The 144,179-nt window shown below is 30.0% G+C and overlaps 2 protein-coding genes and 1 non-coding gene across 3 annotated transcripts; 1 reads left to right on the top strand and 2 right to left on the bottom strand.

The window, feature by feature from the left end:
- Positions 1-54,139: 54,139 nt before the first annotated feature.
- LOC121115380 (piggyBac transposable element-derived protein 3-like) lies at positions 54,140-54,718 on the top strand. Its single transcript, XM_040709601.1, has one exon. It carries the CDS (start codon positions 54,140-54,142, stop codon positions 54,716-54,718), a length of 579 nt encoding a protein of 192 aa, XP_040565535.1.
- A 22,336-nt stretch (positions 54,719-77,054) lies between these two features.
- Positions 77,055-115,647, bottom strand: LOC121115379 (FMRFamide receptor). Its single transcript, XM_040709600.2, has 4 exons — positions 115,313-115,647; positions 82,935-83,286; positions 81,036-81,306; positions 77,055-80,059 (listed from the first exon to the last, which is right to left on the bottom strand). Exons 1-4 carry the CDS (start codon positions 115,630-115,632, stop codon positions 79,944-79,946), a joined length of 1,059 nt encoding a protein of 352 aa, XP_040565534.1. The 5' UTR covers positions 115,633-115,647; the 3' UTR covers positions 77,055-79,943.
- A 26,471-nt stretch (positions 115,648-142,118) lies between these two features.
- Positions 142,119-142,311, bottom strand: LOC121115542 (U2 spliceosomal RNA). The gene has a single exon (XR_005863588.1). It is a non-coding gene; the product is annotated as a U2 spliceosomal RNA (small nuclear RNA).
- Positions 142,312-144,179: the final 1,868 nt, after the last annotated feature.

Raw genomic sequence — 144,179 nt, 5'->3', positions numbered from 1 at the left:
ATGGTTTTATGTCTTGTTGGTTAATGATTTACTTGATCGAAAGGGATGATTAGTGAGAGACAAATTTATTTGATTAAAAAATATTTGAGTTATATGTACAGAGTCATCCATTTTTTACAGTTAAAAAAAACACACAACCTTATTAAAATTCTAGTGCCAGGTCGATTCTAGACATTTATAACTTCGACGAAAATGTTCTTTTCAACGACTTTCCAAACAATTTTTATTTTTAAGCTTTCCTGATTAACTTTCTACGCGGTTCAATAATAAATCCACAGAAGGAATCAGTTTTCTTGGTTTGGTCAGGGAGGGACTTATTCAAAAACAATGAGGGAATACGAAAATGGAACCATATTTTGTTTTGTGCAAAATCAAAAAATGGATTGATTATATTTGGTTTGACGACATATTCACAGATTTTTACAGAGATACTATAAGTTTTTTGAGCCAAAGCTCGTCAATCAAGTGAGAAATACACATTTTTTACAACTTTCCTTGTTCCAAAGGGATTATAAGGCAATGGCTGACCGAAGGAATGCACAGTTAGCATTGACGAAGCTCTCCTAAGACTCTTGCACTAGGGCGAATGCAGAAACGGATTAGTCCTTTACCGCCTGGATTGAAATAAACACGTGTATATCATTAATTTCCAAGTCTATAATTTCGTACGACCAAGTGATCTTTGGAGTACAGTATTAGTTTATGATCAATATAAAGAATATGTTTATATGTTCATATAAGCTATGTTATAATATTTTTTTATTTTTTATGAATTTCTAGTGTTATTATTTCTAGTCATTCCCCCAAATGTAATTTCGAAGCCGTTGGACATAAATATGCCATGTACCCAATTGTATCTCTCAGTCTTGTTAATATATTTTTAATGTTATTTTCATTTTTCCTGATGCCTTTAGAAGATCATAAAAGTGATATTTTTTCTTTCTAATTCCTTAGATAAAATTCAGACACTAAGCCTCACTTTTTGAATAATTTAACATATCTTCACAACACTAGTTTTAAAAGCATTCATCTATCTAAATAAACAAAATACAAATTGTTTTTGCTAAATAATCCACGTTATAAGTCCAGATTTATTCCAAATGAGTCTCTCTATGACACTTTCATTATTTTCATGATATTATATTATATTGTTAATAATATAACTAATATTATTGTACTATGGAAATTAATTATATATCTATTAATTATAAATATACATAGATAGAATATAATTTGCATTCATTAGTATAATTATTATTTGTAAGTAATTCTGTTAATAAAGTAATTACAAACATTGTAAGAGACCTATTATATATTTTACACAAGGTGCACGAAAAAAATAATGGTGTGTCTATCAATACAATATAGAACCGAATATTTTAAAATATATTTCTATTAAACTTTGCAAAAATGTATATATGTTTACGTAGTTAGGTCTTAAGTTTTCCACTTAAAAAGATAAAATACATTTTTCTGATCTTTTAATATTTATTTTCAACAGTTCCCAAAGCGATGCTTTTGGCTGAATTACTCCGATTTGGATTGGCTTAGATGCGTCAAACTTTAACACAGGAAGTATTTGTCTGTCTCTGCTTGCATTTAATCCATAACAAGGTTAGACTTTTGAATAAATATTTAATGACAGCTACATGCTCGATTTTGTCCATTTTCACAAAAACAAACACATTAACTCAGTCAAACGACTCTAACATAGCAACTGCATGTCCAAAATGGAAGAAACTTTGGTGAGACTCTGTCAACAGGGACTACATGGATGTAACTATCTAATATGTAACTACCATCTTCACGTTGATGTAGGTTTATATAATAGGTTGATGTTTCTTTCTAATGTAAGACTTATAGGCCAAGTTCTTCAACGATCTTCTAACTGTGTCCTCTAACACTTTTATCGGACGGGTAAACTGTCAAGTTCAAGTTAAAAATTTTGTGGTTGGAGCTGATGCTCATCAATAAATGTTCCTTGAAATCCTCTGTTCCCTCAGACAAGTTATATAACTCCCGTTCTAGTGCTTGGTGCCCTTGTCATCTTTTTCTTCTTCTTTTTTGGCTTTACTACACTACAACGTTACCATTCCAAATCCCAACAGCTCCGCGTATATATTTTTTTCTTTTGAATTTGAACTACAAGTAAAGCATCCACCTTTCATAAACTATCTCCTTGCGTTGCCATTTTGGAATCTATTTTCTTCAAATAAAAATAAGCTTAGTAAAAAAAAGACTTTATTTCATTTGTATAACTCAATCTCTTGTTGCTTAAAATACCACACTTATTGCTATTTTTGATTGTCCACTATGTACATTAGAGGTAAGATAGAAACAAAAAATCGAAATATCAAGGTTTTAGACATTCCAAAAGTTGTCAAAAAGATATTTTATACAAACACATTTTACTTAAGACAGTGATTTCTAACTGTGACTTAACTGTACATTATGCACGACAGGGATGTCCAACCTGTGGCCTGTGGGCTGCTTATATGTTTAAATGCAGCCACTTTGTAGTATTTTTTAGCAAAATGGTCACAATATCATCAAAACGCGTTAACGCGCATATTACGTACAACCATTGAAAAGTAATTGATTTCATCTTTTATTTTATGAGACTCTAACAGGAGGGGTCACCAGGGGGAGAGGTGAAGGTGAAGGGGCTGGAGCTCTCTCCAAATAAATTAATTTTAAAAAATTATCCTCGGTGGAAAAAATATTTTAAGGAGAAAACTGAGAAATAAAGGTCATCCGATCATTCAAAAAACCAAGACTCACCAAAAAAGAAAAGTATATAATTATATATATATAATCCTGGGGACGCCCAGAACAGGGTCATCTGACTGGTTTTTTATATATTGGGCCTAAATTTGAAATATATTTGTATTTAATAGCTTTGTTTAATGAAGCAATTTTTCATGCAATTTATTTAATAAGTTCTGTGTCCCATTAAATTATTTCAAGTGGCAATGCTACCCTTTATATGAAGAAGGTTGAATATCCTTGATCCAGCACATAGTAATTGTTGTACATAAAGTAAGTTGATGGATTAACATTGGAGTAATTTCTGCATATGTCCTTGATAGATACCGAGTGGGATTTCTGTTTATTTTATTCCACCAACTCTCATTGCTGCTTGAAGCTAATCTAATAAAACGTATTAACAGCTTAGATGCTCTCCTTCAAAATATTTATTAAGCTGTCTGGCTTACCATTTCTTGGGTTTATTTTTTAAACGTAAAGCATACTGGCAGGTTTAGTGAACGCCTCTCTTGTAAACTGTGATGTTATACACTTACGATATATAAAAATGGACCTTATTCCTTTGAATCTACGTTTTAACACCAATAAATTTCGGTATGTTTTCTTTGCTTATAATTTATTCATAAATTTAACAATTTTAATCGAGGTTTAGTGAGTTTGATGACCTGTTTTGCTTAAAATTCCTGTGATTATTATTCTTTATGATATACGCAACCTAATGAAAAACGGATTCTCAAAACATAAATAAAGTTATGAATCTTTTATTTAAATTTAAATAAAGAATAAAAATTACAATTTTTTTTAATAAGAATTACAAATTTTATCTCATTGAAACCTAAAACTCATGTTACATTTGTTATTTCTTACGAAATCATCTTTATTTTTTTTCATATAACATTATCTTAAATGTCTTATCAAAAGGGTTACATGCCTATTTAATCGTTATAAATGGATGAATCCTGTGTTCAATCATGATTAAAGTTATAATAAATGAAAAGTGCTGATGTTAAAATATGTACAAAAAGCTTGCCAATAATATTCTTCTCTTGTTCTCAGTAAATAACAAAATTATTTTTATTAAAAAAAAATGTATGTAACTTATTTACTTCTTTTTTCTTTTAAAGACATACTTTATTTTAGTGTAATTTAAAACAATATATCTTTTTTATTTGTATAAAAAACAGGGATCGATTGTTTAAATTGCCAATTATGTTATTTTTTAGAATAATTGTTAATAGGCAATAAGTTATCGATTACTGGTGGTACATTTATAAATACATTTCAATTTATAAAAAATGATTTTTATTTTGAAATGACCTTTTTCTGTAGTAATAAACTTAAAGCTGGAAATTTGTTGAAATTTAGACCTATCTTGCTAATTCAAAATAATATCATATGTAATTTTCTATAAAAATTTCTAAAACTATATTTTTAATTCCTTAAAAAATGTGTAAAAAACTCAAAAATAAGCATTTGTATATATGAGTGGACTCTAGGTCGAAAACAATTTTTCCGAATGGCATTTTGGCGAACGGACATTTCTCTCAAAAAACAATTTTGCCGTATATTTATGCGGACTATATGCTAGGTTTATACCTTTAGGTCTTTTAAGACAAGACAGGTTGAGAGCCCTTTTATATGTTTTTGGAAAACTTTGTTGGAATACATTCAGTTATGTTAGTGGCCTGTTCCTTCATACCTTTGTCAAATAGGTAAATTAATTACTTTTAGGATTTTGAAAACACAGCACAGTAGCTTGAGGCTTAAATGTAGTTCGAATTCGTACTCAAAATCATTGAATAATCGTAACTTCATATTTAATGCCTAAAAAAAAGGCTCTAAAAAATGTATTCGGCTCTTGTTGTAATCATTTAATTTAGTTATTTGTGTAAACCTCTATGGGAAAAACTGTGGCGCTGGAAAAATATATGTATAATTACAGTTATATATTCTTTACAATAGTTTTACAAGACGTTTTATATTTTACTTGACAATATTATCATTATTATTATTTTTTTTCTTAACTATTATTCATTTCCAACCAAAACAAGCGAAAATAATTATTATCAATAAATAATTAAATCAGTAAAAATACTTATAAGCACATATAAATTAGTTTATAATAAAAGGGATTTATACAAATTCATTCATATTTTTACTGGGAAGCTTCAAAACGGGTATAAAAATTAGAATAATTCAAATTATTAAAATGGTAGTTTCATTCATTTTTTTATTATTTCTCTTCCTCGCTGCCCTTTACCATTAATTGGTAATTAAATTTTAACAAATTATATTATAAAATACAACAAAATATTGTGTTATAAGTAAATGTACTTAATATACTAATATTTATTTAAATTTAAAATGTACATTAAGAACTGCTTTCATAAGCAAAGCAGAATGAGCAATATGTCTAAAATTTGCAATATTTATTACGTGTAAATATAAATTGAATTTGATAAATTATCTAATTAATCAAAACGACATTTCCTTTTAAAACATGAATAGTACAAATTTATGAGCATACATTTAAATGGGTTTTTTTTCTTTTTTTTATTCAAAAAAAATATTAACCAGCATTTTGGAACAGTATTTTGTATACTTTGCACCACAGTTTTAGTGAATAGTAAGTTTCTATTAGTCCTTAATATGGGACATATATTGAGTCCTGTCACAACTTGAAAACCCTCCTTTACAACAAATCAGTCTCACAAACAGAGTAGTAGAGTATCTGTGTTTACAAATTGAATTAGTTTAGTAAAACTTTACGCATTTTTCAGACACGAGAATAGTTTTCTATTAGTTTAAATTTAGAACTAGTTTTGGTATTTACCATTCTTACATAGATTGGATGTTTTTTGTCAAGATTTATTGATAATGACGTCACTAGATGATATGTACATTAATTAAATGTCATCTAGTAAAGTCAGATTCTATGATACAGGTTTTTTGTCCGATTAGGACATATTCAAAAGATTTAGGGCAATAAGTCAAAATTTTAAGACCGATACATCCCTAGTGAATAGTCAGGTGCATTAAAGTGCATAATAAAGGTGTATAAAAAATACTTTAAGCTTAGTTACTTCTTTTTTTTTCCATTGTTATTGGGCATATTTTTATTAAAGTACACACACTTACATTAATTAATAATCAAAATATATCTACATGGTAACTGTAAAAAAAAAATATGTTCACAAAATTTTGTAAAATAAAATTTATAATAAAAGAAGTCATAAAGAAATGCAACCAAGTGAGACAAATCCATTCTTTGTATATTATTAATTTATTCCTCCCGGAACAATTGTATAAACTTAGCTCATCCAACCTATCTTTTAAAAATTATAATTTGTGTTATGAAACCTCCTACAGCCCCCCCAAAGAAGGTCAATGTCTCTCCTGATGACATCGATTATATTTGGAGGGAGGAGACTGAATATACGGTGTAAAAAGTACTGTAAGCTTATTTATTTTCTTGCACTAAGCATATTTGGTAAAAGTAACATTACCCACATAAATTACAGAGTGTTTTAATCTTTTTTATAGCATCTTGTTGGTTAATAATATATTCTTTTAATATCTTTACTTGGTTAAAAAGAAGCAAGTATCTTTTGATGACAAAAATAAAAATATCAATTCTATTTTTCTTTTTTTTAAAACACTAGAATAAAGTTCTTCCATTTATGACGTTAATCCATCTTTTTAAAAATGGCGTATCGTATAGGGTATAGTAGTGAATGTGACATATCAATAGATACTCAAATCAAGGGCATAGTCCCAGAGATACCTACCCAGTTTGGAACCTGCAGAGAAAAAACAAACATAGTTTGTTTATATAAATATAATTACTGACCTCAGATCTTCCCTGCAAATTGTTGAAACGTTGGTTAGCTTAAAAGCTTTGTTACTTAACAGAGCAAAATGTATTGCTCGACTTTCTTGGGATGATTTTCTCTATAAAATACTAAATCAAATTTGAACTTTAATTTCTTTAGTGTTATGCTCTGTCATAACCTTGTTCAATGACAAGAACTCTCGAAGTATTGCCACAAAAGGGCATTTAACAAATGAATCTCGAACACTATTAAAAAGCTCCGCCTTGTTTTTTTTTTTTAAACAGGTCAGCTCTCTTTAACAATTTTATTATTTGAAGTTAAATTTTCTGTTGTTTTAGATAATTTATTGGTCTTTGTCATCATTTAGAATGTGATATGCCTTTGGCTTTAAAAAAAGTTAACTTATAATTAATTATTAACCAATTCATAAACATAGGAAGGTGGTATTAAGGATCCCAAATTTCATAATTGCATTATATTCATTGCTAATGAAGACCTATGGCGTGTACATTCAATAGATCTATTGAAAATTTATGTCATATATCAATTATCTTTCGTTAGTAATGTCATTAAGAAAATTGAATTATATCGTCTTGTATTTCATTAGGTTTTATGAGAATGTCAAAAGAAATTAATATATTCAAATTGAATTATAATCTGTAAAGATGTGAAAACTATTATATTAAATCAATCTTCTGATATATGTGACTTCATGCTGTCAAAAAGGCATGATTCTAAGTACAAAAGGATGTCATTCTCTTAATAGTGTAAAAAACAATATCATAATTAAAGATGAGGAAAATATAATAATAAAAGATTTTTTTGTATTTGCAACATAAAAATGTTTGTTTTTTTCTTTTAATTTTCCAAAGTGTTTATCATTATTATTTTATTTTTATTATTGAAGAGAGGTCAATAAGTATAAATTAATTACTAATACGTGAAGAACGAAGAGTAGCACTCTGCATTTCTTGTGGAATTATAAGCGTAAGTCCATGTTGGACCTGATTAGAAGTGAGGATCGATATTGGAGTACTAACTATAATTAATTCATTATTAGATATGGAGTGAGAGTTTTTGTTGATTTCATTCCGTGTTGTTCTCCTAAATATTGTTCAAATTCGTAAGATTTTCGAATTAGGTTTTTTATTTATTTTTTAGAATATCGGCATATCATATTATTTTTAACTATTATGATATCCATAAAAATTTACAATACATTACACAACGACATACAAAAATTAAATGTAGACAGTATTTTTTTTGTTTTTTTCAATAAGTACAAATATATTACAGGATACCGACTAATAATACTTTGGTTTGATTCACTGTCACAGAGAATACCTTTTTTTTGACAACCCTATTAATAAAGTAGAGGAAACCTTTTTGCTACTTCGATTTTTCTTTTAAATCATAAAGTGAATAATTTTTCATACATTATGACTATTTTTGAAAATGTTTCATTGGACAATAAATCTATGTATATAGAATAATAAAAACTTTGAGAATTTTTCAACTTTGAATCCTTTTTGTTTTTTAGACTGAAATGTTTATTTTCCAGGTTTTAATATTGAGGACATATAAGCATAATAGTTACAATGGCCTTGAATTAAATATGTTTTGTGCTTTTCTAATTAATATATAAATATTATCAAAAAGCTTAAGCCTTAAACTTTATTTTGTATTTATTTTAAAAATAAAAGAATCAATTAAGACTTTTTGAATTAAAAAATATATTACATTGCAAATTTTTATCCCTGTTACAAAACGTTGATAACAACGAGCCAAATTAATAAATAACACCTGTTAACCAATATAATTCCAGAAAATTTCATATATGATACGAGTAGTTCTCGAAAGCTAATTAATTTCCCTTCAAATAAGTTTCTTTGCCTTAAAAACAATTAGAAAACCAATGAATTTTTATAATTGTCATACAAAACCCTCAATATATATTGGCTTTAAACATTGAAATTGGATTTTCTCACGTTCAATAATCGCATATAAAATATCACCACATATTTTATGGGAAAAATAAAATGTTGTATAGAATCAACTAATATTTATCTGGATTATTGATTGTTATAAAATCAGAAGTTTGACTCAAGGAAGTAGTAAATTACTCAAAACCAGATTTAATAAGAAAAAAATAATTATAAATCATCAAGTACTACAAGAATTGAATGTGGGAATATAAAATAGTTTATTGTTGTTTTCGAATGTTAGTAACGTGATCATTCTTAAAATAATATTTGATTATTTGCAAAAAAATACACCAATTACTACAAAAGCAGCTACTTATTCAAATGCCATTTTATTGTAGAAGAATACACTTAAAATCATTGAAAGACTATATTAGCCACATTTTATGGCTCTCATAACTTGGCTTAATATTCATTGGAGTCATAAATTCCAATTCTTACATATGAAACTCCGAGGACTCGAGTTCTAAGTGACTACGTAATCCAGACTGTTTCAAATTAATTGGACTAGAATAAAGTTCATAATGCGCAGGAAACTATCGTTTGAAAGCTTTTCAGATATCTTCCCTTCCGTGTCTCAATTCATCGTATTCTCCTACGATGTAAACTTTGCCAATTGAGTTTGCCTCATCAAAACCAAGGACCTCTTTTTTGGATACATCTTAGATCATAAAAAGTAAAAATAATTTTACATGCTTATTGTTATGCTTATTCGTCACCCAATCTATTATGAGTAATCAATCATATCGGATGATAATTGATACGGAGAAGTCATTACCCCTCATTCCATTCTAATTGTAGTCATGTTTTTTTAAACCTTATTACATACTTTGGTAACGATATCTCACCTTATACGAATTTGCAATTTTTTTCACTTTGTCACTTTTCCTATTTTTGTTTATGCCATTTTTTATGTTGCTCTGGGGGTGCTTGAAATTGCTTAATTATCAATGCGATAGAGCTTTCTTGATAGCAAAATTTTACCCAAACCTTTGAATATTTATCCATAAGCAATGGCCAAAATGGAATAAATATCTGGAATTTTTAGCTGGATTATGTTTATTAGATGTATTCAAAACGCTCAAAATAAGTGGTACCAGATAGTCCAATGAAATCTGAACAAATACTAATACAATAATCGATAAAGGTCGAGTGATTGAAATTAATTCATATTTTGTTATTATCAAGCATACAAAATTAGTTAGAAAAAAACCTAAGTTCTGTAGCTCACATATAAGTACAGAAAATGACATGACGAATTTCCAAATAGTTGGCCGTCTCCGGGGCCACCATCTACGCCGTCAGCAAGTCTGAAACGTTCGAAAAGAAGAAGGAATCTGTTAAAAAGGCTGATGTATCCGGAAGAGTTAAATAAAACAGCCCAGACCAATCTCCTGAAGTCCATGAGGGTATCGAGGGATATCGGTGTTTCACACAAAACTGTCCAGAGAACTACGAAAAAATTGGATAGAAAGAGCCATGTTAGTATGAAGAGCACACTTTTGACACCAGCAATGAAAGATGTTGCAAGACTCTTTTGAATGAGTCTTTCAAGTTCTTTTCAACTCTTTTTTTGACGTTTTCGGCTTACCTACCACCCTTATGTTAAAGTAAAATTTTTCCCCCTTTTAGTTATAGTCAAATCTTCCTTGGGTTGATTTTCTCAGGATAGCTCATTACAAACCATATAAAACACTCTTGCTTCAGAAGTTTTCTGATTGAAATTTTACACGTGCATTTTTCTAAGATTGCAGTGAATGAAGATTCAGATTAGTAAAACATTGTCCTAATTGTTTGCTCCTTCTTTTTCTGATTTCTTGACTATAAAGTTTTTCTACCTCCGATTTTTTTTTTATAAATTTCATGTATTTCATTATAAGAAATAACAATACTTTCCAGTTTGACATCTTGATCGAAAAGTAAACAACACTTGAAAAACATTACAAAGAAACAATTAAATTGTATTCTTCTATAGTTTAAACATAAGGATATTCCATTTCTTTATATTGATATTTAAAAAAATTAAGATTTGAAAGGGAAAACTTGTTTTTAGAATAAGCAAGCTACTATTATTTGCGATAATGTTGATTTTAAAGTATTTTTAAGTTGCATTCCTGAAAAGTGTTTATCAACAACAAGTGTATTCGATATTTTGTCCTACCACCGAAGTTAATAATACATCTTATAATATTCAAGAAAATTTCAAGGAGAAACTAGATATGGAATAATGGAAATGCCTTTGAAGAAGGATAAAAAAGTTGTGCAAATAAATAAATGAAAATTATTTGAATTGGGGTTTCGATAGACCTCATGTAGTTTACAAAAGGTTAAAACGAGGTTTGATAAAAAGAAAACAGCGTTTTCTCATTCGAAATTCAATTCTCGAATGTACTGTTGATGTGTTGCTACAAGTATTCACAATGTTGATATTTTTTTGACAACAAAGGTTTTACGTCTTTTGATGTTTATGCAATTTTTTACTTTTGAAAAAAATGGGGGAAAATCAATTTAAAGAAAGTTCTTTGAAAAGTTTTAAAAGATTGTTTATTCTTCCAAAAATAACTATTTTAGAAGAATAAGCAATATTTCAAAAGTTTTGAAAGAAAATATTCATATTTTTTTTATTAATATTGATATTCGTCAAAAAGCAATTCCCTTGAAAGAAAATTTATGTAAAATTGTCAACTCTGTTCATATAAATTGTTGCTTATACAAGGTGCAGAAGCAAATTTTTCCAAAACTTAATCATTTCGAAAACATTCTGCAATATACAAATAGAATTACTTTTAATCTGAGGAGCTGGATATTTTTTTCTGAAGGTTGCCTTAACTTTTTCGGATTATATTGCATTGACTCTGTTATTTAAGCGGTTAAGGAACTCTTCCACAGTGCAGATCCTTTTTTAGATTATTTTTTTCTTTTTTAATTAGTGTCCACAAGATCAGACACTACTTGATGTTTCCCTACATGTTCACTCATTTTTCGTTTTATTCTTAATAACCAACTTTTTCTTTAGTTTCAACTCTCAGATAATGCAATAATCAAACATAACGAAGGGTAAAATTGCCTCCTAGACACTGTATACACTTGATTGTATATGTTATAAGCTAGTGGTAGTATCCCGGCATTGCTCAGACTTATTGGTGATGAACAAACCGACAAACTTTGCTCTACTAGTAAAGAAGAAAACTCCTCAACAAATCCTCAGTTATACTTTTTGTTTTTCAAGAGTACACTCACATGTAGTTACTCAATACTGATATGTTATCTCCTCATGAAAGAAAGAATATTGACAGCAGATTGAGAAAAAAAAAAAAAAATTATTCAGGTTGCAAACAAAAAAAAAAGACTCACAAGCTAAACAATAAACACAATTTACAACCCTAAATATATGTACTCCTCTTTTATTTTATTTTTTTAATATGAAGCCATGAGCGTACACACGTTCTTTACTTAACCACAGCTAAAGTTACATTCATTATTTATTTCCTATATTTTTAATTTTTTAATATGACACGTTGAGCCTACACACGCTCGTTGGTAAATATCCTCTTGAGTCATATTTTTTTAATATATGTACCCTAGACTGTAATATAATGAGACCAGTTTGGTATTTGATATTGCCGGATATTTTTTATTTTACATTTTATTCCTCTAAACAAGAAAATAAACTATCAAATCTCCCAAAAAATGATTTTTCATAGATGCGTTTTGATTTGAAAATCTGTAAAATGTCAAAATAAATGAAATTTGGATGTTGTTTCTTTAAAATTATAGATTTGAATCAAGGTACATGATTTTTATTTTATTGAACATTATAAAGGAAACATGAAATGTTAGTTCCAAACATGTTGCCATAAATAAATCCTGGATATTTATGATTGAAGTAGCATCGCAATTGAGGGTTGGTGAACAGTATGGCCCTACACTGATATCTCCAAAATTACTTCAATAATTTATATTGCTTATTTTTGATATCTAAATTATATACCTTCTTGCTTAGAGGTGGATAGTAAAGATAGTAGAACATGCTCAAAGTGCAACTAACAGAGAAACTGATCTTGATTGTACCAAAAATGGAGCTCTAACTCTTTTTCCGGTGTTCTAGATTATATAAATAATATGTATCAACTTTATTATTAGTTTTTTTGTTATAAAATGGGAAATTTGGGAATATTGTTTGTGATAGCGTTCACGCCTTCGAATTTGATTATAAATTCAGAAAAATAGACACAAGTGTCTCCCTGCATGAAATGTATGTAATGCATTCACTGTTCACCAAACCTCCTTTGTGATACTATTTCTATCATTAATATCCAGGATTGGAACAACGAAACTGAGGCTTTTATCAATTTGGTCATTCCTGAAAGTCAACTGAAAAATATCAAACTTATGGATCATACAAAAAAATTATTTAATAAAAACAAATCAACCCCAGAATTTAAGGAATAATAAATAAAAGGTCGTATTTTTAAGAGTTTAATAGAAAGTTTTTGTAGTCCAAAATTATAAATTAGTAAAATAAGTTGTCTTATTTGGCATAAATGAACAACGAAAGAATATTTAGATATAATATATTTCGCATTTCGTATAAAAAATGAAATTTCAGTAATAAAAATAAAAAACAACAACAAAATACATGCGCATTATACGCAGTTTCAAAAGAGAATATACATATATTTATTGGAACTAACACACTCATACGAAAAGGCAAGTTAGATATAGATTGTTGAAAATATTGTTGCAAAATATATGTTTTATCTATAGTACTTAAGAACGCAGAAATCCTGTAACTTGATTGAAATCTATAATTTTAAAGAAACAACATCAAAATGTAATTTTTTGACATTTTACAGATTTTCAAATCAAAACGTATCCATGAAGAATCATTTTTTACGTTTGATTATTATTTTTTGGTTTAGACGAAATAAAATGCAAAGTAAAAAACATCTGACGATACCAAATTCCCAACTTTTGTCATTACGGTACACCCTAATGTACTCCCTTTTTCGTTTCTTTTTAATATTACACAATTGGCTATAGCTAGTGTTGTGTCGATCCTTATTTAGGACCGAAGAACGCAGTCCAGCCCATTCCCACTTGTCAGTCCTTAAAGAAGGTAAAATCGATCCCTCGTGACGTCAATCAGGAGTTTTCCTCCTTTTAATTATTAAGTTATATAAAAGAATCAATTATATAACCAAGTATAATAGAATATGTTTGTATTATATTATATTTTATTGAAAAATATAATATTTATATGAAAATTTCCAAGGACCTATAGTTAAGGATCGGTCCTAAGGACTGGTCTTAAGGACCGACAGTCTTCAGGACGGTTCCCAAAGACTGACGGTCGTAAGGACCGATATGACCGGTCTTAAGACTGAACTGGACGGAATAAATAAGGACCAACACACCACTAGCTATACTACACGCGCCCTTTGTTAGTGATGAGTGCTTCTTGACAGACTGACAAACTTTGTTTAATTTATAGAGATATAAACTTTCTTATAAAGTTATTATAATTTATGAGTTGAGAAAATTATGTTTGCAGCCTAGAATAGACATAAAGAAGATAGTAACACTATTCATATTTTCTTAAGTAGCAACAAATGAAGACCAACCAGCAACAGAAAATATATTTTTAAACAATACGGTCGTGTGCAAAACTGCTAACGATCTGAAAGTATTTTTCTTTATAAAAAAGTTTTTTAATCTTAATGTGAAGAATACGTAAATAATTCATATTTTAGGTATACATTTTCAGTTTGAATTAGAACAGTATATTAATGAATTTATACAAGAATATCAAGCTTATCATTTCGTTGATGTACTTATATTAGAATGAAATACTAAACACCTATATTTTAATGTCAATCCTTATATAGCGAACAATAAAAATAATGGTTTTTTTGTTTGTTGATTTAGTTAGTACCTCAACACTTCTAAAATAACAAAAACTAACGTTCTATTAAGATATATATCTATTTTTTTCATTATCATTCAAAAAAATAGAAATTTAATTATTTTATTAAGTTACTTTTTTAATTTAATTAAATAAGCATAAAAAAGTAAATTACCAATTTCTTGTAAAATATGAGTTCCCCAATATAATAAAAGCATAGTTTAAAGATAAATAAATATATGTATCGTGTAAAACGTACATTTTTTTATTTCTTATTTTTTTCATTTAACCAAATAATTTCAGCTATAGTTTATGAAATACTAGTATTTATACATTTATATTTTAATTATGAATTGATTGTAACTTTATAGTCGAACATTGATTAAAATCTTCTGTAAAATAAGAAATTATTATTAAATTGTAGCATTAAAAATTTAATTTATACTCATAAATTAGTTCAAATTTATTTTAAATGCATATTACAAAAAAAAAATTATAATCATAGATTAAAAAAATACATGTCTAAATAATACATTTATACAATTGTTTGTTACTAGATTTTAGAGAGTTTTTTGAAGTAGGATACTACTTCCAAAATGAAGAAAATTATGATCTTTATCTTTAGTTATAATGCTATTAAAACCTTAATTAAAGCAAATACTTTTAGGATATTTAAAATAAAAATTCGATTTAAATATTCCTAATTATGAAACTATTTATTTGCTAGAAACTACCAAAATATAGTCAAATTGAATTTGTAAACCAAAAAATTGTTATTATAAATACGGAGTTGTCCATTAAAATCTGAACACTTACAATTTTAAACTTCAACAAGATATAATTTATTAATTAACAATTGAATTTCAACAAAATGAATACTAAAAATTGATGTGTGTCTCAGCGTTCTTAATCATTAATGTTGCCGCCCCTAGTGGCAATGATGGTTTTCAGGCAGTGGCTGAAGGCATGACACTCGCTGCAGATGTAGTCCTCTGTCACGAAGTCCCAGTGCTATTTGGCAGTGGCTTTGAGGTACTTGGTGTTTGGATGATGGACACTGCAGGCTTCCCCCTTGACATGCACAAAAAGTTGTAGTCGATGAGGTTTGCATTAGCACTCTAGAGGTTCAAAAAAAAAGATTTTAAAAGAACTCAAAAAATACTCATTTAAAAGAGTATTGCTCTGGAGGAGATGGGGTTCTTTCATTGCGTGTATCAAAAGTGGCCTCTCTACCTTCATAAGTACCTTTTCATTCACTTTTTTGATAGCTCTATGGACAGTCTGGTGTAAAACCCCGAGATCTTTTGCACAGGCCATCATGAACTGGGATTTTTTATTGAACTCCTCTGGGTACAGTTGCGCCTTTTTGATCCCTTCTTCTTGTTTTACGTTTCCGACTTGCTGGCGACATAGACGGTGGTCCTGGAACCACCAAAAAACTGCTTGGATTGCGCGAATAGAGATTTGCTGATCACATTAAAATGTCATTTTTCGATTTGTACGTAAGCTGGAGGACTCAGGTTTGTTTTGTTTTGTAATTCATTGCTTATGCTTTAATATACCGAAATATGAACTAATTTCAATCCCTCTACCTTCATTAACTATTTAATAAATAAGTGTTCGGAATTTAATGGAACACCCAAATATTTATTTGTTTGACATTATAAAAGCCGGTCCTAGCTAATTTGGCATCCTATGTTAGATTTTAGGTTTGCACTTTAAGTATTTGCCTACATGTTTGGGTAACTCTAATAATGAAATTAAAACAAGTTAGAGTCTGGGTATCACATTAAAATACTGAAACAATTCGTATTTGGAATGTCTGCCACAACTTGCGTAGTCTTGCTCTAGATTAATCTTCCTGACAGTGAACTTTTCTAGAGAAACTTTTCTAAAAATGAACTTTCTCACTATAAATTTCTCAGATAGGTTAAACAAGTGCATTAAACTTTTCACATAATTTTTTTTAACAAGTTTCTAAATTTGATTAATTTTTATCATGGAAAACGCATTTTTTAGGTTTATTGGGGCCAAATTATTTTCGATGCGATATTTCGATCCGATCTGAAATTTTACAAATTATAACATGTACCTTATCCATAAATATATTTTATTTTTATTTTATGGCAATTTCTTTATTTCGTTTGCCAAAATACAATATTTCAAAAAATCAAAACTAAATATTTATTATTAACATTTCAGTGACAAAACTTTTATTAGGCTTTAGAATTCGACTGGTTATTTTGCAGTTGTAATAATTTAAAATCATATTTCAAGTGCATCTTGTTTCAACCTTTAATAGTTCATACTTTACTTTATCGCAAAGGCTGACTCGTGTAATACAAATTTATTCGAATAATAGTTAAAAGGAACGGATTCATCAAACTGATACTGATTAGGTAATGATAGCTAGATTTTCCTTGAAAAAAAGATAGTAACTTTTATAGAAAACATACTTGAGAAGCCTTGGCAATTAATATATCTAATTTTGGGTCGCTTAACTTATAAAATAGCTAAGGAGGCAAACTTTTTGTCGTTTTTTTAAAGAATGAAATAACAAATAGACCAATAACTCCCAGTCTAAACAAAGAAAACACTTTTTTTTTTTGTTAAAATTGGCTGTTTTTAAATAATTATTTATTCATTTTATAAAAGAGAGTCCCCATTATACATTTCAAGCCAATATTTAGCTTGTACGGTATTTTTCACACCCAGCAGTACTTAAAATTAAAATGAATTTTTTTTTATTAATTGTTTTCAAAATAACAAAAGTAGCGTCACACTTAGTAAAATAAACAACAAACTAAAAAACAGATTATGAAAATGAAGTGAACAAAAAAATAAAGGAATTTATGTGTGAAACATTGGACTTTGCAGCCAATGTGTTTAGTCATAACGGATGCATTCATTCATCTAAGTGTGAGTACTTTGGGTATTGAGTACTCCCTGGTTACAAAAATTAAAAATAAATTGATTTGTCCATTTCCTGATTATATGATATAAAATATAGTAGAAAATAACAAAATTTTTAAGAATTTTTCTCGGATACCGATACGATCAAGATAATGAATATTTTGTTTCATATATCAGTTTTCCGATTTCGATCCGATACATCAGCCTACGTCTACTAAGTGTATAAGTACAAGTATTATGTTACTAAAAGTGTGCTCGCACACATTACTGAAAGACCAGTTTTCCAAATGACCAATATGCCAACAAAAATTTGACCAGAAGAATTAAAAATATATTCCAATTTATATTACTTCAATTTTAAAAGATAAAATGTAAAATGGTAGCCACGAATTGCAATTATTAAGTGTCCATTAGTTAATAACTAAATGATTAATTTCATTATGAAAATGGTTAAAAAGTTGGATTGAAGCTTAATTAGAACTCTTGTAACAAAAAGACATGACAATTGCAAATAAATAACGACTTTACCTTGATTAAAAAAGGATATTGTGTATTTTGTTGTCCGCTGTGGTTGTTTTGATTTTTTGGGTGAATATCCTTCGCATTTTTTTCAATTGGATTTGTAACCCTTGTTTAGTATACGTCTCCCATCAAATAAAAACCCCATATTCATAATTATGGAGTCAGAGACGGTTATTAATTAAAGCTTAATCATTGTGATTCGTGACAAATATTTCAAAAATGTATCTTTTAAAATTTGAGTCATATGATTAGGAATCATAATTACAGATTATTGCAACATGAATAATCTTAAAATATATATTTATTATTTTTTTCAGCAAAGTGTCCATTCGACAATATGGCCTTCGGCTAAAATTTTTTGGCAAAGTGAGGACCTCAGCAGTGATATGAACATTGTCTACACCCCGGGTTGTGTAAGTTTTAAAAACTACGCTCACTGCAATTTCGACAATTTTTACATAACTAATAATTGTTTTATGTATTCTGAGAGTTGTCACAGGAGAAGATCCTAACATTTATAAATTCATAACTTCTTATAGAATGCAAAAAACACATATTAATTATAAAAAGAATCATTTTAAATTTAAATTTTTTCATTTTTATTCGAAATACAAGAGGCAAATACGATTCCCGTAAATAAAATAGTAATATAATTTGGAGACCCCCCTGTTTTGTTAGTTCCAATCTGAATATATGTGAAGTTTTTTTGTTTCTTTCATTTTCTGAAGCGGTTCTCATTATTCTTTCATTCTTGAAAATATAGCACCCATAGATGGCGGTTTTTTTTAATTAACCTCATTTCAGTTTGTACCAACCTTCAAAAGCAAGCTGTCACAATTTCATAACAAACTTCTTTTTTTCGTTAGTTAACGTACTATGTATGACGCTAATTTTGTTACATCCTAAACAATGGAATCAAAAATGATTTCGTGTATTAATTTTACACTGTCTTTTGATTGGAAAAAATATCGTTTAAGCTATGTAATAGCTTGAAAAGTGTAATAGAGACTTCGTTCTATAACGTGAATTATTATAAAAATTTAAAAAACCAGTTTTGAAGGGAAAAAAAAACTTGTTTTCTCTCTAAACCCTGGGACGTTTTAGCCCATGTAGTATGTACTTATAAATTGTAAATTATACAAGTATCGAACAGTCCCTAGAATCTATTATTATATACAAAGACGTCTGCGGCAGGTGCTGGAGGGGTTGTAGCCCTTTCAAATAAATGAATTTTGGAATAATGACCGCATTCAAAAAAAATATTTTTATAAAAAAACCAAAAAAGTTTTGCAGGATTTATTTTCTAAAAAAAGATCATTTCTCTAAAAATTATGGAGTGGAGCAAATAATAATTAAAAAAAAGCTTCCCCCAACAAAATTAGACTCTGCACGAGTTATTTTTGTATAGACATAGAAATTGGATTATTTATTACGTTTAATAAAAATGCATCAAATTGCAGCAAAAAATTAACAATTTATTTATTTATTTAATATTAAGTTTGTTAATTTTAGTAAAATTGGTTAGTTAATAAGTTTCATTGTTTGTTTGGTTTTTTTTTTTTGTATTATTAATACAACCAATGGTCTAGTTAAAAATGTCATTTTTGTGTATGCCTGTAGTATTTTATTTGACCAACTAAATTTGTTAAAATCGGTTGGAAATAATTCAAAGACTAAATTTTATCGAGATTGAGTGAATTTGATTCTCCGTTTTGTTTGAAATTCATTACTTTGTTTTCCCCATTCATTTCACTTCTTATTTTCAATGTGAGGACTGAGGCGCATTAATATTTCCTAGTATTGTTTTTTTTAGTATTTTTTTTTTTAATTAAACTTAATCTTTTTATTGTAAGAATAACTAATTTTTATGTTGTTGTTTATTTTGAAATAAGGGTTTATTTTTCTCGAAGTTTTATATTCATGCAAGTATTTTTAGCATATTAATTGATTTTTACAGCTGCAAAATAAATGGGATAGTTTAAAGATTGATACAAAATTTAAATGACGTAATTATTACGTTTTTCTTTTGAGGTTTCGTTTTTACTTAGTTCACTAACTGCTTTAAAAAAAGGATGTTCCTAAAAAAATGGTTCAGGTCATACAATTTACAATTTTAGTTATACATATACATATTTTCATTATCTTTTAACGCAAATCATAGGTGCCAAAATCAACATAGATACTTACTACGTGACATTAATTCCCACTAAGACTCATTAACTTGGGAAATTAATTTTTTCATGAGAAATATATGACGTCCCTGAAGATGTCAGCCCCGTTATGAATGAATGACAATTAAATATTTAGTTATTTAATAACATAAATATACGTAATTCAATTACTCTGAAAATAGAAGACGAAGAAAAATATGCGAATTAATTTCGGAAGTTGTTTGTTCAAGAGCTTTCTCAGTTTTCTGACCAAGATGAAAGATAAATTTGATACAAACTGTAGAAAAATAATGAGATTTTATATTTCAAACTTTAAATTATTCTTCTATCCTATTTCTCTCCCTAACTTTAAATCATTAACATCTATGGAATAAAATCTAGCTGGTAATTTGATGCATTTGATTATGCCCCTAAACTTCTTAATGACTGATTTAAAAAATTTCACAGCTCTATTTCAAATTGCCCAAGGAATTATGTTTTTCTTCAAGAGATGGAGCGCTTGAATTGAAGGTTCCAAAGACAATTGAAATGGTTTAGGAATGGGCCTTTTATATTTTTAGATATCATCCATCAAACTTATTCAGACACTCTTGGACATTGAGGAAAATAACAATTTTTGTTTAGAAAGAGTTTCTAATAACGAGCTAGTTATAAAAATTTATAAAATTTTGCTTTTACAATTAAGCATAGATATTTTATTGGTTTCAGTGGCTTGTCTGCTATTTATTTAATTCTCTGGTGACTGGCAATTGTATGCAAATTGATGAAAATTGATAAGTATCGTATTCTTTTATTTTATCAATTTTTATTATGTTAATATTCTGTGCATATTTTATTGTAGAAATGCTGATGTTTTTAAACTGGTTTTATGAATATTTATGTTTGTAAGCCTTAATCTAGTAAAGAAATTTTAAACTAAAATATTCAATTATATTTCTTCAAATACATATTCACTAGAAAATTTTGGATAATTCTTATATATAATTTGCTATTTAAATAAAGGTTACAAAAAATAAACCAAAGTCAACTATAATTTTTATTTTGAGAGAGCTAAATCAATTAATAATCGAGAATAACTACAAGAATAATCAATTAAAAGCCAGATATATCAGGCCTTTCTTATTAGGCGAAACAAAAAAGTGTTGCAATAAGAAAACACATACTTTTTGTTTTCCAAATACCCCAGTCAAGTAATTTATGATAACCTTTAAATACTATACAATTTGATTGATTTTACTTCTTCCTTCATCATCAACACTTCATTTAATAAGAAAGAATTACCATTGTATTTTTGAATAATACTAGAAATTTGAATAATCATTGCTCGGATTTTCTGAGCTCAAGAAGGCTAGACTTTTCCAAAAGTAAACTTCTGGCAAGTTGGGCTAGTTTTAAAGATTTTTTGGATTTTTCCACTTCCTATCTAATTATTTTTCTGATAAAAATAGCATTTGACAATTTTAACTCTCCATTAGTGAACATCATTTATTAAGGCAGTTAATAAACTAAGTAAATAATCTACTTTAAAAAAAACGTATGTTACTTTTCATATTAAAAAGGAAACGGATTATAATTTTTTTATATTACTTTTAACTATTCAATCCATTTTACTGTCATAAATATCAATTTAAATATTAAAAATGCTTGTAGAAGTATAATCCATCGAAAAAAATTAAATCCATATTTTATAATAATATCAGCAGCATGAGTTAGGGTTTTTATTTATAATTCTTATAGTCAAAATGTTAAATTTCTATTAAATATCTATTTATATATAGGAAATTTGGGAATTAAATTATTATCCATGAGTTTATATTAGGTTGTATGTATTATAGATAATAATAGCTGAAATATTACATTTTTCAGCTACCGCAGTACCCCTCAGTCCACAAATTGAAATATAGAAGAATCCAATGAATCAATAGTATCAAGAAGTTAATTTTGGCTGAGAGGGGGTGGGCACTAAAAATATTTCTACGAGCAGTTGGATTACCATATAAAGAACGACTACACATGCGTTCACGAGAGTTATGATAGTTGATAAATCAATTCACAATTTTAGGAAGAAAATGACCTCAATTTCCCCAAAAGATCTCCAGTTACTTGGTCCGTACGAGCTCCTAAATACAACAATAGTCTATTAAACCAAGGCAAACTACTCAAGTCTGACGGACATACTTTTTCTGACAACTTAGAGAACATAGAAAACCAACTCTTACCTCGTACAATTTCCTGGTAAGAGGTAACGTTTTGATGCTACGGCAAAACTACAAATATTAGCGAAACTGTTGGGAACCACACATTTCTGGTCTCTTAACAATTGGAAATGTTCCCAGTAAATTGCTTGAAATATTAATAGCAGGGAGTACAAGGCAAGGCAACACCAGTGATTTGTTGAAGAAACATCTATTTCATAGTGACGGCGCTGTTGACGACTCGGTTCTTTATATCGCAAAACGTACCCCCTTTACAAACTCGCATCAGAAGCTGTTTCGATACCGATTAGCGACAGGCTCTCTCTTTAAGAATTACAAATACGCCCTGGAGGAAGAAAGAAATTATAGTTTCTGTAAAGATGATGTGGACATGTCCTCTCATCTCTTCTTAAGTTGTCGGGAGTAATCAGAGCTACGAGGCATGTTCGAGGAAAGTGTTAAGGAAGACTATGGAGTAACACTGAAATGATTTTCTTGATGCCCCCAGAAGATGACGATGACATGAAGAACGATACAATTGTTATGGGTTTTCTTTTAAAGTTTACACAAATAAATACCGCGGAGTCAAGTTACACAGTTGAGTAATACCGGAATGGATTGAGGAGGAAATGAGTGCAAATGCATTTTTCCGTTAACTTGTCTCACTAGAGTTACAAATGTATTTTTACTCTTTAAATTATTCGTTGTGGTTGTTTTGGTAATTAATCTGTTTTATCTGGAGGGGAGAGAAAAAAAAGAAAGGTGCCCGAAAAGAAAATGAAAAGTAGAACAAAAAATGTATGAAGCTTACATTTTAATAACTTAATTTTTTTAAATTTTTTACACGTTTTAGAAGCTTCACATTGCAAATAGATGAAATATTAAAAATCCCTTTCATTATAATTTAATTTCTGTGTGTTTATGTGTATTTTATTAAATATATGTACTTATTTTATTATTAATTGACAATGATTATGTTCGCTTGTTTTGGTTGAGAATAAATAATAGTTAAAAAAGGCAAAATATGCAAATAAATCCGCAACAAGGCATTATCAAACTAAATAAGGACTTGCATACCATCTGGTTATTTTTTTAGGACCGTATTAAAAAGTATTGATGATAAAATGAAGATTCGAGGGAAGCATAAAGAGAGATACACCCTGGAAATACTTCAACAAAAAGAAAAAGGTTCGTCCATGTTTTTCCTGACTACAAGCAGCTACAAATGATATGATCAATAATGTCTGATAGACTCATTCACTATCTAAAGAAAAGTCTCACCAAAGAAGAAAAAATTTAAGGTTTTAATGACGCTGCTTTTCTGTTCAGAATTGTATCCAAAGCCACTGTAAAATTGCAAAACAGGACAAGGTCCAATTTTGAAAGCATTAAAATCCACAGTTATTAACGAATTTTGTTTGTTCAAATGCGTTTTGTGACTCTTCTTTTGTTTTAATTTTTTGATTAGATGATTATTTCACTACTTTGTCAAATCATGTTATTGATCATGTTTTTTATTTCTTTTCTCACCTCCTTTTTTTTTTCTTTGTGTGATTGTTTTATTTATTATATGTAGTGTCGACTTTTTTCTAACTTTATAATAGTGATAACTCTGTAATGGTAATGAATTATTGCAAATGGGAAAAGGAAGGGGGAAAAAATACTATTAACTACTAAATCTTCCCTATATTGTTGAATGTATTTCAGGTTTAGATGAAAGAACTTGACCACTTTATTTTACAAATATATAATTGAAAAAAAAATAAAAAGTAGAGTAATATTTCCCCTCTCTCTCCATTCATTAGGTAATTTTTAATTAAGGATGGATTCTTCCGAATGCAACATTTGTCAATAAAAAAATACAAGCAAAAAATCAACACAACTTGAGATTGTCCTGTGAAGCCACCGAGCCCTTATAAAGGGTGTGCCAGCTACAAAGGAACCTCCTAAGTGTTTAGTAAGTATAAATAAGCTAAGGGTATAGTTAGTTTACTTTTTCACCAGAAGAGTGGGTTAGAGTATGAGTGGTCAAAATAATGAAATAGTTCTTATTAGAATGGAACGAATAGGAGGATTACTTATAACGGAATGTATTAACTTACAAAAATGATTTTAGTAAACCACATTTTCTTTCCAACCAGTTTTTAGATAAAAAAAATTATCTTATAATAACATCTCTATGACTATCAGTGTGTAAAATATCCCAATTCACCACTGGAGTGTTAAATATTATTTATACATTTATTGTTTTAAAGTTAAAGTGAACATGCAATAATTTTATTAAGATATTTATATAGTCCTACACTTTCCAAATTGACATGGAATGAATTTGACAATTCCATTCAACTTTACACTTTTGAATTTAACAATACATTATTTGCTTCAAATATAAATATTTATACAATGAGTATTTCTTTGTAATAATATTGTAGCTCTATAACCTCTGAGAAAATATGTATATGTTACATTAAATCCACTTAAAAGGATTTTTTTGATAATAAACAATTTGTATATATCTATAAGAAAGGCATTCAGTTTTTTGAATTTTTATTACATTTTTTAATTTGTAAGAATCCCATTCAGTAGTTTTAGATCCATTAAAAATTTTATATAATTGATTTGGAAATACTTATATTTACAATATTCTCATGGAATTAATTTAAAATTACTATTTAGAACGATTTACCGGGCACAGAAGCTTCTATTCTGCTAATTTGGCGTGCACTCATGGCCAAAAGTGGCCATTTAGGCTGATTTTTCTTGGTTTTTTGTTAGATAGCTTATGTAAACCTGTACCAGTTGACAAAAAAATGGAATAAATTGACGAATTGGTTGTCGGAAATATTTCGAAAAGGGAGCGATAACATAAGAATTGCTCAATTTCTGGAACTGACTGAGACAATCGTGCACAAGGTTAGGAAAGAATTTAAAGCCTCTATAGGACCCAGATCCCTACCAAATTTGACGACTTCATCTCGAAGGACTTTTGGCCTCCAAACTTGCTGGATCTAAATCCAATGTATTTATTTCTGTAGGGAAATATCAAATGGCATACTAATCGAACTCCCTGCAACACCAAAGACAAACTCATCAGTCGGATCAAGAAGAAATTCCAGGATTCGCCCATGAACAAAGTGGCAAAGGCCTGCCACTCTTTTGGCCTTGAATAGGGACTTTTATTGAGGATGTAGGTGATTTCATTAAATTAAATAAATCAGACTCCATCGAGTTTTACGAATCTTTTTTTTATTTGATAATAGGTAAAAAAAAATTGCGTTACAAAAAAATACTTTTGCGGCACAAATGATGTAGTTTTAAGCATACAGTTTCAAAAGGCGAATACTCGATATTCTACGTTTCTTTATTTTAATTATTATGTTGATTAGAATTGATATTATATTTCAGAGTATTAAATAAATAAATTAAATGGAAAATTAATATATAATTAGAAGCAATTATTCATTCATCATTTCTTTTTTGAAAGGTCAAAAAAAAGGAATTAAATATTCAATATAAATGAAAAATATCAAACTAATATAATATTAAAACAAAAATATGTTAAATTAAAAACAAATTAACCCTAGAAAATAAGGAATAATAAATTAAAGGTTGTATTTTTAAGAGTTACATAGACAGTTTTCGTTGTCCAAAATTATAAATTGGTAAAATACGATGTTTAATTTCCCATAAATTAACATCTCAAATATATTTGATTATAATACATATTATACACTTGGAATAAAAAAATGAGATATGAGAAGTAAAAATGAAGAGGAATGTCAAAATAAATCGCGTTATACGCGGTACCCAAAGATAATATTTACTTATTGGCAGCATGTTTGAAAAAAAATAATTATATCATGAGGCAATTTAGAGAACAATATTATTATTATTGTTTTAAAATTAATGTTTTCTTAAATAAATTTTTGTTTTTAAAAACCTGCAAATGTATTCAAATGAATAATTTTAAAGAAAAACCATCAATTTTTTAAATTTTTTTTCGACTTTTACAATTTTTCAAATCAAAAAACCGTATATGATGTATAATTTTTTGAGAATTTGATGGTTATTTTATTGTTTAAAGGAATAAAGTGGATAATAATAAATATTTTGCGATACCAAATTGCCATCTTTTGTCATTATTGTACAGTTTAATATATATATTTAACTTTATTCAAATAAATCTAGACGTAAGAGGCTAAATACTTTATATAAAAACCAAATAATTTTTAAATGTTTATCAATATGATTGTAGATTGGAAGCATTTTTGGTATGTAAAAAAGAGAAACCTAAAATGAATGTGGCAACTCTGACAATTTAAAAAGTGTTTGAGAGGAGAACAGCTAACGAAGACTTATATGCACCACTCCTCAACGTTATTCTCCCTCAGTCAAGAACACACACATTTGTGAGAGTCTATAACTAATTTATCAATTAAGAGGGGTTTTTTTTGTGAATATAATTACTCTTTCTTTCAAGAACCTCGACACAACAATTCTCCCATTTGTTGAAGCATTTAATAAAAAACTTTGTGGTGTTTTGAATGATAATTTTTCAATCATTATTGATCTCTTTCTGATATCCAAAACAGAGATCAGCCAATTTATCTTTTGTTTCAAGTAGCAAAAAAAAATCAACTGATACAATGTTTTTGTTTTTTTTAAAACCTAATTTTATCCATATAAATACACATCAAAGAAGCAACACTTAAATCATCCAATGATACTTCAACTAATAAAAATGCTCATAGGATCACTGATTAAAAAAAGCTATAAGGAAATAAAAAATAGTTCTATATACAAATTTCAACAGAATACTTCTTTATATATATTATCATCAAAACCGTTCATCATTGATATTGATCTCTTAACCATCTTCTTCGCCTCTTGAGGTATTGTTTTTTGATTTGTCCTTGCCGCGTACATGACTGAATGGATTTTTGATATCAAAGCTTCTATTTAAAAAAAATTCTGGGTGATTTGACGCCGTTGACTCTAATCAATCACCCTTCAGGATTCTGCAGTTCCATTTTTTTCTGTATTATCTCCTCCGCTCTGTTAATCAATTGCTGTAGACAGGAACATGGGATAAAGAGATTTTCTGAATTTTCTATTGCCAAGGCACAGAAAGTGCAGTATTTATTTCCCACTGCTGATGCCATGTATTTACTATATAATGAATAATTTATTTTTTGACTATTTTTTTTTACTCATATTCTGTTCTCATTTGAATGTTGTAATTATATAAACTCTGTACCTCATTTGCATATCGTTTTAGTTACCAACATCTTCATGAATGAAATTTAAAATAGTTATTAGAGATGTACGATATTTTATCCATTCAATTTTTCTTCATCATTATCTTTACAGACTCAATAAACTTTCGTTAAAGGGTACAACTCTTCGATCAGTGAAGGCCTCTCCTTTCCGAGCTTTCGACACAATTCTGCTAATTTGTGTTATGTTTAGGCTCTGATTTCCATAATACTCATTCATGATGGTTTTGATATTAGAAGATGTATTTGGTCCTGGTGTCAGGGCAATAAAAAATGTCATTTCAAAATGTAGGAGGCGGAGAGTTGTTGATAATAACTAAAGTTGACATTTTGGTAAGGAAAAAAATAGCTCAAGAAGAAGGTGGAAGCAAGACATATGTTACATAAGACTGAATTAAGGCCCTTGTTAATATCATCTTACTGTAATATGATTTTTGGGGAGAACATAAATTGCAGTATTAAGATATCCCTCTAAAAAAAGAACTCCTATCTTTCGAGTTAAATGATTTAAAAATGCATAACGAATTAAATATATATATGTACATTTAAATTGAGGTTTTCATTTTATATGCACAAATGATGTAAAAAATAAATGAAAGAGGAAGGATCACGTAAAAGAATAACACAAATAAACATTTTAGTATATAATTATCCCTTTCCTAAAAAAAACTACTTAATCATTATACATATATGACAAACCAAAAACATATAAATAAAACCTGTCAACACATAAAATTCGGAAGAAATATAGAAGGAAAAAACAAAAATTGAAACAAGAGCAAATAAGAATAAAATATAACAAGCAATTCACCATTAAAAATACCAACATTCTCCATAGAAAGACTTTTTTTTTCTTAAAAGCATTGTAAAAACATACAATGCACTTTAAAGAGTCGATATATTTTCCCACCATCGAGGAATAATATCTAATAACATCAACACCCTATTTCCATCCACATCCAGAGGTGTCCAGAACTATGAAAGAGAAAACAGCATACCTTACAATAGCTGAAAGGATTACAGCTCTTATCTCCTGAGCAGCTAAGGGTTAATAATTTGTAACTTTGCTGGCAATAAGTAATTAAAGTAAATAAAATTATAATATTTCCATGGACTTATACTATGTTAAATGGTATAAAGTTCTCGTATTTATATAATATTAATTATATTAATCATGCTGGTTTCTTTGGGAGATATAGTCCTACATTATCGTTGTACCAAATTAGAATTGTGGATTGGCATATGATTAATGCTAACCAATTTCCTTGTTAGATATCCAGTTTGATTTGTTTTTATTTTTTTCCTTTCATAGCTCCTTCCAGCTGATTTAATAAAATGGCATGTTAATCAAGCGACTCTCCTACAAAGTATTTTTCAATTTTGTCAAGGTTACCAAGTTAACTTTTTGAATATTTAAATTTGGTTCACAATCATGTATAAAAACTTGTATCTATCCCTTCCCGCTCGTCCCTGGTATTACATAGGTACTAAGCTTCAGATAGAAACAGATCTCAAGTCTAATTGATGAAGCGGATTGAAACTGCGCCAAAACTGCTGAAATCCATAATATCACAAATAGTTTTCAAAATCTTAACGTATTATAATGTTTAACATTCATCTTTTTTTCCCGAGTTAAAAATAGAAAAAACATTACTTTTATATTTATAAAATATTTCTATTTTCATTTAACTTTTATCATGAATTATTTGAAAATATATTAAGAAACTTGATTGTACTAAAAAAGTGGTTTATTTGAAATTACAAAAGCTCTTAAATTATATTTTGAAATCCACTTTCATTTTTTTTGTCTGACATGGCAAACTTTTCTAATGATATATGACCATCAAAAAGATTTCATAGAATTTAATCATACTGCAATAATTTAAATATATAGAAAATGATTGATGTAAAGGTTTAACTTAGTATGCTTTGTTTTTTTTATGAACTCGGAACTTTAACTGTCATTAAAGCAAGGGAAAACATTTAGTAGCAAGTCCTCAGTACTTTTTGTTGCCATCTGTTAATCTTAGTAGGATATTTATTAAATAGAATGGAATATTGTATCAGTATAAAAATCTATGAAGTGATATAAATTCTAACCAATGTTTCTTGATTTATTTAAATTAAAACAAAACACATTAATAATTGTGCATAAATCATAAGTTATACCCTTTTTGAGTTAATAATACGTAGCGTCAGCTGCTCTAAATTAAACAATATTCATAACAACAGCTGAAAATACGTTGTATCTTTGTTTATTTCAAAAAATGATAATCAAATATCACAGTATGCTTTTTGTCATCAGTTAAGTATTTTCTTATTCTATATAATATCCCTGTAAATATGTAAAACCTTCCTATCGGTATAATATTTAAAGTATGTAAGGAATTGGTTAGGAAAAAACTAAATTTAGAAATAAAAATAGAAAAACGTCGTAGATTGCTTATAAAATCAATAATAAAAATATATAAATGAATTTAAGTATAGTTATGTTATTTTTTCTGCGCTATTGCTATTTTGTATGTATATGGTTCTCTTCTTTCTACAAGTAATTCATTTCTCTCCAAAAAAAAATTTATTACAAGCAGCTGATACTAAGACTATTGATGCTTACTTATATGCGTTGAGTCAATATTACGAAGAACTGTACTCCTTATTTATCGGAGAGCAGACTTTAATAAATGTGTTCATTCTTCAGGGGAAAATGTTGTTAATAGAAAGATATCAAAGACATTGAGGTGAGGAATAAAGTCAAAATGAGTCCCCCGCAAAAAATAAGAAGTGTTTCTTGTGCAAAAAAAGGGACATTTTGGATTGCTATATTGAAGTATAAAAATATAACTTCATTTTTTTTGCAAAATGGAAGAACTATACTCGGAGCTGCCAAAGATTCAGTTCATAAGGGAAGAACGGAGATCCGTAGTAATTATGTGTCTAATTAATCATCAAAGACAAATCTGCAAACCTGACATCTGTGAGACCACTGAGCCGACCATGTATTACATCCAAAAAACCAAGAAGAAACTGGAGGATTCAAATAACCCTTATTAAGGACTACTTCTAGGTCGCAGAGGTCACAAGAGGACTCCTGGAAGCTCAGTGAAACAGAGTTCTATCTACATGCTAGTGATTGAGCAGACAGTGATCCCCTGGATCACTTAGGTGAACAGGGGCACCCTTTGGCGTGGCAGCAGGACTTTGATCCCTGCCATGTGACAACCAGTATCCTGCCTATCTTGAGGAAAATTGCTACGACCTAGTGACCAGGAACCAGATACCTCCCAGCAACTCCGATCTTATCCTATGGATTATTTTTTCTGGGGCTACCTTGAGGCACACACTGATAGACGTCCCCACAAAATTAAAACAATTCTGGTGGCCCCCATAAAAGAGATCTTCGCATCAAGGGATCTCGTCATCAAGGCGTCTCCCGCTTCAAAGGCCGTATCTAGGCTGTAATTGTGACTGATGACAATTATGTCGAGTAAGCCTCAAGATAAATAACCTACAGTCATTTTGTTTGTTATTTTAAATAAAAATAAGATTTTATGTCTTTTTTTTTGTAAATACGAGAGAGGGCGCGGATTTCATCTTAAGAGCCCGTATAACACCAATTATAATGAAGAAAAAAACATTTCTTCTAGACAAAACTAATTTTGAAGTGTTAAAGTAATTTTTTGGACAAACGTTATTTTTGGTAATCTTGTAGCAAGAAATATGATTGAAATTATTGATTATTATGGTATCCATTTACATAATTATATCAAGATTCAGAAATAACTCATTGAGAAGAAATTTGAAATAATTTAAAACTTAGTATTTAAGGGTCCGTTGCAAGAACTACATAACAGAAAGTACCCAAAAGATTTCCCCTCGGAACTTTCAAATGCTCATATATATAAATATATGAGAACATAAAATGTATGAATTGAGAGTAATACGTGCTTTCTAGTTCAATAGTTAATTCATAAGGTATAAAAAAGTCAGTTCTAACTCATTACAAAAACATTATGTATGATTTTTTGGATTAAATATATATATTTAAATTGAATTAAATTTACTCATTTTACGCTAATTAATTCAAAAACGCCTTACTAATGACTTCAAGTGGAAGGAGACCCTTAAAAACCTTAAATTATATGTGCGAAGATATCTTTTAGCCAAAAAACAAAGTTTATCCTATTTAGTGGTAGACAATGTATATTGTCAATAGTAAAACGTAAACAAGTGTGGACATTTATTTAAGAAAAATCATCTGAAAATAGGGCTCGGCACAACCTGTATTCAATATGTGAGCCCTCATCTTCAATAATTGCCTTAACATAATCCTAAATTACTTGCAGAAATTTGACAGAACACTCCGGTTATATGTAGTACACACATCTCCTCCAGAACCCCCAAAGGGTTTTGGGAACGGAGAGGAGGGCGACCACATGTTGAGGTCCCAAAATCCCGGAAACTTTTATCTCAGGAAGGCCTGGGCCTAAATGGCGCAATGACACGGGGCTCCGCCTTGATTGAAAACAAAATTGTCCCCAACTTTTCGTTGTTCTCAGCCGCTCCTTCCTCTCCACAAAAGTGGGAGGGCAGACATTGCTTGTGCTGACTACAAGGCCCAAAACCATGGTTCTACCTAGATTTATTGTTCTCAAGACATGTTTCACTGGAGCTGCACCCAATTTCCATTGATTTGGCCATGGTGTACATGCTGAGTGAGAGAAGCTTCAATATTTCACACCTTTGTTGCTCCATTTTACTCGTTTTCGTTTGTTTTATTTTAAATTTAGTCAAAACTGTCTATGAGGAATTTTGAGTCACACACTTTCATCGATTTTGAAGACAACCGACGAATAAACTTCCGATTTATTGAATTATGTGTACCGCTAAATAAGATTAACTTGTATCAGGGTCTTGTAGATAAATTTACATCAAGTTTAAATTCACCAAGATCCGTAATGAATGGTTCAGGAAAATACTTTATTAATAAAAGCATTATTCTATATGTCCTCCTCATGCTTCGAGTACAGCCTCCACTCGGCACCTGATAGCTGTTACGTACTTTGATAACTGCACAGTGTCTATGGAGCCGTTCCACCTTCCAAATTTATTCCAAGATAATAATTACAAGGATTAAGACCAGGAGAGTTGGAGGACCAGGTATTGAAGTCCCAAAAATGAGGCACATTGTCCTTCAGTCATTGCTGCACAATCTCGGTCTTATGTTCGGGGCGGAGTCTTGCTAGAAGGTGTACCTTCTACCTCCGCTCACATTTATATCCAGGGTTTGACGACGTCCTTGAGCATAACCAAGTAGACCTAAAATATATTTAAAAAAATACTGCAGGCCTATCTAATAACATATGTATTAACCGTAGAATATTACCAACACCAAAACAGGCAATTTGAATGAATACGATAATTTAAATAAGTTAATTTGTTGAATTAAATAATTATTGTATCAATATTGTACAAAACATAAATAAAAAAAATAAAATTACATTTTTTAGTTCTAAATATACATTGATAGATGATTGTGGCTAATATCCCGGTTACCAATCCAAAGATAACTTTAAAAAAAACAAAGATTCAACAACTAATTTCAACATTTGGGAATAACATATGTTACATACCAGGTGAAGAAAAAGAAATTAGATCATATAAAAATACAGTTTTGAATAAATGTTGTTGATTAATTCTCAAAGATTATAAAAATGCATTTTTTTAGTTCTAAATATTTGATTGATGTATTTGTTGTAAACCAAAATTATGTATATATATTGCGAAGTAGGCAAGAAGAGCCATCATAGGCAATTTAATCCATTTGGGAGGATCACCTCAGAAATCATGAAAGCCTTAAATGTCAGTAAGGCCACAGTCTGTTGGGTAAGAAATCATTGGGCTGATGAGGAAAACTTTAAGGACCTACCCAGTAGTGGAAGACCACCAAATTGAAACTTGAAGACATCATGGACGCTTTTAAGGTCATCCCAAGATGAAGTTGTCAGAGTACACCAAGAATAAAAAGGTACATCGGCCTACTGTGGGTAAGGCCATCCCAAAGGCTGGAGGAAGGCCGCTTAGAAGAATTGAGAGGCAACACATGTCCCAACGTCAAAAATAACTTCATCTTCAGTTATGTCAACAACTCTTGAATAATCTGAAGCACAACCAGAACTGGGTAATTTTGTTCTCTTATGGAAATACCTTTACCGCTGACCCCGTATAAAACAAGCAATATGATCGGGTGGTATACTTTGGCAAGGCTGACAATAGCATCAGGACAGCCACCAAGACCAAACATCGGACCTCTGTGATGACGTTGGGGGTTGTGGTATCACCTGGAGAAAAAATGCCTCCAATTTGGTTTCCTGTTGGATGCCAATTACCCGCGGTCGACTACTGGATGGTTTTGATGGAAAATGTGACCTCATAGATCACCAAGAACATGAAGAAGTCAACAAGGCAACATACGTATTTCAACACAACGGGCTCCGGTCAATAGTACTAATATTATACAAGAATGGATGGGCAGTAACATAAACTCCTTGTCCAACAACTTTTCGCCCCTCAGAGCCTAGAAAAGAATCCACTGAATTACTTCATTAAGTAGAAAATTGAGAAGAAGGCCTGCAACGTCGGCCACGCAAATATTGAAGTCCTGAAAACCTCTGTTAAGCATCAGTGGAGGATCACGAAAAAGGACTACGTTGCCAATGTATGCAAGGGGTTCCATAGGCAGTTGGAGGCTGTCATTGAGGCTGATGGTGGCCAGGTTCATAATTAATATTAAAGTGCAAAAATATTAAAAAATAAAATTTTCTACGTACAACATCATCCTGATCAATAATGAGTTTTTTAATGACTACTTAGAGGAAGGTCTCAGTACTATTTCTGTACCCGGTATGAGTATTTGCAAATGATAAGGGATATTCCAACATTATCTTAAATTTTTTTATGTATGTTTTTTGCACATTCATGTTAGTCAAACCTTTTCAAATATGCTAAATAAGTTTAAGTCTCGAATTCTTGAGAAATTTGATCGTGATATCCAAATTTGTAAGGGTGTTCGAAGTCGCAGTTGTCAGATATACATATATAAATGTAATGATTTTTTTTAATCAGATAGTTTTCGGAGGAAAAATGGGGAAAGCCTTAAAATATGATTTAAAATATTTAATACTGAATCCATAGATGTTTTTAAAACTTTTGGCGAACATTTTTTTTTTTCAATATTTGTCATTCTCATATAATTTATGGTCTGACATTTTTAGTACGTTCTAAAAACTGTTAAAAGTAACTTCATTTTTTTATAAAAGGTAAATGTCAGAGTACAATCTCCAGAGAACAGATCCCAACATTGAAGTTAAAGTTTCGATATATATATCAAAGATACATGCGTTTAATCCTCCAAAAAGTACGAGGGAAAAGTTATCCGGCTGACAATGAAAGACTCCCACATTTTGTTAAGAAATGATTATATTTTACTATGAAATCTGCCTTGACTTCCACAAACTTGATCCAACGCCTTTCCAAAATCAGTTCTCCTTCACGGAATTAAGAGTCTGTAAGGTTGTGGAAAAAAAAGTAGTCTACGGTCCTTTTAACTTCTTGATTGGATGCAAACATTTCTAAAAAATATATATTTATTTAGCTTTGTGAACAAATGAAACTCTAAGGGTGGTAAATCCAGAGAACCGGATATATGGCCGAGAAAATCATACACTTATCCCGTAATTTTCCCATTACCAACACAGTCTTGTGTGCCTTTTCTTGGAAATTCTGTCATCCAGCTAGCCGAGAAGGTGGAAGGAATATTCGCGAGTAATTGTTCTCCCTTTTTCAAGATAATCAATCAATATGATCCCTTTTGCATCCCAAAACATGATCGCCATGACCTTTCCAAAAGATTATGTCGACTTTGATTTCTTTGGTGTTGAACCACCGGCTTCTAACTACTGTTTGGACTACTGTTTTGTAACCATAGTTACCATGTCTTATCCATGGTAAAAAATTGCCACACAAAAACGTGTTCGTGTAAAATTTTGCATGCTGCAAAAAAAGCAAAAAAAAACTTTTACAAATTGGATCACCATCTCATCTCTATGTCTATGCGGATAACTTTTCACTTAACCCTTGTATAACCTCTTTTTTTTATAACGACACTTTCGTTTAGACTCTTAATACTTATTCATAACACATAATGATGAAGAACATCATAGTTTGATTAATTGATATAATTGAAAAATATGTAATGTATAATTTAAAAAAGGATCTATTTAAAAAACATGCATCTACAAGGTTTTTAGTTTAATTTTGTAGTGATCCCATTTTTTATTTGGGTGAACTAGCAAATAGTCAACATTATCATCATATTTTCCTAATTTCAATGCCAATTTCATGACGTCACGCCTCGTAAAAAGATGATAGAGGCAATCGAAAGAAGATCATTCTAACTCGATAATCCATCTCAAGGGATGTTGGAATTCGCATTCCAAATTCTACGAGGGACGACGGAAGGAGAATTCATACGAGGAAAACTACCAGACATCGTAAGACATTTTTTCGAAAAAAATTATTATTATTTTTTTAAATTTTTTTTTTTTTTTTTTAAATTAAAAAGATCAATATAATTGAATCTATTTAAGAAAGGATGTTCACTATTAACGAATAATAATGAAAACTGCTAAGAAAATGGTGATTGTGTTCTTCAAATAACCCACTTGAAAAAAACGCTATGGCAATAAAATCACACAATTTAAATTACTAAACATAAGTAGTTATTATAAAAACACATTTTCTTATCTGCTAGTGTACGGTTAAGTGTTATCAGATTTAAAAATTGTATGCATACTTACTTTTACACAACAACAGAACCACCATTTTAATTTTTTTTTTTTTTTAAAGATCCACCCGTGACATTAATAAACTATGAAAAAACAAGCTTCCGACTATATTAATTTATAAAAACAATATTCAAGAATTCCAAAGTTAAGTAGTATCGAACCTTTTAAATGTTTGGAGTAAAACTCTTTGACATTTTCCCAAAATCTGTACAAAATTTCTTCACCTCTTCCCAAAAATCTATCAAAAATGTCTTCACCTTTTCCCAAAAACTAAGAATATTTTCGGATATATTCTTAATATCCGTTTTCTTGAGGGCATTGCTGATGTGAAATTACTGTCCTGAGACTAAAAAAGTATGGTACAAAATTAAATTAGCATTAGAATATGTATTCATATTAGTAATGACACGTTTAATCAGAATGAGGAAAACAATGTTTAATTTGCGATTCCAGTTATCATATATTACTGGTATTTTAACTATTCATTACTTTTTTAAGTTACAAACCCCGCCCCCTCCAAAAAAAAAAAATGAAGAATTTTTTCTAATTACTATAAAATTTAATATTTAAAATTTATTTCTAAAAACTTTTATTTTTTGTGAAGAGCTGTGGATTTTTTGCAAAAAAAAATTAATTGAGTACACAAATTCAATTTTTGATCAAGTATTTCATGAGATGATGACATACACATCAAATTACAATTAAGTGACCACAAATATTTATTAGGAAGAATGTTAAGGAAATATCGGTTATTATCAGTTTTCTTTTACTCATAAAATTTATAAAATTGCATTAAAAATCTAGAAAGTTAATTATTTCACTATGTATCATGTGAAGTTCCCAACCTTCTGTAATGTTTTTTGCATACTCTAGTGTAATATTTAAGTACCTTGTTGCAAATCCTTCTATAGTTTTTGAAAAACTGTGTTTATTTTCGGACGAAATTTCTGCATGAATAACGTAAAGGCCTTGGGTGGAGTTATATGATTGGCCTATGCCTGTAAAAAATTAAAGAAAACTTAGACAAAACACTACACACAAAAATATATTATCTGGATCATAAATAAGACATAAAAAAGTTTGTGTGATATTTGGTTTTTTTTTACTTATACACTGTCACGTTTTTTTAAGTTTTTTGTCGTTTATATTTTAATATTTGTATTACAAATGCATCACTATTATTTATAATGATAATTTTTATATTTTATAGAATAGGTCGACCTTTATAAATTTTGTTTATCGCCGCTGGTCGAAATGAATAATTAAAAATATTGCTGAATAAATATTGGCTAAATTCCTATTATTTCAATTTTACAGTATTGAATGACTGCAATAATTAAGGGACCCCATGTAGTTTATAGGTATTTTTTTTTAATAAACAGGGGGCAGTAACATAACTTCATTTTACTAAAAAGCAATAAAGCAAGTTTTATGAATCGAAAAAGCTATATTCTTTATTTCATTATGGGAGGGGAAGAAAAGAAAAATGAAAAGAAAAAAAAAAATGAAATTACCATTTTAATAACTTAAATTTTCTGAATTTTTATACAAGTGTAGAAGCCTCCCAATGAAAATATGAATGACTTTCTAAAAATCCCTTCTATCACAATTTAATTTATATGTGCTTATGTGTATTTTATTATTTATATGGACTTATTTTATAATTATGTTTCCCTGTTTTGGTTGAGAATAAATACTAGTTAAGGAAGAAAAAAAATGAAAGCACACATTTAAAATTAAAGTTTTAAAAATTATATCAGGTAAATAACGTATCCCATTGTCCATACACTGAATGATAAAAACATTAGTATTCTAATACTGTTAATATTATTTAGATAAAATTTGAGATGATTCTGTATGACTTCCAATTAAAGAGTAAACATAATGAACCTACTAAAGTTTTTCGTTGTTATATTCATGATTCCATTTCACCGTATTTAAGGATTTATCTGAAAAGTATTTACTTTTGCATCATGTACATACTCCTTCAAAAATGAATTATTCAATTCATTGTATAAAATAGCCTACTTACACTCAGCGTCTTTTCCCAAATTTTTTGTATTGGGATTATGTAAAAATATTCATTTCAGAATACTGATAAAACATATGTCGAAACATCTAAATCTATATTTTAATTGCATAATGTTCTCATTTCAGTATTAAAATTATGATGGTTTCATGAAAAATACACACTATACCACGTTACACGTTATATATTGTACATATTGACTGACCCCCTTCTTATTAAGTTATTCCTTAAAAGGTTATTAAACTCACCGATGAGGTCACGCAGTGGAACTAATGCCACCTCAGATATTTATAGAACTAATTGACTGAGTAAAAAAAGAAACCCCAAAATTAAATATCTTCAGATCTTGCAAAAATAAAAAAAATAAGTTGAGTGTGTTGATAGTCTTTCATCATAGGAGACTCCTCAACCCACTTGATAGGGGATATATAAAACTCTTTCTCTTATATTTGTAATATTTACACTTATTACGTTATAAAATTGGGCGGTTTTTTCAATCTTTTCCCCAAGAAAACAGTGTATCGTTTATACATTGTATACAAAGTATTTTGGTAGATAGCAGCGTGTGTAGTTAAAGCTCATATTTAAAAAAAAAAAAATATGAAAACAGAGGTAAATATCTATTCTTTAAAGTAAATCTATATCTTTGTCTTTTGGTCAACACTTAATAACTCTGATAAATGCCCTGTAGAAAGATAATTGTAGTAACATAAATTATACCTTTCTGACCATGTATTAGTTCTTTTTGTATATCAAAGCTAAACAATTTAACTGATACATAAAAAAATTAAAGTAAGCACTTTGATTACGCAATTTAAAAAAAGTTACCTTTAACCTAGTTGACTTTTTTATTACATAAATTTGAGGAAAAATACTTATATAACTAAATTTCATTAAAAAAATCAGACATTTTTGTGAATAAAAGAAATCAAGAACAATGAATACAAAAATAACCTTTGAGGTAATTTTAGGTCGTGGTAAATGACGGCTAAATAATATAAATATTATATTTTACAACAGTTGTGTATATTTTAGCTGAAAAATTTAAAACCATAAAGAAATCAATTAATCTAACTACGCTTATCGTTCTTTTGGAAACCTAGATGCATAATTATTATAAAAATTTAGAAATTATCGTCAATAGAAATGCTCTAGAACTATTTTTTTATTTTCAACAAAAACTGGTATGTTTACTATAACGATAATATCAAAACAAAAACACATTATTTTTCTAAAAATTACAAAATTCTAAGGGCTTTCAGGTACCTGTTAATATTTTTTACAAAAGCTCAAAATTAGCCAATGATATCTTAAGATAAGACTAAGGGAGATATTTTGAGACATTAAAGACCATATTTTTCGAAAATTTAAAAATAAGCTCACTTTAGAGCTGTTGCAATCAAATAAAGCTTAATGAGGCGTAGAAAATGTAACCACAATTTTTTATACAAATTATAACTTGTAAAAAAATCGCAACTTGTAAGCATAACCTTAAAATAAATGGATATTTTGATAATTTTGAAATGACATTTATTTAGTTTAATCGGATCATACAATAAAACGTTGTAAAGGTGTGGGCGGGTATACTACAAATGCTTATAGGCCATTATTGTGTTTGGCCGGTTCAGTCTTGAATTTTCGTGGAGCGAGTATGTAGATATCAAAGGAAAAAATTCGCCATATTTTACATTTTAAACTCGCTGCACACATCTTTGATGACGCACCAGAAAATCCGGAAGCTCAGATGAGAAGTTTTAATGGATCTACCCTATAGTCTGAACCTGGCACCAAGTGAATACCACCTGTTCCTGTCTCTGGTCAATACACTTGTGAGTACAAATATGGCCTCAATAGAGGCCAGTAAACATTGGTTGTCCGAAGGGCTTGCACAAAAAGGGCATTATGAATTTGGATTATTGTGCAACAAGTTATCGAACGGAACGGGGCATATTTGGTTTCAGTTCATGATTTTAACACTTCTTTTTAAAAATTGTAGTAAAGGGAAAAAAACAAAATTACTTTTTCACAATCTATTATATAAAATGAGAAAGATTTTTCCTTATGGTGAAAATTGAGAAAATATTTTTAAATTAAAGCATTCAAAATAAATATTTGATGTTGAGAATAAAAAAGTATTTTTCCTTTTAGTCCATCAATCACTTTGCCAACTCTTGAATTAATCGACCAAAGTGTTTCTTGTTTGCTGAGAATTTAATATAATTTTTTTAAAGTGTTACGTAGAATTACGTAATTTACATAAACAATTATCTGGCAAAGTTCAAATGAACGACAAATATGGAAGGAATACAATCTTATTGTTGTTCTTAAACAGTGTTTAGCGAAAATATGTATATGTGCAGAGGCCAGTTGGTATTTTTTCATTATTTCTATTTAGTCGAAGATTTGCCAAGGAATTTTCGGTCTTGGAAGTTTTGACATGATATATGCATTATGTCATAAGTTTATCCGTGCCCTGGGTTCCCTGGGCAAAACATCCTAGAACCCATAATTCATATCATATATGTGCAGAAGATCCCCTACATAACACCGTTTCAAATACCGTGGATCTCGCATAACGTGGTATTTAGAATTATTTTGACTTCCCATATAGTGTACTATAATCCCCCATATTCAGTTTTTTTTAATTTTAATTATGATAATAAATTTATAAAAAACTATATACTATATAGTGGTTGTTGATGAGCTCGTTCATATATTGGCATATATTCATGATATAAACTGAGTGATCTATTAAAATCTGACCACTTTGAATTTTAAACTTCAACAATATATAATTTATTAATTAACAACATAATTTCAACAAAATTAATAATATAAATACATGTGTGTCTGAGCTCTCTTAATCATGTAGCTACCCTTAGCGGCAATAACGGCTTCCAGGTGGAAGTGCAAAGCCTGGCACCCACTTCGGATGGAGTATTATATCATGGCGTGCCAGTTCTGTCTGATAGAGACTTTGAAGGGCTCGGTGTTTGGATGACGGACACTCTAGGCCTTCCCCTCGACATGCACCCAAAAGATGTAGTTTAAGGGGTTAGCATAAGGTCTGTAGTGGGGGCCAAAAGTGTCCAAAAAGAATTCAAAAGATTTTGTGAAGGAGGAAATGAGTTTCTTTCATTGCTGGTATCAAAAGCGGCCTCTCCAAAGTCCCAAATCTCTTCCCACACACTTTTTTATAGCTCTCTCAACAGACTGGTGTGAAAACCCTAGATCTTCTGAATGACCCCTCGTTTCGACTTGTTGACACCTTAGACTATGGTCCTAGAGACCTAGTGTCCTATAAGTATTTGATTTAATACAGCATATATGAAACTTGTGGTTATTATACAATTTTGAAATCATAAAATTTGCTTAATAAATATTGTTAAGGTTTCAATTATTACAAGTTTTACTGTATTGAAAAAACGGTATTAAAAATCAAGTAAATGCCAGAATAAAATTAAATTTAACACGTATCTTGTCTCCCATACATTATTTTAAATAAGTTTTGATGAATAAAATGTTTTTGTAAAAATGGTAAAAATATTAGGAAACTATTGTAAAAAGTGGACATTGAAAAATAGTTTGTCCTATTTTACAGGTTATGGTATAATAAAGAAACGTATAACGCAGATTTTTTTTGTTTCTAAAAACTGCTATAAGCGGGGTTCCCCTGTATATGTGTCCTTCCATGAATAAAATTTAATATGTCAAATAACTTTAAATTAGAAAGCTCAAAAACGATAACTAATTAAATCCAAATCTGAATATTAAGCTATATTTTATATTGAATTTGATCAGAAATTGTCTTAAAAATACTTGTTTTTTGGATTATAGTTTGTAAGCCACGCAACTGGTAGATGAAAATAATACATCATTTGATGGCTATTAAGTTTGTTAACATAATACATTTTTATTATAGTATAGTTGACCTTGACCATATTTTTTGACCTTAAATATATCAAACATTAATTTCCTCGGATTTTTGATAAGAAATTCATCTGAAGAAAATCATTTCATTTCATTTTAAAAAAGATTAGAGTGGCAAGTTTATGGGCTTGGGAGATATAACAAATTGAATTAATTCATATTAAAAAAATCACCTTAACTGTTTTTATTTGTCTATAAATACATACAAATCTTTTAATAACTTAGGGTTAGTAGGGTAATTATTGTGATGTAGTATAATCTCATTGAGTTATATTTGTGTTTTATTCATAAAAACAATGGGTTAGTTCATACATCGTTTTTTGGTAAGGAATAAACTCTACATAAATTATCTATGAATGTATATTTTTTTAATTTAAAAAGGTTTGGTATACACAGTGTTAGGCAACAAAACAGGGTCAGTTGATTAATGTTAATTTTTTCATTAATATTGGAAGGTTTAGTGATTATTTTTAAGATTCTGGTTAAGCCATCTTTTATGCATAAACAAACCATAAAAACATTTAGTTATCATGATATCGAAGTATTTCTAAAGCAAACTCTGAATTCCACGTTTTGCTGCCCAACTCTCTAAATATGAACCAAAAAAATTCGCTCCTGCACCTCGCACATTAACAGTTTTTATATGATTAAAGAAAATTTAAGAAGTTAATGTCTAACTTTTGATACAACTTTACAAAGTAAAGGTTTTTTAACATTATTTTCCTCAAAATACTTTTTTATAATTGCCAAAAATCTTGTTATGACTAGACTTGTAGAAAATATGACTTGCCTACATAATTAAAAAATAATAGAATATTCTTTTATTGTCTATTTGTAGCTAATTTATTGCTGAGGAAAACAAGAAACAGACATGAAATTACGTTTTGTTGCTTATTTGGAAGAAAATTGAAAAAGATAACTTATATACTTTGTAAATATGGGAACCTCTATTACTCTTCTTATTCCATAATAGGCTTGAAGTTCCATAAATAAGTGTATAAGCCATTAATTGTTCTATTAGTATATTACTATTAAAAGCTACGTTTTGTGTTTATTGGTATGTAGAATATCATAATAGAGCCAAGATAAACATTGTTACAAAACTATGATTGGTTAAGACCAATAAGGGGAGAAAACAGACGAACACATTTAAAAAATTGGTAACTTGGACTTCTTTAATATTTTAGGGATTAACAAGATATAACTATATGACACTACCCAACTGTATTTTCACCCACGGGCTAACCCATATTTATCATTGTTATTGAAACCATAGAACACAAAAAATAACCATTAAAACCTTCAACCGCTTTAGTTTTGTCCTTTAACGCCTTTTTATATTCATGTTTGTAGAGTAAAGATACGATTTTGAGTCTTATTTTGAATTGAAATAATTATAAAAATTCAAGGCAATAACAATTGATAAATATTTCAGTATTCAAATGTTACCATATGTGTTAATTTATCTTGAATACAGTTCCCTACAGAATGTGTTTAGTAGTACAAAAAACAGGTGCAATGAAAAATCATATGTGAAACCTAATATTCCCTTCAATGTCTTTATATTATCGTTCAAATTAAAGAATAAACCACTTCAAAGATTTTGATTGGTTTTTTCAGTTTAACTTTTAATGCACTTATAGATTATAAATAAATAAGCAATGTATAGTTACTTTAAAATGTTATGAAATTAACTATAATTAAGTTGATTATATGACTAATTGTAATAAGTAATTAATGTTTCACATGCAAAAAAAAAAATAACTCAATTTTGAATATGCTATATATCTAATGTAATATATTAGTATTTAGTATGGATAAAGTCATCTAATCAACTTATTTATATTTCGTTTTGGAACTTTTCATAGAACCTTTACTATTGTCCATTTATTATGTAAGAAAATGAAATGTTGAAATAAAAAAAACAATCGGACTAGACCTTTTTAAAACAGTAAATTTTTTGAGATTGTATTCCAAGCTTTATTATTTAATTTGTGTATTATATATAGCAATTGATATAAAATTGCAAAAAATATAGACTTCCATGTGTGATGCTTGATTTTACTTGATATTGAATGATTTGACGCAATTTAAAGAAACTGTATTCAGTATAACTTGATTAATAATTTAGCTTTAGATGACTGGAACATATTCTATCAATTGTTATTACCTTTAATTTTGCATTTATATTACGATTTTACGTCAAAATATGGCTCTGAATTGTAACCCTACTCTAAAACTTAAATTTTAAAAATCTTTTTGTTTAAGTTTTGTAAATAAGTGTATAAGCTCTTAATCCATTCTTTAGACTTATTGGTATTATAAGCTCTGTTTTTGTGTTTATAGACATGTAGAATATAATATTAGAGCCAGGAAATAAAAGAACCTGTGTTTCATAAACATACCTAAAAACCTATGGTTGGCTGGATCAATAGGGGGAAGGACAAACAATCAAATCCATTAAATGTGTCATATGGACAAAAAAGATGTATTTTGGACAGCAGTTAATTGTTTTAGAAACCTCTTTATCGCACCTGTTTATCCGGAATTATATTGCAATTTGTCAGTTACGCCAAAACTCCAACTGTATGACTACTCTTCCTTACCAAATAGAGGGTATAGTTTCAGGAGGTATCACACTTTAAGATGATTGATCTAGAAAGTATAATTTAGAAACTCAATAAGAAGATTTTCATTACATTATTAAGTACATGTAATCTATTGTTAACTTTCAATTTGTCTAATCGTGGCACTTATAAGCTTTCTGAACATTGATTTACTTAATTCAAACTAAATCTTGTTAAGTGATAAACAAAATGTAAAATAGTCCTTTTAAACAAAAGGACAAGATTGGTAAGTTACTATTTTATTTTGGACATTTCAATTTATTTTAGCTTACGTAATAAGCAAAAATATATTTTTGGAAAAAACACGTAGACTTACTTTAAATTAATGGGGATATTTTTTTCTATTAAAGTTAGTTAATGTTTTATAGACATAATTCATTACATGGGGATTACATAAACGAAAATAAATGCGATGAAAGAATCAACGAATCAAATAATAACGCTTGTCAACAATACCAACAATAACTTATAGCCTTTTGATTGAGATAATGTTTTCCTGATTGTTTTTACCACAAAAAAAACATAAAAATAACCTTATGTACCGAACTTTTTTGGTTTTATAGCCAACATGATTTATTTAATATAAAAGTGTTAAAAGATCTAAATTTAAGAAAAATGAATCAATTAGGTTTTAAATTCATATTTGTCGAACCAAATAATAGTTTAACAATTGCTACATCTTTTTCTGAATGAGAGAAAATGCCTTAAAAGTACAAAAACGGAGAAAAATATGAAGTATTTGTTGAAAACCTTATAAATTCCTCATTTCTTTTCACAATGACATATATTAGAATTTGTCATAAATTGAAGACATACAGTAAAAACATTAATGATAGGTAGGGAAAGTAATCTCATATTTTTTGCTTTAATTCAATGTTTTATAAGAAGTCCAATTTCATAGTGCCCTTTTTGCACATGCCCTTGCCCCTATTGGCAAACAACTCGCACAACCCATTAACTATCTCAAGCCTCTATTGAGTCACAATTTTAACACCCAAACTTGATATATTTCCAATTTATGCTAAAAAATGATGAAAAACGAGACTCTTCTTATATAATTTGAAGACAAATTTGAAATCCAAAAATAGGTGGAAATGTTTTGTGTCTCTATGAAATAACTACTCAAAGTAAATACCCTAGAATATACTTATGAGTCTCATTTGAATATTACTTCATATTTGCCTTAAATAGACATACATTATAATATGGTCGAATCAACTAAGATATATTTTTCTATGTTCGTATAATAATATTATATTAAATCTTTTAAAAATGAAAATATTGTTGCATAATATAAGGATTATGTATGAAATTTATAAATGTTTACACTTGTACTAAAACTTTAAATGTATCAAATACAATACAAAAACAAAGCAAAATGGGTATTTTCGAAAGACAGTTAATCCAATGGAAAAAATATAAGATTTTATATAAGATTATATTCAAATTGCACTTTAAAAAAAAGGATTATAGATTATTTCAAATTCATATTAAAATCAAATGCAACGCTTAATCCTTTTAAAATTAAATAATTTACTGTTATAAATTGAATAATTATCAAATCTGAAGTTTTTCTATTAATAACGGGGAATTTTCTAAACTGGCAACTTTACTTCTGGGTATTTTTCCTTGGTCATTTTCCCACAAGCAGTTTTCCTTTTGTCTGATCTAAAGCTGAGATACAACGGTAAAGACAAAAGGACAAGTTATAATCTATATAGTGTAAAATCCTATAAAGGCGGTGAATATGTCATGCGATAAATTACAATTTATACTAAAATAATTTACTATCATCTAAAAAAATTACAAACATTTTGTTTTCAAATTAGTTGTTTGATAAAACTCGTGTACAATATAAAGATTATCCAGTTTGAATCTAAGTTAAGATATTAAGTTTAATTTCAAACTTTGTTAATTCTTTTACACTTTCCTAGAGTTCTTGCACGGACCCTTATTGGGGCAGTCCACAGGTTTGAAATAAATATTTTTTTTTTTTTTTGTATACACTCAATTTTTAAAGAAATGCATAGCTAATTCAAATAAATTTGCGTCCACAAATATTTAAAAAAATAGTAATAATAATATCTTCATTAATCAAACTCTACTTTTACACATATTTATTTTGGAAATAGCAAATAGGAATGATCCTAATACACACTAAATAACCTCTCAGATCAGCATGCATTATTATATCAGGTTATAAATACCCAAATCAAATAATTGTAAAATAATTTAGAAATGCTCAATAATATGTTTTTAAAAATCTTATTATCTTACAAATAAAGTAAAATTTATCTGTATATAGGAATATATGTTGGAATGTATAAAAAACAGTAACTGGGTGCACTGTCTATTGTGATCCTCATGTATATCATAAACATATTTGGATTTCAGAAATAATAATGGAGTCGCAATAATGAACTACTGCAGGGTTTTGCATATAGAATCGAACTTGTATACAGGGTACATTATATATAGTGATTTCTTATATACATAAGTAAATCATATACCAATAATATCTTATATAAATGTGTAAATCATATACCAATAATAACCTAACAACTATGAAGAAGAGGACTCAGCCAACCTCTCCCCCCTCAATGACTGAAAGATACTCAAAATACAAGTAAATATATATGAATACTAAATTATAAAGAGTAACACAGTATTAAATAGGAAGTGTGAAATCTTGTAAGAACCGGGTATTTATTTATCGAGTATATTCGAACCTTCCGTGGTTTAGTTAAATCGAAGACGATCTATATTCCCGACTACAATTTAACAGTTTGTGGCTAAAATCCGGATTTATATTCACCTAGTTCATTTCAGTATTAAAGATACCGAACCCCCACCTAAGACTACTACAGGTATGGATTCTAGTGTACATGTTTGTTTTTTTACTATTTGAAGAGATCGAGGTAGGTGTTCAAAGGATATGTTTTTCTATGCTCTAAGCTTTGCTCTCAGTGTTGACTGACACTGAACCAGTGTTTGCGCCTTCCAGTCTGGAGATCTTATTGTACTAATGTAATTACATTTTATCAAAGTAAGAAGAGGCTGATTACAAAGTTCTTCTTGTAGGTGGTGAAGAAGATGAAGACCTCATGCATTTTCAACTAGAGATCGTCAAAAGGTAGGTAAATTACATACACCTCCGTATTGATTTTAATAACGTGATAAAAAATATTATATCTGATTCTACCTCAGAAACATCAGATAATTTACCAAAAATTGCTCTACCCCTACCTCCTATTCTTCCAGAAAATACAGCTCATTGTTAATTTATGGAAACCACACTGAGAGAATTGATTTAAGAAGGGCTTTCTAGTAAAAAGAGATAAAATATTCCATATATCAGCATTTTGGGCTTGTTGGTCTCCAGAATTTTTACAAATGATAAAATACTGAGTAGGAATCCCTTTTGGAACTGATAAGAGTTTGGAAGATATCGTCAAGGAAACTGAAGTTCATTGAAGGACCCTTTCTTGACTTGAAGGAATTTTCTGAATAAAACAAGCTCAAAATTCATGTAATAAACCTCGTCTATTTGCTTTTTTTTGAGAAATATTTCCTTTGATCGATTAATATATTGAGTTCTTTTTGAAGTCATGTCCAGAGTGAACGATAAAGCCTAGCTTATGTCTAAAAAAACCTAGCTCTTTTGAAGAAGTTAGAATATTACTTCTCGACCAAGAATAATCCCGGTGTGATGCAAAGTTACTGTCACATTCAATTCAAGATTCCTCTCTAGCTATTATAACCGCCTACAAAAAAAAAGACAGAGCGTAAATTATGCTCTGAACCTGAATGGCCTGATAGCAAATGTCGTCAGAAAATGTCATCGCAGAACCAAAATAAAGAAAGAAAACAAATGTTTATTGAGGAGAAGATGTTATTAAAACTGAAAACAATATCTTCAATCAATTCTAGTTTCAACCTCAACACTAACATATGATTTGTTGGTATAAAGAGAGGATGTGGCAATTCTATATCGCAACCCTTTTTGGTGTGAGTCCGGGAACAGGATCCTCAAAATTAATAATGGGTCCAGTTGTGCCATATTCATCTTATGTCCAAGTCTCATCCGTATCCTCTCTACGATTCGTATTGGATCCTTGTGTTCCTCCTGCCCCTTCATTAGGCCTACACGGATATCCTTATTTTGTAGACTTTCTAAAGCTATGTGCATAGGGACAGGAGTCCCTGTTTAGTCACATCACATTTTGTTGTAAGGAAGGTTTTACTGGCTCTCAAACACAGTATACAATTTTTAATTTTGACTTCCCATGGGCCCGAAACTGACCAACGGAGGTAATACTATATTCATTGAGAAACTTGTCCCTACTATTGATCCCGGCATAAAAGTTGGAGGGTTAATTATTTTCCATTATAAAGAAGAACTACATTCAATATACAGTTCCAAGATTATTCCATTTCTTTCCAATAATGTCCACATTTTTTTTATTGTTTCAAGAATCTGTTTTTAATGTGCATTGCCCAAATTATGCATATCTTAATAAATGGAAGATCCTAGGAATTATATTTATATCCCATGCTTTCAGCCTTTTCTATCAGGTTAAAGGAATACTTTCATAAATTATAACACTTCCTTTGTAGTTATTCAATAATTTTTACCTCTTTTATTTTCATAGCTTCCTAAGAATCTGCAAAAACCCCAACGCCAAGTAGAACAACTGATCGAGTGATGTCTAGTTCACAAAAAAAACAACTATCAATTGACGATCACAATTCGAGATAATTTGTGTCTTTTTAAGATTTATTGAGAAACCTGAGATATGTTTGAAATTATTAATGGTCTTGAAAAGGCTTTGATGAACTGTACGATTTCTACTTCAGATCCTTCCAGAAACAATGGAAGGGCATCAGCCTACAGTACCAACTTTAACATGCAGGTTATCATTTGCAGACCTTTGATTACATTATTTAGCCTTATTTTATTCAACAAACCGTTAATCGCGATTATGAAGAGGGTTGGAGATAACAAATCTCCTTGTTTGGCACCTTTGTGAATCAGAAATTGAAATTTGCTCCCGGACTATTAATTTTTGACAATGCGTGTCGTAGAATAGCCGATATCATATTTACGAATTTATCTGGAAATTCATTTATGTGCAAATGTTGGATTATGTACTTCTGAGATAAACTGTCGAAAGTTTTTTTCGAAATCTATTACCTGATAAGTAGTGATCTTGTATTGAGCGCGGAATCTCTGCAAATATCTTCCCGACATGAAACCTTAATGATCAGGACAGATGATGAGGAGTAAAACATTATGTATTCTTCTATTTAAAATGGGGTGTAAGAATCTTGAATGACAGTAGAGAAATTGGACGGTAATTTTTTATGTCTTTACTATGTTTTCCTTTTTTTAAGGATCAACCTCAAAATTCCTTTACCCATAAAATCTGGTACAAATCCCTTTTTGAAAATGTCCTTAAAGATTTCTTCCAATGTCGGAGCCATTTGCAAATCAAAAGTCTTAAATACTAAAAAAGAAGTCCAAAACGTCTAGGAGATTTATATTATTTATGTTTTTTTGTAATTTTTAATAAAGCTTAGGATATCACCCTGGCTTATAGGCAAGTCTATATTCTTAAAAATATCTTCATTTAATGAAATAATATCGCAACTTCTTTCAGTTCTTACTGGTTTCGATATTATGGATAGCAGGGGTGTCCACTTGTTGTGGTCTTTGACAATTCTCTAGAAATAGAGTTTGTATATATATATATATATAGATACTTTGTAAAAATAAATCTATTAGAGTATAGACGTACCTATTTAGTAGGAACCGGGTATTTATTTATTGAGTATATTTGAACCTTCCACGTGATATTTTAGCTTAAAATACAGGGTTTCGTTTATTTTAGTATACAATCATGGGAAAGATATGTATTTATCCAGATTACCGTATTGACTACAAAGCAACTAAGCACGAAAGTATCGAAACTGGCAATGAGAACATTATAAAACCACATTTTCATATGTTTCTTAAGGATGAGCCATTAAGAAAACTATAAATTCAAACTGTACCTTGCCAAAAATATTCTGCCTTTTGTGACCTTCCTTTTATCTCCTCTGATTATAAAAGTGAAAAGGAGGATACTATCAAATCTCGTCGTAAAGATCCTAACATAGTTCGAAAAATATTGAAAAAAAGATGATATTTCATTTCAGTTTCGAAATCTTCCTCTTTATTAGTCTAAATCAGTTTCAACACTTAGATCCCAAGCTTATCTTTCTCACCTTGGGTTCTTAACGAAAATGATTTTTTAAATGACATTAAGAACTTTGAAAAGATTGACCTATTTTCCTTACTATAATTTTACAAGAAGCTTGATCGATCTCATTTAACAAAAGAAATAAATGAAAATTTTAATGAAATGAATATTCTACAATCTTACACATGTAAATGTAACTGTGGGATTTAGTATAAAAGTCGATTTTAAATTGTCGATTCAAATTTGGTAAGGGATATCAAAATTCAAATTATTTTTGCGCTTAAGTATTTAAAATTATTAAATTTTAGATTAAAAAAAAAATAATGAGATTCTATTTCACCATATATTTGTATATTATTACCAACAATTGTAATAAAAATGCGACGTATTACTGAATATACAAGCTTACATCAAATCCTCATAGTGTTTCAATTTTATTGAAGATATTGATAATGAAAAATATCTTTGCATATCAAGGGAAAAATTTAGTGTAAATTTGATTACATATGAAATTGATGAAGAACGGCAGAGTCATTTCAATCAAATTGATTGGGATGGACTTCTCGTCCATCTAATATGATATTTTTAATTTGCATTTGAAATATTTTTGGAAATTTAAAAAAAATCAATTTTAAAAGACATCACTTCTTCAAAATATGTAAAAAAATAGTATAAGAATCTTAGCAAGTTACCCTTATATTTTTAACATTCTGGAATCAGAATGTGATGATGATCATTGCTTTCATCAATACATGCCTCTTATTGGATGTAAAATATTTAATTGCATGACTAACATTTTGTTCCTCAGGTCAATGATAATATAAATAAAAATAAAAGGAATGCAATAGCAAAATTAAATAGAAGGAATCAAAAAGAAAGCAAAATTAAATTGGGAATAAATAGGAAATGAACAATTTATGTTCAAATGCAAAACATTTTTAGTTTTCTTACTTGTTAATTTCTTTGTGAAGAAATACTAGAGCAATAATAAGATATAATAATAAAATTTTAAACAATCTTATCCGAAACATTTATTAAAATCTGTAATCAATTTATTTATTTTAAGATCTTAGGTCTAGACAATGGTAACAATTTTATAATACAGACTCACTAAGTTTTGAAATTGCAATCACATTCATTTTTTCCAATGGCCTAAATGACTCACAAGTAGTAAGAAACTCGAGAGTAAGGCTTGGAGAGTCTCGGATGGTCAGTAATTAATCATCCGTAATAAGTGTAAAACACAAATTCATTATTATAAATGAAATTTTAATTAGATGAGCTTGCTGAAGATCATAAATTTCTTTGTCAAGTACAATAAATAATTCGAATCAATAAAATATTCCTTATATTAGGAGACGATGTTGAATTGACGGGAGAAATCACTTAGAATTTAATGAAGGAACTGCAGATGGAGGATGACTCCGACTAATGTTATTGAGCACTGAGCGATGTTCTACGAAGTGAGAAGTCATTGTTACAGACCTTGATACTAAAAGTCATCTCTACAATGAATGCACCTTTCATAATTAGAGGTGAGATCCACTGAGTAAGGGATGTGATCTTCTTCATAAAAGACAATATCTCTGAACATCGTGTTCAAGCCTGGAGGCGTGTGGCTAGGATATCCAAATAGAAATATATGTATTCAATGGAACAATGGGTGGAAGCAGGTTCATATACTAGGAGATCCATCTAATTAATAAATAAATTAGAGGACCAAACCGCCATGATATTTATTTTTAAAGTAGATAGAGTCTTGCATAAGGGGTTCATTCGCCAATTACAACTATTTGGAAGTGCCTTATGAACCTAATCCAGGCAATACTAATATATTGCACAGTTTGTTGTCTGATGAAATACATATGAAATGAGCAAAATTCCCGTTAGAGCGGGCAATGTGCAAAATGCCCAGGCAATCTATACAATTAACAATAGTGTGGTCATTTTACGTTCATTAACATTGTCAGGTAATATGATTGTGGGTAATTTGATTATTAAACAATTCATTGCAAGCAATTTGATCATTAAGGATTTCATTAATTTACGATTTCATTGCAAGCAATTTAATAATTCAGTGCAGGGATGTGGATTGAGGTCAGCCTAATGTTTAGTTACGGCCCACTACTCATTCTCACTTCAAGTAGTATTTTTTAGCAAAATTGTCCCAATATTATCAAAACGCTCAGAACGCTCATAATACATGCAAGCATTGAAAAATATTTGACGGTATCTTATATTTCCTGTAACTCTAACAGGGTTGCCAGATTAGCTTTCAATATTTGGATTAGTTATCAAATGATGAAGATTTGGATGTAAAAAATCAGAACATAACCAAAGTTCATATTGAACCTCCAATAAATGTTAATGAATGTAACAGCGACGTTGATTCTGGCGATGAAGATAATCCAAGTATTGTTAGCCTAAGTGGAAATCACCTCCTAGCCCCCGTACCCTCAGTAGTGAAAGGAGTAAGTAAAGGAGACATTGATGTTGAGCAAGATCATCAAAAAAATATCACTAAGTACAATTTTTTAAGCTCATTGTCGAAGAAGCGAAGAGCTATAAAAAATTTGGAAAATCGAAACAATCCGACAAATAAAATAAAAAATAGACAATAATCTCGATCCCAGTGACAAATTTTAAATAGGGAGGCCATTGTTCAAAATGTTGAATGAAAACTGTTTGAAAAATTTTATTTCAGAAAAGAATATCAGCATTGATGTATCAATGGTGCCCTTTATGGGCGCCATAGTTGCAAGCAATATATTCAGAACAAACTTGTCAAATTTGGTTACAAAATATGGGCAGCAGCTACAACACTTGGTTATGCTGTACAATTTTATCCTTATGATTGGAAGAATAGTAGTTATAATAAGGACATTGGCCTTGGGGATCAGTTATTATGCATCTTGTATCTAAATCACCAAAAGTCCCTGATTCAAATTATCATATAGTTATTGACAACTTTTTTACTAGTGCAAGGCTATTGAGATTATTAAAAGAAAATGGAATTGCTGCTACAGGTACACTTCGAGCTAATAGAACTGAAAATGCATCATTGATAGCTATTGATGAAATGAAAAAAGGCTCGAGACAAATTATCAGTAAATATAATGTTACTCTTGTTCGTTGGAAAGATAATAAAGTGGTGACAGTCGCATCAACACTGTATGGAAAACAACCCATGAAAAGAGCCTCTCGTTACATAAAAGACAAGGGTGGAAGAGTTTATATTGATCAACCAAATTCCATTTCAGTATATGACAAGCACATGGGTGGTGTTGACAGGTTGCATCAAAACATAAGCAGTTACATGATAAATCTTCGATACAAGAAATGGTGGTGGCCACTTTTCCGCTTTTGTGACGATATATCGATCAACAATGCATATCAACTTGATCGATTACAACCTCATAATCAAATACAAAAACGGCTTTTTTTTGTAGGGCTTAGAAGAGAAATTGTTAAAGTTTATTATTAAAGATTTCAATCAGAAAAAACTATACCTCCTATACTTCCAACATCACGAAGCATACAAAAAGTAATAATAGATATTCGTTACGATCGAAGAGACCATTGGATTGCAAAGGGAAATCAACGACAATGTGTTCAATGCTCTAAGACTAGTAAATATTTTTGTGAAAAGTGCAATGTAAGTCTTCATCCTGATTGTTTTAAGGATTTTCATACAAAGTTGTGTTAATAATGTTTAAATATCTAAAAATTCAAATATATTTATTTGTAGAAAATTACAGAAGATGAATATACATATATATCTAAATATTGAAAAGCTTCTAAGACATTTATTTTTCTTTTATAAAAAAAATATTGGATGAACAATCATAAAATAATCTAATATTTCTTAAAGAAGGGAAGAAGAAAAACACATACCCTCCTTTTACCAGCGTCAGTTTAAACTGACGCTCATTATTTTGGTCCTGGGAAATTCAATTATTTTTTTGGATTCAATTAAAACTGAATCTACCATTTACTCATAAAAATACACCAAATTACAAATTTTCATGAAAAAATTCGGAGATGGGAAAATATTATTAAAGTTGAGGGCTCAAATATTGAATACAATTTTTGCCAAGGACTTTTTTTGATGATTTTGTTAAATAAATGTCCTCACATAACCTCTCGTTTAAATTTTACTTTTGAAAAATTGAAAATAATAAGCGTGTACAACCAGATAAAATCATCCAAGGAACATTTGATCTTTGCATTATTCTCATCCCAAATAAACCCTACATTTAAAATTATTCATCTATTTTTTGGTAACAATTGGTACAATTTGTCTATACAAGTTACAACTTGTATACATCATATACAAGATATTGAACGTTTTAAATAATAATTTCCGGAAATGATTGAAGAATGATGTCTATAGAGTTTATGGATACAATAAAATACATGTACAATATATATATCTTAAATTTTAAATGGAGTTTCATTAGTTGAAGCCACATACTTTTGCTATTCTTTCTGAAGAATTTAAACTTAAAATATTATGTACAAACATTTTTTGCCATTATGGGTTTTTTTTATAGTTCAAATATTTTTGGTTATATTCCTATAAAATGTACGATATATAACTTCTTAGTTTTATTTGAATAAATATACTTATAAAGACAGGAATACTTTGGATTACGAGTAAGTTTAGGAGAATGAGTGCTCATTTTCAATTTTCATATTATGTTATCCGAAAATCAAATAAGGAGAAATATTCTTTCTTTTTTTTCATTATATATATATGATACTAGGTACTTTTGCCTTTAAATATCTTGCCTCTGGACATCTTGCCTTAAAACTAGTTAGCCTCAAGGATATTTTGTCTTAAAATATAAATTAATAATGATATATTTATGTTCCAAAATCTCAATACATGCTAGTAATGGGACGATTAAACAGAAATCGAAAAATAGGGGAACCCCATTGTGCGTATATAAAAAGTGAGAAAAAGTAAACGTATGCCAGAAATATATTTATATTTTGATGAGTTTTTTTCATTTTAAAAATTGTTTTATAACTTTAAATTTTGATTAGTTTGTAATAAAGAAAAAAATCTCCATTTTTCAAATTCATGGTTGTGGTAGATAGATATTTAACACCCTCAAAAAACTCTCTGAAACAAAGATAATTAATACTAAATTGAGTTAATAATTCAGAATAAAATGAAATATAATTCTAAAAAAATTATATTTGAGGTGAATCAAAAAAATTAAATCAAGTGGAGGTAAATAAATATAACTATTAAAATATATATGTATTAAAAAATCAAGCATTTTCTAAAGATATAATACATTTTACCACAGGATAATTCTTTTATATACAAAGGATGTCATTAAACAAAACAAAACGGTTTAAAAGTATTACATCATTTCCAAGTTTTCCCCCTTACGTCATAGTTAATTGAAATTATAGTACGAGTATATCTAATTATTTATCGTTCTTCTATTATAAACTGAGTAATTTGTTGGATTATGTAGGGGAGAACGACAAAGTTGTATGATTTATATTACTCGTTGGTACTTCAACACAGCAAATCCATCAATTACATTGATTGATAAGATCCATCAAATGGTTATGGGTAATTTTGCCTCAAAAATGTTTATAGTCTTCGTTTTTACAAAAGTGAATTTCGCAGTTTTTTTGTAATACATGAGTTTCGTTACCGAAATGATTTCATCTCGTGAGATTCGACGAACTAAGCACTGCTGTGAAAAGAACAAGCTGATTCAGTTGGAATGAGCAAAGAAGATTCTAAATTTTCTCAAGGTCAACAAAATTTAGCTCTTTTCTGATGTTGTTTATTTTTTTCAGTTTTTTCAGACCCATCAAATGGATATGGGTAATTTTGCCTCAAAAATTTGTATTGCCTACGTTTTTACAGAAGTAAATTTCGCATATTGGAGATTTTTTTGCAAAACATGAGTTTTTCCACTATAAAACATAAAATTGAGCAAATGTAATACAGATTTTTTGTTGTAGTTTTATTGATGCTCAAGAAAAAGGGCATTGTTGCAACTGTCCTAATAAATTCTTAGGAAAAAAGGAAGACATTGAAATATTAACAATGATCAACAAAATTGGACGTTCAGTTTTCAAAATACAGTGGTCTTAAAATTTATCAATTTTGGAGATTGTTATAAGACATAGCTCAAACTTTAAACTTATATTATCTTTCTGGGAAAACAAAACAACAATAAATTATATATTAAAAGCGTTATGAATGTGGTTTCCATTTGTATATTTTGCTTGGATTGTCACGATACAGCATCCAACAATGTCAAACATCAAATTTCCATTCCAAAATACTTGGTAGTGATTCAGTCAGATCAACCATGAATCTGAAACATGGTTATAAATAGACCGTTGATGCCGTGACAGTTACAGAACGGACCGTCAACTGAAAAGAATGTAGTTAAATCAAGATTCCGCTTTTGGTCGTAGCTAATGTGAACTTTGTGTTCAACTAAATTGTTTTTGCTTTAGTTGAAGCCAGAAGTTTTTTTTTCTTTGGAAAGGCAAAAGTTTCTAAGAAGATTATTAAAATGTTATTGGTGGAGGATTTTACACTCTAAAGTTGTGCCTTGGTAAGTTTAATTTGTGTCTTCTGATGGTACAGAACCCCAAGTTGCATCTTTAGGACTTTCCTTGTCATCAACAATATAATTTATCCATTCATGTGGGGTATTGAAATGGGCAATGAATCATTGTTTTAGTGGTGTACGTGCTGACTCTATGTTTGGATCAGATGCTTGTTCTTGGCAGAAAACCTTATTAAGTTCACACTGCAGAAATAATACTCATCATAATGATTTTTTGGCTCCCTCTATATCATGGGTAAAAAAAATTCCAATGAAGATTTATTTTGGTCTCCCGCAATCCTGTAATCAATTTAAACAACCGAACATGTACGATGTAGCACCCATGGTTTACCTTGTTCATCTAAATTGCTACCAAAATATAGCAAATATAGTATTTTTTTTTTTTAATCGAATGTAATACTTCGTCGCTGGTTTTTAGTTGTGAACTGTCTTTACACATTGTCTGGATTATTTTTACAATGTCAGGACATATTATCTAACTTCAGCACGATGATAAAAATTTTGATACTCGTAGATTAATTTTAATTTATCTGAAAAAAAATATCATTTTAATATGAGGAGACTTTATTAAATTTATGAATTTACTGCAAATAATTAAGTAAACTTATGTAAAACAAAATTTGGGTCGTCCTAAAACTATACGTGTTACAAGAAAAAAAAGAATATTTCTAATCAACGTCATAAATGAAGTAAGATACACTCAAAATGGGAACCTTTATCTTTGCATTATGCTTAGCCAGAACCCTTACTGCTGGGGAAATATAAGACTTACTAACATAAACTAAACATATTTCAAAGTTGTTTTTAATCATTTATAATGCATATATACTTGCCTGTCGTGAGGGTCATACCAAAAGTAGGTGTCGATTAGAGCCCAAAAACTCTTGACAACGTCAAAAAAGAGTGAAGGAAGTCTTTTATAAACTTGTCATCAAAATAAAGTTGAAATTTATTAATATTGTGAAATTTGGAACCTTCTGATAATGAGAACAATCGTTATTTTTTTTAGGGTTATACAAAAGAAAATTGTCTCTTTAAAAAATGCACTCCTTAAATTAGTTGTGCCTGACTAACAACATAAAGGTTAATAAATAATTAGTCTTCCCTCAAAAAATTTCCATCGTAATGGGTTTATCTCTTCCAAACGATTGGAGAGAGGGTAGATATTGTTTTTTGGATACATGGGTGGATAACTTAATTGATATAAAAGATACACAGATACGCCTGAGTTGATAAATAACTTAATCTTATTTTCACAGTTCTAAATACCATGTGGCTCATTAAAATGTGAGCATTTTGGATTTTAAAATTCAACAATATATAATTTTATTAATTAACAATAGAATTTCAACAAAATTAATTCTATAAATAGATGAGTATCTTAGCTCTTTTAATAATTTCAATATGCCCGTGCTTAGGAAGCCATCATTACCCTTAGGGGCTATGATAGCTGCAGGATGTGAAAGGACTGGCACCCACTGTGAAAGTAATCCTCATTCATGGTGTACCGGTGCTGGTTGAAAGTGGTTTTTTAGGGCCTATGTATTTGTATAACGGACACTGCAGGCCTTTATCTCGACCTACACCCAAAATATTTAGTCAAGGAGGTTGGCATTATAGCTGTAGGGGGTCCAAAAGTGTCAAAAGAGTGTGTAAAAGAACTCAAAAGACTAATTCCAAGGAGTCTTGCAACGAATGAGATGGATTTATCTCATTTCTGGTGTCAAAAGGGGCCTCTTCACCCTACAAGTCTCTTTCCACCCACTTTTTTTATACCTCTATGCACAGTCTGGTTTGAAATCCTGAGATCTCTTCACGGGTCTCATGGCCTTGAGAGGATTGACCTGGTCTGTTTCCTTTTATTCTTCTGGGTCCAGTTCGGCCTTTTTGAGAGAGCCCTTCTTCCTCTCTAATGTTTTGGCACACGTTGTTGTATTCACTTCATATTTTTATGTTTTTCCCTATACTACTAAAAGGTCTGTGATTTCTTCTGCATTTAAATCTGTGACTTAGGAACGTATAGTAGGATTTGCTAAACTGGCCACAGAATTTGAATTTATTAATACTTAAGACCGTCGCAAAATTCAGTCCAATCTCCTAAATCCAGCTTGACCATAGTACAAGGCATAATCCGGTGAGAAGTTGGAACAGACTTAACCCATAGTCCCTAAGAGGTTGGGAACAAATAATTGGTCGAATATACGATTTAAGGTTTTAATAATCTTCTTGAACAACATCGATTCGTCAGCTCATCTTACCTGTTCTTGAGGTGAGATGCATTATTGATTCAGGACTTTGGATTTTAATATGTTATTGGAAGAAGTAGGATCAGCTGAATGTCCATACTTCAGAATAAGAAAAGGGAGCGCAGATATGTACACCCATATTAAACTTATCTGAAGTATCAATGACTCCATAAGCTTAAAAAATGGACAAGGATCCCTGGATTTTGGCAAAACTATTTTCTAAAAATTGTGGGACAATCAAGCACAGCGGAAAGATCATTACATGGAGTTATAGTTATTTTAACATTTGAATTCGGATTTAATAATAAAGAAACACGCCACATAGACTTACTACCGTAAACTGAATCTATTTCAAAGCTACTTTTTAATTTTATAAATAGTTCGACTAAAGCGTCCTACAAATAGAATATCTGCAAACTTTGTTGAAAGAAATAAAATATCAATGAGGTAAACTTAGGACAATAAATACATTATGTTACTTATCAGCTGCATGGACATCAAATACGGTATATGATATATGGTTGTATTTTAATGCATTTATATATTAGTGATAAATGATTATTTTAATCATTTATCAGTAATACCGAGTCTACTATTATATGTAAAGTGATAAAGCTTTTGATTAATAGCCTTTATGTATGAATTGAATGTGTTTTTATTGATAGTTACTAATATGTGAAGGTTGATATTACACATATTTTGAATAAGGAATTATGTAAATTATTTTGCATCAACACAAAGCAATTTTCAAGATCAAAATTTATAGGCGATTATAAAAGTCAACAAATGGATGGAAATAATGTATTCCTGATTACTCTTACCACGATAAACATGAAAATAACCTATGAATCCAAAAATATTCGTTTTGTCGCCTACAGAGAGCAACATTTCATAAAGTATCTATGAGTTTTTAAAGCTTAATAAATATTTTTTTAAATAACAGATCTTTTTAAACTATTAATTTCAAATGTGTTTCTCTATTTATTATGAAGATGTTTCTTCGCTTTATGGCAAAAATGAGGAATGGAATTGATTAGACTTACAACGAGAGTACATTTTTTGTCTGTTTTTTTTTTTTTTTTTTTTTTTTTTTTTTTTTTGTTATTCCAAGTTACTTTATCCGTTTCAAAAACAGATACAGCAAATATTAAATTGAGTTTTGATATTTATGACGCTGAAAAATATATTTAAAAATTAATATATGTTCTTTTCCTATTTTTAGATCTTTTGAGACTAAATCTTGTATGTAAATATTTTTCAAAAATACACAATGTATGCCACGCAAGCAGAAGCTTATAACAGAAAATTTCTATTTAATAACTGGGTGGTCAATTGAAATCTGAATACTTACTAATTTGATAATTAATGAAGGCTGAATATTGAATAATGAATTATTTCCATTCGCGCAATCCATGCATTTGGTCGTCTCCGGAACCACCTTCTACGCCGTCAGCAAGTCTGAAACGTTGGCGAGGATGAAGGGCTTCGTCAGATTTCGGGTTTTCACAACAGACTATCCAGAGAGCTATAAGCAAAGAGGGTGGAAGGAGCCTTGTAGGATGGAGAGGCCACTTTTGACACTAGAAATGAAAGAAATTCATCTCTTTCGTTGCATGACTTCTTTGAATGACTCTTTTAAACTCTTTTTGAGCCTTTTGGGGACCCCACAGACATGATGCCAAAGTCCTTGACATGTACCTATGGGTACAGGTCGAGGAGAATGCCTGCAGTGCCCTTCATTCAAACAGTAAGGCCCTCAAAGCAACTGTCAGCCAATACTGGGACGCCATAACAGAGTAATACATCCACATCAAGTACCAGGCCTTCCGCCTCCTCCCTAAAGCCATCATTGTCACTAATGATGGGTATTCTATTCAAATTTTTAGAATGAGTTAAGATATCCAAGAAAACTTTAAGTCTTTCGCTTTTGAAATTGGAGCCCAAAACATTGCCCATATTTTTCACTTTAATTTTTGAAATCATTTAATTGTCGGGTTTTTTAGATCTTCCAAATTAATGCGATAAGGACAATCCAAAAAATGACTATATAAAGGACCAACCATACTTGCAGTCTTGGATCGCCGTCAAGTCTGTAGTTTCCTCTTATGCAATAAATATATATTTATCCTCATATACTTAATGGATCTTTTATAACACTTCTTTACTTAGAGACTTCATTTGGTAATGGAAAAGCGAGAGTGAATCACATTTCCAATGTAAAGTTCTATGAACTTAACAATTTTTGGATGTTTCTCAAAATAGATTTTAATATTGCAGTAGACAAGCCTTTTGGTGATATAAGTAGTAAAATTAGAAACAATTATGCAATATGAATACAGTTCCAAATTTCTCATTCTAAGCTATGATCCTAAGATTACAAAACGGTATGTCAAAAATCTAGAAGAATCTTCTGCACTCAATATATTTATTACCTAAAGTATTAGTGAATAAATAATTTATAGTCAATTTACTTATATTAATAGATCTTATATAAATATAACATATTAATGAATTTTGAAATAAAATAATCAATTCATAATTATTATTAGACATTTTTTTTTAATTATACCTTTAATAATAAGAATATTATTGGACTAATTATTATTTTTTATTGGTAAAATGAGAATTATCTTTGCATAACCACAATTCAAAAACTTGTTTGAAAATAAATGTAATAAGTCTATTATATGTAAACCATTTGATCATTTTAACATGTTTAAACGAAGATTTTAAACAATCAAATTAACATAAAATCCATTTTTACTTATTCAATAAAAATTTCATTTATGTTTGTATCAATATGTATAAATTTAAATAACGTGCTTTTTGTTGAATTTTAGAATTTTGTTGGTCTTGACGATATCAATGAAGTTATTTTTGATTTTCGTCATAATATTGAATGGGATTCTTTCCAATAACAAATAATAATAATGTTATAATTTATTATTCACAAATATTTTTTTTTGATTTTGTAGGCACTAAGGAGCCCAACTATAGCCACCTAGACTACAATTTTGTATGTCGATTTTCGGCACTAACGTTTATCTACTCAGAGTTCAAATCCGATAGCACGACGTGATTTTTATTTTGTCTCACAATCTTTCCTCCAAAATAGAAAAAAAAAGTTGTTAAATCATTTGGTTAATTATTTACAGTTATAGGACTTTTCTCCAATAAAGTGGGGGAATTGTTGACAGCTTTAAGAGAAATTTTATCAATTAACGTTCAGAATACTAATAAACAAATTTTCCAAAAAATCAACGACTGACAACAAAACATTATATAAATTTCCATTTCAATGGGACAATGCCTTAATAAATACAGTCTTTCCTATGTTTTTAGAGACTCTTGGATCTGAAACCTCTACTTTTAAAATTTTATTTTATTTCCCCTTATTAGAAATGTATTCGCTTATTGCTTTTTTATAAAAACTAGGATTTTTCGACTATTACGATATATTAGTGGTACTAGAATATTGACACATATGAAACTTTACTACACTAAATAGGTATTGAAATAAAAATATTAGACTACCAATGGCGTAATCTCCTTATGAACTATGTTTTGTTCTTTTTTAGGTCATAAAATTTTGGAGCTGTTCCCCAACTTTCAAAAGAATTTTTTTAAAGTATGTAAATTGACTTGAATAGCATTTTATCTTTTTACTATTAGTCAAAAAAGTACCGAAAAGTATAAAAATATCGTTATCAATATTGGTACCTGAAAGAATACAAATATATTGGTATAGCAACCATAGTAATCCAACACTTTGGATGAAAGTAGGTGTCTCACCTCATGTCAGTTTTCGAAATTATTTAGAACCAAAGAAAAGGTTTGACTTTGTGTTGTGAAGTTTGAACTAATAAAAAAGGTTTAATTAAGAATCATACATTTAGCATTGATAAAATTGTAATATACATTGTTACCTTTATTGTATATCGCAACAACCTTTAAATATAGGAACAAAATATTTTTGAATAGCTGAATTAGTTTTGGGAAATACAATTTAATAGGCATTATTCTTAAATTTTCGAAATTTAAAATCCCCAACTTGTTCATAAAAAAGCTTTCAAATTCAGATATTTAAAAAAACTTGGAATCTATATATAATCACTTTTTTTTATTTAGTGCCATGCACGAATTGTTTAATTTAAAATTAGTTAAAGTTTTAATGAAGGGTATTAAATAAAATTTAAATGTTCAATGGTTTTAACTGTAACATAATTCTTTTTTTAAATTATAAATGTTGTGTTTTATAAGGAAAAAAACGATGTTTAATGTGAACCATATGTTCACTTTTGCCAATTTAGTATTTTTATTTTTATTACACACTTAAAAAAAGCAACAAAAAAAATGTGTATAAATCTCTATTCTTAAATTTTAAGGAATGGAGAGTTTTATTTTTTAAATGAAATTACAGAATGTACCGAATTTTTCAAATATATTTATTACACACACATAAAATTAAATCACAATATGTGATCTTTCATTTAAGAGCAAGGAATGCAAACATAAAGTTGTCGTCCAACTTCACGGCTTGGAAAAGAACAACCCCAAGATGTTTAAGCCCTTTAAAGTTTTGAAGATTAATATAATCTTATTAAATGCACCGAATACAGATACAAGAGACAAATATTGTCCTCGAAGTGGTTGTTTACAAATAGCACGGACTAAGAAGTACATCAAAGTCAAACGAGAGGGGATTTGGCGAAATCCAAAGAAAAACCTCCGTAAAATGACCATGGAGCTAGACAATTATGAACAAACTTGTGAAGAAGGACCTGAAGATATTCCCTTACCTTTATCGGAAGAGACAGCTCCTATCGGTCAAAATCAAAGAAAAGAGACTTAGCTAAAGCAAGAAACTTATCAGTCTGTTGAAGTTGGGCATGGCTCTCAACATGATCTTTAGTGAAACTCACAAAATGATCTGATTTTGCTTATAAAAGGATCTGATGCACCCTGTACAATCTATGGGACATAGAGATAGATTTTGGTGAAATCCAAGGAGGAACCTCCGTAAAAAATACATCCAATGTTCAAGCACATGGAAGAATATAAAAGAGGTTTTTTAGCATGCTAAGATTAGCTCTCCAAATGCATTAAAATAATATTTGTTATGAAAAATAGATCGACAAACTTCATGAAAAATTTGAACTAATTAGCAATGCTTAGAAAAGTTATCTCAGTCTAAAATAAAATAAAGTTCAATTACTTAATTTATTGATTAAAATTTGAATATGAAAACTTTTTGTATCAAGTAAAGGCCAGAAAAAGTTCAATATATTTACAATTTGTATTTATTAATACCTCAATTACGATTTATTAAATGGATATAGCTTATAAAGTATCTTTATACGAAAAAGGTCGGCAAAAAGGTCGAAAAAAGATCTACTGTATCCTAATATAACCTGTTCTATCTACTTCAAATAATAAACTCACCATTTCGAATAATTTGGGACACATAAATTGTAAATAGGGATATCATTTCTTTTACGATCAGACCGATAAACATATAGCAAAAAATGTAATTTATAGTTGCCTTTCTTCTTTTTGACCAATTAGCACCAAATACTAGTAAAAAAATAATAAAATATTTTGGATTTAAATTTGATTAAACTAAATTACTTGCTTTTCAAGATTTCTTGTAACACCAAGGGCTTATTTGATATTCAGGTCAAAATACTTATTTTTGTCAAAAATCATAAAATTTCAAAACATTAAAGCCGTTAAGCTACCTGTAAATATTTTTCAAAACCGTTCAAAATTGATATACGATATTTTTAGAATAAGAGAAAAAATTTAAGTCCGTCAGAGCTCAACATTTCTCAAATTTGAAAAATAAGCTCTACCCTAATGTACAGGACAAAAAGTTGGACAGTACCGATTTAAAGTTTTCTATTAAGGACAAGTACAACTATATTAATAACCATACAGCATATTTTCAAATATGGATCACCCAATTTTACTGTTGGGTGAATTATGTTATTTTATTTAACACCGAATAGGGAAAAAAAAATTCTGATTTAATTAAGATATGTCGTATAAAAAGGTCATTACAATATAGTAAATATTTTTGTCTAAAAAATGTCATTCAATTAAATATAAATTGAATAATTAAATGTCATTTTATAAAAAAATGCATATATTATACAAAAAAAGTCAATAGGTAGACAATTGGAACATTTTAAGGTACCGACTCCGCAGCCCTGGTTATAATTGAAAATAAATTATTTACGACGTCATTTCCATAAAAATAGTGTAAGTGGACGCGCGATGCCACAAAGAATCAAATTTGCATATTAAATTATTAAGTATTATTTCATGTATACAATGAAAATGCACAAAAATGAATTATTATTTGTTAAATTGTTAAAAGTATAGGAATAATATCTTAAAGCATGCCGTGACTATCGTCCCTGCCGTATAATATGTGTTTCTTCAGAAACCTTACATATTGGAAGAAATCAATAAATAAATAATGTATGCTGGTATAAATATCTGACTTCAAGTCAACTTCAAAATCAAATTTGGGTGAAAAGCCTTATACTAGAAGTCTAAGTAGATTTTCAAGTCTTTGGTCACATTTACAAGTCAATGAATATTTTAATCAAGTTCTTTTCGAGCCATTATATATTTTATTTTGTTCAGTTTGAGTCCTCAAATTTATTTTGATTTAATTTAAAGTCCATAGTTATATTATAGTGTTTAGGCTCTTTTGCCTTTACTACAAAGAAGCTTTCAATTGTTCCTCGATTTTCGAGTCTACATCGCAACTCTTTGGGAATTTATGTCAAGTAATATCAAGGGAATCAAGGGAAAGTCACATTTTTATCAGTGATTTCCAGATGTAAGATAAAGTATTTTTACTGCAAGTCCAAGTCGAGTCAATGTGTATTTGCTCACATCTTCAAGTCCTTGATTTTTTTCGCAAGTTAAGCACAAAGTATAATTAAATATTGAAGAAAAAAAAATTAAACACTGTATTATAATATTATTTATTTATATAAAAGTGTTTTCTTTATGCTGAAAAATGAAGCAGAAACATTAAAATTATGTAAAAATAAAAACTCAATCTGCAAATTTTTTATTTAAGATATCCAAGGCGATTTTTTTTACAATAAAAAACAGAAAAAAGGCATTAAATCTTGTACAGAAAAAATGTTTTGAAAGGTTTTTCTATGAAAAATTGTAATAGATGTTTTTCAAAGTGAGTTCAAAGTAAAGTAAAAGTAAACGTTTTTTCCCCACATTTCTGCCTTTCCTGTTTACATGACTATCGAGAAGTAGTTTTTACCTTTATTGTTAGAATTGTATAAAATATGAACTACCAGTTGCAAAAAAGAAAATGAGCAGCTTACTTGTCATGACTACAATTAGCCGTGAGAGGAAGGAAATGTTTATAAATCCAACTCAGTATCTAGCAAGGGCATGGTCGTTTTTTGAATGTTCCTTTAATTGATCAGATGGAGCTGCATTGATTAAATATAAGTAAACATTATACTATTACATTTACTCCAACTGACCTAGGAATCTAGTATGAAACCCCTTTACATAAAGTATATTTCTTTCTCTAGGAATGACCAAGGCGTGGATCTACGCACATTGAGTTCAAAAGAATAAATTTACCCGAGAGTGTTGTCCATTGAGCCGTTTTTAATCCATCAATTTTATATTATACTCTGAATACAGCAAGGACTAACCCTTTTTAACCCCACAACCAATCCTCCTTGTTACTTTCCATTATTTATTAACTCATGCACTTCATACTTACAAGCTCCATTCTCTAAAATTAAAGAAAAACGTCTGCTGATAAAAATACAATGCCCCTTTCCAGGTTCGTAGGAGTTTGAAGTTAAGAGTTAGATCGATAGATTAAATGTTGAAAATGGATTTTAAAATGCATATACATATATTCGTATATATATTGGTTTTTACATAGAAAAACAGTAACCAAAAAAAATTTCTCTTAATATTTAAAATATGTAAATGACATTATTTTCGGATAATAATTTTTTGTTTGATTTCTTTTATGACTTTAAAAAAAAATCTTTATTGATTTTCTTTACAGCCGAGAATAATTATTTTCTCAACATATTTTTATACATAAATTTGTTGAAGAATATTAAGGAGGCATACATTGAGCTTTTACTGTGTTTAATAAAATTAAATAAAACTTTCAAATACTTCCCTGGACTGTTTATCCTCAGCAGAGATGGAAATATCCTTGTAATGTCTATCATATTATTGATTTACTTTCTATATAAATCTTTAATAATTATAAATAGTCAAACCTTGTATAACGGTGACTTAATTTTAGCGTGTAAAGGCACTAAGTGGCAATATCCACTTTCCAGATAAGAGTTTTGTTACTTATAAAAACGATATTATGTTTGTATCATTACCAGCCGTTACATAAATTATTATGCAACGTATGGTTTATAAACCAGACAGCTTTTATAAATTCACTGTTTTAAGGTTACCTAGACTGTTACCAACAAAGCAAAAAAGGAAAGACCAGCAATAGACTTAAAGGCCCCCCATTTGACAAATTAATATATAAGATATACATAATCTAATATCTTAATATATTTACATGTATGTACAAAAAAAAATGTACAACTGACATTTTTTTTTTCATTCCCTCTCTGTCTAAGGATAAATGTTATCCCATTTCTAAGGATGTCATTTTTTTAAGCCAAGGAATAGCTCGGACCAAGCAATCTTTAGCATTACCATACTTCATTATCTATGAACTAACGACCTTATTATTTAAATGTTCTATCCTCAAGAATAAAAGAATAATGATACCAGCTTTGAAAAATAAAAAAGTAACGGCTCCATAAGCTAAGGAGATTATTCTTGCACAACCCCTGTGTTATATTGGAGATATTAGAAGGATCACTATCTTGTTAAAAGTTATCGTCTATGGAATGGGAATTCGCATATAGAAGAAGAAGACCTTTCTCCAGGATGGTGTTTATGAACTCTAAGCTGTTAATTTTGACTCAAGGGCAAATACTAACTATGATTTTTACGTCCCATAGATTCTACAGGGTGCATCAGATCCTTTTATAGGCAAAATCAGATCATTTTGTGAGTTTCACTAAAGATCATGTTGAGAGCCATGCCCAACTTCAACAGACTGATAAGTTTCTTGCTTTAGCTAAGTCTCTTTTCTTTGATTTTGACCGATAGGAGCTGTCTCTTCAGATAAAGGTAAGGGAATATCTTCAGGTCCTTCTTCAAAAAGTTTGTTCATAATTGTCTAGCTCCATGGTCATTTTACAGAGGTTTTTCTTTGGATTTCGCCAAATCCTCTCTCGTTTGACTTTGATGTACTTTTTAGTCCGTGCTATTCGTAAACAACCACTTCGAGGACAATATTTGTCTCTTGTATCTGATTCTATTAATCTTCAAAACTTTAAAGGGCTTAAACATCTTGGGGTCGTTCTTTTCGAAGCCGTGAAGTTGGACGGCAACTTCATGTTTGCTCTTAAATGAAGGATCACAAAAAATGCTGTTAAGAAACTTTGTTGACGATTGATCACATATACAAGAATGAAATTTTTACAATATCTTGAAACTTCTATGAGAGATATAAGCTAGAAGATTTGTTACAGTATTTAAGGTCCATACTATATATAAGAGGATTAACAATTTGCTCCATAAATTGTATTTACTCATTGCTTCCTATAATGAGTGTGACTGCATTTAATACACAATATATAAGAAAAGGACCATGGTATCGAGTGAGAGAGTCAATAAATTTGTCACTGATATTCCCTATTGACAACCAAATAACATTACTGTCTATAAAAATATAAGTTCTTCCTCAAAAATCTATCGTATTCAGAAAAACATGTCTAAATATTATTTTACATTGTTCAAGGACAACTGAGTTGTGTCAAAGTATACATAATAAAATGGAAATTAATTTATGAAATACTTGGTCCGTCAACACAAAACCTAGCTGGTAAAGATTTTTCTAAAATTAAAAAAAAAAATAACTTCCTTTTTATTATACGTGGCAATCAAGCTGTAGAAGGAGTATCGGCGTGAACGTGGCTTCATTGTATTGTTCTAGGAGGTAAAATCGAGGACTTGACTTTAAATCAATCTGAATTACTTAGGGGTGAATATTTCAAAATGCATGGTTGCGTTATCAAATGATAATTTTTTTAGGGGATATTACGGTTAATAAATATATATTTTTTTAAACTGCCAGTATAGAGGCGCAAAGGGGAAGGGGTCTGATTTGCTCAATGCCCAAGTGAGTATAGAGAAGATCATGAAGATGGAAAGATGTTCTAGAGCCTTGTTTACAAGATTAAATGCATTTTGACTTCAGGTTAGGACTTGATAGATCCCCTGGCAATAGTAAATGCCGAAAAATTGGGATCACGAAGGATGTGGCCACTGCGATCACCAGAATTCCAGCCAAATGAGGAGGGATAAGAGGAATTTTGGCAGAGCTTCTGATGTACGACATCGGCAAATGGTTTCAAAAGCAACCAATGTCAATTGGGTCAAGAGAGGCCAGAAATTGTTGACTTGGTTAAAGTATTATGAGTCAATCTGCCCACCTTCCTCCCCAGACAGTTCCTCCCTCGACAATGCTATATGGAGCGTAGTCGAAAAGAAAGCATGTTCTACACCTCCACGAAATTTGGATTACCTCAGGGCAGCCGTTGAGCTACAGTGTTTGGCATGTCCGAGGCAACCATCAAAAAGTACTACGACTCCTTTAGGCCCACTTTGGAGGCCATGGTAGCCTCCAAAGAAAATCACTTTGCAAAATAAAAATATATATCAATGAAGTTTTCAGTGATAAAGCTTAAATGTTGTAATCCTTTTCATCCTTAGAAAATTTTAGCCTATCTATTCGTTATCAGAAAGTCCATGATTTTACCTAGCGCACTGTAGAGGCGAGAATATAAAGGGACAAATTTAATTCCAATATTTTATAGTTTCATAAAAAACAATTTCCAGATATTATTTAAAGTCATTAAAATATTTTTTTTTAAATATAGATTTTACACATTTTTACATAAATATACGTAAAAGGAATCAGATGGGGGAAAATAAAAGGAACGAAGGCCATCCGGTCGTGCAATAGGAGGCAGGAGAAGGCGCTCAAGCCCAAGCCTTGATACCAAATATTTCACCTATTCTTATTTTCTCCCTCAGTCCCTCAGACTATTCAGGGAGCGTACTAAAGTAATCTCTGGATTATTTGTCCACACTCTTCATCTTACACAACTTATCAAATAAATATTAAAGGGTTTTTTTAGAAGTAAAGCCAGTTTTATCATACATTGGATAAGTAAAGAGTGTGCATTTGCCGTCTAAAATAAAAATTGGCAATTAGTTTCTAAGTTTTTATTAATACAATTTTTGAAGCCTGGTCAATTATTTTCTAATATACACAAAAACGTTTTTCTAAATTAATTATCATAATTCCAAATTTGCAAAATTCTTTGAAAGCAAATAACTGTTGCTAAAGGGATAAAATTGATGTTATGAGATTTGATGTTATACAACAGGATTAAATTGGTGCCGTTTCTTCAAGCCCTCTAATTGGAACCGGATTGATTATGGAAAAACCTCTTTTTTTTAGACCTTTGTAATATCGTCAATAACTAATTATTCACAGTTATAACAAAAGATTAAAAGTCATAGATAAAGTCAGTCTTAGAAGTAAGTGAAGGTAACATTGGTTAATACTTTCAAAAGAATAGACTAGTTGGATGCAGTTAAATTGCTTAAACAATTTGGAGGAGTGGTTGAGCACTACTCGAAAAAAAAATCTTATTTATTAATCAGTGGAGATGAAATACATAGGTTATAAAGAAATTTGTCTATAACATTGTAGTTAAGGGTGATATCGTCTGACTATCACAGATAGTTCCTTTTCAGGTACGACTTGTAAAACTTCGATTTAAAGGAGTCAAACTACAATGTCAGTTTTTTTTCTTTGATCCCTCTAAAAATTAGTGCAATAATTCAATGATCAAAATTTGGGATTATGCAAACGCTGTTAAGCAAACTATTGCCAGAAATATCTTTATCCACTAGCAATGCATGGGAACAAGGAAGATGTGGTTGTTGCTAATGCATATTTACAAACTAACACGCTTTTTTTAGGTGATCAAGATCAAGGGGTTTTCGTCGGAAGAGTTGAAGTTAACGGAAAGTAATGAAGAAAGACATGCTGTTCAAACAGAAGATAAAAATTCTAAGAACCAGAACAACCTAAGGAAACATTAGCAGAAAATGAGGGAAGAAGTTGATGCTGATCTATTGGAAGACTTTACAGTTCAAGAACCAGAACATCATCAGGATAGTGGTTACAAGTGGAGATGATATATAGGGCTGCATAGTTAAGTACGAATTAGAGGAATTAGGGATTAAGCGGGGAGAAAAGTAGTTATTCAGAGGTTATGGAAGAATTTGAAGGGTTCTCTGAAAAAAAATTAAAGTCCCATACGCTCAAAAAAACGAATAGACTTGTTAAATACAAGAGCTTTTCCTTTGACACTTTATACAACTATATCAATTTTACAATCTAAAGAAAAAAAAATTAAACTATTAAATAAATACAATTGAACATAAGGTCAGATAAAGTTTATATCTAGGTACAATGTAGTGTCAAACATTCATAAAATTATTTTTCAATCATTTTTGGATTACAATATGCAACATCATTTTCAGCCCTTCAGGTAAAACTGATACTTATTACTGTAGGTTAAGCCATAGAACACGAAATTGACTATTAAATATTTTCAACATAGAAGTTAATATTTTTTTCTATTTTTTCTACTCATTAAAAAAATTGCAAAAATATTAGCTTCCATACAAGATCTTTTAATTTAATGTATTTTGGCATGCGTAGAAACATTTTGGATGAGCTTTATTCAAGATAACTTAATAAACAATTTATTTTTTGAATGTGGGAATGTTTTTATCAAATTTTATTTCCTTTCTATTATCATCAAAATAGTTACTTCATTTCAAAATATGGCTTTGAGTAGAAATTATACTAGAAAAGCGTGATTAAAAAAAATACTTTAAAGGCCAAAGCTACTGCAATTGAAAATTGAAAAGATCCTATTCTATATTCTAGAGATTAACCAACAATAATTAATAATTATATAATATATATGTATAATTATTATTATAATCACTCCATCTGACATAGGAATTGTTTTTGAAGTTCATATACATCAATTGTATTTAGATTATAAAAATTCAAGATTGAATAACAGCTTTCACACAAATTGGATAATGTTAATTTATTACAAAATGTAATCAGACTAGTACTTTTACATCTAAAACGCACATTAAATTAATTTTTTAATATATCTCAAAGGTGATTAGAAGGGCGTCTTGGTAAGTATTTTTGTGAAATATGGACGTGTACATATTTTACGTACTACATCCATTTAATAAAAGAAATTTTTCATCATTTATGATTTATTGCATAAAAGATAATCAATAATAATGCTTCAATATAAGAAATAAAGATCACGTAAATAAATTTTGAATGGGTCATTTCTATTACAATAGCCCAAGTCATCTTCACATCATATCCTATTATAGCCATTTTTAATTAAATGTATTTAGATACCTTTTATTTCATAGTGTTGTAACTTTTTTTATAGTATTTGGTATAAGCAAAAAATCAATTGAGTATCTTTAATTAATAATGTAAGGTATTTGTTATCAAAATAATGCAACAATTGAATGTAAAATTAAATAATGTTTTTTTGACAGTGTTATTTATATGTTATATATATATATTCTTTAGATGATAAACTTCCAAGTCAAATGTGTTGCAATATATAGTTCAAGCTCTCACAGTTTAATCACTTGTATCTAAAGTTGGAAATAATAACGACATACCGGTGCATGTAAAATAATGAAAAGATTTTCAGTTAATAATTTTGTAGAAGATATATTAAAAAGTGACTTTTTATAAGTTTTAAACAATATCTTTTAGCTGTAATTTGACATTTAATATAATTTTTCTGAGGTGCACTACGTTGGGCCACGTTGAGAAAGTACCAACCATCGGTAATAAATACCGATATTAATACTAAATAACGCAGGGGAACACTCATTTGGTACAAATGAATTCAAGCCATAAACGATTTTTTTTTTTTTTTTTTTTTTTTTTTTTAAGCGCAGAAACTCAAAACTGACTGCAGTTTTTTTCTCAGTTATCTGAATTCTAAATTCTGTAATTTGGGACTAATCTCGTTTAGAGTCATTTTTTACCATTAAAACAATCCCAAAATTAAAAGTAATAAAACTTATCTAATAGTTTTTCTTTTATAATTAAAAAGTGTTTTTATTGATTCTATATCTTGATCTGAACTCGATATATTTCAATTTTTAGGCTGAAAAATGATGAAAAAAGACAATTTTCTTTAGTCGCTTATTCTTATTTATAATACATAGATATTTTTTTCAAATATATATTTTCTAAAATTATACATTTAATATTTTTCTATAGTATAAGCCATGATATTCCTCATCACTATGTCTTATGAATAAATTATAAGGGTCTAAATAAAAATCTCATTTTTTATCATTTTTCCGCCGAAAAATGAAAATATGCAAGATTTAATTAACGTTTACATAACGTTTTGATATAATTCAATACAAATACTTTGCAGACAACTGTAATGAAAATTGAAGGGATTAATAACATAATCAATAAAAATTGGTCATCAGAACAATACCACTCTAGATAACTAATTTTGTACTATTTAATTTATAATTAATTGTGGAGGAGACTCTGTTTTTGAAACATGTTTTTGTACATCTAATACACAGTTTGACCTTTATTATGGCTTGCATACCTTTTTTCATTTTGATATGGGGGTAATAAACACTACAAATACTTTCTGACAGTATCGTGCTTGGTTAGTTCAGTCGTGAATTATCATGCGTCGAGTATTACATATAGTATCTAATATATATATATATATATACATGAGATACGAGTATATTTTACATTTTTACAGATGAAAGGGAAAAACACGTCGAAAGTGACCAAGAAAATTTACAATGTATAAGGGGCAAATACTATTTCAGTTCGTGTTGCACAACCGTAATTTGAACTATTTTGTTCTGGTGTAGTGGAGGTAAATGATGCGCCATGCACTGGCACGCTCGTCGTCAAAAATGTCGATCAAATCAGGGATAATATGGGACTAGACTGTCATGTTAGTAGTCGTAGCATCGCCAAGGAGCTGAATTTCCATCATAAAATGATTTTGAACCATTTGCTGAAGGTTGGATACAAAAAGAAACTGTAATAGGAGAAGAATCGTGTTTCACTAAGATAACGTCAGGCTGCACACATCTTTGATGATACGCTAGAAGCTCCAGGAGCTCGAATGGGGGGTTCTTATCCCCCCCTACACTCCGAAACTGGCACCAAGTGACTACCAACTTTTCCTATCTATGGCAAATCGCTTGGTGGTAGAAATTTGGCCTCAATAGAAGCCCGTGAAAATTGTTTGGAGGATAATGTTGGATACTCGTAGGAAAAAAGTTATCATATAGGTCGAGGCATACTTGGCTTAAATATGATGATTGTAACACTTCGTATAAAGCATTGAAATAAAGCCAAAAATACTAAATTACTTTTTTCCCAATATTTCTTGATACATGTTTTTGTTACAATAAATTTAATACACAATGTTACTTTATTGTGGCTTACAACTATTCTTCATTTACACATTTGACACCCCAGGAAATTACTCGTGTTTAAATTTGAAGGGAAGTAACGGGGAATTCATAGGTACTGTAACTTAGTCACCAGATATATAAGCTTATGGTATTCAATTTATATTGCAAATACTTACATAGTAGAATTTGCAATTCCTATGGTTGTAATAATTTGTGATTTGGACGATTGATAGGATTTGGAACAAATAATGTTAAATTTGCGATTCATATTCTTATTTTTCACTATTTATTACTGGTATTCCAATATTTATTGTTACATTCAAAGTAATGAACAAATAAGCCCCCCCCCCCTCATCAAAAAAATAAAATTAAGGAATGTTTACTTATTACTAGAAACTGTAATATTTGAAATTTAATTTTGTTTTGAAATTTTTTTCAGAAAAAATTAACTTTCTGTGAATAACTATATATTATTGTAATTTTGCATCATTTTTTTTTCCAAAAATTTTAAAATTTGGAATATATTTCTCAAATAAATAAATATTAGCCATTTTTCCCAAAAAATTTTATTTGTGTAAACAATTGTGAGTTTTGGAAATTTGTCTTCAAACAAATTTAATTTTTGTGAAGAGCTGTGGATTTGGAAATTTTTGTTAAAAATAGTAATTTTTGTGAACAACTGTTGATTTTTGAATTTTTCTTACTAAAAATGTATTTTTTGAACAAAAAAATCAAAATAACTAACTTTTTGTGAATAGTTGTACATTTTTGAAAAGAAAAATTCAACATCAAATTGCATATATGAAATTTTTTTGATATATGAAATTTAAGTTTTAAAATTTTTTTCCACAAATAATTTGTTATAACCAAGCTCCGCCCCCACCCCTAAAATACAGATAAAATATATGAACATGGTATTTTTAACTATTATTTAAAATATTAAAGAATCGGAAATACCATCGCTAATTTTTACAAGAATCGCATTGGAATCGGTAATGGGATTTTTTTTTAAATCGTCCCAGCAAGTAATTATACTATAATAAATACAAGTAAATCTGGTCTAATGACCACCTCTTTTAAGCGTGTAATAACAGTAAGTGTTCATATCCAGTTTTTAAATTTAGAACTGTTACAGCAAAGGAAACTTGGACTAAGCAGTAACTTTTACTGTTTCCCTGGTTTGTCTGGACTCTACCAATGCTCAAACATGCCAAAATAAATTTCATTAGCTATGTTTGAAATGAATGACTTAAATAAATAATTTTTTCTTGTTTTTATTTTAAAATTTCTTGAAATATATAAATAGACAATAAACATCAATGAAAAACTAAAGAATTATTACAAATATATGAATAAACATTCATTGTTAACAGAAAGCTTTATAGGGATTGTTCCAGAAGCAAATGCGGAGTTCATGCAAAATTACTCATTCTTTTTTTTTCTTAGAGAATGTAGGTGAAATGTACAAGATTGCTAGGACCTCACCGATATGAATTTAGGATAAAGGACCAATTAATTGACCCTCCAAACTTAGCCGCCATGAATAATAGTGATGTGACAATTAATTGGAATCAGGATCAGCATCGAGGAAATAATATTTGATTTGCGATCCCGATTTTAACTTATTACTGGAAATAAACTATTTATTACTTTTTTAAGTTAAAAAAAAGAGGCCCTTAGTTTTAGGAATTTTTGTTTTTTAATAAAAAATTTAATATTTGAAATTTTTTTCAAAATTTTGATTTTTCAAATTTATTTCTGAAAACATTCTCATTTTTTGGATTTTTTTCGAAAAATTCCAAAAACTAAGGCCCCCTCCCAGAAAAAAGAATACATATAATCCTATTTATTTTTTTAAATATTAAAAAACCTTGAATCTTAATTGGGGATTTTTACTAGAATTGCATCGGCATCAGGATTTTTTTTAGGAAGTGGCACATCACTATTGAATACCCAGCAAATATATTATTATTAAGGCAGCTCATCTATCAATATTTTGAGACTATATTGATTATTTTCCTCTATAAATTTGTAGACTCATCATGGTTATTTGAAAAAAAGTTAAATCCATATTCATAGTAATGATTGGACAAAAAATTAAAATTATTTTTTGCAGAAAATGACGTCAAACTACGAAAATATTTCTATCTTGACAACATTTAGTAGATTTTATGATTTACAAATTTTAGTTGAAAATGATCAATTATTATCAAACTGTCTATAATTGGTCACTTTCAAACATTTATCGGTCACATCCTAGTCTGAACATACTGAGTGTTATGGGTGATTTTTAATTTTTTATTTGGGATTAAAAATTCATATTTTTTTTTCTTTAAAAAAAAACTTAATAAATAATATTAAATACTATTTTGCTTTACCCGTGTCGTTAAAATATATATATACTAACTAAGTTGATTTATTTGAATGGTTAAAAAAAATACAATTTGCCTTCTAAATTTTTATCCAACAGATAAAGATAAATTTCTCTTTTGAAAACTGGAGTAGATACTAATAAATTAATATTATACAAAATAACTTTGGAACAGAATCATTTTAATTCATTACGCAAAAGGGTTATCCCTGAATCATTATAATTAAAAACATTATACACATAACTAAATACATTTTTTATACAATGATATATATTTACTAGTACGACAAAAATCATTTTGTTTTAATAGTTTTAGAGCAGCTTCGATATTCCCCTTGACAGTTATTCCTCTATATATTAATAACATTTATATTAATAGAGACGTCGATTATAATATGAAAAGTAGACTGGTCAGACCATGGGTGCAGTTGTTAGGGGGGAAGGGGAAGAGCCAGAGGCTCAGAATTGGCTCTCGATTGGGGCCCACGGTGAAGAAAATTACACACCGAAAATATATTATTACGAAAGGGACTGTAATAAATAATGAAAAAGAAACGCCCTTTAATAACAAAGAAAGGTCATTTTAAGAAAGTAAATAAATAGTTATTCAATAAAATATGTACAAAACTTATCAAAAAGATGATATTTTGGTTAGTTGAGAAAAATATGGAAACCTTACATTAATTTTTTTAATCGATTTAAAGAATCAAAAAGCCCCTGTAGATTTATCTTTGCCCCAGTCCCTTTGACATCTCTGATATACCGGGTTGTCCATTGAAATCTCAGCCTTTACTAAATCAATAGTCATTGAAATTAATTCATATTTATATATTATATTCAAGCATAAAGATTAGTTACAAAAAAAAACCTGAGCTCTCTAGCTTACATACAAGTTGAGGAAATGAAACTTGCACGTGATTGACGAATTTTTATTCGTGCACTTTATGCAGTTGGGCGTCTCCAGAACTACTGTCTCTGTCATCAGTAAGTCCGGAACGTGGGATGGAAAGAAGGCCTCTGTCAAAAAGGCAAAACATGACCAGAATGAGTTCAATAAAACAGCCCAGGCCAATTCATGAGGTGCATTGAAGAGGCAACTTTCGACATCAGCAATAAAAGAAACCTTCGTTATAAAACTATATAGAAAGGGTCATTTGAGTTCTTTTAAACTATATTTTGACACTTATATCCCCCCCCCCCGCCTATAGCCCTGATGCCAAACACCTCCACTACACCTTTTGAGTGCATGTCAAGGGGAAGACATGCAGTGTCTATCATCCAAATACCGAGGCCTTCAAGGCTACTGTCAGCGAGCACTAGGATGACATAACAGAGGACTACATGTGCAGCGGGTGCCAGGCCTTCCGCCCCCCCCTGGGACGCCCTCTTTGCCGCATAGGGTTGCTACATTCATGATTATGATATCTCAGACACACATCTATTTATATTATAAATTTTGTTGAATTTATAATGTTAATTAAAAAATTATATCATGTTGACATTAAAAAATTTCAAGTGTTTAGATTTTAATGGACGACTCGGTATCTAGATACACTTCCTTGTAGGTAAGAAGTAACTACAAATAAAATATACTCCCTAAGCTAAATCGACGTCTCAGCATATTACATACAAATAGATAGTTAGAAGAATTGTGTGTACAGTCAGGTAAATGATTGAAAAAATACTTTTAATAATGTTGTGTTTTTTTTTTTATTTGTTGCTCAAAAGATGTACTTATATTTGCATATCTCTAAGATATCAAGAAATGCACCTTTTTTACACAACGGCTTCTTCCAATCCTCTTGAATAAGTGGTATGATTTCGTACATATCTATTGTTTTTGGGTTGAGACTTCTTGAAAATAGACAAAAACTCTTTCTTAAAACTTTGACCTTGAAAGAAATAAAAAGAAATATTATTTTGTCATATATTTAGTCTTATAAAAATATTTATGACACATATTTCTGGTTTTGCTTTCATTTACACTTTTATGTATTCAATAGAGGTGTCATATATAAGAATTAGGAAAGACACAAAAGTATATTTGTTATAAAAGTATGGTAACTTTTTGATGTATCATCATAGCTTATCATGATACGTGAATCTTCAAAATAGGAAATAACACTTTAAAAAATATATTTTGTTGTTAACCAATTAACTATATCTTTATAAGAAATTTAGGATTGCTAAAATTCCAACAATTTATAGATCTTTAAACACACTATATCAAATTTTTAGAATATGGTGCCATAGTAAACACTGATTTTTTTTAAATATTTTTTATTTTCAGGAATTTTTTTGAATTTTTGAAAAAATTATCGTCATTAACACAAAAAAAATCTTTTTTTATCATTAATTTAGTTTTTTTTGTGCGTAGTAACTAACTTTGCTTTTAGTTTATTATAAATGAAGTCGTGGAGTGATTTTTTTAGAGCACAGCTAATAATTCTTCTGATCAGTGTTTTTTTGTAACATTTGAAAATATAAATCTAAAGCTCATAAATGTGACTATTATATTGAAATTATGTGCTTTCAATTAATTTGTTTATTGAAATTCTTAAACAAAAAATATTAATATCTCACTAATTAATGGTTTTAATCATCATAAAACATTCCACAACTTCATACGTTAAATTATAAGGACTGTAATTATGTTCTTATTAAAGTCAAGTAAAGAAGTATAAACTCTTCTTAATTTATATAAGTATATTTGTTATCTTCGCATGGTGAAATTTTGTAGCAGTGAATATTACAAATCGGCGGTAAACAAACTCAAGAGTAAAAATAATTTATTTTAATATAATTTTATCCTTTTTTTATTTATAAAGATACATTTTTTCTACTTCAATAACACTACCCTTTACTAACCTTTCATTATGTAGATAATGAAATTAGTGGAGGAGTTGATCGTGAGTAGAAGATGGGAGAGGGAAATGATGGCGTCCATGGTTTTATTTTGTTCACAATCTACCTCATTGTTTTGACAATAAAGAACTTCATACAAATCCGGAATGATTTTAACAGATTGACAAATTATAAATACGATTGAGATCCAAAGAAGAACATGGCATATACGGGATGGTTTTGCAGTCTTATGGGATGTCTTGGGACTTTCTTCAGATGTGCTATCAGATCTTGTCTAATAAAATTAGAACATTGTATATTAGATATAGGATAAAAAATATCAAGTGAGGACATTTCCTTACTTCACTCAAAATTAATTTGTATATATACCTACATATTACATAAATGAAACTCTTGTCGTAGTCACTGCCTACAAGGAGCAAGAAGCTACAGTACAAAAAAATTACTAGAGATAAGACTTTAGTAAAGTGCGACGTAATTTTCTTTACAAAAACCCATCCTTAACAATGACACGAGACAAAAGATGAACATAGCGTTTGGGTTTGGGTCGGTTGAGAACTTTATAATGATACAACACCCACCTCCCAAAAATTTAGATCGTTCATCACTTTGTGGGTTGAGAGCCAAATGGTCTTAACTCCATTCTTTCATTACGAATAATGCTGTTTTCCAATTTTTACAAAAAAATGGGTCTAACAAATTCATTTCAACAGTTTCAATTTCTCTTTTTTTGAACTATTAACATTAAATAGTATACTTCAAGGATGACACATGAACAATAACACAAATATTTTTAATTTTTGATTATTGACAATTTGGCCCTCAACCTTTGACTTATAATTTATTTTTAGATAGGGGTGGGGTGGAGCTATGGAAATCCAAAATAGGGATACGTGGATTCTAAAGATTCTAAAAACCCAACCCAGCTCAGGGGCCCCACCCCAATTATCCAAATTTCCGAAAAATTTAATTCTTCCTTTTTTACCCACAAAGTAAATTCTACAAATTTATTTTCTAAAAAATTTAATAACTGAAATATTTTCCAAAAATTAAATTATCTTTGAATAGCTATGAATTTTTAATTTATTTTCAAAAAAACAAGTTTTTTTGAAAACAACTGCAAATTTTTGAAAATTTTATACAAAAAATTTAATATTTAAATGGAATTTTTGAACTTTTTTATCTCAAAAATTTATTTTGTTATAAACAGCTCTGTATTTTCGAAATGTAATTCATAAAAATTCAATGTTTTGTGAATAACTATAGATTTTATTTTAATAATTAAATTTTTTCCCAAAAATTTTTTTATCATTCAACTTTTTTTCCAAAAAAAATCCCAAAACCAACCCCCTCCCCCAAAAAAAAAAATATATATATGTATATATACCTGCGACTAAACCAACCCTTAATTACTACGAGTAATGTCGGGGTATTATTACTAGTTATAAATACAATGGCAAATACAGTTTCATAATTTTAAACGATGGTGACGGATATTTTGCAGGGTATTCTTTTTTGTGGGAGATAAGCTGATATTTTAAAGGATATTCTTGGTATAAGTATTACCCAGATAAAATCTTTAAACCTTGATTACAGTTTATATTACCCTTTTTTATAAGTAATAATATAGTACTATTTATCTTTGAGATTAAATAATAATCTTTTAGTCCATATAATGACTTCAAGTATATAACTCAATGAAAAAGCCTGCAATGTATAATTACAGTATTAAGTTTTGCTAAAGGCTATTTACGCTATTTATCTAAAGATGGATAATTTTATTTTCAGCATGGTTTTATGATAAAAGCTTTTATAATTTTGTATTTACAGTTTTTCAGTTTATTAACATATAATGAGACTTTTCTTTTTCAAGGAACTTCAAGGGCTCATAAATGTACTTACATTTCTAAATGAATTTCTATTTCTTTCCGTGGGTCTTCTTGATTGTCTCATAATGGTTTGTCGAAATAAATTAGATTTTCTAACGGTTCGTACAATGTTAAAGTTGAGAAAGAGGATGATGAAATAAGGAATCACTTCCAGGATGATAAACTTGCTCCAAAGAATGTAGTACTTGATGTATACCTCATTTTTACGGAGCTCTGTTTCTTCTATACGAGTTCCATTTGTACCATGTGTGATACGAAGCTCAAAAAACTTTGGAATGTTGTAAAGAACTGTGAATATACTGATAATGGTGAGGAAATAGGACTTGCAGTTGAAGTTTCGAACTGGGTAGACAATAGCAAAATATCTGCAAATTAAGAATCAATATTTTATTTAATAAATTTATTTGTAAATATTTTTTTAATAAAAATTTGAACTTTTCCCCCAATTAAATATTTTGACTTACTCCAGCATTTTTCTTTATATTAAAAATTTTAAAAAAATAACGAGGAAAGTTAACAGAAAAATAAACTTATTTTATAGTAAATTAAATGTTCATGGTAAAAATGTATTTGTATTTTATAATAAACGATCCGAAATACAAAACAAAGAACTTTATAGTCAAAAAAGTATGTTATAGCTTCGATTTTGAAAATTAACAACGACTTGGTTTATTATTTGTTTAATAGTTAAAGACTAATGCAAAATTTATAGGGAAGAGGCAGGCTCATCCTCTTTTCAAGATTTTATAAGTAAATATATAAAAGATTCTTAGAGATATTAGAAGAAATAGATTTTGTAGGATTTTTTCTGTTATAAAGTAGTCAGTTTTATTTTCTTTATCCTCTAAGAATAATTTTTGAATATGCTCAAAATAGGCAAACTTAATTGCTATGTGGTGCTTATTTTTCTTATTATTATTCTCAGGTAGAGGGAGGGGGGGGGGACTGAATCAAAGGAGTGCGAGAAAATTTAGCAAAAAAATGCTGCATATATCCTCAGTCTCTCCAATAATATAATTTATTATCGTAGGATGATATAAATTGAACATTTAGCCTCGAATGACTTTTGCCTTAATAAATTTAAAGTTGAATTTATATTTCTGCTGAACTAGACTCAAAATTTGGCATACATTGTCTTGACACTATAAACGTAGTCCTCGGTATTGGTGTCCCAGTCCTGGCTCGCGGTGGATTTGATGGCATTGGTATTTGGATGAGGAACACTATAGGCCTTCCCTTTGACATACACATAAAATGTGTAGTCGAAGAAGTTGGTGTCTGGACTGTAGGAGGCCCAAAAGTGTCAAAAAAGAGTTCAAATACTTAACTGAAAGAGTCTTGCAACGGATAGATATGTTTCTTTCATTCTTGGTGTCCAAAGTGGCATCTATACACTAATAAGGCACTTTCCATTCACTTTTTAGATTGATATCTTGACAATCTGGTGTGAAACCCTGATATCTCTTGTATGAGCCCTCATTGACTTCGAGATAATGGATGGGGTTTTTATTTAACTAATCTGGGTCCAGTTTATCCTTTTTGCTAGAGCCACCTTTTTCCTATCAAACGTTTCAGACTTGCTGACTCCGTAGACAGTGGTCCTGGAGTCACCCAACTGCTTTGAATGTGCAAATGAAAATTCCTCAATCACGTTCAAGTGTCATTTTCTCGATTTGTACGTTAGATAGAGAGGTCAGGCTTTCTTTTTTTTTTTTTTTTTTTTGCTTGTTTTGTTTTGTAACTATTTTTTTATGTTTTAATATATCGCAGTATGAATTAATTTCAATCAATCAAGGTTAATTAATCATTGAATTAGTAAGAGTTTAGATTTCAGACCACCTGTTATATAATAAAATCGAGCAAAACTAGCCTACAAAAGATTTATTAAAACCCTTCTATCAAAAAATAAAGTTTTATACCTTAAGAAAAATAAATATTCAACTTTGTTTTCCATATAATTTTACAAAAAAGTTAGTTTTTGTTAGAAAGAAATTTTTTTTTTTACATAGAGTAATCTATATTAAATACACTTATCTTATTCTTTTGTGCAATAATTTCAAATAATGCTCAAAATAAATATGGATTACGAATATTTTAATATACTCGTATTCAATAAATAAATGTTCATAATCCGGTACGGCTTGTTGTTATAATTTATGGCGAGAGGGAGTAAAGTAAATTAAATATATCATATTTTTTAATTTATTAAAAGTTTTCTTTTTAAAAAAAAAACATATAGAAAGATATTTAGGGTATTTAAATAAACTATAATTAATGCTTACTTCATTGCTGGAACTAACTATAATTTCGTTTTATATTAGTTATTAGAGTAATATAGGTAAAACGTCGAAAAAAAAATCAAAAGCCATTCACTCATAAATATTAAAGTTCAAGGTCAATTTTAAAAAATATGATAACCCAAAAACTTATTACAAAATAATCAGGTTTTTTTTCTTAGTTTTTAACGACTTTTCATTGATAATTAATTAATTGCAATGAAACATTTTAGGTACGCCGATTAATCAAATCACAAAAAAATAATAATAATAATTTTTTAATCTTTAAGAGCTCAAAACTTTAAGAATAAATTAGAAAATGAAGAGTGATAATCCCTGTCAAATAACTTTTTTGTTTACTTAAGTAGCAATATGATTAAAACAAGATATATCTAGCGTGTTGTGTTGATATTATGATCATTAATTATTATAATTAATAAAAAATATTATACCACACAAAAAAAACTCATTAAATAAAATAAATTACACGAAACATACTAATTGTTCCATACTAAATTAGCAAAGTTAAAAGAGTAAAAGCAACACCAATTAATCCTAATAAAAATTTTCCATTAAATGAAATTATGCAATGTATCACACAAATCTACGTATAAAACATGAGCAAGATATAATTGCCACAAAATTTATTTTTAAAACGCAATTTTCTCTCCAACCAGTCATCAGATATAAAAAATAACAACAGATTCTTAAAGCTTGATCCATTTTAATTGATTTTATTACAATTGACCTTCTTCAAAATTACCAAAACCAAAGTGACGAAATAAAAATAGGACGTGATTTGCTGTTATCACATTAGTACAATAAACATTGTCCGTTAGACAATCTTAAGTTAGTTAGTTAATCGTATTGTATGTATCCTTTTGTAAAAATTTAAAAGCTATGAATACAAATATCTGTGAATATACCTTTTCTTTTATTACATAGTATTTTTTTAAATATATTTATGGTATAGCTTTGTTCTTAAATATATACTTTGACATTCTTTGAAAATAAATGCAAGATAAAAGACTTTCCTTAAATATTTTGTATCTATATTATATTATTGATTTTATAGAAAAGAAGATGGGTAGAGGAGCTATTACTCCGAGTTTGTTCGTTCTATATATGTCAGACTTCATTTAGGACTGAGGACAGCAGTATAGTCCTACCCTATCCGGTCCCACTTGTCGGGCCTTAAAGAATATAAAATTGATCCCTTGTAATGAAGTAATTGAAGGTGATTTTCTTTTATTAAATTATTCCCTTATCCCATTATAAAATATAATATGCTAAAAATATAGTATCAGTACTCAAGATTCCTTATGCAAAGTTTCGACTAATTTAAAAACAAAAGCAACGAGAACAAGTGAATTGGTGCACGAAGAAGTGAAATTTGAAGCTTTTCTCAAGCGGCATATCACTCATCGTCATATCCAAGGAGCTCGGGTAATCGTCAGTGAGTCATATCGTGAGAACAAAAAATCCAGCAAGAACAATGGTGTTGGGCGTTGTCGCCAACGCGGGCGTAGTCTGCCCTCCCATTTTTGTGACAAGGAAGGAGTGCATCAATGCAGATGCTTAAGTTGAACTTCTGCATAAAAAGTGCTACCTTGGGCCAGATAAAAGTTCGGGCCCAACTTTGTTTTCACTCAAGACGGAGCTTTGTGTCATCGCACCGCTAGGATCCTGGTCTTCCTAAGAGACAGCTTTCCAGACTTTTGGGGCCTCAATATGTGGCCAACATCCTCTCCAGACACGAACCTCCACTGGACTATTCTATTCAATCACATCTGGAGGATGGGATGTGTGCTACTTCTCACTGGAGTATCAAAGTATCGAGAAGTTTCCATCAACTCTGACTATATTGTCAAGGCCTGTAAGGGGTTTAGCTCCCCCCCCATTGAGACAATTTTGAGACCTGAGGGCTCATATATAGAGTAAAAATTATACAGTGTACTATTTTCAGATGATTTTGTAAAATAAATGCTCTCCCCAAAACCTCATGTTTAAATTTTACTCTTGAAAAATTTAAAATGATTAAATGTGTACCAATAGATAAAATCAACCTCGTATATTCGTATTATATTTCATTAGAATGACAACATGACTATTTTTTGCAAGATATACCCATTGCTCGTAATACAAATGGTGTAATAAGCCGTCAACATTCTTAGTAAAAATTCCAAGAACCGGTCACAAGGACTGAGTTGCAATAGTTTCCAGTCCTCCCTACGCCTTAATAAGAAAATAAATACAAATTGGCTTATTGAAAGAAATATTTAGAAACATGTTTAATAGGGGCCTTGTTATAAAAATTATATACTCACGTTTCCCTGTAATTAACTAACTTTAGTACATACAAATTAATTAACAATCTACCTAATTAAGTTTTCCTTCTCAATTATCCTAAATAAAGTTATACCTAAAATCCAGGCTGTATTCACGTAATGACGTTTTCAAAAACGTTGCAGGATTTCTTTGTTCCACATTTAAAAAAACAGTTTATTATAAGTGATTTAAATCGTGTGTATTTTTAGCTGTCCCGTTTTTATTTTGTTTTTTTAGTTAGTAAGAAAAAATAATATACCTGTATATTGAAAACCTTATTTAATAATATTTAAGAAAAATTCCATCTGCAAATGATAAGATTTTCATAAATAACACAAGTTAACAAAAAAAGAAATATTTTTTTTACCTCGGTATCGAATTCTAGGAGTACTGACGAGCTTATTACGTATCTAAAATTACTTCTTTCATTGGTAATTTTCTATTTAAATTTGTGAGTATTTTGTAGGTTCGAACAAACGATTGAATAAGAAAAAAAAATATTTATCTACATAAAAATAAATGTCCTTTTATATTTTTAAAATATATAGTGCATCAAAATAAAAACAATTTATGGAATAGCACAGCTAAATCGACAACGCCCTCGGGGATAATTACTTAATTAGTGCAATTCCATCTGACCAATTAAAGAATGAAAAAAAAAAACCAGTGGTATACAAATTTAAATAAAAGAAAGAGTATTTCCCAATTATTTTTTTACTTTACAAATTTATAAAAAGCATCTCATATTTCTTAACCATATTTAAATAAATTTTAGGGTTTGTATTTAAATTTTTCTAATAAGTTAAAATATTAAAGAGTTATTGCTATATTTTGAAATCTTTAATTTAATCTAAGATACTTAGTCCCAATATGTTCTTTCAAATAAAATGTATCTATTTTGCATTATTTTACTGTGATTATTAATTTTGATTACTTTAAAGACAATTTGCGGTACTTCCAAAGGTTTAATAAAAATAATTTCTTGATAGAAATTTGAGATAATATTTAGCAGAGTTCGTTACCCGATTGGTTTTAAAGAAAACATAAATTATAATAAGAAGAATTCATTGGAGAGTTTCCGAATAATATATTATTTCATGTACCAAATTTTATTTAAATTGTATGAAAAAATCAAATGGAGTGTAATTTATCATTAATTCTATTTTTTATAAATCGTATCAACCTCGAGCACAAAAAAAGAATGAAACTCTTTGAAATAAACATACACAGATACAATATATAGGATTTTGATTTTATATTAATTGATATTTTATCAAGGACTTCAATTCAATGAAGACTCGCCATTAATATCAAATAATCTGGGAAGTCTAAATCAGTTGAGTGTATTGGTAGCAATTAAAACTAAAATTCACTAATTTTGAGCATTGCACTAACGGGTTAGTGAACTGGTACATTGTTATGATGAAGCAACACTTTTTTCATGGCCAAATTCGACTGTATTTGCTGGATGGCTTCGCTTAAACGTTGTAATAAATACCATATCCAAATAATATATCCACCAATAATAATTAATCGTTGGCATTTGGAAAAATACAGAAGGCCACCTACCACATTTTTTACAAATTTTTCCTTTAGTGAGTTGAGGGTACGAGTAGATAAAAAAGCTCAATGTGCACTTCACAGTGCATAATTTTTTACATTTTGCGTCTAGGGATTTGATTTGTATACACTTATTGATGGAAATAAGCATTTATATTATGAGGGAACGGGAGAAATATACGCAAAACTTAGAAAATAGATGAGGAGGTCCTATTTAAAATGTAATAACTGCGTTTTATTAAAAAAAAAAAAAAAAACATAGTCAATATTTCAAATAAATTACTCATATATCTGTAGTTATAAATTTACGTGAAAGCTTCTATATTTAAGTATGAAGAACTATGAAGAGGAATTAAATCGAATTTAATAATATGAGTTAATATGTTGCAAATTGAATTATCATTTCTTATAAAATATTTTTTCTTATTTGTTATTTTCTTAGGAAAAAAAATCACCAAGCAAATTTCAATATCTATTTTCATTATACATTAAATAATCATATTTGAACAACGAGGTCATTTTTTTTAATCATTTACTAAGAAATATTAATAGATTTTTAGAAGCAACAAATAAAGTCTCAAAATAAACTATATGGCAACCATTGGCAGAGTAGAAAGGCTTTCACAAAGAACATTCAGTATGGAGTTATAAATCCTAAGTAATGTTTTTTTGGTGTTAGCTATTTTCAATGCTGTTATCATCTATTTTTAAAGTTGAAATCTAACCCAAATTGTTGTTGGAAAAAAAAAAATATTAAAGCTCCTTTCATTATTCTTCAACTTTTGAGGAGAGAACATATAAGTATTAAGTAACCACTATGTGTGTAAATAAAAGAAACGAAAAGTAACTCTGAGAAGCTGTTGGACTCAGAGTAGAATTAATAATCGATATCGGAGTAATTCCTGCCTCCTCCTCCGTAATAGCTACCTGTAGCTGATCTAATGAAACGTTTGACAGACAAACCAAGCTTCTCTCTTCCTATACATGAAGATTTTTTTTGAATGTTTTTAATTGGTGAAATGGAGTTTCACAGATTAAGCGTAAGTGAATATTATAATAGATGTATTACTCCATCAGACCCAGGCATTGTTTTGAAGTTAATATATACGATATTAAACAGCCGTGAATGGTACCTACGTACATGAAGTTCATGATAATTATTTATCTCATGTACGGTGTCCACTGAGTTACGTTCCTTCATGTTGATGTTCAGTTTGTTTGTTTTTAAGAAGACTCGCCCACGGTTACTCAATACTTAGATGTTACCTCCTTAAGTATATAAAAGAATAATAACAGCTATAGAAAACAGTATTAAATCACGTGATGAACCAGATAGTAGTTTAGCTCGTTGCTGAACTACATATGAAATCACATTCATTAAAAAAAAAGTAATCCTAATTTTTTTTTTTTTTTTTGTAATACGAGTTGACCTAAGATTTCATTCATTCTTAATTATAACTAACCTATTTTATAATCGCCTATTAGGCGCCTTTATGAATTATAATAAATTAAAAATAACTTTTTTTATGCTAAATTAAGAAAAATAGCAAAGTATTCTATTAAATGAATTTGACAAACTCAATTAGTAAACTATAGTATTTCACCAGAATTTTATTACTGAGTATACGTATTTTAAACCAAATAATTTTCCAGTTAATCGGTTGAGCTCTAATTTAAAGCCATGTTTGAAATTAACATTGAATTTGCTTTCGATTTTAACAGTCTGTTTTTTGTGTTAATAAAAGTTTCCTCAATTTACCAAAAGGATTTTAATTAATCCAGGAGGTTAAATTAACAGTGCGAAAAAAAATATTATTACGTAGGAAAAGTATTTTTTTTTTTACTCTAAATTATTTTTCGTTATTACATTTTGATATAATTAAAACAATATAGTGTTTTTTTTAGGAATGATTCGTATATTTTTCTATTTTTAATCAAAATTTGGGGAATGAAATTAATTTGTGCAAACATAAGTATATTTTTTCATTTCTCCTTCAATGTGAGGCGCACATGTTAATACTCATGTAATGTAAGTTTTCATGTTAGATATCATATGTAACTTCATATATAGTATTGAGTTACTAATTTAGTATTAAAAATGTAAAAAAAATCAGAAAAAAAGTGTGCTCGTTTCACGTATAGAATATTCTTTGGCTATGTACGGGTATAAGGGAAAAAATAAAAAATGTAGTACCAATATATATCAAAATATAAATTTATTTAAACAATGTGTCCATATATTGGATAGACACATTTAAATTTGATAAATTACTATTCTTCCGATAAATATGTAGATACATATTTATAAAATCCATATTCATGAAAAATATATAAAATTTAAATATTGTCCATGAATAGCATACAGAAATTTATAGATTCATTTTGTTTTGGAATTGAAAAATTGAAATCTGAACACTTACTAATTCAATATTTAATTCATTAAAGTAAAGTTAAATGATTGGAATGAATTCATATTTCGATATATTAAAGCTTATACAATCAGTTACAAGACAAAACAAAGCTCTCTAGCCTACGTACAAGTCGAAAAAATAACACTAAACTTGATAGACGAATTTCAATTCGCGTACTCTAAGCAGCTGAGCGTCTATAGGACCATCGTCTACGCCGTAAACAAATCATAAACGTTGGAAAGGAAGAAGGGCTCTGTCAAAAAAAAAAAAGTCCGGCTGAACCCGGAGGAGTTAAAAAAACAGGCCAGGGCAATCCCCTCAAGTCCTTGAGAGCCCATGCAAGAGATCTTGGAATTTCACACCAAACTATCAAGAGAGCAATAAAAAAAGTGAATTGAAAGAGCCTGTGAGTATCGAGAGACCACTTGTGACACCAACAATGAAAGAAACCAATTGCAAGACTTTTTTTTCACACTTTTCGCCACCCTATAGCCCTGATGCCAAACCCCTCGACTAAACAATTTGAGTCCATGTCGAGGGAAAGGCTTTTTGTGTCTGTCATCCAAGCACCGAGGCCTTCAAAGTCACTGTCAGCTAGCACTGGGACACCATGGCCCATGACTGTTGATTACTTCTGCAGTTGGTGCTAGGTATTCCACCGCATGGAAACCCATCAATGAGTAGTTATCAAAATATAGAAAAATACAAATAATTACCGTTCAAATAAAATAAAGACTACTTGTTCAAAGTATAGAGTATCGCCTTATTATTTTACTGAGATAAAAAGATGAACATATGTATTTTTTTCCAGCTGTTGATTTGTCTATTCATATAGACTTATTCGTATTCTGAAAATTTTACTGAACAAAATATTCGTTATAGATTATGTTTTAAATGTCTATACTAAGTATGTAGACGATGACGACATGAACACCATAACATTTAATTTACTCCCTTGGGATCATTGGGAAAATTACTAATTTAAAACGGCTATATTTAGGTTTTCAATTTTTTTCAACTGTTATATTACTTTATTTGTTCTCCCATTGATGTCATTCGTTTTGTAGTAAATTTTCAGTGAGAAATGAAAATTGTGACCTTGTTATAATAATATTGACTCGCTCAGGTTATTAAATTATTTTAAGCAGTGAATATCCCATATTTTATGTAGTTAATTGTCAACAATTGGAGGGAATTACGAAATTTACTAAATACAATTCAATTTCGGGCTTTTTTGTTTCTATTATGTGAGACTTAATGAAAAATTGGAAAATAAATATTTTCCCCACTACTATTTCTATTTGAATGAAGACATTTAAAAGGTTCTAAATATCATATTTTAAAGAACTAGTAAATAGTTATTGTGAACGAGGATTTAAAGAAAAAATACTTAAGATTCAATAAAATAATATGAATAATATATATCCTTGCTTTGTTCAATGAATTGTGAGAGTATTTCTCGGTTTCATTAATGCAATACATTTTAAGAACATTATGAAATTAAATACTAGAAAAAAGAGTTCTAAATTTATAAATCACTAAATCAGTCAAGTATACCAGGCGCTCCATTACAATCTGAAATCTTACTAATTCAATCACTATATAACAAAATCCCACTTTTTTTTATGCACAAGAACAGCATATGCTCAACTTAGTGCAGTTTGATTCCCTAATTCCAAATATGGCCTTATTTTTTCTCTCATAGTCTTGTGACCGTCAGAAACAGGTCATACACTTTTTGTTATTTTTGGCTATTTTTAAGATTCTAAGCTGTTTTAAGCCCTGGGTGTTGAAGATAGGGATAAACTATGTCCATATATTTTAAAACCGAATGTTCAAAAATTTTAAAGCAATTTTTAGAATGTCTGCATCATACTTTTAACTCGAATTATCTTTGTTTAAAGTGAAAAATAGGTGCTTTTTATTCAGAGGCCCATAGTGAATAGATTCAAAAGTTTTAAAAGTATCCCATTGGATAACTGAAAGTATGAGTTTTGATTTAAAACAAAAGAGTCCCTCCAAAAACCCTCTATATCATTGTCAATTTGAGATAAAACCACGACAATATTTCAAGGAAAAAACTCATTTTTGAATTGATCGCATAATAAAAGTGTTTATAAGTATTCGTATGCCCAACTAGAAGAGATAGAAACAAAGAGAGAGGGGAAAAAACTGGAGAAATAGAAAATGTATAATATACAATTTGTTATAACATTAAGCTTCATGTCTCAAACTATATAAATAAATTATTTCAAGCTTCATGGACACAAGATGACTCGTTGCATACCCGTAGTGACTAAGGAATTCCAAAAAAAAACGGACATTCAAGGGATTCCTCTGAGCAATTTTTTTTTCTTTTTCTCTATCTTTTGTTTCTCTTTTCTGAAGGCCGCAAGGCAATGTGAGAAAAAAATAAGGCCATATTTGGAATCAGGGGATCAAATTGTACTAAGTTGGGAATTTACTGTTTTTCTACCTTTTTTGCTATTGGACAGTGTAATTAGTGATGGTTGAGTAATTGAAATTATTTCATATTTTGAAATATTTAAGTACAAATAAAAAAGCAAAGCTGAGCTCTCCCGATTACGTATAAGTCGCGATAATGACACTTGAACGTGATCGACAAATTTCTATTGGCGCATTCCAAGCAGTTGGGCGTCTCCAGGACCACAGCTTACGCAGTCAGCAAGTTGAAACTTTGGAGAGGATGAAAGGCTCTATCAAAAAGACCAGGCTGGAGTTAAAAAAAACATCCCAGGCCAATCCCCTCAAATACATGAGCGCCCATCCAAGAGATCTCGGAATTTAATACAAGACAGACCAAAGATTTATAAAAAAAGTGGATAGAAAGAGCCTTGCAAGGGGAGAGAGGCCACTTTTGACAACAGTAATGGACAAAATCCATCTTCTCTATTGCAAAATTTTTAAATGAGTCTTTTTAGTTATTTTTTGACATTTTTAGGCCCCAACCTTGTCAATGAATGTCGATCAGAAGGCCTGCAGTGTTCGTAATCCAAACACCGTAGCCTTCAAAGGCACTGTCCGCCAGCATTAGGAAACCAGTACAGAGAACTACATCCGCAGCCAGGCCTTCTACCGCCGTCTGGAAGCCCAAATTGCCACTAAAGGGGCCTTTATTTATGATTTAAAGAGCACAGACACACTTTTATTTATAGGATTAATTTTGTGAAGTTCTATCAATTATTAATAAATCAAATATATCTTGTTGAAGATTAAAACTCAAAGTGTTCAGATTTTAATAGACCACTCGGTAATATCTCTAAAACTTGGGTTTTTAAAAAACAACACATGTTTAACAATTTTTCAATTATATTTTCAAAACTGAAAGATCATACGTAATAAATTTGCGTTTTCTCTGTAAAAATGACGCAATGCTCAGATTTGATTAATTAGATTCATGAAATTTTTGATTCAAAAAGTTATCTATCGGCTTAAATTTGAACCATTAGTCAATACTGTGTATGGTTAAAAATTACAACAACAGCACCACAATCAATATAAATAAAAGGTGTTAATGTGACAAATATTTTATTCAAAGACTTCGATTTATATTTAATGATCTATTGTCAACCAATATTCACGCCTATTTTTTAAAGTAACTATGCAAAATATTTTTTTTTTAAATCAACAATGAGTTAACTTTACCAAAATGTATGTGGTTGTTATTTTGGCAATAGCCTTTTATATGTCCTATTAATGCTACATATTTAACAAAAAAATATATTATTTTCAAAATATTTGTTACTTAGTTTCGTTTTGCATAAAACATTCATTTCTACTTAACTCTTATAATTTAGGACTTATCCTTATACCTTAGTATTCATGAAGCACAAGTATAGATAATTGGTTTAAAAAGTAGTACCTATAATTACTTAAGAGATATTACTTACCCTTGACAAAAATGATGGAAATATGTAAATAAAATAAAAGATGATATATAATAACGAAGTCAATAATCGTATATTGCAATCAATGTTATATGAAAAAATTACTAAAGTTCGGCTTAACTAAAAAAAACTAGATGAATTGAGCTTACAAAGAAAAATTGATGTTAGGGAAGCGTTTAGGTGAGGACCAATGTAGATATGTATTTAGAAAATAAAAACCCAACACATTTTTCTTCACCGTGTCCTACGTATTCTGTAATCAGTGTACAGATGTTCACTACTTTTTAAAAAGGTGAAGAATTCATGATTCCTGCCTACTTTTTGCAACAATGTTGTGTAATTAAGGATAACTTTATATGTTATCCTTACAGAATTTTTGAGGTTATAAATGGATAAATTTTTTATTCACAGAAGCTGATTATTGTTTTGGCCGATATTTTTTTCTCAGAAAATTACTGATTTTTTCAAATAACATAATGTTTTTGTTTTGTTTTTTTAAACCACTTAGTTTATCAATTTCTCAATGAGATTTTCCAAACTGAAAGATTATACTTAAGAACTTGTTTTATTTTGGTCGAATGATTCATTGATTATATATTTTCAATTGAATCCATTAAGTTTTTGAGCCAAAAAGTTGTCAAGCTACTCAAATCTAAGGACCAATCAATACCGTGAATAGTTAATAATTGCAACAACGATACCTTCAATCAATTTAAGTAAAACGTGTAAATGTAATGTACATATATTATTCAAAGGCTTTGATTTGTATTTAATGACCTATTGTCAAGCAAAATCTACACCTTTCTTTTAAAGAAACTATGGAAAATATATTTTTTACAAATATTTAGCGGGGTTCACGCTCTTCATTTGTTATAGAACTAAATAAAACTAATGGATAGGGAAAGAAAGTAACAAATGTATATATTTTTATGAATTTTGATATTCATTTTGAATTTTATGAATTATGTTTTCAAAATCTTTGCCAAACAAAAGTAAAGATTTATTTTCTTTTCACTTAATATATGTAGAAGGTGTTTATTTTCCTCTCATAAATAATGGTTTGGAATATAAGTAGGTAAACATATTAGAAAAATATCTATGCAAAAGTAATACCTACTACCTGTTACTAGCAGACTTATAAATGTAATTTTTCCAGAGGATTTGGAGTAATTATAGGTGGAATACTTAGTATTTTAGTATTACCTGGAATTTTAAAACCAATTTTTGAAATAATATAACGATTTCATAAAGGAGATTAAAATATCGTGAACTTTCAATACTAAATTTTTACTACATATTCAAATAATAAAACCTAACTAACCTCCAAATCATTAACACCACTTTTTTAATATTAAAACAGTCGTAATTGCATAATAATTTAATTGACCAAGGTGTCCAAAAAGACGTCAAACAATTAAACTTTGATTTCATTTATTTTATAACGTATTATTTTTTTAAAAAATCATTCAAAATAATATACGAAATTTTATCCCTTTACGAGGGGCTCTGAAAAGAAAAAAACCTTTCAAGCGTTTTTAGGAATATTTTCTATAACTTAAGGACATTTTTTAACTTGATTATGATTTGCAGAACATGAAATATGCTATATATTCGTAATATATGCAAATGTATGGGGGTACATACTTCTCTGATTGTAATGACATCAATCAGAGAACCAATATAGCTTTTTTTTGTACGTATTAAAGAAATATAATAATAGAAAATTTTATGTTGATAATTTTATGGTGCATATATTATAAGAATAAAAAAAAGATAGTAAAAGATTTATGACTTTTTTTCCTGGGCAACTTCTCAAATATAAGTAAAAATTGAAATGCTAAATGTATTTCTTTTTTTTTTTTAGGATTGAATGGGAGCCTATTGAAATAAATTACTTTTTGAGCGGTTAAAACCCTAATTTCTTCAAACGTACTATTAAAATATATTTAAAGTATGTTTTTATGGCCTATCAAAAATATCACATAAATATATATATTATATTTAAAAATTCAAAATATTATTATGTGATATTAATACCTACTAGTTTTATCTTATTTTTATTAGCCTTTTATAATTTCCTGGGGTTTTCAGAAACCCCAATCTAATATTTTAAAAACATGTCATCTATTTATCCCATGTTTATTTTATTCTTCCTGAATTTCTGATTTATCCCCATTGCTAGAATTTAAAATCCAATGCATATTTTAGTATGTCATTTTCTTCACCAATCTTTGATTATTATTCTTTCATTCCTGATGAGTGGGCATTTACCAAGGTGAATATAGAAAATCCGGAAAAACTTTTAAGACGAATTAAGTGTCTTGCATAAGAGATAGAAATTTATTTTTTCTTTTATTTGAAAGCCACATTAAATGTTAAATAATTATTCATAATGAAAGTCCTTGTTTTTATCAATATCAGGACACTGCGGCTGAATTTCTGGCATGCCCACGCCATCTCGTACGGATCAAGGTTCCTTATGGTCTTGACGATGGAGGCCTTCAAGGCCTCAAGTGAGCATGTTGAGTTTTGGAGGCTATCTACCCTTCCCTACAAGTAAAAGTCAGAGGGATTCAGGTCCGAGATGTTGGCTGGACAATAAGATGGGGCCAAGAATCTGCCACATTTTGCTCCAAGAACTCTTGGACATTCGTGCTCTTATGAGAAGGTGCTGAGTCTTACTGGAATATGTATGGCTTCTCATCAGTAACCTCATTTATTCATAAGATTACCACGTCCTTGATTACGTACATGTAGACCTCCTTGGTGACCCTTAGGCCTAGTGAAAGAAGTCACATTTTTATCACAGAACCTCTACAATTCTCAAATACGCCATTAAAGTTATCCAGATTTACTTTGTTTGCCCTGCAAATTAAATAACAACTAGTGCGTGTACGAATGAAAGACGGAGAGAGTACAAAAATATTCGTTGAACTATCAATCAGATGAAATACAAGTTCTCCTCTTTTTCCAACACCATCAAAGAAGACTTCCTCTAAAAAAAGAAGAAGTTTCTGGCCTTTTTAAACTAAAGAATAGGTCAAAAAAAATTAAACTTTCTGCATTGTCTCCCCCCCCACCCCCCATAAAAAATAAGTATTTTTTATCTCAACATAAGAAGAATTCAAGCGATTTTTACTTAATTCTTTTTTTATATGAAATATTCTTATGCAATGTAATAGTTTATTTCTCAGAATTCCTTATTACATTTTTAAGTATCTTTTACTATATTTAAATATTCTTACAAAGCATGTATTCCTGTTACTAACTTACACATTGTCATATTTAAATTTACACTCAAGATTTTTTTTTCAAACTTTATAAAAAACTAACTTGTGAAAACACTGAGAACAAAATTAAGTTTATTCTCATTGACTTATAAACGAAATTGATATTGTTTATTCAATATATACAGCCTCAATGACAGCATTTACCCTCTTCCTGAAGGATGCACAAACCTTAAGGATTTAGTTTTCTGACAAGTGAGGCAATGCAGCCTTGATGGCAGACTACAAATATCTCACAGACACATGAGGCATGTCATTATTATACAATCGGATTAATGCATAGAATTGTACAGTTGTTCTAGATTACAAAATATAAATTTATAAAGAATGGAGTTTTCTCCAGTTATTTAAAAACGCATGAAAGATTTAAAAGTTCTTAAAAGATGGGGAGAAGTACCTGAAATACAATAAAAATATGAAAATAATATAGTTTAAAAGTCCATTAAGTCCCTATATCTTATGATTGTTTTGTTCAGACCCACGGGCGAGGAATCCTTTTTGATCTGCATCCATAAATTATTGTGAGAGTCTTTTCTTTTATCGCCTCCACTTTAAAGTCATTTTATCTTCTTTTTGTAAGAGCAAGGAGCCAATCAGCCACCTTGAGACATATAATAAACCAATCGATAATGATACTCTCTACCATAGATAAGAGATGTCTCACTCCATCACAAAAATAAAATAAGTGGAACAAAGAAAAATACATTCACGGTCCGATTTATTCGACTTGTTGGTATACTTGCACTTCAAGAATTTTGCCAACCTGTACAGAAAATACACCTGTGACCACGTAGTACAAGGGTTTGAGTGACTTACTTTTGGGTTGCTTTCTTCTCCTTCAATATTAATGTCCTACGAACGCTTTGCCAGAAACTAAATTGTTGGTTTGTTTGTTTTTTTGGTTTTTTTTTCTATTTTTTTCTTTCCACTGAACCAATTTCTTAAAGAAGGGGATTGGTAGCCCTTGTTGTATTAAATTAACAGCACGAGTCAAGGAAGCGATCCTTGTATGAAGAATACAATTATTAGAGTACTCTTAATAATACTGATAGTTGAGTCGTTCATTTTTGGACCTTAGATAATGAGAGTACCAACGATTGAACTTTCTCAAGAAACATTCATTCTATACCAATAATTACCGAAAGTATTTAATACCTTAAAACTTTATTCGTTCGAGAAAATATTCTCTCTGAGAATCCATATCTAGGTGATCTTTCGAACGGCTATTTGATTATTTTATCCAAACGTCTTCGTATTTCATGAGTATTTGTTGTCAACTAAGGTTTAGGTTTTTTCAAAATACTTCTGTGTCGGCTGAACTCAGTCTCCAGCTATTAAGTGAGGTAACAAGGCGGTCGTTGGAGATAGATTATTGTTTATCTTCTCAGACAAGATATTTCTTGAGACAGTCTATTTTCTTGCATGTGTTTTTGGAAAATGGTGTGTATTTCAAAAGATATCCAATTTTGGGAACGACCAGTTTTTCTAACTTTGTAATATGCAACGAGGTTTATTTGTTGACTCCCTTTGTTACTTTCTCCACAAAAAGTGCTTGAGGAGATGTATCAAAAATTTAGAAATTACGTTATAAGTTGTTGTATTTTTTTAGAGACGACTAATTCTGTTTTATTCATGTTTATTTCAAGGCTGATGTTCCTTCGAATTGGGTAAGTGCATCCTTCGTGTTTTTTAATAAGATTTGTACTCCACCATGTGATCCTATCTTCCAAAATTGTGAGATAATCCGCATATGATAGAGTCTTAAAGGATTTATTATTAATTTTTAGACCTTTGACGAGATGGTTCGAATCGATTCTGCAGTAAAGAAACAACAAAGAAGCGAGAGGATAACTTTGTTTGTATCCCTTTCAAAAAAACACTTCCTTTTGCAGTCTAAAGAAAGTGTCTCTAAGGACACAAGATATCATACTGATGAACTCAGGAGGGAGACCACTACTATATCATTGATTTATTATGAGTTTATGACTAAATGAACCAAGGCTTTTACAAAATCGATTAGCACGGCACTAAAGTTTGTTCCATTTAACTTAGTTATTTTCAGAGGAAATTATTTAACAAAAACCACAAATTCTTCATGATTTCATCAACTTTTTTTCTTTATAAAAGTTAATTTCAAAAATTTCATTTGTTTTATCTGGAAGATACAACCATATTAAATTCCAAGCCATTATAAATATGATGCTTTACAATCTAAAAGATATATTTTAATCGAAAAATAGATGCCATAGAAAGTTGGCAACGTTCAAATTGTTCAGAAATATCCAGAAAGGATTTTTTTAGAAATTGTAATAATCACATCAACAACCAAATTTTTAAAGGAAAATAGTAAATTAATTAATTGTGCATTAAAATCACAAAAATAACAACTTAAACCTTCACTTTCTAACAAAAATCTATACATCTATGTTATATCTTAAATCAAACAAACAATATTTTTTTAAATATATGGTATTACTAGAGAAATGAAAATGTGCGTACTTTTAACCGTGCAAGGATAGAATTGAACATGTGGTAACTCGTGCAAATAAATAACAAATTGTACTAGTAGAGGGTACAATGTTTTTTTGCATCACAGTACATCATTAATCAACCTTAGTATTTACCCAATAAGGTAGATATAACTAAGCATAAGAGTGATATATTTTTTCGGAACAATTATTCTATTTTTCTATTTCCTCACTAATTTGAAACAGAATTAATATTAAGGGTCTATTCATATCATATGAATTTTAACCACCTTTTAATTTGATTCCATTCAAATAACATTGATATTCTTTACCATTAATCTGGAAGGGAAGGGGCCAAAAACCTTCAACAAACGATTTAAAATTTTACAATTTCTAAATGCCAATTTATGATATCACTTTAATTGTGTTAAGATTCATATGAATAATTAGTTTATTTGTAGTTGACTAATTTTTTTCCATTACTTTTATGTTGATTAGTTTATTGACTATTTAAAATTCAAATGTTTAGTAAAAATACATTTTGTTTCAATTATAATAATAAATATATACTTCCAATAATTAAAATTGAACCAACTTGCCCCATCGATGGGCCAAGTAGGCTCAAAGACTTCCAACAGTAAAATTGATATTAGACCTAAAGTACTATTAATTTTGTAATTATATTGGTTCCAAAATTTTAATCCTTTTTTAGCTTTGGAAAAAAAACTAGGATGACTTCTACAAGCTCAGTTATATTCAAAAATTGAGTCAAATAGCCCACTCTCCTCTAACTCAAAACTAAAAGAGGGATTTGTGTGAAGAAAAAATTAAGTTCACCAATTAGAAAAGGAAAAGCAGTTGATGCATTTGCTTTTTCGTTTTTTAGTTTATTACTTAATAAGTTGTGTTTGTGTTAACATCTCCATCTATAAGAATAATTCTCACCTATCTTTAGAAAAAAATGATTTTGTAATGCACAATAAAATATATATATATATTAATATTTTTCTTGCATTAACGATATTTCAAATGTGAAATGTTCTCCATATTTGGAGCAGTAATTCATTCCCTTCCCCACCTAAAAAAATATATAAGAGACCGCTGATATTACAATGGTCTTACTCAGTAATATAATATATATATCGCCCCCACCTTCTCCCTGCACTCTAAAAAGTCCCATCTCTACTCTTAACTAAGTTTGTAATTTTAGTATGTAGAGAAAATTACAATTTTATGATAAGAAAATGGAAAACAGTTTGTTGTTATGTTCTGTTTTGAATTTATGTTTACTTGTTTTTCAGATGGTTGCATTGGAAAAGAAAAATGTAATAAAATATATATTTTCTTTTGAGGTTAAAAAAGTACATTCAACAAATAAAACATATCTTATATTCTACTTGCCTTAATGCTATTTTAAAGAAAAGGTAATTGTTGATTGAGGGAATCTTATAAACTGCTATCACAACTAAAATACTTTACTTTCAAACATTATCAAATTGTAACGGGAATTCAACTTTAAGAAATATCTTTGCTGGACCAAGATTAAAGATTACTATGTTGATGTTTGTTTGTCCGCCTGCTGAAGTTGTAAGAGTATTTATTCATTTATATTAATATAGCACTGTTTATATTATTATCGAAAACTAAACTATCTTTTAATCGGTGCAACAGGTTTTTCTTTTTTTACTGCGTCTGATTTTTTTTTTTATTGTTATCTTTATATTTTATTTTTATCAGGAGAATTGTTTAGGTGGTGTGTGTATTGTTGTTGGTTTTTTGTTTTTTTTAATGTTCCTTTAATTTGTTAGATGGAGTTACATTGATTTTGTTTAAGTAAAAATTATAGTACTATATTTACTCCATTTTAACTATAAATCATCTTTTAAGTCCATGTATGGTAATTCCGAGTAAAATTAATCAAAAAAAGGACATTTTTCACAGCACCATCTACGATTTTTTTTCAAATTTGGCACATATTTTAATATAAGTTAAAAAATCCAAAATTTCAATCTTTTTTGTCCTTTGGTTCAGGATTTAAAGGGTTCTACAGCGATCAAAAAGTTATCAAAGTGGTCTACAGTTGTCAAAAGTGGCCTTTCTACCCTTACATGGCTCTTTCTACCCACTTTTTCTATAGTGTGAAACCCCGTGATCTCTTACATGGGCCCTCATAGACTTGAGGGGATTGGCTTGGGTTTTTTTTTTTTCACTCCTCCAGGGTCCAGTTGGGCCTTTTTGACAGATCCCTTCTTCGGGTCTACCATTTTGGACTTCTTGACAACGTAGACGGTGGTCCTGGATAAATTCAACTACTTGGAGTACCCGAATGAAAATTCGTGAATCACATTTAGGTGTTATTTTCTTGATTTGTACGTAAGCTAGATAATATCATGTTGGTTTTGTTTTCTAACTAATTATTTATGGTTTAATATTTCGAAATATGAATTAATTTAAATCACTCAACCTTAATTAACTATTGTGTGAGTAAGTGCCCTTATTTCAATGGACCCCCCAGTATGGGTATCCCCCATTTTCCCCTTGCACTCTTCAAAGGTCAAATAAGTACGCATGTTATACAGATTTGTAATTCATGGGAGCTAAACTGCCTTGTTCCATAAATTAATAATGGTGTCTTTCTCTCTATCTCTTTTGTTTTACATTGGAGATGGATACTGCTAAAGCGGGAATAATTTTTAAAAACTGTTAGCCAATTCATACCAACTAATCAAATATCAAAACTTTTTTCTGACCCTGTAATTGATAAAATTATTCTAATTTTGTTGTTGAAGATAAATATACTAGCATTATAATTGTGAATATGCTTTTACATAAATTTGCATTTGTAGAAAGCTTCAAATAGATTATATGTACAACTTTATAAGCGGTAATCAAGATAAACACATATAGATAATAGAAAAATGACCTTGAGGACAAAGCATAATCAAGGAATGAAATTGCATAGGAGTACATATTTGTTACAATTTGTTCCATGATGTATATCATAACTATATTTTGATCTAATATATAACTATGTTATCATATTTATGAAATATTGCATGCATAGGTATATAGCATCGAACGTGTATACAGGGTGCACTGTATATTGTGATCCCTGATGTATTTTGCATACATATTTTTGATATAAGAAATAATATTGTAGTCGTATAAATGAAATATTCCAGGCTTGGCCGTATTACAAGTGAACTTTTCCTGTTTGTTATAGGTCTCTTATATTGTTTTTGTTTGGTTTTTTCGACTACTGTAGCATAGTGCATCAGAAGTTCCTACCATATGTTTGTACGGTCAATAAAGAGTATTATCTTTAAGTTATGCGCTGCTCGCGAAAAGCAATAGAAAGAAAACGTAATGGAAAAACTATTCATGGATTTTGCATTGCGATAATGCCCCTGCTTACTCGTCTTTGCTTGTGAAAGTTTTTATGGCCAAACAACACCACAGTCATTCCTCAGCCACCATATTCACTATATTTGCCCCATATGACTTTTTCTTGTTCCAAAAAATGAAGAGACCTATGAAAGGGCGGAGATTTGCAACGATTGAGGAGATAAAGACTGCATTACTGGAAAAGGTTAAGGTTATACCAAAAAATGTTTATCGGAAGCGTTGGCACAAATGTATTTTTTGTATGTATGTTTTCAAAAGACATTATATGGATTGAAAAAAAATCTATGTTTTTTAATTATCTGCACTTCATTATTGTTTTAAGAATAACAAAATTATTTAAACAGATAGAATTATCAGATAACTGATTATCATTCAAACATTTATTGCTCTAAGAAAGTATATTTTGTTCTTCATATGTAACTTTTTTAGTACTTGGGTCAAAATCAACCCATATACGTAGTTAAACACTAAACATCCTTTGAAAGTTGAACTAAACAAGCTTGATCCTTGAAATTTCAAACATAAATTGTATATAGTTTTTCAATTAATGAATCATTAATCATTTGTGTGCTCCACAAAATCTCAAGTTATTGTTTGACGCTGAAATAACTGTACAATCATAATACATTGTCACCCTGGGATGTTATATTGACGTGGTAGTGGTCTCTTAACTTTTTAAGTTTGCCCACTATCTCATTTTCTGTCACATTCATCATCACCGCTGCACACCAGACAGAAGGATGTCAAAATTGTTCTGTCTAAGTAGATGTTAGATCTTCCTGAACAGGAAACGGTCATTCAGATTTAGATCGGAGGTATAGGCTGGAAATCATGTTTATTACTCTCTGTATATTTTTTTCTCCAACAATTTGTGGGATATTCAGATATTCTAAAGCTGTGTGTACCCTAGATCGTCTGTCAGGATCTGATGAACGTTCTTATGGTAGACAAACGTCTGTTGCAACTTGTCCAGTGCTCGGATTAGGGTTTGAGTAAATGAATCTACGAACACAGATGATGCTGTCGAGGTGCCGTGTCTCCTGGAGACGTCCTGGACGAACCTTTTTCTAAGAGTGAAAGTGTCATCCTCCATGGTTTTAGTTCAGTTTAAAAATGTCTGTTGAGTAGGAAGTGTTCTGGCTCAGTGTTGGAGAGTTCGTTGTAGATCTCAATGACTAATTTTCCCATCTTAGAGCAGATTTAGTCATAGCTTCAAAAATAAAGATTATATATGGTGCAGTGGTGAAATGTCTAATTAATACATATGACACACATGGGCCTTAATACTTAATGTTTAAATCGAAAAAAAACAAATTATCTTCTACTTAAGGGCGGAAGAAATACGATGATGAAAGTGTTTTTTCATCTAGTGTTAAAGAGAAATCAGTTATGGTACTCGCCAATTATTTAAAAACGTAAAAGGGTTTGATTTAAAAGCAAAAGTTTATCATGTGCAGGATATATTTTGTACAAGTTGTAACTTTTACTACAAACAATTTTTTCAAGTACATAAAATGATTTTAAGCAAACTCAACTTAGACTGGGCACTCAGTAAACTGCAAACCTCCTCCTAAAAATTAACAATAAATGACATTAACTTGCTATGTATTTCACTTTTTTTTGACCTTGACATAGACATCTCATAATTTAAGTTGATTTATGTATCTCAACTTTTTCAAAAGTTAGGGTCGATTATGCATATTTAATATTTTTTGTGACCTTGATCTCTCAAAATTTAACGGATTCTTACTATTAACATTCAGGATAAAGTTGAAGTTGAAGATTAATTTGGGAGTAAGACAATCAACAATTCTCTTAGTCGGACTTAAGAGACAAAAACACAATTTTTTCAAATATATAAAAGTATAATTCACTCCTTCTTGGAAGCCTTTTCAATCCTAACTGTTTATACTAATTATACAAAATCTGACAATTAAGTTTTTAATTTTTTTTAAAAGGAAACTGAGATGAATTAGTGAGCGTTCTCTCCTACGTTTTCTTATTTAGGCCTATTCTCTTTTTGTTGAATTTCTGAAAACTATTTGTACATCTTGTGAACACATGTGAAATGTAATCCTGTAGTTTATTTTCCTCTATTGATGTATCCTATATGTTCTCTCACTCTGTCTTTTAATCATTCTCCTGTTTGCCCTTCATATTAGTCTCCACAGATGGACTTTGAGCAATAAATGCAATATATCACTCCAATTGTCTCACAGTCAACCAAATGACAAATATGTACAACAGTTGCTGATTGAGTAGCACATACTTCTTTATAATATCCGGAAATGGGCAACAATTGTGTTTGTCCATTTCGCACTTTTTGAGCAATTTACGGATAATTTATATAACATTTATTATTTAGCGATTCACAAAATCTTTTGTGATAACATTTAGAGGTTCATAGTGAAATAAATCACTCAAACAAACCACCTCCAGCTTCAAACACAGCCTCCAACCAGACACAGAAAACGGCAAAGGCCTTGATTAAGGGCTCCTTGTCCATGCCTTCCACTGCCTCGATAATGGAAGCTTAAAAAGAGTCAACAGTGCTATGTTCACGTTTATTGGACTCAGTCTCTCTAAGACACCCTCCACATATAATAGTTCAAAGAGGCCACATTTCCCATGCATAATATATTCAGAAGGTTCAGAATTCCAGAGCAATCATAAAACTTCCTTTCAGGTGTTCCTCACCCATCAGACTCCTTGAAAGCCTTGGCAACATCGTAAAAAGTTCATTCGGACAGCTTTCTAAATTAAAAAAACTCTTTGGGCGTGTATTTAAGCGGGGCCACACAATAATGGCTGCACGGTGCTAGAATTCAGAGGGCAAACCAAGGATTTTGTATTTCTTTTTTTTCTATTTGCAGTATTGTCAGCTAAATCTGATGAGCACACTTTAATTAACGTAGATTTCAGGGTTGCCAACAAATTGAGGTCTAAAATTGTTCTGGATTTAAAATCCCCACCCTGTAAATATAATCTTTCAATAAATTTCCATCAAAATCAATTTGTAACTAAACACACAAACAAATGGAGACTATAACATAATTTTTGTTCAACTTTATTGGTGGAAGTAAAAAAAAAATTCCGTGATTACAATTGAAAAACAGTGGCATTATTCCTTTTTGAACAAAACTCTTGAAATGAGGTAGTTACTAACTATGTCCTTTCAGCTATTCTACATCAACTATTTTAAGAGGCAAGATAGCTAAATTTTAAAGTATAAGTTGTGCGGCTAGAACTTAATATTATACGTTCTAGCTATCACTTATTATTTTCTTCGTTTTGATATAACTCAATCCTAGCTATGAGTTAATAATAGATATAAAAGAAGGTAGGACCGTAGTACCAAAGACTGATGTATGGCTCCTTAGAAAAATTTAGAAAAAAGACTGAAAAAGGAGGAGGGAGAGTGATTAGGGAATTAGTTCTAGGACCGATCCAATACTACAGCTTAGTTAAAAATGTGAAATATCTTGTTGGACTATGACAAGAATTGATAATCGATATTGGACTCATTCCTGTCAATGTTCACGCTTTGGGAATTGTGTTTATTTCCTTCCTTTCAATGCTCTTTGCATATGAAACGTCATGACAACCAAACCCTTCTCCTCGTAAACATTCTTGAAATTGTCAGAGTTATCATGTTACTTTTTGGTTTCTTTTATTTACATACCGAAAGTTATTAAAATTTACAACTCTTTATATAAACAAATAAGAAATTTTGTACATGATGAGTCATATAAAAGTAATTTTATTATATCTATTACTTTATGGTGAGATATATAGTAGAACTCTGTGTATTATAGTTTTTGTAATATGCAGAAAAAAGTTTATATAATATAATATCTTAACATAAAATTAAATAAGTTATATTTTTAAATATTTCAAAACTACTTAAAAAAACGGATGCATATTTATTAAACCTGACTCTCACAAAATGTAATTTTTTTTCTAAGGATTAAATTAATCTACCTAATATTTGCAATATATATTTCATTAATAAGTAAACTATATTTCTATGACTCAAATATGATACAAAAAGAAGATAGTTCCATGTATGTAATTGTAGAAAATACGACCTTAATACCTGCCAAAAGAAAATAACATTGGCAATCTGAATAGTGTTTTTTGTTTCTGCAAACCAGTTATTATTTTGCTTTTGTTTTTGAATAGAGGATCAGTTCTTTATTTTGTCTTGTCGTCACATTGACTTCTTATAATGGGTGTTCCAAAATAGACAACACTATTTTTAAAGACTAAGAGGTGCTCTACGCGGAAAGCATCCGGTTGTATGATTCCACTCGGAATCCAAGATTCTGTATCCACTTTTATTAATCTATTTAATTTTTAGCAATTTAGCTACCGTTTAGCAATAGATATGGAGAGTTGCAAAGAATTCATTTTTGTAAATTTTGGCGTGATTTATAGGAACGTGCATATGTATGGATAAATGAATAATGTTATAAATTATCATAATTATTATACTTGTATAACCATTTCGTCTTTCAATTATATAATACAAACATATTATGTTTGAGCAATTTGAGTTAAAACCAAGTCAATAATTTTTTACTAACATTGGACATGCGATCTTGATCTCTTTTATCACGAAATACGTATAGTAGGTAGTTCCAAATTTGATCAACCCCACAATAGTACTCTCTTAACACAGAAATGTATCTGAGGGGAAGTATGAGAGTAAAAGGGCTTTGCCTCCCATAAAAATGTAAATATAATTTTGTGTAACTATATAGCTATAGTTTGAAATCTTGCCTATGAAACAAAAGAAAGAAAATAAAGTTTGGTTTAAAAGCAAGTACAGTAACCAATATTGAATTTAGTACTAAGATGTTTTACCACAGGAACTTTCGCCAAGAGAAATTTCCTAAATTCATATATATGCAAATATTGCAATAGGATTAAATGTCAGTTTTAAATTGTCAACATTTTTCATTAAGGGTCTATTCCGTCAAAAAGTGCATCAAAGATCAATTTGGATGGATAATGCAAAACTTTTATATTCAAACTGTGTATTTTTAAAAGATCCCCTAATGTCAAAAACTATAACTTGACTGTAAAATCAATATTACCAACTCTGGGACCGTTTATTCAATATTAATATTTTTCTTTAAGAAGTAAAATGGTTACTCCGTTGGAGAATTGAGGCAGTGATTGAGACCCATGGTAACCATATTGAAAATTAATATGCTATTAAACAAAACCAAAAAATGGTCATAATGAATTTGTTCAGGGTCTAGGTGAGGTCAAAGTTTGTTCCATTTGTAGGGTACGATCTTGTGAAATCCTTTCATAGATATCAAATAGGGATGGGTTTTGTATATTTTTTTGAACTGGTAAGAGATGGATAATTGAACTTCCGACTTGAGTAGAACTATATAACTGTGAATAAGAATATAACTGCGATTTATTGTTAACTACATGTAATTATAGCCTATATGGTTCTAGAATGTTTTTCCCCAGGAATTTTTGCTTTAGAAATTTTTTTCCTCACTTATATAAAATGGGAAAAATATATATTCTGAATGGCAGTAACGCATAAAGACGAGGTATACACGTGTGTCATATAACGAAATTATTATAAAAAGCAGATAATATATGTTTGAACAACATTTTGAAAGTTCCGTCACAAGCCCAATACGACTCATGAATGAGGTGGATAATCCCACCTTCTGCTCCAAAATTGATTAACAATCCTCATCGAATTGCCCACTGTCGAATAGCAAGAAGTTCTCACCATTAGCTAGTAATTTATATTTAAGAAAAATTATATATGAACTCCATCCAGGAGGAATGGGAAATATGGGAGAATTTTTTTATCGCCCACATGGAATATTCCTCGACAAGCTGGAAGTGACCAAGAGTAAAGGGAAAGTGGTGTTATCCAAATTTGTAATCACTTTCAAGTTATTACATGTAAAAAAATATATATTTCAAAGGACTTCAAGTAAAGGACCCCCCACTTTAAGCCCTAAAAAATATGCGAAAAACACATGCGTTATATCATTTTTTTTATTAAAACATTTACGGCCACATATAAAATTAATTTGTGGTGCCCTCTCAATAGTTTGCCGGATTAGGTATCCTACTGCAGTCCGCCCTGAAGGTGTTCTAGGGATGGTGCATTGTTCAAACAGCACCCGATATCAGATTTCATGAAGAAACTGGTGAGCCTGTAGACTGAATGTCCTTTAAAAGGTCGAATATTGTCTAAAAGCTGTGTCTGCTCAATCATAAAAATTAGACATTCATTTTTCTAAATTTTAAAACTATTTTTATTATCTGATTCATAAAAAATATAAATATTCCTACAAAAACGAGATTGTATTTTAGTCTAATTAATATATACTCGTGTATTCTTATTTAATTAATATTTGTGTTTTTTGAGGCTTTTAAAAAATAGATATTTATTTTTGTTTCAGCCAATTTAAAAAAAAATAATTAGCTAGCAATTAATATATAATTAATCTTTTATTTAAAAATCCATCTTTTTTACTGCATTATTTAATATCTTTTAAAATTACCATCTTGTTTTAAAATAATTTGTTCTTTTTGTATTGAAACGATCATTTATCATTTTTCTACATACCAGCTAATAGCTATATACTGTACATGAGAGCAGTTTGATTTTCAACTTTTTTCGAATTTCGGTTAAAGGTAGTGCGGAGGTAAAACTCTTTACTTAGTGAATAAGGTTTTATGGAATATAGGATTGAATGGTCTCTGTCATCCTATGCGTTCAACACCCACACGGGGGTTGGAGGTATTCTTTGGAAGTATCTCCCTTTTCTTAGAGGCAGAGCGTCTTGCAATGATGGAGTGTATGCCCGTCCGTCAATACTTAGGATGAGATCATTAATAAATGGCGTCATCTCAAAACAAAGAATGTTCAATCTAGTTTTGTGTAGGACATAATGATCACCAATCAGTTTCCTTGGGAATTTTGAATCCAACTCTCAAGCAGCAATTTTAAGTATTGTGGTCGATAGAGACAAAGAGTTCCCTTGTCCGAGATACGACAGTTCTTTCGAGGTCGTTAGCTAGTGACGTCATTCACTCCCTCTGCTTGGTAAGAGATCATAGTAATATCACTGGAAATGAAGCGGCTGATATGCTTTACAAAGCTAGAGGTGTGGATCAACCTCCTACCTGAATTATTTGTATCGCTTGTTCATTAGGGAGAAGGTATCTGCCCATTACATGGACAAACGGAAGACACTTTGGTCGAACCATAACTATTGATGCCAAAGCCATGCGATGCACCTAAGAGTTAGACTTCTGGTTCTTCATCGCTTAAACCACAACCACTTCATAGTGGACTAACTTTATGGTGAACAAGGTGATAGTGTTGGCGTATGAGACAATGTCTAGTGGTGAACTGACCCAAGGAGTTCAGTTTCCCTTTTGAAAAAAAACAAGAGATGCTGCCACCTCCGAAATGAATGTCTAATTTTTAATCCTTAAAAATTACGCAGCAAAGTTGAACATTTGATGAAATATTTCTACTGAATTATACCTTGTATAAGCAAATACTCTTTTTAATCTAATTTATTGATTACTTAGACTTTAAATGAGTTCATTTTGTTTTAAAAAATAATAAACCTATATGTTAATCAGTTTTTTTAAAAAAAAAACCTTAAATATAATTTTTTTTTGGGGTATTTACATGGCCATTTCTTTGAATTGGATTCTTTGATATAAAATATAAACTCATAATTGTATTCAAAACAATGTTTTTCTAGGAAATAAGTATATTTTTATGAGGATTATTATTACTTCAAAGTTGTCTTAACCCCACACATATATAGCAATGCTCAAAAAGTATATTTTTTGTAGAATAATTAATTACAGATTTGTCATCAACGAATGTATCAAGTTCAAATATAATTAAATGTGGAATCTCAAAGATTTTGTTCACTTTTTAATTTAATCGCAATAGAATGCTGAGATATTTTCATTAAACTAATTTATGTGAATTCAAAGAGCTCTTATTACACGACAATTATTTCTATATGTTCGATTTTTATTCAAATCATTCTCTATTTCTTCAAAATGTCATTGTTATATTGTATTTAAGTATATTGTTTAAAAAACCATGAGAGAACAATTGGCTGAAAACATTTTTGCCGAAGGACAATTTGCCGAATGCAAATTTTTCCAAATGATATTTTTCCGAACAGACATTCGGCTATAGAACAATTTGGTACATGTTGCAGAAAAATAATGTTTAATGTATTTATATAAGGGATTGTATATTTTAATTTAGATAAACAGGTGTTGTTCATATGTTATTTACGTCGAATAGGTATATTAATTAGTATCATTATGCAGAAAAATATTTTTTTATTATGCAACACATGGGCTGAAACGCCCTTGGCTCCACGCATAGATGGCGCAACTTTTTTTTAATTAACCTTATTTTCAGGTAGTACCAATCTTCAAAAGACAGTTTTTAATATTTTATGTAAATCTCTTCATAAGTTAGTAGGTTATTGTGGTATGTCTGTCGCTTCCTTTGTTATTTCCAAAATAATGGATCAAAAACAGCTTCGTGTTTTAATTATATTCTGCTTCCTGATGAAAAAAATATTTTTCAAACTAAGTGATCCAAAAAAAGAGTCTGTTACTCTGTTCTATTTTGTAAATAAATGATTAAAATAAAACAAAAAAACACCATTTTGAACGAAAAAAACGCGTGTTTTCTTTGTTAAGCCCGGTAGTTTTTAGAACATATGTTATATTAATTATTAATTATCCTTATATATACACAACACAGTAGTATGTACCAATAGATTGACGAACAAGCGTGGTATCAGGCAAAAGAAGTGACCATCCCATGGAGTTCCCTGCTAATTCCTGATATTATTATTGTTGGTCAAAACAAGAATACTTTCCAATATGAATAATCCATGATATTGAATGATAATTAGTTGATTAGAGAGAAGTGATTAGCACTTCTTCCATTCGAATCGCTGTTTTGTTCGTTTGTTGTTTAATTTAGTTAAAGTACAACAATGGTAAAGATTCGAATTACATTCGTACCACATACGGCTGTGTTGTTTTTTATAATTAATAAAAAATATTTTTCTGGAAAATAACACTAATTAATTTACCTAAAGGACATATATAGCATATAAACAATCCCAATTTATCACAATATTATTTTAAATTCAATTAAAATATGCAATAATATGTGATCATATATTAAATATACCAAATGTTCAACAAATTATTCTTCGGTGAAATGTTCTTTCAGAAAAAAATATTATTTTGTACTAAGATTTGTCCCCAAAATTTATATTTGAGGAAAAAGTCAATACATATCCATTTTTGAAAACTGGAATTTCTTAGGATACGATTTTTTTTTCTTGTCATTTTTAGAATTAAGTTGTATGTATTTATTGGACTTGACTGGTAATATCATTCAACATTTAATATGTTTGTTTTTTTCTATTGGTCACCAGGATTACAAAAAAAGGGAAAGATCGATTTTGATCTAACTTTGTATGAATATTATATATATGATCGCAGTAAGAGGCCAGTAAATTTTTAGAGATCAAAATCATCAAAACGTGCCTAATACGTACAAATATTGAAATGTATTTTCCAAATAAAGGAGTTTTTGAAAAATTATTCTTTTACAGAAAAAATTTTAACTCATAAAAAAAAAAAACTCAAAATAACCAACCCCCCAAAAATATAATACTTTAGACACCCCTGAAAGGACTTTCCAGATTGGCTTTGAAAAATTAGATTTGGCCAAAATATATATATGTATTTAATAGTTTTGTTTTATGAAGGCATTTTTCATAAAATTTAATTGAATAGTTTCTGAAGCCCATTTAAGTATTTCAAGTGGCAATGTTACCCATTATATTAAAAGGTAGGAAGTTCCTGGTCTAAGAGCAATTATTTTGTTATATGTCGTAGTTAAAAGCTGTGAATACTCCATATATGATTTAAAAACTAACTTTTATACTAATTTTTATGAAAGTTTTACATAAAACAATTAAGAGAGGATTTATAATTTCTTTAATTATAATTTTACAATAAATGCATGATCATATGATAAAAGATAAAAATATTATCAAAATGAGAAGATATTTGGTTATACAAAGTAAAATAAATCTAGCAGTTAATTTCTTTTTAAATGAAAATCTTTCAAGAAATGAAAAAAAATCACATGAAACAATATGTATTATTAAATATTTTAAAAAGTAACAAAAAGCCAATAACGGCAATTATACCATGGATTTTCATTGTTAAAACAAATTATTTACACCTAAAAATACATACTTCCAAACATATAAACAAAATAATTATGACGTATAAGTAAAAGAATGTAAAAAAAATATGTTCCTTTAATTGGTCAGATAGAGTTGCACTGATTAAGTAAAACTGAACAATTACTCAATTTGACAAAGGAATTATTTTTGAAGATTCAAAGATTTGAAAAAATGAAAAAATTAAGTTTTTTTTTTTTTTTAATTCTATATTTGACGAATAACATTTTAGAAAAGTGATAAAAAGTTATAAAAAAAATTGGAAGACGCAAAATGGGAACGAAAAATCTTTATTTTTTCAAATATTCAACAGTTTTTTTTTTTTTTTTCTCAGGCGACATAAAAAAAATGGCCTTTCCTCCCTGAGCACATATAAGAGGCCTAACAAGGAACTATTTTACAATCCATATGTTCAACAAATATATGCAAACAACATACCTCTCAAGTGTGACAGCTACTGTTACATAGACGGATCCAACACGAGCAACATGGCCTAGGCCATAAGAAATGGGTAGAAGGACCATCATGATGTGATTTCGATACCAAATCCAAACCTCCGGGAGTCCAAAGAGCATCAAACTCATAATAATATATAGAGTATCATAGAAACTAAGACCAATGAGAAGAACTCGGAAGGATTTTTTCTCCGACTTGGAACGAAAGAGTACTATTGCAGATAGAATGTTGCCTATAATTCCAAAACATCCTATGGTGATAAGACAAACCCCTTGGAGTATAAAAGACACCGTTATAGTCATAGCTCTTTTTAGAAGAATACTGAAATTGATTTGCTTGAAGAAAAATTGTATGGAAAAGCATACGGAAAAAAAGGAGGGGAAACAATAATCTGGCGAAGAGAGAAAGAGAGATAGAGAGAGAAAAAAATGCAAGGTTCCCTGTGTATTAATCATTAGTAGCGCTCATTTCCTTATACTATTTTTACCATAATATCTACCCAAACATAACCATAAATATTTTCATTATACAAATAATTATTTCATTTGAGAATATATGTAGCGTATTTTCCAAAATATAAGTCGAATCAAATAAAAAAATATATAGAAACAGCGCATTTCGTATGGGTGATCTAAAAAGTTTCAGACCTAATAACGATATATGACTTTTTCTGATTTTTTATTTTTGAAAATAGTTCCGTATTAACTCTACAAACTTCTCCGAGTGATTCTCCCGTCTGTGTAACCCGTCCTAATAATAACACTTGCTGTATTTCTCTGAATAATACAATGTGATCATATTTAGTGGTAAACTTAATTTATATTTTAATAAATCGGAAATTTATTTGTCGATTGTTTTAAAACTCAGTGGAAGAGAGGTTTTGTGACTCAAATTCCATATATAAAGTGTCGACTTAATTAAATACAAAAAAAAGGACGAATAAAGTGGAGGAACAAAGGAATAAAATTTTGAAGCTTCTCTCACGCGGTATGTCCCCATGGTCATATCCACCATTTATCGTTCCACGGACGTATACACTACCACCATGGTCTTGGTTGTTGTGGCCAGCACAGGCGAAGTCTTCCCTCCCATTTTTGTGGAGCGGACGAAGCAGCTCAATACAGATCCTTATACCGAGCTTTTGGATAAGAAAGTGCCCCCTTGGTCTTGAGAAAAGTTCGCGGACAACTTTGTTTTCACTCGAGACGGAGCTCCGTGCCATTGCACCGTTAAGCCCCCGGCTTTGCTGTGAGACAACTTTCCGAACTTTTGGGGCCTCAACATGTGGCCACCTCCTCTTCAAACGCAAACTCCTAGCCTACTCTATCCAGGTGCGTCTGGTGGATAGGGTGTGTACTACTCGTCATAGCAGTGCCCAGTTTCTAGAGGCTTCCATCAAGAAGGAGCGGACTCAGATCGAGTATGACTACATTGTCAAGGCCTACATGGGATTTAGGGCTCGTATTGACGCAATTATTAGATGGGAGGCTCACATATAAAATAAAAGGTGTGCCGATCACTATTCTCAGATAATTTTGTAAAATAAATGTCCTCACAAAACCTCTCGTTTAAATTGTACTCTTCAAAAATGGAAAGTAATAAAATGTGTACCAATAGATAAGATCAACCATGTAATTGTTCACAAAGGTGAATCCCTCTTCCTTTGAGGAAAATCTTTGCTGGCCACTGTTTGACTCTATTTTGGTTTTGTGTGTATATATCCAAGTTTCATCTACAGTAATGAATCGGAGCCAAACCTCAGATTAGTTGTTCCTAAGCTACGCCAACAGAGCGGAACTCAATTTTTCCCATCTTACAACAACACTTACATCAAATCACTCAAACGACTGTTACATAACAACTACGTTTCAAAAATGGTTGTTATTTTATTGAGTAACTTTCAACATATAGATGTGACTAACTTTTATTTACAATGTTGTGATCTTAACGTTTTTCAGACCACTCTAGTATATGTAATATTTATAATACATTAGCAGAAGTATTAAGCGTCGATTTACTTTGGTTTCACAATATAAATACGTGTATGTACTACCCTCATTTTTTTCTTTTTTAAATGATAAGCTGACCTTTACAAAACAGATTTTTTTTTTCTATTTTTGTATTTATATATATTTTTTTTTAGAATATTTTTGTAAATTTTTTTTTTTTTTAAGAAATATTTTTGTTAAAAAAAAATTTATTGTTTCATACTAATTTTGTTTTTAATAATTTTATTTCATTTTTATTTTTTAAATATTGTTTTTATTTCAATTTTTATTTTTCAAATATTTTTTTTAATTGATATGTCATTTTTCCATATTTTTTTACGTAATGTTATTTTTTTGAATACTTTTTTGATTTCATTTTTCATTTTTTTTAATATTGTTTTATTTATTTTTTTAGTCTTTTATATTTCATTTTTTAATATGAATAATTTTTAGCATATTTAATTTTTTTTATTCATTTTTTTAGAATTTATTTTTAAAATTGTTTTATTTTAATTTTTATTTGTTTAGTATTTTTTTATTTCATTTTTTATTCTTATAATATTTTATGTATTTAAATATCACAATTATAGCATTAGCTACACCCATTCATTTCTTCAGTGTTATTTCTTAGATCAAAAAATGACTTTACAACAAACATCCAATCAGAAAAACTTTGTTTAATTAATATAGATATATTATTTGTTAATTCAAATTTAAAATTGTATTTAGGGTACAAGAAAAATTAAATTAAAAAGAATATCCTTTTTAATTTATTTTTGTTGCCTCCCTAAATTACAAATTGTCACACCACCTTGCAGATAATATATACAATTTAGTTTGTTCATCCCCCATTGAGAGCAATCTTTGGGTTTATAAATGTATTTTGTTCTAAGGTATTAAGCAAACACTCAAAAATGATGTGTTGACAGAAATAAAAATTTTGCTTATGTCATAAAGAAGATAATCAGCACTCATTAATTGACAAATTTTGTATATACGGTACGTAATATGAAATAATAAAAAAATATTAGATATAACGAAAGATCCATTAAAATCTGAACACTACAAATTTTAAAATTCAACAAGATATAATTTATTATTTAACAATAAAATTTCAACAAAATTAATGCTATAAATAGATGTGTTTCTGAGCTCTGTTAATAATTAATGTGGCCGCCCTTAGCGGCAATGATGACGTCCAGGTGGTGGCGGAAGACCTGGCACCCGCCGAGATTGTAGTCATCTGTCATGGCATCCCAATACTGGCTGATAGTGTATTTGAGGGCCCCGGTGTTTTGATGACGGATATTGCAGGCCCTTGCTGTACAAAAAAGATGTAGTCGAGGGGTATGGCATCAGGGATATAGGGGTCCAAAAGTGTCAAAAAAAGAGTACAAAATAGTCTTGCAAGGGAGATGAATTTATTTCATTGCTAGTGTCAAAAGTAGCCTCTCCATCCTACAAGACATTTTTCACCTACTTTGGTTATAGCTTCTCTGGATAGTCTGTTGTGAACCCCCGAGATCTCTTACATGGGCCCTCATGGGCTGGAGGGGATTGTCATGGCCTGTTTTCTTTCACTCCTCCTGATCCATTGTGCCCTTTTTAACAGAGCTCTTCATCCTTTCCAACGTCACAGACTTGTTGACGGCGTAGTAGACAGTAGTCCTGCAGACGCTAAACTGCTTCGAGTGCGCGAATGGGAGTTCATATTTCACGTTCAATTGTCATTTTCTCGACGTGTACGACGGGTAGAGAGCTCAGATTTATTTTGTGGTGTAATTACTTGCTTATCCTTTAATATTTCAAAATATGAATTAATTTCAATCACTCAACCTTCATTAATTATTGAATTAGTAAAACCTTCAGATTTCAATGGACTATCCAGTAATGGAAGAGGGCCTCACTTTTTCTAGTTGCTACTCTAATATATATTTATATATTACATAAAGGTATTTTAGTTATTCTTGAGGAGATAACTATTTAGTTATTAACTATAAAGAGTAAACAACGAATGTGTTTGCTCATGAATGACGGAGAGTAACGCAGAGGAATTGGAGTCCTTGTGGACTCGGAGTGTAATTCAGAATCGACAATAGAGTAATTCCTGTCTATATCATTGATAGATGATGAATGGGTTTAGTGTGTATTTCCTTCGTCTCATAGACGCTTGCAAATGATTTAATGAAACTCCATGGTAGCTTATTTGCTCTTCTCCCAAAAATTCTTCAAATTGTCATGGTGGCAACGTTAATTTTTGGTTTCTTTTTTTTACAAACTGGGGGATTGTACTATTTCATATATTTCAATTATTATTTTTTAAGGTATACTTTATCACTTTAAGTAAGAATATTAAGCTTCTATTTGAAGAAATGGTGTAACGAAGCTAATAATCCGATTCAAAAATACAATACAAAACAATATGTTTGAATTGAAATGTTTTATAATGTATTACTTATAGACCACAAAAAACTGTATAATCATGTAATCAATAAGAAATTGTTATTTAGTCATTTCAAATTCAATCCCATTCGATTCTCTATTTTTTTATGTTGGTACTCATGTTCCTCAATGTATGTTGGCAATGTCACTCATTTTGCAATGTTGCCTTTTTTTAAGTGCTCTCATCGAAACATACGGAAAAAAATCAATTAAGGGGAGTTTGTTTTAACCCTTGTGTTGTCTATATTTTTTATACACATCCCATGCCTTACAAGTCAAAATGATCTGCTTTTAAATATTTACTATAAAACACGGTATTTACCATATTTGAATTACAAGATAAATTATATTTTATGAGATATATAAGATAATATAATAACAATTTTTAATTTAAATATTAATTAATTGTATATATGTAATTACAATAGAAAGGCTGACATAATTCTAATTTGAATTAAATGTAACCTATATTTCTTTAATTTATCAATTATTTAATTTCTTTTTTTTTAAACTCCATCGTCGCTCTCGATAGTAATACGAATGTTGTTTTAAAAAAATAATGTTCTAATTGGATTATAGAATAAGCTCATATAACTTAAAATAGTTTAAAGTCAAGGGGTATGAGTATTAATCCTACTACATGTTTCCTTGCCGCACATTGTATATGATATTCAAAAATTATTTATACTATATAACTTTATTTCTAATAACCTGGTCTTTGTACACAAGACCTGTTCAGTGTTCAAACCGTGACTTTGCAACTAGGATTACCACAGACCAAGAGCAAAGAAACTGTTTTCAGCAAGTTGTGGAATACCACTGAAATAAAAGAATCATTGTATTGTGAAGCTATAGTCAAAAGAATACAATCAATCACGGTTTTTTGGCCTTTTTTTTTTTTTTGCCACAAGCAATAAATTTTTCAAGGCCCATGCAGCAGGCATAGCCGCGTTCCAAAATCTAAATGAATAGTATATTTAGTTTCTTTGGACCTTGGAGAACGGGAAAAAGTCAAATATTAAAAGGTTTGAAAAAAAAGTTAAAAATTGAACAGGTCTATTATACACAAGTTATTTTCAGAAAAATAGCAAAAGTCTGGAATGTCGTCTCTCAGGAAGGTCTGAATCCTACCGGCACAATAACCCGTTAGCTCTGTTTTGATTTAAAAAAAGTTGTCCTCAAACTTTTATCTAGTCAAGGTAGCAGTTTCTTATCCAGAAATTCGATGTAAGCATCTGCATTGAGCAGCTCCTTTCTCTCCAGAAAAAGGGTAGGGCAGACTTCCCTAGGCTGGCTACAACGGCCCAAAATGGTAGCATTGAATAAGTCCCAGGATGTATTGCTGTATTAGTGATGAATCCAGATCTTATAAACGGACTCCATTCTCACCAAAGCCATCTCCATGACGTACGAAGCAAGCTGACTCTGCACAAGTTTGGTCGATGTCATCCGGAGGGACGTTGACCTTCTTCGGGGGCAGTAAAAGATTAATTTTATATGTTTATATAGACATACACAAACCATAATAATAAACACAGGTTGTGTGAGCTGAACTTATAGAATTGCTACGAGGGGAAGTAAGTTTTAATATTTTGCGTGTGTCTCCCCTCGTTGAATGTTTTTATGACTTGTTATATTATAAGTTTTATTTCACGAAATTTTGTGAACATATTTTAATTTATTTTTACAGTTATTATAGAAAAAAAGTTATTATTATCTTGACATATATGTAAACAAAAATAGAATATAATTGAATAAAAAAAGTCCCTGGTGTAATAAAAAATTGTTGGTCTGCACTCAAGCTCCTTTGATATGGTCGTAAGAGAAACTTTAAAATGTCACTTCTTTGTTGCTGCATTTTACTCGTTCTCACTTCTTTTGTATTTAATTAAGTCGAAACTTTACATAAGGAATATTGAGTCACAAAACCTATATTTCTCTGAGTTTGAAAACAATCGACAAATAAATTTCCAATTTATTAAAATTAAGGTTAAGTTCAACACTAGATTAGATCAACCCTCTTCATTTTGGTAGCTATTATGACACTTCTTAGTCCAGCATGGAAAAAAAGAAATAATCCAAGAAATGAGAAGGAAAAGGAAAGGAACGACTTTTGAGCAAAATAGTCAATTAAATTAACAAAGCCTCGTTGAAAATTACTAAATATACGAATAAATCATAAACTAGGCATTATAAAGCTAAATATTGTCATTAAATAAACATATCATTGTGTATAATCTGAGTTCATGTTTCAGGAGAATACGGAAATGTATTGGGGATAAATTTTAGATTTCAAGGAATCAGTAGTATTTGTATTCATCTTGGGATGTATTAAATCCTTCTAACTTAACAGAGGCTTAAAGAATTTTTCCTAAATTGATTTTTTTTTTTTCCATTATTATTTTTTTTTTTTTCAAAAGTAGAAAAAAACTATTTTATCTGTCAGAAACAAATTAACAATGAAAACCTTGTGGACATGTGTAACAACATAATAAAAAATTTAATTTGAGAATCGAATGATAATTGAATTCGAAATGAGAAAATATCGGGTATCTTTTAATCAGACCTTCTAATACCTATATTAGACTTTTTCAAAATACAGTAACTATTTTATCTAAAATAAAGGAAAGCATAGTCTTTGTATTTGGATCAGTTGAAGATATGAAGACGACAATTCAATTTTTTAAGCATTGAGGTTGCGTTGATTTTTTTATTTGTTCCGACCTATTAAAATTAAATTTATGTGATATTATGTCGTGGGAGTTATTTAATAAAAAAAACCTTTACTAATCCCCTGATCCCTTGTCGTCAAACCTCCGCAAAAAAGTTATATCCGTTGAATAAAAGTTTTGAAGCCTATAGAAACGCATCCTCCCTTCCATTAAATAGCATACACTTTGCTCAAAAAACACGTGTGATTAAGAAATCAATTTTAAAATGCGATGTATGTTGACTTGGGGTTATCCCGTCCTGTATGGTCACATCCACCCTGTATTTACCTTTAATTTTTTCATCTAGGACGATACAGACTCCCAATATCCTCAAGCAGTCTTAGAAGAGGTACCTGCTTTTTAATTTTACTTCCTTACAAAAACAACAACTCTGTCTATCTTTTTCTGGAATCGATTTATTTGTGAAGAGACTTGAAGTCCCCATCCTATAGCAAAACCATTTTTGATTTGCGTTTGAAAATGGGTTCTTCATGACGATCCGTAGACTCCCTGGACCCACCGTACCCTAAGAATCTTCTCTCAACTATTAATTTTCCAATTATATTAGGATTTCTTACTGACTTATATATCTTTTTATTTGTGATTGCCTCCACTCGAATTATTGAGGAAGTAAAGGGTCGGAATCTTATCTCTGAAGATGAGTTTGTCTTCATTTGGATTATTTTGAGTGTCAGAAAATTAGCCCCATCTGGTTCTACGTATCTCCATTCTATTTCTCCTACCGAGGTAAGCCCACTTGATTTAAAAACTTCATCTAAACTATTATACCAACAATTGTGATTAATAAGCTCATCAGGCCTGAGGAGCAGTAAAATGTGGTGCATAATTGAGTTGCAGGATCTACTCATAGCAGCCCAATGACTACATAGTTTTTTCAAAACAGTCGTGACTTCACCTGGACCCATAAATATTCTATCATAAAATGTGAGATTTGACTGTGAATGAAACCAGCTTCTTATTCTGGTGTCCCACAAGTCTTGACTCAACCGCAATCTGTTAAGCCACGTCCGGTTCAACGACTTCCATATCCACTCCATAGGGGTCTTCCCCATACCCCAGTAATCAATAGAAAAGTTTTGTCGGATTTCAGATATGAAAGGTTTTGTATCATCCCAAAATTAATTGCTTTTTGATACCCTCTATTCTTACACAGGTTTGTATTGAGTATGGCATGTATCTCAATAAATGGATAATTATAGGAACTATGCAACCATTCCACGCTTTAAGTTTATCTAGTCTATTATGAATAATGTTCGTAAAGAATTTGGATGAGTATTCCAATGGTGGTATGAGGATTTTTTTATTCTGTTCGAACGGGGAAGTAATATTATCAGTGATCAAGATTCCGAATAATTTTGCTTCTTTTTCTACTTCAAAAATCGGAAAATTTTCTTTTATATAAGAATTCAACGATGAACCATTTTTTGTTTTTTATTTATTTATTTCGAAACCGGAGTTTTTTATGAAGTTATCCATTACTTCTAGTAGGATGTCAATTGAGTCCTTGATTTCGGTTGGGGTACCTGTGATAAAGATGGTTAAGTTGTCTGCATTTAGCTGAGCCTTTTTTCCATATTAGAACCGTATCCTTTTATTATTTCAGAAAAATATATAATTTTACGTTAAGACCATTTACTGCAATAAGAAATAGTGTTGGACTCAAAGGACTTCCTTGAAGACATCAACGATCAATTTTAAGAAAACAGTGTGATTGCTGTCAGATAGCTGTGATCATGTTGACGAACTTGGGGGAAAACATGTACTTGGTAACTTGTTCAATGATATATCTATGAGAGATTATGTCGCGTGCACTCTGAAAGTCGATGAGTAAAGTTACGTAGTCCTCTCCGCTATTTTGGATATGGTCGATCGCATCCTGAATTGATCGGGGGATGTCTTCTGCCAAACGGCCTTTGAAAAAACTTTTTTGATTCATCTGAAAATGGAAGGGAGGAATTTTACAATTCTCTCGTTCGATATTCCAAACAATATTTTGTATGATGTAGTTAACAATGTTTTAGGCCTGTAGTTACATATTTTGCGAGATTCCTCCCTTTTTTCGAGATGAGAGTGACAATGCCCTTGGTCATAAAATTTAAGACATAACTCTTATTAAAAGCTTCCCGATATACTACTTTTAGTATAGGCGCCAGCTCCCCTTAGACCATTTTATAAAATTCAAAAGGCAAACCAGAGATCCAGGAGACTAAAAATTACCTTTATAAGACTAGATATAGTCAATTATTTGTTTTTCTGTGATGTCGTCATTGATTCCTTGAAACTTCTCTCGAACATTGTCGGTAGTATTTAGATGTCCTAGGTTTTGAGCATTCCATACCTGGATCGATGATCGCCACTTCTGACAAAAACTGCAATTTTTCTCAATGTTAAACACTTTGTCCCATATTTTTCCATCAAGTATCTAGTTGCATCCTTTTTTATGTCATTGGGATCATCTGATATAGATCCACCTGGTATTTTTAAGCAAATCAGCTCTTTTCAAGCTTGATGACTTTTTTCTAGGTATTTAAAGGGGCATATTCCTTTGATATTTTGATCCACGAGTTTGGTTTTACTTCTTACACCCATGTTTTCATAATCCAGAAGCTCTTCGAAAGATTCATCTTTTTTATCTTCTAAGTTGTATGAATAGAATCTAGAAGTGACACATTCAATTTCCAGAAAGATTTTTTTCCTTCTAGAGCTTCTTGTGATATATGCGTAAATAGGTGAATGGTCCGAGATAGAGGGGGATAAAGTTGTAAATTCGTTAAGTTTTTCCCCTGTCATTGATGAGATAAGGATGTAATCTAATCTACTCCTAATTATTTTCTTATTCGTTGTAAAGATAGCAAAAGTGACCCTTGGATTTGATTCGTCATTCTGAGGATCGAGGTAGATTAGATTTTGTTTGGTTATATTTTTTTCTTCGCATTCCTTGATACATCATATCCCTCAGCGTCTCTTTTAGGAACACTTGTTATGTTAAGATCGCCCATGACTATTACGTTCTCCGAATTCGTTTAGGCATGTGAAATAACATCGGAAAAATAATCTCCTCTGTGCTTTTTCACTTTGGCATCTAAAAAGTGTATGTCTATAGCTAAAACATTTTGAGCACTGACGTCGAAGTCTTCTCGAACCCCAACTTGAGTATACCGCCCCTGATCGATAAGAGGGTTGGAAATTGGACACTGTGGCTTTTATTTCCAGTAAAAGATTACAGAACCCGGTTCGTGATTGAGACTCAAAAAATTTCAAAAATTCCCAGTAATTTCCAAACAAAAATTTAAAAAATTCAAGGCTGTCTACAAAAAGTTTCAATAATTATATTTCAAATCCAAAAATTTTTGGAGAAAAATTAAATTAGGTTTCAAAAAAAAAAAACTTACAGTTAACTTTTTTTTTTTTAAATAAATAATTTTCTATTAAAAAGAAAAAATTCCTTATAATTTTTTTTTTTTTTTTTGGGGGAGGGGGAAGCTACAATCCACCCCCTACTGACACCCCTGTCAATGTAAATTAGCAAATAAAGAGAATATGGAACTAGTACAAAACGTAAAACGAATAAAATATGGAACAGACAAAACTTTGAAAAGATAATTTTTATAAAGATATTTCGAAGCAAAAGAACTTGATGGAAAAAACAAAAATGTAAAAACAAAGAGATTGGAGGTGGAAAACAAAATGAAACTACGCCTTAAATGTATATTTATACACATTTTAAAGTATTCCTTTAGTTCCTTCCTATAATTATATTCAATAAAGTAGTTTTCACTTTTTATATTAATAAAGCAAGGTATATCAAAAAGAGTAACTGTATATACTGATTTATCATGTATATAATTAAGACATGTTTATCTAAAAATAACAATGTAGTCGTATTTAATCAATATTGCAGGCGTGTTCACATAACATAGAACGTGTTCCAGCGTGCACTGTATATTGTGCACCTTTTCTCACCCTAAAAAATATAGGCGAAATGAATTATGACAAAAGTGAGTGGTTAAACAATTTGATAATTAAATTAACACTGCATTGTTGAGACGAGACGAAATATTGTGACTTCATTTCCTCTGGTACTATACAGGGAGGGTTAATAAATGAATCAATTTCTTCATTCCTACTTGTTGAGATATTTTCAAAATGAAAGACCCCAATCATTGAAGCACAAGATAGGCTAGTCCAAAAATATATCTAATAAAAAATAAAAATAATTATTAGAAGAGTAAGGATTTCTATGGGCCTCGGATAATTCTTGTATCCGGAACATTAATGTAAAAAAAAAGCCCACATGTTAGCCAAAGCGGGTTTCCTGCGAGTAAATAGTCATTAGTTGTGTAAAACTAAAAAAAAAAAAAAAACCTTTTACTTACAAAAGATTGAAGAATAAGTAGTTTAGTATTTTTCACTTTATTTGAATGCTTTATAAGAAGTGTTACAATCATCCAATTTAAGCCAAGTATGCCCTGTTTGATCACTTGTTGCAAACTCGGACAACTAATTTTCACAGGCATCTATTGAGGCTAAATTTGTATCCTCAAACGTGTTGGCCCTAGACCGGAACAAGTGGTATTCATTTGGTGCTAGGTTTGGACTGAGGCATAAAAACTTCCCGTCCAAGTTCCTTGAGCATCTGTTGCATCATCAAAAATGTGTACGGCCAGACGTTGTCTAGATGATATCTTATTGTCTCCTATTCACCAATGCTGGCCGCTTCTGCTCGATCGCCAACTTCAAAACGGTCGGGTTGTTCAATGTAGAGGGTAGAGTTGAGAGAGAAAAATATCTTTAACCACTATTGTGCAACACGAACTGAAAGAGTATTGGCCCCGTATACATTGCAAACTTGGTCGCTTTTGACACATTTTTCCTTTCAGGTGCTATAAATGTCAAATATAGCAAATTACTTTCTTTGCAACCTCCATGTTAGATAATTCGCAACTGAAATGACCATGTGCAATACTCTCCTAAAAGCCCTTGTAGTATAATTTCACAACTTTACAACGATATATTATTTGATCCCTTGTGACAATAATAAACAAGATATATCGATTAAAAAAAGAGCGGGAAATAAGCAATTAATTTTTCCCCAACCTATTATAATCATTCCTTTTCATGAAATTTATTTCACAAGAATTGTTTGTTTTTATGGTTCTACCGTTTGAGATAACTGGAAAAAAGAAAGCTAATCTAAACTTTCATTTACGATTTGCTGTATTGTTGTTATGAATGATAAAATGTTTAATTATTTTATTGACTTTTTAATTTAAGAATTTATGACAAAAAACCTTTTTTTAATTTTAAAATTAATGATTGGAAAAGCTCAAAAGATTATATATACATGAGGTAAAATTAATAATACTATGATTTTTTTTTTTTTTTTTTTTTTACATTATTAGACTAAGAAATATATATCCACTATTAAACTGTTTTTTAAGGACATGTTTTTCATTATATCCTTATTTTGTTCTCTCAATATTTGTCTTATAGGATACATTACTCACTGAAGAGATAAAATCGTATAAGAGAACTTTGTGTTTGCTTTAGACTTAGTGGAGTATTATCTCACTGATATGTAGTGAGTCGTGCTAAAATTAAAGACAAAAAAGAACGAATTAAACAAATATTTATAAATTTGATATGCAAAACAATTTTATAATAATATTATTCATGATAGTGAATCATAAATATGACCACCATAGCCAGCAAGAACCCTTCCAGGCGGTAACGGAATTTGTTGCAGGTACTTTTGATGTAACCTTATGTCAATTAGCTGCGGATTAAACTTTAAGACCTCAACATTTGGTTGTTAGATTTGGCAAGTGTGGGTAACTACTTGCCACCAAATACTATTATCCGGGAGATTCAGATCTATTAATTTATGAGGCCAAGAGTTCAACAAAAAAACTAGAAATAAACTGATGGTTACCTTTTTCACCGTCTCTCCTCTAAGGAATTGTACTTTTGGGGCACGTAAAGAGACGCCACCAGCCTTTTTGATGTGCCTTAACATGGTGGGCCTTGGTGTGTTACTACAGCTTTAGAGGTCGATTTGCTTGGATAATCACTCCTTCGGCCCCTCCTCAAAGATCATCATTCTTATCCTGACGCTCATTGGCACTGTAGAAAGTTGCCTTTGAACCATATTTGGCCGTAACAACTGTTATTGGAACATTCTAGTGGCAAACAACGTTTGAATTCTTTCACCTTTATTGTTCTGGTACCTCGATAATAAACAATCATGTTTAAAATTTAACGTAAAAAAAAAGAGGAGACTCCATGCCAATGTTATTAGAACAAAGATATACAACAAGAAAAACGAAGGCCAACCACAGCAGATTTATTAAGTAACTCTCTTTCACTTAATAGTGACAGCATTGGGCGAGTTTGTGTAATACATAAAGATTAAAAAATGTCTTATAATTTTAAAAATATTGTAATGAAATAAATTATCATTAAAAATACACAAAAACTGAGAAGAAACAAATTGAACAAAACATAAATCTAAACATAAGTGTTCTAAACACATGTTGTCGGTATGTTTTTACGTTTTTTTAATATTATATAATTATTTTTCCGGGTGACGCCACAATAACTCCCCCAAAGATAAGCAGAAAATTAAAAATAATGATAAACTGCAATTTTTAGAAAATTGGATTCGTCTTCCGCTTCGAGAGGTTATTTATAATCCGGTTTTTTCAGAAAGAGTCGTCTTGTTCGGACTAGAAATACTTTTGAAATGCTTTCAATGTTTGCAGGTGATCGTTGCAGAATACAAGTTTCTTTAATAATCGCGGGTTTAAGACGCTCAATATAAATAGCGTCCTTTTTACCCGATGGTAATTCCACATAATATGTACTTAAATTCCGAGATAATACTTTCGCTGGACACATATAAGTTGCTTCAGGAGAATGTTTTACCCAATCCAAGCAATAAAGTACGGAAATATACAAAGGTTTAGAAGAGTTGTTGGTTCCTGCTGAAAGAGAGAGAAAAAGTCTATGCTTCTGAAATGTTCAGCAAGGACATTTGAAATACATTGGTTCGTTGATGACTGATTATCAATTATAGTTCTAAGAATCATAATTTCTGTGCCAGTTACGACTGTAAATGGAGGCATTGAATTTGCACCTGGTTTCATTATAATGCCTTGCAAAATTAAGGGAAGAGATAGAAACCAGTTTGCTTGACGAGCTCGTATAGGTGTTTTGAATATACGGCACACTCTTTCAATCATACCATAAGTTTGAGGGTGGTACGCAAATGTTGAAAAAGTTCAGCTTCAAATTGTGTACCACAATCGGTAACAACGAATAATGACACTCCAACCCGTGATATCCATAAATTTACGAAGGTATGAGCTATAGATTCGGCAGTAATCGTTGTAATAGGTTGAGCTTCAGCGAGTTGACCGATCTATACATGTGAGCATATATCAAAATGGTTCAGACGAACTTTGACCAGGAATATCCACGGGCGGAAGAGGTCCAACAATATCAATATGTACGGTTTCAAATCTACCTGTAGAATAAAAGGTACGATTCTCAGTTTTCTGATGTCGATGAACTTTTGATTTTTGACAACCTATACATCCAGACACCCTTATCTTGATGTCAGTACTTAAGTTTGACCAAAGATAACGAGATTTAAGAATATTAATCGAAGCTTTTACACCAGGATGTGATAGTTCATGAAATTGATCAAATTGAACAGTGTTACAATTTGATCTTGAACTAGAAGTTTAAAACGGAGAACTGTCAAATAACCTAATAAAAGTTCACGTTCATAGGTCAAATATCTTCTTTGAGTCTCATTAAATTTCTTTGGAAAGAAAGTAACTGCAATGGGACTATCTCAAACCATCTGATTTATTGTAGATCCAGCTGCCACATTAGAAGCGTCGATTACTAGATTAAATATATTGGAACAAGGATTATAGAGGGAAACGATTCCACTTTTTAAGGGCACCTTTGATACCATTGAAGGATAATCGACTTTCTTCAGACCAGACTAAAGGAGTTTTCATATTTGGGAATCTGATTAATTCGGCCATAAGATTAGTAATAGCTGCGAAATTAGGAACGAGATGCCTATAAAAACCACTTCTTTAACACCAAAAATATATTATATACTTTACTTTGTTTTTACGTTTTTTTAAATAATATAATTATTCTTCCAGGCGATGCGACAAAAACTTTCTGTTAGCCGTTCAATCGTTCATTTTTGAATTATTTATTTAGTCATATCATATACCTATATGTAGTACAAAAAGTCTAACCTACAAATACTCATTAATATATAAAGCCCTTTTTGTTTTTCAATACATAAAATGAGCCTCAATGACGTAGCTAACTAAAAGAAAGAGTAGCCATCCCAGGGGGCATGAAATGTACATTCTACAGGTCTTCAATATACTGGTAAAAATGATGCTCTCAACTTTTTTTAAATGGTGAGCCCAAACGTAATCAGACTATCGGTTCGGGCTTAATTTTTCCATCATGATAGTTTGCCCAAGTTGGGCTCATAAAACTTGGGCCTGGTCGGGTTTTAATTTTTAAGTACCAGGCCCAACCGTGTTTCATTTTTTTTTTTTTTTTTTTTTTTTTTTTTTGTAGAGGCCTCTGATTGCAAATCACTGGACTATCAAATGGGCGTTTATTATATTATAGGTTCGGTAATATTGTAATTTTCAACATTTTTATTCATTTCTAATTATAATTGCTATATATATCATTAAAATCACTACAAATTTGTGTGGTTAAAAATTTTAAAAAACATAAATTAAAAACAGTATATCTTTTATGATATATAATTATGTTCCCACAATGTGAAAGGGAGGATGCAGGAGAGGATGGCGGTGACAAGTATAATTAAAATAACAAGATTTCTAACTGTAACTACGTTTAGAGGCGCTATGCAAACATTAATTCTTATGTCCATAGGCGCATAAGTACAGATCTGCTAATTCCCTATATTTTAGGGACATTTAAGTAATATGAGTGTCTTCCAATCGTTATGCATTCATATCCCTTTCCATTGAACTACCATTACCTTTTCCCAACTTTTTGTAGACATTTTATCGAAATTAATCATTGAATATTATACACATAAAATCAGATCTATAATTTTTCAATATAAGTACAAAACTATATGTTAGCCATTATCAAAGATAAAAATTTTAAATTATACCCATAATCAAGAATAAAATGTGCAGTAATCTTCGGAAAAAATATTAAAAAAGTGACCTGTTATAGACAATCAGAAAATGAACGCCGTTGAATATTTTTTCCCCGTACATCGATCAAAAAATGAACGGAAAGCGTGAACGCCGTTTGTTTTTCCGTCAAATATCCAAGCCTGCGTCGAATACATTGTAAATAGGTTATCCGATAAAATGAACTTAGTAAAAAGGTTGCAGACCTCATTGAGAGTAATTTCTTTGTGTGGTAATATCATTTTGTACATTATCATTGTGAGTAATTTAATTGCAAGACAATATGATTGGGTGAAATTTCATTGCAATCTATGTTACATTCGGATGATAAAACTCTTGAATGATAAAAAAGCATTCCAGGATATAACACACCCTGGCCCACAGGTTCTGTAGGTGAACTGTTGGGCCCTGAGGCAAGTTAAATTACTAGCCTGCGGCTTCCCTCAGCATCAAAACCCTTCTAATATCCCAAAATAAACCTTAACCCACAGTTTGAACAGGTTAAGTGCTGGACCCTGAGGCAGTTTAAACTCCACTGTCGCAGCATTTTCAAGCACCAAAGAACCTTTTTAGTATGCTATAATAAAACAAGGTCCACAGATTGTTTATGTGAACGGCTGGCAAATTAGATTTATCTGCCGCCACTTCCCTGAGCATCAAAAAAAAAAAGTAGCGTCCGGTAAGAAAACATTAAAGTGACGTTGAAATTTTTTGGTCTGAGACAAGTATCTCTATCTCAGAAACGACCCAGAATTATTTACTGAAATTTGGGACACTTGCATAATTTACCTATGAATTTAAGCTTGTGTGCCAAAAATCATCCAAATTTGCGGGTGTCTGGTGACATTTTTTACTTATTTTCGTTGATTTGACATGGAATGACCCTCCTGTGTTTAGAAATTGTTTTTTATTTCTTTCATCCATATTTTGATGTAGAACTACCAAAGAGTACACAAAGTTTTCCTTTGTTTTTATTAAAACGTTAAGCATTAAAATATAAAAGATTTGGCCTTTGACAACTTATGTCCCAGGGTGTATTAAAGCATATTAAGGGGACCTTGGTGCTTAGAAGCACGGCGGTGGTGTTGTATAAAATATCTTGTGGCCCAGCAATTCACCTGTACAACCTGAGTGCCTGGGAATATTTTGTGATATTAGAAGGGTTCCTTGATGCTCAGGGAAGCAACGACGGATAAATTTAACTTGTTTCAAGGTCCAGCAGTTCACCTACACAACCTGTGAGGCAGGGAGTATTATAGCATGTTAGAAGGGGTACTTAGATACGCGGCGGCGGTGGAGTTTAAACTGCCATGGGCAGTGGGGGGTATTGGTTTTTTGATTTTTTTTTTTCAAAAGAAGTCCAAAAAATATAATTTTTTGAAGAAAATTCCATAATCTACAGTTGTTCACAAAAAAAAAACAAGAATTAGTGTCAAATATTTTTCTTTTCTTTTAATGTAAAGTTATTTACATGGGAATAAAATTGATAAATAGAAATATAATCTACAATTAATTAGTGTAGCATGTTGAATAGGGAAAAATAAACAATGAATCTCAATAATAATATAAAAATCAAAGCACCAAGAGAAACAATTATTTAATTAATAGGTTTTATACGAGTGAGCATCCTTCTAAAACTAGAGTATCATGTAAAAACTAAAATAACGATTTCTTCTTCAATAAAACTAGATCATGGCATAGGGTGATCATTCCATAAACGTATATTTGTCTGCATCATATCAAAATCGAATCATCGGAGCCGTTCTATTGGAGCTTTCTCGTCACAAACATCACAAATCCCTTGTTTATACTCGTTTTTCTTCGCCATTCCAGCAACTACCATCTTATGGAATTTAGCAATCCATTAATTTGTTAAATCTCACCTCCTATTATTTACTAATAAACCAAACTTTATATGAGACTCTGATAATATTTTCCCAATAAATGTATTAATACTCTTCTTAAGTGAAGTGTGTTTTTATATACCTTTTTTGCATTTAATATCTTAAAAGATGTATACTCTGAGTTTAATAAAATTTTAATCAATATATTGTAGAATCATGACATACATAATTGTAATTGTAGATTAACAATAGACCCATGTGTTTCGGAGATATTAAATGGCACACTTACGTGGACTGCAAATGATCTTTATTGTAACTCTCAACTCTTCCTCCAACTATTATAAAATACCTACAAAAATATATAAAATGATAAACACTACCTCCTTGTAAAAACATAAAAGAATATTAATAAATTATGAATGCAAAGAGGTTTCTTGTGTTAGATGGAAAGAAAGTGTTCAAGTAATAAACTAAGCGGATAACTAATTTATTTCCCAAAAACACGAAAATCCCTCTTTTACATCAAAAAATATTTCAAACTATATAAAATATAATTTTATGAGTTTTAAAGCTTCAGGACACAATAAAATCGTTAGAAAAGTTTTCTGTCTTCTCCTGAATGTATTTGTGCTTTAGTTTCTTAAGTTCAGAGCTTCGATGTAGAAATATGAAGAAAAGTTTTTATGTATAACTACAGTTTATATGTATTTATCTTCCTCTCTGCATAAAAAATGTTTAAAGAGTGGATATATTTCGTGTTTTTTCATATTAAACCCGTCTTTATTCCATAGTGAAACCATAAATGCTTGTTTGAGTGTCTTTAGAAGCATTAAGTGCTGACTAGGGTGCCAATAAAATCCCTTTTTTGTGGAAAAGTAAACAATTGAGGGCTCAAATGCGTTCCTTTTGATAAAAAAATACGATTCACAAAAGTTTGAACAATTTCTATGAATATTTGTAGGTAGCTCAACGGCCCATAAAGTTTTGAAATTTAACATATTTTTGGAAAAAAAGTGTGATCTTGTTCTAATATCATCCGTATACTACAAAATACAGCTTGTTTTATATTAAAAAAATTTATATTTATGCTCGTCTTTCTGGTCATATTTTATTTATATTTTTAATCAATCATGTTTTTTAATTGCTCAAATTTGTATTACTGTGTATCAGCCCGTACTGAAAGATTCTTTAAACTAAAATGTTTCTGTATGTTACTTATAAGTCAATTCATCATCTTACATATTTTATATTATGTAATATAAGTGTTTATGTGCCTTAATAAATTATAGATGCTAAGTGCTTAGCTTTTTTGCATGGAAAGAAAGTGTTAATAACCACTTAATTAAGCTCATTGAGGATTTCATAATATTTATCTTCTATTAAATCCTTGGCATTTTACAACAAATATGGCATCAATCTAAAAAGTTTAGGACTTAATGAGTGCCCCCTTTAATAATAATAGGGTATCTAAAAAGTCTGAGTGAGTCCGGTCTATCTTCTTTTACTTCATCCATTTATATTATTCTTATTATCCTTGAACTTAAAACGTATGTACAAAGTGAATTGTTTATGCTCGTATTTAATTTTTATTTTAAATTGTCACATAGTCTGTGCGAAAGGATGGAAGGAAAAGAAAAAAAGATTATATATACATTCGTTATTAAATTTCACATATTCATATTATTCTAATTGATGGATAATAGTTATGTATTAAAATCATGATTTTTATGAGAAACTGTGACAACATCATTGAAAGATTGAGTAGTTGTTTAGTATGATATTTGTAAAACATCAAAAAAATTTGTATATTTGAAGTTTAAGATTAATAATTAATTAACAAACTCAAACCTAATTTTTCATTGAAATATGTATAAATAATGTACAAGTATTATAAAAAATATTCTATAAAAATCTATTTCACTTGAAAAAATATTAACTCCTATCGGTAATAATATAACTTATTCGATAAATAAAAGATTTCTCACTCACTACGTCCCAAAGATGAGATGTTGCCTCATCGTGAGGTCTATCGAAAACTGTCAATTTCAAAAAACTCTGTCGAGCTTGAAAGTCAGTCATATTTTGGGTGTTCAAATTCTGGTCATATCTTGAGTATGTACAATGTTAAGAAGAGGCTAGACCACAAGGAGACCATAAAGAGGATGGAGGGATCCGGGAAAAAACCATAATTAATGGGGATGCTCTCAAGGACGCCCTGATATGGTTCCCAAAGGGTTACACGATCATGGGAGTCAAGTAAATCCACGTTTTCAAGGCCAACCTCCTCCCCTGTATCCAGGCAAATTTCCAGCAATGTCATCTTTTAGCAAGATGAGACCCCTGTCCACACTGCGAAAATTACTCAGACCTTCGTAGCTAACAAAATCACTTTTGGGAAAGGGAATGTGGCCACAATAGAGTTCGAATGTCAATCCCCTCAACTTTTTTTTCTGGTCGAGGATGGGGAGGAGAGCCTGTATCACCCTTCACCCGAACGTTGTCAAGACCTATTCTTAGTTCTGAAGATATTATTCCTTCCAAATTTAATGTTTAAAAATTACATTTCTTTTTATGTAATAGTTTATTTAGTGTTTTAAGGTTATATCTACAAACAATGCTTTAAAAACGATTTGTTTACAAATACCTATATGTAAGTATGCTCCTATATAAATAATAAAAACTTAAATTAATCAAAATTCCACTATTGAAATTAAAATTGATCTTTTTTTTTCTATTCTATATTGGGGCATATGCGACGATACAGCTGCCCCAAGGTCACAGAAACTCCAATTTAATGCAACAACAACCCCTGCGTATTACACATACTCCAGAAGTTGAGGTATATTTCATATGGAAATGCAATCGTCACATTGTTACAAATAAAATAAAATCCCAAAGGGAACACTTATATAATAGACTTAAAACAAACACCACTTTTAAACCAAAACATAAACTAAAAATAAATTGAATATAAATGCACTTCAATGAAAATGAGATCCTCTCTTATAGTAAAAGTCAACACACATAATATCATTTGACGACAGTTCGCGATTATTTGGATCACCTAACCACTCGTTAAACCAGACATAATTAAATTTTTTTCTGATTTTAGTTTTTACCGTGATCAGTGGGACTTCCAATGTAGATATTTCAGTCATTTTACATCCCATTTTAGCTAGTGCATCCACATATTCATTGCCCGTATTATTGTTATAGCCCTTTAACCATGACAAGTTTACAGAACCTTTCAATCTTTCTTGCTGTCTAGTAAAGGTTCCTCTATTTTTTGACAGACAATCAATTGCAGGTTTACTATCAGTATGAAAAACGACCGGACAACCTGACTGCTTTTCCATCACAACAAGAGCTTGCAATGCTTCAAAAATGCCTTCCAACTCTGCCTGAAACACTGTGTTATACCAGTTTAAATTTCCATAGCCGTCAAGAATAGATTCGTTCCCACACGAAATACACCAGCCATACCCAACCTTATCTTCAATTTTTGATCCATCAGTGAACACATTTACACATCAAGGATTTGCAGACGTCCCTCCTTTCATAGACCCAAATGAAGGACCGTTACAAGGTTTATGAACTATTCTTTCTAAGAGTGCATCCAATTTGTGGAGTATTTTATCTCAATCTTGTTGAATAAGGGTTGTCCTCCTTTTGTTCTTGACTGTGCAATCCATGTGATTTGAACATCATACATAATTATTAATTTAATTGACATCGCATGTCTTTTAATACTAGGGAGTAAAGGTGCCATATTAAAAATAATCTACATTGCTTTTATTGGTGTTGATCGCATCGCTCCACACATCAAGAGACAGGCTAGTCTATTGACTCTTCGAAACTTAGCGATGGTTCCCTGTTTTTCTATGATCAAAGGTGCCCATATTGCTGCCCCATAACATACCACTGATTCCAAGCATGTATCTCGAATCCATATGGCGTATATAGGCCGGGCCCCCATTGGAAACCAACTAGGTTTCTTGCCACAAATAATACCTTTTTAGTTTTTTTGACGATATGATCGACATGAGGACCCCATCCCAGTTGTCGGACAATTATAACACCAAGGTATTTGTATTGATCCGCCCACTCTATCGCTGTATCATTTATTTGGCTAATGATCCCTCGATGTTGAGGAAAACGAATATGTTATGCTTCTTATTAAAAATGGCGCTTTCTACTTTATCAACCACTTTACCAATTGCCGAATATGTAGAGTTTCCCCTTTGGAAACCAAACTGATTAGACAATTGTACTTTTAGCTTCAACGATTCGATATGCCAAAACATCACTCTGTCTAGTCCTTTAACTATTGTGTTCGGTAGTGTATTTTGGTAAAAACTTAAATATAAGAGCTATCCTGTTATAGTATTCATCTGATAAATTTAAAAAAATAAAAGGAGTAAGCCATGAGGTCTGGGTTTTTTTTTAAATTTTGGATGAGCTAAATACTTCCTCCAAAGTAAATAATTTATATCATTTACTCATATAGCATTAGTGTTCCTATTTGTTTCAGTCCCTTCATTCACATTTTCTTCCGTCCTTGTCTATAAAATGCATTGAGATTAGTTTCTTTAAGTTTTCTTCAATGGAAAGGTTTCCTGCTTCATTTTGTAGGATACCCAATGTAGGTTTATTTTTTCCATTTTGTAGCTTAATTGCCGCTATTATAGCCTGTTGCGAATCCAATTCAATTTATTATGGAAGCAAAGAAGTCTCCTATACACTTCTTTGCTTCCATAATAAGCAATTATATTCTTGGAACTTTGTGTATTGCGTACTTGTCTTTCAGCTTCATTGCTTATTCCATTCGGAACATAATATATTTATGGTCCGACATTGTTGGTTTATTAGAAACTCCCCATAATCATATATGAGGAAGCATATAATCATTTGTGAAGGTTAGATCTATAATTGACAATCCAGCCCCTCCAACAAATGTGAATTTTCGACCCTCATTACAAATAAAAGTTTGTAATGAGGCACACATTTATTTCATTTGCTCACCTCTTCTATTGGTATAAGTTCATCAATCAATTTAATACATATGTTATGTTTCATAGAAATTCCATATCTAATTACCCCTTTCCCTCCAACAAAAAACAAAATAACTAACTCAAAAAGGGAAAGTTTTTTATCTACTATTTATTTTCTGAATTTATATCGTTACCGAAATCGTTACTTTTACACAGCGTATATATAAAATAAACATATTTATATAAGATATTATATATAATAGTGTTGATAACTTTTGGGGCTAAGGATATGTAAGTTTCTATTTCCACCCAGTATATATTTTTGAACATATTGATTATCCAACACAATTTATTTATATGATTTATATTAATAATGTTAAAGATAATTAATTTGCAATATCACCACCGTAGGCAATAATAACGGCTTCCAGTAGGATTATAGTTTGCGGGGGCTAGGTTTTTGGATTTATTTTGAAAAAAAAAAATCAAATATTAAATTTTGTGGAAAAAAAAATTCAAAATTTATATTTCAAATATACAATTTTTGGATTTTTTTTAAATTCAAAGCTATTTACAGAAAATTATTTATATTAAATAGAATTTGAAATATTAAATTTATTTTTTAAATTTCAAAAATTGGGCGTCTTTCTTGTTGCCTTAATCGGGCTCCTGTCTATTTTCTACTTCGCTGAGTCCAAAAAGGCCGGAGAACAAATTTTGTTGAGACTACAGCTTCCAGAACTCCGTGCAAGGCTCAGGTAATCCTTTTTCAGCTTCTTCGCTATGAAGACGAGCCTCTCCGAACAGTCAACGATCCCGACAATTTCTGCCACCTTGACATGGGTGTCGAGTAAATTGGATATCCTTTTTCTTTGAACCTCTATCGTCACTTTCGAACGTAATTCGATTTTTTTTTTTTTTTTTTTTTTTTTAACATCCAAAAAATGTTCTAATTGGATTAGAGAATTAGCTCATGTTACTTAAAATAAGGGGTATGAGCTTTAAACTAGTTAAAATTATATTGTATGAGTCGATGCCCCCTACTGTATATAACAAATATTAGCGTTCATGAAAGGTGTTTTCTTGCATCGCTCAAAATTCACTCCTCTAAAAATTGAAAAGAAAATTAGTAGAAAATTAATTGATAGCTGTTGTTTAGTATATCATACAGGGTGGCCCATCGAGCGGTTGCATTTTAAACTACCACTTTTTTGACATCTGACAGCTGTAGTAACATTTTCATTGTGTCTAATATTTTGTAAAAGGCCTCCGGCTTACGAAATGATTAAGTTTATACTCGAAAAAAATTGGAAAATACCGAAGACTTACTTCAAAAATGGAGAGTCTTCAAACAAAACTGCAAGAAAATTACATCAGTCGAAATAAAGCGCCTTCCTGGCAGTTTGTGGATAAATTTGTGAAACGTGTGAAACTGGTTCGTTAATGGATAAAACAACACGTTCCCGTGTTCGTCCAGTGCACTCAATCGAAAACATTGCTGCTGTTGCCGAAAGCGAAAAAACGAGCAAGGAGCTGCCGTTACGGTCAATGGTGAGCGCTATCGGGCCATGTTGGAAGATTTTTTGTTTCGCCAAATGGAAAAGGAAAACATCGACGACATTTGGTTCTAACAAGATGGCGCTACGTGCCACACAGCCAACGTTACAGTGGATCTTCGACAATCGCATCATAAGCCGAAATGGCAACGTCAACTGGACACCTCGTACCTGCGATTTGACTCCGTTGGACTATTTTTTGTGGGGAACCGTCAAGGATAAATGTTACGCCAACCATCTAGAGACGATTGACGATTTGAAACACGAAATTGGAGTCGCCATTGCAGCTATTGAAGCTCACAAAATCAAAAATGTATTGAAAAATTGGGTCGACTGAATGGGCTATTGTAAGGGCACCCACGGTGGTCATATGAATGAAGTGGTGTTCCATCATTAACCGGAATGTTGAGGCTTTCAAATAAAAAAAAATTATTGAAAAATATCCATCCGTCTTTTTTTTATAACGATATCAAAAGGAAAAAGTTTTGTGGGCTACTCTTTACATATATTTGCATGGATTCTTCAACTATTAGATTGTCATACTTACACAGCTTTGAAAATAAACATCATTTTCCCCCCTCATTTTTTCATTTTATATTATCTTACACATTTTTTATTACAACATATTTTTCATTGTAGAATCATACTCATTTTATGAGAATGAATTAACATTTAAAAAATCAAATTAATCATAAAAAAAATATTAAAAGGACTCATTAACTGGGCTGAAGTTTGAATTTTTGTTTTTAAATTGAATTTATTTTTCTTCCTTCATGTGTGTTGCGCTTTTAATTTAATTTAATAAAACATAAAAAAGTTGAAATTATTGATAAGATTTGATTTGATTAAATGATAGTGAAAATTTCATTAATACTAGAGAAAGAAACTTTTATATATTTACTAGCTTTGATTTAGATACTCACTTAACATTATTCTAATTTTACATTTGATTATGAAAAATTATACACAGGCTTGTGAACAGAACGCAAAATTGAACATTTTAAAATTGGGATGGTACCTAAAGCCATTACCCCATTAGACGTCCTTGATATTAATATTCATGTAAATGTAAATTAGCCACTCTAAAAAGTACAGAACTATTATTTATGTCCCTTCTACGCAGTAATAATTTAATTTATTACAGGTAATATTTCAAAGAGTGTTACAGTCAACTAAAGGCATGGAAATTCAAATTTCTGGGATGAATTGAAATACCCTAGAGTGTTAACTGAAGTTTAAAAATTCAGTTTTATCTATTTGCCTTTATTTGGACCAATATTGTCTTAGAAATATAATTTATTAATTTCCAAATTCTATAAATGTGGTGGTGAATTTTGGCTAATTTAAGTACAATTAGCAGTGCCTCCAAAGGATTAATCAGAATCATTTGTTCATAGAAATTAATTATAATTTGTTGGAAAATGCATTCATTCTACGTTCAATTTTGAGAAAAAAAATTCCAGCTTCCTTTTGGTTTGACATACTACAAATATTCAATTTTATTATAATTAGTTGGTCATAAGTTGTATATAATAGATTTTAATAAGTAATTATGACTTAATTCATCTATATTTACGTATAGGATTAAGAGAAGATCGATATGATTGAATCACAACGGACATAGCTATTCTACTTCCTTGAAAATAAAATATTGTAATTTTGAGTAGGCTATTAGTGTTTTGAACTTGAGTTTGATTTTTTTTAATTATGATTCCCATAAATATTTTAGACAACAAAAAAAAAAGCTTTGGCGCCTCAGACATACATGAAAGCGTTCTTTTTTTTCTAGATTCAATTTAATTAAGCAATCTCAGTTAGAGTATCCGACTTTTTTATGCCTCAAAAACTGTAGAGCTTCATTTAAAGAGCGCACTAGTGTACAAGCCTGGTACTACCTTATAATCGGAACGCTGAACGTAACAAAAATAATGGCTGAACGCTGAACGAAAAAAGAAAAATTCAACAGAACTCCAAAATAGGGAAACGCTTACAAGCCTGGTTATACATTTATTGTACGGGGTGATGAGCTGTTCCTCGAAGTACTGTAATACCAGAACGACTCGTAGTTGAAACGATGCAAGCGCAATACTACCACTCCTAAACAGAAATAAGCTTAATATCGAAGAGTACAACATTTTCCTCGTATCATATATTAAGTTTATAAGAAAAGTTACTACTCTTTGATCTTAGCCAAAAGGCTGAGAAACGATACTCTCTTAAATTTATAAAAAAAATTGTATACCAGTTTTTATTCCTTTTTACTTTCGGAAAAATAATTCTGTACTCATCCCCTTACTGGAAAATAACAGGATTTGGCAATTACCAATGATACACACCTAAATATACCTCATACATGCAGTTAATGCAAGATAACTAGATGTAAGGCGGATGCTGCTTGTACCGTTCAGGACATCCCAGATTAAATGACGAGTTAGCTACCACCTAGCTCTTTCGATAGATTATAGAAATTTCTTTAGACCTTAGAGAGTGAAGAGTTCTATGTCAAAAGGGCTAAGGAAAGAATGGTACTAGAAAAAATAGCAATGGAAAAATAGCAAAAAAAAAAAGAAAGGAAATGTGGCAAAAATTGCATAATTCTTTTAAACTGATATATAAGAAAGAACTTTTCAGTGTCACCTTTGATAAAACAAAATATATATGTATTTGCATTCATAAAAATTATATACATTTTTATCTAATTAACCATAAATAAAACCACGCTAATAAGGAGATTTTTTTATTTACGTCAGTTATCCTCAAATATTGGGTCGTCAACACTTTAGATATCACATCAGGAAATAAGACCCACAGGGTTATTTCTTGTCGCATTTTGAATTACTTTTTTAATTTACCATACAAAATTTGTCAAAGGAATTTTTTATATTCCGACTCACTTTTACTTTTTACAATGTACTCTATGTGAGTAACATACACTCATATTTTATTCTAAAAAATGTTATCAGTCAGGGAAGGGTAATATTTTACCGTAAGATGGCGTCCCTCTCAATCGCTTTGTTTATACATTAATATAAGTAAATAGCCCTTTTGCGCCTTTAGGTGGCCATAAATGCTTTCTTTCCATCTACCACAACTGACCTCCTAGCATACTAATATATTATTTACTAATTCTCGTTCTGTGTTTTTACAACAATGTAGTGTTTATCAATTTATGTGTTTTAGTAATTATGTATCATGTTGTAAAACAAGACATGCAACATGAAAATATATACAAGGCAAAATATGTCTGTCGTCAATACAAAAGCGAGCTAGAATGATATTTTTAAAAATTGATTGCGGGTTATATTTGTATTCAACAAAATTGATCGTCACAATAACAGAATGAGAAGTAGATTGAATTTATTTGAAAGGCCATATCGGGCCAATATAAGTCTATTTTATAAAAGAAAAGAAAAGTTATTGAAATTTGATAAAATAATTTAAAATATATTTTTTTCTATATCTTTTTATACACGTAGAATTTAACAAATAAATTATAAGAAGTTTTGTCGCCTATTACTTGTAATCTGCTCATTTCTGGCGTCACGTAAAACTCTCTTGATATAAATTATGAATATATACAGGGTAGGGGAGTAAAACGTGGACTGTTAATTAATGTTTATGTCTCGTCTTAGACTCGTCTAAAATTAGTGCAAATCCAGAGTTCTTCTTCATGTTTGGTATTATTCATTTATGAAGGATCTCTTCAGTTTGGCACTAAATAGCCTCTACATTTGTTAGAAACTAAAGGGTAACTGTATGGGTAGTATACTGTCAATAATTCATTTTTTATTCATAAATTTCACTCTAGCTCAAAAAGGCACTATGTAATTTTGTCTTAGGACATTTTCCCTTGAATAATTTCGGCTAGAGTATATTTGGTTTAATATATAAACAAATCGATTTATGCGTCATTTTAGTTTATTTTTGTCTAAAATTAATGTTATCATTGATTTTTTAAATCAAAATATGTAAAAAAAATAAATTATGTCATATTTATTAATATAAAACCTATTAAATGTTTGTTTTCTGGTGGAAAAATTATGAAATCATCCCCCAAAATTTCATTTTGTTATTAACT

Source organism: Lepeophtheirus salmonis, chromosome 3, assembly GCF_016086655.4.
Source record: "Lepeophtheirus salmonis chromosome 3, UVic_Lsal_1.4, whole genome shotgun sequence".
Classification (NCBI taxonomy): domain Eukaryota; kingdom Metazoa; phylum Arthropoda; class Copepoda; order Siphonostomatoida; family Caligidae; genus Lepeophtheirus; species Lepeophtheirus salmonis.
This window is presented reverse-complemented; position numbering and strand designations above follow the sequence as displayed.

Coding starts and splice junctions, on each gene's coding strand:
- LOC121115380 (XM_040709601.1), top strand. CDS start 54,140: ATGCATCTTGTATCTAAATCACCAAAAGTCCCTGATTCAAATTATCAT.
- LOC121115379 (XM_040709600.2), bottom strand. CDS start 115,632: ATGACTATAACGGTGTCTTTTATACTCCAAGGGGTTTGTCTTATCACC. Junction 83,287..115,312: donor GTAGCTGTCACACTTGAGAG/GTATGTTGTTTG, acceptor CTTAATTTGCAG/ATATTTTGCTATTGTCTACC. Junction 81,307..82,934: donor ATAGAAATTCATTTAGAAAT/GTAAGTACATTT, acceptor TAATTTTATTAG/ACAAGATCTGATAGCACATC.